General features: G+C 39.5%; 2 protein-coding genes across 4 annotated transcripts in view; one reads left to right on the top strand and one right to left on the bottom strand.

The window, feature by feature from the left end:
- UTP23 (UTP23 small subunit processome component) overlaps positions 1-5,552 on the bottom strand; it is a 17,016-nt gene extending 11,464 nt beyond the window's left edge. For all 3 annotated transcript variants that reach the window (XM_055432395.2, XM_088844765.1, XM_055432394.2), the window contains exons 1-3: positions 5,273-5,552; positions 1,103-1,277; positions 1-195 (exon numbers count right to left, since the gene is read on the bottom strand). The exon at positions 1-195 is cut by the window's left edge. In XM_055432395.2, coding sequence (XP_055288370.2) covers positions 1-195; positions 1,103-1,277; positions 5,273-5,460 — 558 coding nt within the window. In that variant the 5' untranslated portion in view covers positions 5,461-5,552. The remainder of the gene's footprint in view (positions 196-1,102; positions 1,278-5,272) is intronic.
- An 18,379-nt stretch (positions 5,553-23,931) lies between these two features.
- On the top strand, positions 23,932-123,134 carry EIF3H (eukaryotic translation initiation factor 3 subunit H). Its single transcript, XM_055432730.2, has 8 exons — positions 23,932-24,096; positions 55,093-55,249; positions 107,300-107,467; positions 109,032-109,131; positions 110,377-110,526; positions 118,967-119,087; positions 121,061-121,193; positions 122,910-123,134. The coding sequence occupies exons 1-8, from the start codon at positions 23,965-23,967 to the stop codon at positions 123,005-123,007; spliced, it is 1,059 nt and encodes a 352-aa protein (XP_055288705.1). The 5' UTR covers positions 23,932-23,964; the 3' UTR covers positions 123,008-123,134.
- The last annotated feature ends 21,045 nt before the right edge of the window (positions 123,135-144,179 follow it).

The raw sequence follows: 144,179 nt of genomic DNA, 5'->3' as shown, positions 1-144,179 counted from the left end.
TTTCACTAAACCCTGTTCCTCTTTGAGTTGCTTGATGCTCTGTTTCTCATGCACTGAGACAAGCTGACCAGACTCTACTGCTTTAACAAACGCAATCGTTTTGGGAGAAGGTTTGTCCAAGACTATAGTGTTCTGAATAATAAACATGAGAGGAATTCCAGGCATTTTCTTTACTTTCATAGACAAATTCTGATCCTTTTAAAGAGAAAAATAGAATTATTTAGTTCAAATATAATAATTAGATACCTTAAATAGATTTCTAAGAACTTAAAGAGGACTATATTAAAAATAAAAGATCACCGGTTTTACTTTTCAAATCAGTATGTCTCACTAACGGTAATATATTTTATGACAAAGGAAGAAAAACATAAAAACTGAGCACAGTTAAGCCTCAACAATGTGAACTGGAATTATCAATATTCTATACTGATCAATATTCTAAGACCACTAATTTTCTAGGACCTCGAAATACAAACTAATGCAAAGGTAAATATGTTAGGTAATATCCATCATTCCTACTCTGATACATGTTTCAAGAATGCTCACAGAGATCGGAAGAATAAAGTTGGAACTAGCTGACTCAGATTCTACACTCAGCTCTGCTTCTAACTGTGTAATTTTATAATTCCACAAGCATATTTAAGGAAATTTGTATATATGTGAACTTATTAACATTCACCCAGAGAGTCTCTCCTCCCCTGCATCCCAGTCTTTAAAAGCCTGAAAGAGTTCCATACTGGTAGTATGGTCTCAAATAATATGAAACACAACTTTCTGAATATATGTATTCATATGTAAATATGAATACACATGAATATATGAATACATATATACCTACATATACATAAATAGTATGAAATATAGAAACATGAAAAAACATGTATAAACATAAAATGTAAAATCTTTGCTCTACTTACTTTCAAGAGCCCTAAAACATATCATCACATCTCTGTCAATAATTTTTTATTTAAAAAAAGGAAATTTCAGTAATGAAGAAAATCATTATGCTTAATCCATCTAATTTCTTCTAATGACAAATAGCTCCACATAAAGTATAAACAGAGATGATTAAAATTGACTCTGGGTTTAAAACTGGTGTCACCTGTGTTGCCAGGAAATAATGGTGAGGATTTCCATCTTCTACCATGGAAAGCAGACATTCTGATCCACTCACTGCATTCTTGAAATGGGGACAATTTCGAACCTGGCATTTTTGGGCAATCAGCTTTGCCCCATATAAGTCCTTTCCCAATGTTTCCAACTCTTTTAACACACATCTGGAAAATAAAATGTTATTAGCAGCTCACAATTATAATAGATGCATATCAGTTATTCACATAAAGCAAGTATAAAAAAACAATCTCAGTTCTTTTTCAAAAACTACAAGCCATACAGTAACCATTTCACTCCCAAAAGACCTGGAAAAATGCATACACCAAGTAGAAGGAACTTAATGAACAGCTGAAACGTACTGAGCATTTATCATGTGCAGGCAGCATACTAACTGTTCTTGACATAAATTCTTCCTTATCTCAAAACAGCCCTACAAAGTTGGGCAACTTACTGTAAAATTATCCTTATTTTAGAACAGCTCATTCTGGGAGATTTCAAGTAACACGCCCAAATTCAAACAACTAAAAGTGGTAGAGTGAAATGTGAATCTAAGTAGTTTGACAACAGATGCCCCAACCAGAGTGCTACAGGCTTCTGTTTCAAGTACAAATCGATACACCTTTACAGTAATTTCAGCTCAGAAAACTAACATTCTCAACTCACCAGCTTGTTTAAAAGCAATCACAACTTTCTTTCCCTTTGCGTTTTCATATTAAGGTACTGTTCTTCAAAGTCTTACCAACGTGTGTGTGCTCAGTCACTCAGTCGCGTCCAACTCTTTGAAACCCCATAGACTAGAGCTCACCAGGCTCCCATGTCCATGGAATTTTCCAGGCCAAAATACTGGAGTGGGTTGCCATTTCCTACTTCAGAGGATCTTCCTGACCCAGGGATTGAACCTGTGTCTCCTGCATTGGCAGAGGGATTCTTTACAACTTTACCACCTGGGAAGCCTAATTTCTCATCCACAAATCTGAACCTCCTATGCTGCTAAGTCACTTCAGTCGTGTCGGACTCTGTGCGACCCCATAGACGGAAGCCCACCAGGCTCCCCCACCCCTGGGATTCTCCAGGCAAGAACACTGGAGTGGGTTTCCATTTCCTTCTCCAATGTGTGAAAGTGAAAAGTGAAAGTGAAGTCGCTCAGTCGTGTCCGACCCTTAGCGACCCCACGGACTGCAGCCTACCAGGCTCCTCCATCCATGGGATTTTGTAGGCAAGAGTACTGGAGTGGTTTGCCATTGCCTTCTCCGACTTGAAAATAATGAGAAATAGTGAGTCAAAGGTTCTTCAACCTGAGCCAACCCTTGCCTGTCTCTTCCTTGCCTCATCCCCTTTATCATCCCATTAGTTTATCTGCTTGAAGAGATTTTGCTTTCTACAGTTACCCATTTTGAAGGCTATTTTGAATTTCAGGACTAAATTGCCAAACATTTACTGAATATTTCCCATGGATCGCCTGCCATCAGCTCTTTATCAAATTCACTATGTCTAAAATCAAACTACTTTCCTGTCTCCAAACTTCTCCAGGGCTTGCTAATGCTTTGAATTTATTATCTTCTCACATACCTTGTTTAGAAATTCAAAATCCTATTTGATCTTTGCTTTCTCACTCCCACCTCTACCCTGCTCCATAGGTGGGTAGTTCTGTCTCAGCTTGGTATTTACTTCTGTGACATCTTGTAAAATCCAGGGGTTCCTGCCTTTCTTCTCTCCCATTATTTCTTGACTAGACAACCAAAAAATGGGTTTACCTGTCTTCATTCTCTTGCTTCTCCAACTCACCCCTTACATAGCTGCAGTTATCCTTTCTAGAAGATACTTATCATGTCTGATATCATTTACCTCTTGACACACACCAAGAATTAACAGAATATGCTTTAAAATGGCTTCCCTGGTGGCTCAGATGGTAAAGCATCTGCCGACAAAGCCAGAGACCCGGGTTCAATCCCCGGGTTGGGAAGATCTCCTGGAGAGGAAATGGCAACCCAATCCAGTATTCTTGCCTGGAAAATCCCATAGACAGAGAAGCCTGGGAGGCTACAGTCCATGGGGTCGCAAAGAGTCGGACATGACTGAGCGACTTCACTTCACTTCACTTCATGCTTTAAAATAACCTATCAGCAAGGTTAAGGGGAGTGGGGGAAATAAATGATTAAGAATAGTTATGTCAATAACTGCAAAAGCTGGGTGACAGATATTTTGCGATGCTATTCTATTTTTGTGCATGAAATATTCCAGAAGTTCAGAAGCTAAATTCTTTAGGGGGAAAAATGCAGCAAAATATAATTTCACCCACTACTTCTCAAACATATGTATATTACAGATGTATTTAAAATGTTAATATTTATGACAGACAGAGCTAAATGGACAAGGCTTGCAGACAGAAGAAATCAACTCTGGAGCACAGGCCATCAGGATCTGGCAGTCCTGAAGGCAAAGGGGATCAAAAATTAAGGGTATCTATGTCTTGAGAGTCCCTTGTACTGCAAGGAGACCCAACCAGTCCATTCTAAAGGAGATCAATCCTGGGTGTTCACTGGAAGGACTGATGCTAAAGCTGAAACTCCAATACTTTAGCCACCTCATGTGACGAGTTGCCTCACTGGAAAAGACTCTGATGCTGGGAAAGGTTGGGGGCGGGAGGAGAAGGGGACGACAGAGAATGAGATGGCTGGATGGCATCACCGACTCGATGGACATGAGTTTGAGTGAACTCCGGGAGTTGGTGATGGACAGGGAGGCCTGGCGTGCTGTGATTCATGGGGTCGCAGAGAGTCGGAGAGGACTGAGCGACTGAACTGAACTGATGTCCCATCTGAGGTTCTGCCTGGATGAAATCTGTATGAAGTTCTGAATACAGAAAGCTGTTTATGGAGTTTATAGTGAGAAAGGCAGGACATTAATATCATATGCAGAGTAAGAGCCCATTCTCATGCGTGTGTGGGCGAAGAACTGGATGAATGAGAGTAGTAACTCATTGCTGTGGTCTTACGGTCATTTACATTTTATTTTTTCACTTTTTAAAGGAAATACTCTACAAAGAAAAAAAAACCTACTAAGTTTATGAATAGTAGTTCTTTGTTATGCAGCCTCTATTTATCCTCTTCCCAGCTTCTTTCCCGAGTATACACTGTGTTCTAACCTCTTTCCCTTGCATTTCACAACTCCACTCCTTCCTTCAAGAGTTCTACAAGGGATCTTTCACTCAAAAAATGTCCTTCCCTTCAGAACTCAACTGTGACTGAGCTCAATTCACTTCCTCTATGAAACCGTCCTTGATTTCATCCTCCCTCTAAACAGCCCCACATGGTTTCATCTTACATGTTCCCACACTTTGAGGAAATGGGGAAACTACACTTGGAGTCAAACTATCAATTGGCGGTTGATTTATGCAACTCACTCCAGTATTCTTGCCTGGAGAATTTCACGGACAGAGAAGCCTGGGAGGATACAGTCCATAGCGTTGCACAGAGTCGAACACGACTGAACGACTAACACTTTATGTACTTTTCTGGCCATTCGGTTTGGGAGATCATCCTGTTCATCCAGTTATCCTCTGGCTAGAGCAGAGCCTGGCATATGGTTGGTGCTCAAAAAAGGCAGCTGAATAAACAGAGGACCTTGCACAAAGTTCTTAGCATCGAGTCTGGCCTTGTCTTTCTGGGAATCGAAGACGTTACACCATGAGGCAGTTGGGAAAAGCGTTGCAAACAACCAGCAACCACTTCGAGGAGATAGGTTTTGAGATATCAATAAACCATCCCCATATGCTACACCTCGTCAGACTTCTATAGCAAATTTATAAGTAGTTACGAGCTTTTTGTTTTTTAACAGATGAGTAATTCTAGGCTCAGAGAGATTAAATGACTTTCCGGAAATCACAAATCTGGTAGCACTAGGATCGGAAGCCAGGTTGGACTGAAAAGAACACGCGCTTGTCCTCCAGACTAACGACAAGCAAATACCTCACGATACTACTGTCTGTCTACACGGTAGATACTCGCCCACCCTCCTCCGCGGCCCGGCTAAACTGTCAACTCCTACTGGGCGGGGCGCTTTATCCCTCCAGGTCTCGCAACGGATGCCTGCGAGCCGCGGCCCGGCTGCTACCGCACCGCGGGTCCCCCGCGCCTCCATCCGGACCGGCCAGGCCCACCTGGTGGTGCACAGCTGAGTCTCCGCCATGAGGTAGCGGGGCAACTGCTCTCGCAGCTGGATGCGGCCCCGTAGCGCCGCCTGACAGAAAGTGCCGTCCAGCAGTATCTGGTATGGCTCGCGGACTCCAAAATTATTGCGGAAGAAGCCAAGATGCTTCTTGGCGTGTTTCTGCCTGGTGATCTTCATGCCTGGCTTCCCGGACCCAGGCCACCGGACAACTAGGCAGCTTCGAACCAATAAACCATCCCACGACCGGCAATGTCTGTTTCCCCGGAAGCAAACACCCTTGGCCCCGGAAGCAAACGCCCCCATCGGTCGCCCCGACTTACGTCACACCCAGTCGAGCGCGCGCTTCACCGTGGTGCCCGCGCTCAAAGAGGCACGCCCTCGGAGGCGGAGCTTGCGCTTAAGCGGGAAAACAACTAGACCTGTGATTAAGAGCGTGCATGCGCAGTCAGGAGTCGGACTAAAAATACTACACGCTGGTGGCGCTAGTGCTAAAGAACTCGCCTGCTCCCCTGGAGGAGGGCATAGCAACCCACTTCAGATTCTCAAGAATTAATCTCATGGACAGAAGAGCACACACGCACACGCACACACACACACCCTCTTGTGTGTTACCTGGCACAGCAGCTGAAAAATTGGCGTTATAATAATCAGTGAAAATATTGAGACTTAATATGTCCTAGGCACTGTTCTAGATAAGTTACCTTATATTTCCTCCTTTAATGTTAATAATTCTCAAATGAGGGAAGAAAGGGACCAAAGTATATTGGATGACTGCGATTGGGCCGGTTTGTAATGGTTGCCTTCCTGTAAAGAAGTTGAGCCTGAGTACTAAGGGCACATGCTTCTTTAGTGTCAGAACTACCAGTGGAACCCAGGTCTCCTGCCTGAAGTGCAAGTGTTCTGGCACCCCTCCACATCTCCCCCATAGGACCACTGTCTCTAAAGAGCCAAATGTCCGGGCAAAAATACTACCATTTTGCATTTCTTCTGGAGACCATCCTAAATGACTCACAAGGAGCATTTCAGCAGGACTTCTCAAGAGCTTCCTTTTCCAAGAGTCGGTGTCCCTAAACTAGAGTTCTTATTCTTTCCCTAACCCAAGTCATTTGACCTTGAGCAACTCCCCACAAAAGCTGGCTTCAACTTTCTCACTGTCAAATAGGTCGGCAGGACTAGATGACTTTTAAGAACCTCTTTTATGTCTATAGTCTCTAAGGTAGGAAGATTACCTACTGGGCTACTAACAGGGAGGTACAAAGCAGACCAAAAGTTTATAAATTACTAGGTCAACTTGATTAATGAAGACGGTGAATCTGAAAATTTTGAGTTCCCCAATGACTAATTGCTACATATCTACTTCAATTCTAGGCAAAATAATTAGAAAGTGGGAGTATGGGATTTTGCATGTTTTTCTTTTGACCTGGATCTGTCCCAGATCTAGTTCTAGCAGAAGATTGAAAGAACCAACTCAGAAGAATAGCTTACAAAGTGATAGAGATGTATTATTTGCATTTGGGGTTTTATTTGAAGACACAGGTTTATGAAGCTGGAATTGAAATCTATAATGTAAACCCTGTCTTGATTCCCAGTACAACATCACTCAAGTGGCTGCATCTTTTAACCGAAAATAAATCCAGGAGCTGGAAGCCATGAAGAGTTACTGTAGGACTGGAATCATGGTTCTTGAGTAGAATTCCTCATGACCTTTCAATCTGAATACTCTCTTTATCCCTGTGTGCCAACACCCCACTCTGACTATAATACCACCACAGACAGAGAAAATATACTATCCAAGTCCTGCAAAACAGTTAAAACAGTTTTAAAAACAGACTCACAGATTTATCTACCAGCTCCATCCTTTTGGCAACGTTTCACTAGTAAGAAATATGTGATTCAGGACTAGGGTTGAGTCATGTTCTTTTTTTCAATTTACTAAACTGTAGCAATTTTTTTCAAGGTCTATGTATGTGACAGTGCTATTTGCATAACCATGCCTTATTTGACAAGCAAGAAGACAGTAGATACTGGTGATTATCAAGTTTAAAATGGAATTTTCTGTTACATAAGTGTTTCTCAAAACATGATCCTGGAACATGCAGAAAAGCTGTAAGTATGCTTGTTTAATTTGATTCAACACAAGGATTGAGGGAGAAGGATACTATTCAGAGAGGAGGTGACATTTATTACAATTTCCTGCAAGTCATTTATTATGCATATTAGTGTTCCAGAAGGACTATCTTCAGTAAAGCGTCACTGTTTACCCAATGGGATGTTTTCATTAAGTGGTCTACTGAGTATATCTTTGCCTGATGCCAAATGACCTAGTAATGAAAAAACATTTGGCCATAACAAAGGCAGGAACCAAATATTGGCATTATTGGACAAACTATTTGGATATAAGTTTGAACCTGAAATTTTACTTTGAAAATTATTGTAATATTATTAACTTTTAGAAATAATCATTGAAAATTCTGTTGACCTTAGAGTACAGGAACAGTAATGTCTCAGCATTGCTAGCTGCTGGTTATTTTTTCCCCCTCAGGTCACTCACTACACTGGATATTTTCCAGGTCAAATAGACATTCAGTTGCAGTAGGGAATTAATTTATTTTTCTTTATTTTTTCATAGTCTTCATATTCTTTATTACACCTGGATCAAATATAATTTATATGTTGTTGTACACAATTGTGAAGCTCTTTCTTCATGAAATTTTGATGAAGCCAAGTTGACATGAATATGATTTATTCTTGCAAGGTATGACTAATTCCCCAACAAGAATTTTCATGAAAGATTCATGTCCTAAATGGAATTAAATAGGTAAATATTAAATACAGTTCATAAAGCTTATTTTGTTTAATTTCATAAATGCTCATATTCCAGTAATTCAGCAAAGATATCTGTCATGATATTATTCTTCCTTATATTCATATTTAAATATTTATAAACATTTGTTAACATCCATTAGCTCCAAAGGAATGCAATGTTCCCCTACTCTTACCCAGCTAACATATTCCTTAAATAAGTAATTTCCCAAAATAAATAATTTAAAACAACTAAGGTAAACTAGTTGGCATTGAGAGCCTATTAGTCCTTCACAGAGATCCCCTAAACTCCATCTGGGACTTGCTTACTGTGAATTTATATATATATAAGGGAAGGTGTTACAAAGGTTGATTCTGCCGCCATATTAAAAAAAATACATTTTATGGTTTTCAAATTATAAAAATCACATAGGCATACTATAACAAGAGGAACAACAGAACAACACAAGACAGTCATCTCCTCTTCCTTGACAAAATAATACATAATAATCTACTGGGTACCCTTCTGTGATTTTTTTCATATTCACATACTCACTTGCATGTACATCTGCATACATATTTAGAGATTTTTGTCACTTTGTTATTCAAAAATGAAATCATATTTTATCACTTCTGTCCATTTTCGTTTTCTCACCCAATGATCTTTGTGAAAATCCTATCCATGCATATTCCAAGTTAATTGGCATAGTACTTTTTCATTATTTTTAATGACTGCATAAAATTCCCACAAAATCCCACATGTAACATAATGGATGTGACACAAACTGTAAATTGACACTCAATATCTCTTCTCTTTAGTAATAGGATCCTAATTTCATTCTGGACAGTAGTGTGCCCAGAAAAGAGAATCCATGTCCCAGACTCTGTGCAGTTTAGTCACAGGATTAAGTTTTAGCCAAAGATATGTTAAGAAGAGGTGGCAAGAATACACAGAAGAACTGTACAAAAAAGATCTTCACAACGAAGATAATCACAATGGCGTGATCGCTCACCTGGAACCAGACATCTTGGAATGTGAAGTCAAGTGGGCCTTAGAGAGCATCACTACGAACAAAGCTAGTGGAGGGGATGGAATTCCAATTGAGCTATTTCAAATCCTGAAAGATGATGCTGTGAAAGTGCTGCACTCAATATGCCAGCAAATTTGGAAAACTCAACAGTGGCCACAGGACTGGAAAAGGTCAGTCTTCATTCCAATCCCAAAGAAAGGCAATGCCAAAGAATGCTCAAATTACCACACAGTTGCACTCATCTCACATGCTAGTAAAGTCATGCTCAAAATTCTCCAAGCCAGGCTTCAGTAATATGTGAACCGTGAACTTCCAGATGTTCAAGCTGGTTTTAGAAAAGGCAGAGGCACCAGAGATCAAATAGCCAACATCCACTGGATCATGGAGAAAGCAAGAGAGTTCCAGAAAAACATCTATTTCTGCTTCATTGACTATGCCAAAACCTTTGACTGTGTGGATCACAATAAACTGTGGAACATTCTGAAAGAGATGGGAATCCCAGACCACCTGACCTGCCTCTTGAGAAACCTGTATGCAGGTCAGGAAGCAACAGTTAGAACTGTACATGGAACAACAGACTGGTTTCAAATAGGAAAAGGAGTACGTCAAGGCTGTATATTGTCACCTTGCTTATTTAACTTATATGCAGAGTACATCATGAGGAACGCTGGGCTGGAAGAAGCACAAGCTGGAATCAAGATTGCTGGGAGAAATATCAATAACCTCAGATATGCAGATGACACTACCCTTATGGCAGAAAGTGAAGAGGAACTCAAATGCCTCTTGATGAAAGTGAAAGAGGAGAGTGAAAAGGTTGGCTTGAAGCTCAACATTCAGAAAACAAAGATCATGGCATCTGGTCCCATCACTTCATGGGAAATAGATGGGGAAACAGTGGAAACAGTGTCAGACTTTATTTTTTTGGGCTCCAAAATCACTGCAGATGCTGATTGCAGCCATGAAATTAAAAGACGCTTACTCCTTGGAAGGAAAGTTATGACCAACCTAGATAGCATATAAAAGAGCAGAGACATTATTTGCCAACCAAGGTCCGTCTAGTCAAGGCTATGGTTTTTCCCGTGGTCATGTATGGATGTGAGAGTTGGACTGTGAAGAAAGCTGATCGCCGAAGAATTGATGCTTTTGAACTGTGGTGTTGGAGAAGACTCTTGAGAATCCCTTGGACTGCAAGGAGATCCAACCAGTCCATTCTAAAGGAGATCAATCCTGGATGTTCATTGGAGGGACTGATGCTAAAGCTGGAACTCCAATACTTTGGCCACCTCATGTGACGAGTTGACTCACTGGAAAAGAGTCTGATGCTGGGAAGGATTGGGGGCGGGAGGAGACGGGGACGACAGAGAATGAGATGGCTGGATGGCATCACTGACTCGATGGACATGAGTTTGAGTGAGCTCCGGGAGTTGGTGATGGACAGGGAGGCCTGGCGTGCTGTGATTCATGGGGTTGCAAAGAGTCGGACACGACTGAGCGACTGAACTGAACTGAACTGATGTTAAGTGTCAGCATTACAAGGGACTTCTGGGAAGGCTGCTTAAAGGAAAATGGTTTCATTTGGTGGTGGACACTTCTGTTTTTTTCCCATCATCTTTCTAACCACTCCCAGGATTTGGATGTGATAAAGCGGAATCTAGTAGCCTATTTTAGAACAAGAGGTAAATGTGAGGATGGAGGCCATGTGCTAAGCTAGCAAAGTAGAAAAGAGAAAGAGCCTGGGCCATTGGTGACTATGAAACTACTTTTCCAAATCTGGGCTTTTTACCTCTGAGCTTGTTTTACGTAAGAAGAAAAATAAATTTCTATTGTAGTTTAAAAATATTATTTTTTATTTCTTTTCATTTTTGGAACTGTATTTTTCTTAGAGAAGTATTAGGTTTATAGCAACATTTAAAGGAAAATGCAGAGATTCCCCATGTAGCCCTTGCTTCCACACATGCAGAGCCTCCCCCAGTATCAATACCACTTACCAGAATGGTACATTTTTTTCACTCAAGAAGGACCCTACATTGATACATTTTTTCTTTTATATACAGCCATACCCAAACATAATTGACAGACTAAGTTAAAACTGTGTGTGTGTACTCAGTCCATCAGTCCTAATGGACTCTTTACCACCCCATAGACTGTAGCCCACCAGGCTCCTCAGTCCATGGGATCCTCCAGGAAAGAATACTGGAGTGGATTGCAATTTCCTTCTCCAGGGGATCTTGCCAAACCCAGGGAATGAACCAGCATCTCCTATTTGGCACTTAGATTCTTTACCATTAAGCCACCTGGGAAGCCCCACATAGTACCTTAACTTTTATCCCATATGCCAGTGGGAAATAAAATACTGTAACCCTGAATTCCTATTTCCTTTACCTGTTGAACTTTCTAGCTCAGGCTTATCTCAACTCTGCTAGTAAACTTTAATCAGCTAGGCATTAGCATAGGGGATTGTCTTAAGGGCATGCTGTTGCTGCTGCTACTAAGTTGCTTCAGTCCTGTCCAACTCTGTGCGACCCCATAGACGGCAGCCCACCAGGCTCCCCCGTCCCTGGGATTCTCCAGGCAAGAACACTGGAGTGGGTTGCCATTTCCTTCTCAAATGCATGAAAGTGAAAAGTGAAAGTGAAGTCACTCAGCCATGTCCGACTCTTAGCGACCCCATGGACTGAAGCCTGCCAGGCTCCTCCGTCCATGGGATTTTCCAAGCAAAAGAGTACTGGAGTGGGGTGCCATTGCCTGCTCCGTTGTAAGGGCATGCAAGTATGCTGTTGTTTGTTGTAGTTGTTTAGTCACTAAGTTGTGTTCGACTTTTGCGATTCCATGGACTGTAGCCCACCAGGCTCCTCTGTCCATGAGATATCCTAGGCAAGAATATTGGAGTGGGTTGCCATTTCATTTTTCTGGGGATCTTCCTGACTCAGGGATAAAACTCCCATCTCCTGCATCACAGGCTGGTTCTTTTACTTCTGAGCCATCACTGAAGCCCAAGTTAAAACTGCTTTCCAGAATTAGAGAACTTTATCTTGGCAGATGTCTTTGATAAAACTTTGATGTTGGTTAGTTTTTGCCAATATAATTCCCTTTCTTTGAACAGTTTCAAAATCCTAGTTTATAAGTTTTTTTTTTTGAAATGTAAAATAAGTTCAGTCCAGTTGTTCAGTCATGTCCAACTTTGTGATCCAATGGACTGCAGCATGCCAGGCTTCCCTGTCCATCACCAACTCCTGAAGCTAGCTCAAGCTCCTGTCCATAGAGTTGGTGATGCCATCCAACCATCTCATCCTCTGTCGTCCCCTTCTCCTCCCACCTTCAATCCTTCCCAGCATCAGGGTCTTTTCTAGTGAGTTAGTTGGCCACTTCGAATCAGGTGGCCAAAGTATTGGAGTTTCAGCTTCAGCGTCAGTCCTTCCACTGAATATTCAGGACTGATTTCCTTTAGGATGGACTGGTTGGATCTCCTTGCAGTCCAAGGGATTCTCAAGAGTCTTCTCCAACACCACCATCTTCAAAAGCATCAACTCTTTGATGCTCAGCTTTCTTTATGGTCCAACTCTCACATCCGTACATGACTACTGGAAAAACCATAGCTCTGACTAGATGGAACTTTTTTGCAAAATAATGTCTCTGCTTTTTAATAAGCTGTCTAGGTTAGTCATAACTTTTCTTCCCAGGAGCAAGCGTCTTTTAATTTCATGGCTGCAGTCACAATCTGCAGTGATTTTGGAGACCAAGAAAACAAAGTCAGCCACTGTTTCCACTGTTTGTCCATCTATTTGCCATGAAGTGATGGGACCGGATGCCATGATCTTAGTTTCCTGAATGTTGAGTTTTAAGCCAGTTTTTTCACTCTTCTCTTTCACTTTGATTAAGAAGTTCTTTAGTTTCTCACTTTTTGCCATAATGGTAGTGTCATCTGCATATCTGAGATTATTGATATTTCTCCCAGCAGTCTTGATTCTAACTTGTGCTTCATCCAGCCTGGCATTTCTTATGAGGTTCTCTGCATATAAGTTAATAAGCAGGGTGACAGTATATAGCCTTGATGTACTCCTTTCATGATTTGGAACCAGTCTGTTGTTCCATGTCCAGTTCTAACTGTTGCTTCTTGACCTGCATACAGATTTCTCAGGAGGCAAATAAGGTGGTTTGGTATTCCCATCTCTTTAAGAATTTTCCACAGTTTGTTGTGATCCACACAAAGACTTTGGCGTAGTCAATAAAGCAGAAGTAGATGGAAACGTAGAATACTTTTTCAAGTAAAATAAACTAAATCTTTTACATTCTATAGAAGCTATCTTGACATTTGTTTATTTTAAAAGTATAAACAATTTGATTTGAACTAAGAGTGTCAGTGGGATGTATCTCCTATTTGGAGAAGTTAGGTAAATACGAAGAACCTTAGCTGCTTGGGCAAGAAACATCAAGGAAATGTTTGTGTCATCCAGCTGTCAGTTAAAGGAAGCAAGCAAAATTTCTGTCTATTGGCCTAACTAGTACTATGGACTCTTCCTTAAATGATGAAGGAGAAACTGTGTCTTAGAAAAAAAATCACTAGGGATTGCTCTTTGTCAAGGATATTTCTAAACCAGACAGTGATCAGCAAATAATTCACCATTGGTTATCAGATGGCTGTTGTCAGGTAGCTGTAAAATTAGACTAGCAAATTTTCTTGCTAAATAGTTTATTTGACTGAAATGGGCTGCCGTCTATGGGGTCGCACAGAGTCGGACACGACTGAAATGACTTAGCAGCAGCAGCAGCATACAGAGAAAAAATACTGCCATGTGAGGTAAGTTAAAAGGAATTAAGTATTTCACAATAGATCTGAATAGTATTCTCCACTGGAGTTTCACTAACAAAGTGTTCAGTGGTATTAATTAAAGTAGTAAAAACATACAATGGGAGAGAAAAGCAAAAAGTTGAAAAGTGGTAGCAATGTGCAAAATGTTTTACTTTGATACATGCATAATAAATAAACCATCATTTGAAATTTAATGAAATCATAACTGAAACTGCCAGAGAAGTCCATGCTGTATGGGGTCATTCATTTTTTAACCTATCAAAGCATTTTTCGAAGATTAATGAATCCTTATAAAATTACTCTAGGTAAGCAAATATTATTACTATTACCTAAAGGAGTTTAAAAATTGAGAATTATGTCAGATATGGCATTAAAGGATTTTCTAAAAACATTATTTATTTATATTAAACAAAATTTTGAAGACAACCCTTTCACTCATGGTTTAGTATATATTTTTAAGCAGCAGGGGGACTTCAGGGCAGAAACTGAATTTCTGGTGGCAAGAAATTAAACAGGCTTTCAATAATTCAGTAGAATATTATTTCAAAGTCTTGTATTTATAACTGAATTACACCAATAGAAGGTATTAATTACATGATATTATACCAAATAAAAGTCACTCTTAGAATCTATGCTAATGTTTTCAATGGGACTCATTTCCTTTTAATATTAGTTGGTAGGTCATATGTCAAAATACTGGGATGAGAAGATCAAATGTCATTTTAAAAACTATTATTATTTTAACAAACATATAGAAAATACCTACATGCTGATTCATAGGTAATATAATTCATAGCATTATTTTCTTTTCATTGGCTCTCTCCTTACCCTCTTTATTGTGACTTTTCATAATACTGAACAAATCATTTGGTTCTTCAAAAGTATAACCTCCCTTAGTTTCATTCCACGTAAGTATACAGAAGAGGGCATATGATTTAAATCGATTTCAGATTAAAGAGAAAGACTTTTTCCCCCATAGTTGGGGAATAGGTTTTCTTTTTCTTACAAGAATTATAAAAATGAAGTGTATTGTGTTCTTTGGTACTAGCAGCTACTTTGAGGTTGCAGCGGTAGCTAGCCAATTTGTGGTGTTGTTCCGTCGCTAAGTTGTGTCTGACTCTCTGCGACCCCATGGACTGCAGCATGCCAGGCTTCTCTGTCCTCTACTATCTCCTGGAGTTTGCCCAAATTCAGGTCCATTGAGTTGGTGATGCCATCCAAACAACTGATCCTCTGTCATCCCCTTCTCTTGCCTTCAATCTTTCCTAGCATCAGGATCTTTTCTAGTGAGTTGGCTCTTTCCATCAGGTGGCCAGAGTACTGGAGCTTTAGCCAGGGTGTGAACAGAACCAAAACATGACAGAAGACAGACAAAAGATTCATAAAAATGTAGAACTGGAGTCTTCATGCTGCTTCATTAGTAGTGTACCTACCTCTAGACATTTAATTGTGTGACAGAATACATTTCCTTCTTTTTTAAAATTAATTTATTTTTTAATTGAAGGATAATTGCTTTACAGAATTTTGTTGTTTTCTGTCAAACATCAGCATGAACCAGCCATAGGTATACGTATGTTCTTCTTGTTTAAAATAATTTAAACTGTTTTTTGTTTACTTATTTATTTTTGGTTGCTCATAGCCCAAACCGATGGGCTATCCTAACCAATGGACTGTTTGTTAAATCTAGACAACAAAATGTATTTTTAAAGGAAAAATAATAATACCTATATAATGTTTTACCTTAAAGACATTTAGGATGTTCCGTATATGTTCTTGTTTTATCCCAGATACCATCGTGAAGAGGCTGGAATGCAGAAGTAATTGTTGCTATTAGCTGCTTTCAAGTATCACCCAAAGGCATCTTTTCCATTCTAGTTAAGTATTAAGCAAAGTGTTTAGCATTTTAAGCCAAATGATTTTCTTTGGTAAAGCAAATATTTGTGAACTTCTAAAGAGTGTGTGAATTTAAATCACAACTTCAGTTTTGCCCCATTTGTATGTTGTTTCTTCTGGCTTTGCTTATGTTTGATTTTTGTTCCCTGGGCCTTGTTCAATTGTGATGGCACTATATGTTCTTTTAGAGGGGAGGAGATGAGACAACTCTTGCCCCTTCCTTTCATTTCCAGAGTAGTGCATTTCTGATCCCTTCCTTATAACTGAGTAGTGTTAAAGTAGACTCCCTGTTTCTCTCTATACCCTCTTACTTATGACACCCTAACAATGGAGTTAGGGTTAAAAAGCAGAGACATTACTTTGTCAACAAAGGTCCATCTAGTCAAGGCTATGGTTTTTCCAGTGGTCATGTATGGATGTGAGAGTTGGACTATAAAGAAAGCTGAGCACCCAAGAATTGATGCTTTTGAACTGTGGTGTTGGAGAAGACTCTTGAGAGTCCCTTGGACTGCAAGGAGATCCAAGCAGTCCATCCTAAGGGAGATCAGTCCTGGGTGTTCATTGGATGGACTGATGTTGGAGCTGAAACTCCAATACTTTGGCCACCTGATCCAAGGAGCTGACTCATTTGAAAAGACCCTGATGCTGGGAAAGATTGAGGGTAAGAGGAGAAGGGTACGACAGAGGATGAGATGGTTAGATGACATCACCGACTCAACGGACAAGGGTTTGGGTAGACTCCAGGAGTTGGTGATGGACAGAGAGGCCTGGTGTGCTGCAAGCTACTGAACTGAACTGAACAGTGGAGTGACTAATCTGATGTTTGGAGAGAACTTATAACCATCCCGTAGCAGTATCTCCTTTTCACGGAGAAAAGGAGATTTTTGTGTACCTTTCCTAGAAGATGATCTACACAGATGAGACAAAAGCATACACACTTACAGGCTTCCACTGAAAATTTTATTAAAAATGGTGGTTTCTTTGTTCCTAATGGTTACCAAAGAAGAACCATCCTTCACTTGTATGTCATGAGCATACAGTTACTTCCCAGAGGGACAGTAAATAGAAAGGTCAGAGGACTTTCTATCCTCTTCCTTCATACCAAGGCTGGAACCGATGCTAAGTTGGCCCTTTAGAGGTTGCCTAAAAGCCCTGAGCTCAACTCAGACTGTCAAGATGTCCAAAGGGAACTTGCCTTCCACAGAGGGCTAGAAAAAGCCAACAACTGAACAGGAATAAATTGATGTTCAAAAAAAACAAAAAAACCCTTTGGCTCATCCTAATACTGAGTAGGAATAAAGGGACATTTTAAGAAATTCTTTGGCTCATCTTTGGTGTCTATTTTATTGCACTGAAGGGTATTTAGGTGAGTCTTAGCCAACTGAGAGGAAACAGCTCTAATACTGTGGATATTAGAAACAGCTCTAATGCTGGGTCTAAGGCATGGACTGGTCACAGTCTGACATTCACTGGGCTGTGTTTTCCGAGTGGGTTGAGTTACCATGCCACAAAAGCAGACCCAGTCAGACTGTTTATTTTTTCATTTTTTCACTCAGGTATGGCAGGCTCTCCTTTGCTTCCTGTCCCCATGTGGTAATCAACTGTGGACATGGCCTAGAGCTTGCTTTGGAAGGTTCTTGCCCTCCTCTCTCTGTGCCTCTGACTAAATCTGAAATATTTCCAGCAAATATAGAACTTTGCTGAAAACTTTAGTTCCTTGGACAGAGAGAATGAAGAACATATTGTTGGGAATATAGGGTAAATTTGTCTTTTCCAGTATATGAATATCCATAGTGAAATTAATAACCACAACATCAAAACTGCCTTTTGGAGGGCTGCTAAAGTACAACTGAATGGTTGTGAGCAACCTTCTTTGGATGATCAAATATGTTTAGTGTTCTTTAATTTCTTCTGCATGTTGCAGGCTTGTTTTCCTCTTATTTTTTTAGGATTTTGAAGAGGAAGATTAGGTTATTGATTTGAGATATATCATCTTTTATAATGTATACATTTAGCTACAAACTTTCCTCTCAGTACTGTTGTAACTGTGTGCCGTGAATTTTGACATTTTATATTAATATTTTCATATTTATTAAGTTTCCTCTGAATAAATTCAGTGTGTTTTAAAAGTTCCCTTAAGACTTCCTCTTTGATCCATGGGTTATTAAAAGCATGTTGTATACAATATTATAAAGTAGTTATCCTTCAATTAAAAATAAATTTTAAAAGAAACATTTTGTATAGTTTTCAAGTATTTGGAAAATTTTCAGTTACCTTTATATTTTGACTTCTAGTTTGAATCCATTCTGCTTGATGAACATGCTCTGAATGATTTTTAAAATAATTTTAATTTCTTTAAATTTGTTGAGGTTGGTTCCTCACTCAGGATATGATCTCTGTGTTTCATGGGGTTCTGACAAGAATGTGTATCCTGTTGCTGTTGGGTGGAATGTTTTATAAATGTTGATTAGATCCTTTGATTGATGATGTTGCTGAATTCCTTTATATCCTTGCTGATTTCCTCTATAGTTATTCTATCAATTGTTAAGAAAGGAGAGTTGACATCTCTAACTATAACTGTGAATGTGTCTATTCTTTGAGCTCTGAGTTTTTCTCAACACAGTAAGTTCAGCTTTGTTGCTAGAACATACACATTTAGAATTGCTGTGTTTTTGGTGTTTGACCATTCTATCATTATATATTTTCCTCCATCTTTGCTGATTATCCTAGCTCAGAATTCTCATCTGATATTAATACAGCCAGTTCTGCTGTCTTTTGATGAATGATATATTTTCCATCATTTTACTGTCAATGTGCTTATATCATTTTGTGAGTTTCTTTTAGACAGCCTATTAGGTTGTTTTTATCCATTCTATCAATTTTTTAAAAACAAATTTTCTTATTTATATTTGGCTGCTCTGGGTCTTTAATGCTTTGTGAGGGCTTTCTCTAGTTGTGGCGATCAGGGGCTACTCTTCATTGTGGTGTGTGGGCTTCTCATCACATTGGCTTCTTTTGTTGGGGAGCATGAGCTCTAGGGCCCACTGGATTCAGCAGTTGTGGCACATGGGCTTAGTTGCCCTGAAGCACATGGTATCTACCTGGACCAGGAATTGAAACTGTAGCTCCTACACTGGTAAGTGGACTCCCATCCACCATGCCACCAGGGAAGTCCCATCCTATCAGTGTTTGTATCCATTCTTCCAATTCAGTTCAGTTCAGTTGCTCAGTCAGGTCCAACTCTTTGCGACCCCATGAACCACAGCATGCCAGGCCTCCCTGTCCATCACCAACTCCTGGAGTTTACCCAAACTCATGTTCATTGAGTCGGTAATGACATCTAACCATCTCATCCTCTGTTGTCCCCTTCTCCTCCTGCCTCCAATCTTTCCCAACATCAGGGTCTTTTCAAATAAGTCAGCTCTTCGCATCAGGTGGCCAAAGTACTGGAATTTCAGCTTCAACATCAGTCCTTTCAATGAACACCCAGGACTGATTTCCTTTAGGATGGACTGGTTGGATCTCCTTGCAGTCCAAGGGACTCTCAAGAGTCTTCTCCAACACCACAGTTCAAAAGCATCAGTTATTTGGCACTCAGGTTTCTTTATAGTCCAACTCTCACATCCATACATGACTACTGGAAAAACCATAGCCTTGACTAGACGGACCTTTGTTGACAAAATAATGTCTCTGGTTTTTAATATTCTATCTAGGTTGGTCATAACTTCAAGGAGTAAGCATCTTTTAATTTCATGGCTGTAATCAGCATCTGTAGTGATTTTGGAGCCCAGGAAAATGAAGTCTGACACTGTTTCCCCATCTATTTGCCATGAAGTGATGGGACCAGATGCCATGATCTTTGTTTTCTGAATGTTGAGCTTTAAGCCAACTTTTTCATTCTCCTCTTTCATCAAGAGGCTCTTTAGTTCCTCTTCACTTTCTGCCATAAGGGTGGTGTCATCTGCATATCTGAGGCTATTGATATTTCTCCTGGCAATCTTGATTCCAGTGTGTGCTTCATTCAGCCCTGTGTTTCTCATGATGTACTCTCCATATAAGTTAAATAAGCAGGGTGACAATATACAGCCTTAACGTACTCCTTTTCCTGTGTGGAACCAGTCTGTTGTTCCACGTCCAGTTCTAACTGTTGCTTCCTGACCTGCATATAGGTTTCTCAAGAGGCAGGCCAGGTGGTCTGGTATTCCCATCTCTTTCAGAATTTTCCACAGTTTACTGTGATCCACAGAGTCAAAGGCTTTGGCATAGTCAATAAAGCAGAAATAGATGTTTTTCGATGATCCAGCGGATGTTGGCAATTTGATCTCTGGTTCCTCTGCCTTTTCTAAAACCAGCTTGAAATTCTTTCAGTAGTTGTATTTTAATATAGAACATTTATATTAATCTAATTATTGATATGTTTAGGCTTAAGACTACAATTTCATTTTGAAAAATAATTTTATTAATTTTTGGTTGTGCTGAGTCTTCACTACTGCCTAGGCTTTCTCTAGTTGCAGTGAGCAGAGGCTGCTCTCCAGTTGCCCTTTGAGGGCTTTTCATTGTGATGGGTTCTCTTATCACGGAGCATGGGCTTTCGGGCACCTGGGCTTCCGTAGTTGTAGCTCCCGGGCTCCAGAGCACAAGGTCAATACTTGTGGCACACAGGCTTAGTTGCCCTGCAGCATATGAGGTCTTCCCGGATCAGGGATGGAACCAGCGTTCCTTGCATTGCAAGGCGAATTCTTAACCACTGGACCACCAGGAAGCCCTTGAATACATTTTTAACATGGAGTTTACACAAGCTTCCAATGAATCACTGGTCGAGTGTGAAGGATACAAAGGAGTCAAAGAGGCCCCAAAAGCTTTGTTCTTATCAACTATAAGAATAGAACTGTCATCTAATGACTGGAGAAGATTGGGGAAGAACATTTTTTTTCAAGATGGGGAGGTATTTGTAGCTCAATTTTTGAAAGGTTAAGTTGGAGCAGGTGCTTGTGGGACATTTAAGTGAAGATGTTGAATAGATAGACATGCCATTGTGGAGTTCAGTGGAGAGGTCTGGGTAAATATAAATTCAGGAATCATCAGCATTCCAGGAGGAGTATTGAGATACAGAGTAAAGATAAGGGGATAAAGATGTACAAGGACTGAACACGCTCCTGTTCTTAAATTTAAAAATTTAATTAAAACTAGGCATTCAAGTGAAGGACACTCATTCCTTCTGAAACCATTAGGTGTCAGGGTCTCACAGTCCTTTATGTCTCAAGGCAGAAAGGAATTTATCGAGAGGCAATGTGACAGATAAGAGGTAGATAGATATTTGAATAGGATGCTTGTAAGGTTCACAAGCATGCAGGAAAATGTTGCACTGCCCTGAGTGCTCAGTGGGTTACATTTTTATAACCAGAGGAAGAAAGAGGAGGGGGAGAAGATCTTTGTTTTTCTTGAGTAGGCTTCACATTTTAACATCAGTTCCTCCCCCAGGTAGGGCAGGGAAGTTTATTTGTCCCTCCCTATATGGTCAAGCCAGGACTGTCATAGCACTTTGGAAAAATATTTTCAGGTTTCAGTACAATGGTGGCTTTCATTTTGAGAAGTCATCTTCCCATAAATGATTTTGTGTGTGTGTGTGCAGATCCTGTTTTGGAAGTCATTAACTTGATAATACTGGGCAGATTGTAGTTATTTTCTACAATTGTTTTATTATTTGGGGGGGCATGGTACAAAGAACATGTCTTAGGGACCAAAGAACATGTTTTTGGGGTCATTAATTCCCTTAGCTTACTGGGCAGGATGCAGATCTCATGGCACCATTGTTTTATTGTTTTGGGGCATGTCTCCTATTTTTGTTGCATGGCTTTGTTGCCTACAGGTTAGCTTGATTTTATTGTTAAGCAAGCCAATCTGACTTTGATGCTAAGTGACTTGCTTTGCTTTATGATTCAAGTAGACCCACATTGTTTCAGAAGTTTCCCATTACTTTCTTGAGCGATCATTAGTCTTACTGTGGTCTCCCAAATCCCCCTAAAGTTCCCGCTCTATCTACAATTCCCTAATGGGGTTTCTAAACTAACTATTTGATCATCTTATTGGGCTTCCCTAGCAGGTCAGCTGGTAAAGAATCCACATGAGATGCTGGAGACCCTGGTTCAATTCCTGGGTTGGGAAGATCTGCTGGAGAAGGGATAGGCTATTCACTCCAGTATACTTGGGTTTCCCTGGTGATTTAGCTGGTAGAGAATCCCCCTTCAGTGCGGAAGACCTGGGTTCGATCCCTGGGTTGGGGAGATCCCCTGGAGAAGGGAAAGGCTACCTACTCCAGTATCCCGGCTTGGAGAATTCCATGAACTATCTAGTCCATGGGTTCACAAAGAGTTGGACATGGCTGAGCGACTTTCACTTTCACATTTTGTCCCTGAGCTTCCCATGTGGCGCTAGCTATAAAGAACCTGCCTGCCAATGCAGGAGATATAAGAGCTGTAGGTTGGATCCCTGCGTTGGGAAGATCCCCTGGAGGAGGGCATGGCAACCCACTCCAGTATTGTTACCTGTAGAATCTCATGGACAGAGAAGCCTGGGGGCTACAGCCCACAGGGTTGCAGAGTTCAATAGGACTAAAGCAATTTAGAACACACGCACGCGTTCTGTCCCTATCACTTCTAGGCCCTTTCTAGTTAGGGTTAGATTAAAAGAACCCAGTGGTAGGGAAAGAATGACAGGATGAAATAGGTGATTAAATAGTTAATCCCACTAGGGATTTTCTGTAAGTAGAAAAATATGGGAGACCGCTGTAAGTTAATGATTACTTGAGAAAGCAGGTTTGCCTCACCACAAAACCAAGCAGGCTTTAGCAACAAAACCATGCAACAGAAGCATGGGACACACCAACAAACAATAAAACAATGGTGGCAAGAGACCCACATCCTGCCCAGTGATCCCTCCGAAATGCTCTCTGCACGAATAAAAAACAGTAATTTGTAGACCTAGCTTGACCACACGGGGACAAGAAAACTCTCCTGCTCAGCCTGGAGGAGCTAACATGAAAACATGATGTCTACCCAAGAAAGACAAAGGAGGTCTTCTTCTCTTTCCCCCTTTTCCTTTGATTATAAAGCTGTAGCCAACTAGTTCTCGGGGCATGGTATTTCTTGCCCACCTGCTTGTAAGCCTCACAAGTGTTCTATTTTAATAAATCACTTTTTATCTACCACTTTGCTCTTGTTGAATTCTTCCATGCACTGCGACATAAAGGACTATAGTACTGGAGCTCTTCAGAGCCCCCCCCGAAATGACACCAATCAGTTTCAAATGTAGTGTCATTAACATACATGACTGGAAAATCTTAGATATTGCCAAGGACAAAAATTGCAAAGAAATTAAAAAAACCCTTCAATATAAGCTCGCCATTAATAAACAGAATGATGTTTGACAAATCATGTCTCAATTGCCAAACATGCTACTGAAGTAAGTACAGCTCTTCATCGGAGAAGGCAATGGCACCCCACTCCAGTACTCTTGCCTGGAAAATCCCATGGACGGAGGAGCCTGGTAGGATGCAGTCCATGGGGTCGCTAAGAGCTGGACACGACTGAGCGACTTCACTTTCACTTTCATGCATTGGAGAAGGAAATGGCAACCCACTCCAGTGTTCTTGCCTGGAGAATCCCAGGGACGGGGGAGCCTGGTGGGCTGCCGTCTATGGGGTCGCACAGAGTCGGACACGACTGAAGTGACTTAGCAGCAACAGCTCTTCACAGTTTGTCACATTGGGACTACCGATTAATTAAAAAAATTAGAAGTGAAAGCAGTTTATACGAATGACACGTTACATAAATGCTAGCTATAAAGCAATTATGATTCACTACTTAGTGCATACCGATTAAACATAAAGGGGAAAACACTTTCAAAAATTTCTTTTCGGCGTTCTTAAAGCTGTCTGTTCGAAAGAAGCCCCCCAAAAACACAATGCACATGCGCAAGGCGTTCCACCGCCGAAGAAAGGCTGGAAAAGAGACGGGAGGCGGGGCCTCCCCCGCGGCCTTTTCTAACAGCTCCGCCCCTCAAACGTCAGACTGCGCCTGACGTTAAGTGAAACTTTACTTCCGCTTCCGGCAACTCGCATTTCTCTTTTCCTGTCCGGCTGGAAAGATGGCGTCCCGCAAGGAAGGCACCGGCTCATCCGCCACCTCTTCCAGCTCTACCACCGGCGCTGCAGGCAAAGGCAAAGGCAAAGGAGGATCCGGAGATTCAGCCGTGAAGCAAGTGCAGATAGACGGCTTGGTGAGTGGGGTTCCGTTTCTCCCGGCCCACGTGGGGAGCTCAGTTCCCAGCCCGGTCTTGCCAGGCGTGCTTTCCGGCAGCTCCCCTCTGGGCTTGCTAAGCTGGGCCAAGGTTTTCCCGTAAAACCTTCTTTCTTTATCTTCACTTTCTGTTCGGAAGACGCGGCCACCTTCTCTGCCGTCTTATCAGGGAATTGAGGACTCAGAAAGTGGACCTAGGCTCGGGTGTGTGTGTGACAGATTCTTGGGACGGGGTTTTTGGAGAATGACTGTTCTGGGAGTCAAGTAGGTGACGGAGGTGTCGAGAAGGATATAGGGCTTTTGAAAGGGGAGAGTAAGCTTTACTGTTTCCCTGTTGGGATCTGACATCTGTAACTTTCCAAGTGGAGATAGTTTGTAGCCACTTTTGAGCCTGTGGTTCAGCGGTTACGTGAAACCGCGTTATTGGAATAAATACCTTATGTTGACTTCTTTCCCTCTCTGTGAATATTGGAGTTCTTTGGGATTTGGGTTTAGGCCTCCTTCCACCTGGTCTCTGCTTGATAAAGCAGATGAAAGCACAACTCTGGAGTCAGACGGCTTGGCTTGAAATTCAGCGCTAAAATTAGTTGAATGACATCGGGCATATTATTAATCTCTTTGTGCTTTGTAAGTTACGTGGTAAAAGGTGTTAACATGTACTTTTAGCTGCTGCTGTTACATTTGCAAAAGTTACAGTAGTAGACTTTTTTTAAGGCCCTCTTTTCAAGACTTTAAATATTATTTGTATTCTGATAACTCATAGGGTTATGTTTCTTGTCAGACGTGGTTCTTGAATGCCACTCTTACGCATCTTGCTGTCACTGTTAGGATATCTCATAGGAACTTCAAACTTAATGTGTCTAAAATAAAATTTTTGACCCTTGCCCTGCTTCTGTCCCACTCATCGATCTTACCTGATTCTTTTCATGTTAGTAAATGGAACTGCTGTCTACCTGTTTGAAAAGTCAAAACCTGAGCATTAATGTATGCTTGTTCTTATTTTACCTTTGGCGTCTGGTCCCTCTGCAAATTCTTTTGGTTCTACGTCCAAAATATATCAAATTTCATTTGCTTTTCTTCTAGATTCCACCAACCACATCCACTTAAAATGTGGAATTCTTACTCAGTCTTCAACGCCCTGCTACTATTGTCTCTTTCTTCAGACTCACCTCATACTTTCTTCTAAGCTCAGTTGTATTCAGCTTTCATGTTTTATTTTCTCAGCCTGAAACACTGTCTGAAATATTTCTTCCTACTTCGTGGCTTTTTTTGAGGCTTTAAGGTATTGACTTAAGTGCCAACATCTCAAGAGAGGCCTTGCCTAACTACCGGGTAAAAAACAGCTTCATTCCCATTACTCTCCATTCCGTTCCGTTCCGTTCCGTCGCTCAGTCGTGTCCGACTCTTTGCGACCCCGTGGACTGTAGCCTACCAGGCTTCTCTGTCCATGGGATTCTCCAGGCAAGAGTACTGGAGTGGGTTACCGTTTCCTTCTCCAGAGGATCTTCCCGACCCAGGGTTCGAACCCGGGTCTCCCGTATTGGAGGCAGACGCATTAACCTCTGAGCCACCAGGGAAGCCCCCTATTACATCGCCTTTATTTCCTTCATAGCATTTTCCACTACTTGTAATTTTCTTGTTTGTTTTTTTTTCCCCAGTAGAATGCAAGATACTGAGGGCAGACAGGTATTATGACTTTTCATCTGTTACATTCCAAAACTGAATCAGTTAATTAACATAGATAGGATAAATTGATGAATGAAGTATTTTAGTTTCTTTTTGTAGTACTTCCATTTCATGTTCTGATATCTTTTTCTGTAGATTATTTTCATAACAGCTTGAATTGTTCTCTTAGCCTGCTTCAGTCCATTCTTAATACTTTTATTAAATAAAACATGCACTTTAATGTGAAAGTTCAGACATGGTTAACTTCCCTCTTGAAATGTTTTTAGTGCCTTTGCAATGAGTTCAAGGCTGACCAAGATGTCCTTTGCTTTTGTGTTCAGGTTAACTTGCCACTATTCCTATGCTTTGTAGGAATGGCTCATTCCAGCCACACGGGACTAATTTGCTTAGTCTGATATTTAATCACATTTGTTTCTGGCACCTTGGTGATAGCCAGGGCCACATTTCCTTTTCTTCTTGAGCCTTTCTTTTTGAACCTTTAGTTTTGTTTCATCAGTTTTCATCAGTCTTTAATTTTACCTTTCTCTTAACACATGGTGATTGTCAGACTTTTCCATATTAAAATGTCCAACCCTGTCTCTTTTTACTTAGCACTTTGCATTCATTCTTGGGCTTCCCTGATAGCTCAGTTGGTAAAGAATCCGTCTGCAATGCAGGAGACCCTGGTACAATTCCTAGGGCGGGAAGATCTGCTGAAGAAGGGGTAGCCTCTCCAGTATTTTTGGGCTTCTCTTGTGGCTTAGCGGGTAAAGAATCCACCTGCAACATGGAAGACCTGGGTTCGATCCCTGGGTTGGGAAGATCGCCTGGAGAAGGGAAAGTATGCCAATTCCAGTATTCAGAATTCCATGGACTACATACTCCATCGGGTTGCAAAGAGTTGGACACGACTGAGTGACTTTCACTTTCACTTGTGTTCATTCTTAGTCCCCAATTCTTTTGTTTGATGTCAGTGGTTAAATAATTCATCTGTATTTGTGGTCTTCCATTCTTTCTCCAACTCAGTGCTACTAGAATCTGCCGTCACCAGTTTCTTGATTTAGGTTTTAAAAAGATCAGTGATAACATTAGCAAAGAACTGTAAAACAACAGGATATACATGTAAAATAATGTCTTTAATACATAATTTAAGTGATCACAGAATAAATATCCATTTACCTGCCTTTTAACTTGAGAAATAGAATTTTTAGTCTCTTTGAAGTCCTTTCCATTTCATCCTTTTCTCCTATGCCTTTTTTGTACCTGTAATCACTCTTGTGAGCTTTGTTTCAGTAATTTCTTGGTTTTCTTTATAGCTGTACCACACAGAGTATTCCCAGACGATTTGTTTACTTTGGCCTGTTAAAGAATGAAGTGATAGTTAAATCATAGTACATGTTGACCTATGTCTTGAATCATATATATATGTATCTCACACCATGATCTTGAGATTATTCTGTTATAGAGTGAGGAGCTCTAATTCATTCATTGTCATTACTACTTAGCATTTCATTGCACGAGTAGAACATAATTTTCCTCTTCTACGTGTTAATGGACAGTGAGATGACTTGCTTTCCTTGTGTGAAATGGTATCTCTCAGTAGTGTTAACTGTCCATTCCAATAGACTTGTCAGCCTGTTCATTATTGTACGTTGTGCAGTCAGTACTCAGTGTATCCTTATAGAATGGATAAGGATGAGTGAATTGTCATTGTAGTCAGCTGATCTCTTTATTCCTAGGCAAGATCAAGCCAATTCTTCCTATTGGACTTTTCATGTAAAACCCTCTTTGATCCCCCTAAACCAGTCTGAATCTTAGCCTTTCATATGTACATTACGCTTTTGATACTCCAGGTCTGGTCCAAGGACCAGCAAGACAAGCAGAATTGGCCTTGCCTGGTAGCTTGTTAGAAAGACAAAAGCACAGTATCTCAAAATTTCTCCTGATCTGTTGTTTCAGGTGATTTATAACATTTTAATGTCTGAGCAGTGCTGCTCTGGGCCACATCAATCTTTTCTTTTCTCTGAAATTTTTATTTTTATGGTGACAACTTGTGTTACTCATCTCGGCATGTAATCATATGCTATTAATGAATGGTCTACACATATTAAGGAGAATCAGGAAGAGTACTAGTTCAGTTCAGTTGTGTCTGAGTCTTTCTTTGCGACCCCATGGACTGCATGCAGCACGCCTGGATTCCCTGTCCATCACCAACTCCCGGAGTCCGCCCAAACCCACGTCCATTGAGTCAGTGATGCCATGCAACCATCTTACCCTCTGTTGTCCTCTTCTCCTGCCTTCAGTCTTTCCCAGCATCAGGGTCTTTCCCTGTGATCAGTTCTTTGCATCAGGTGGCCAAAGTATTGGAATTTCAGCTTCAGCATCAGTCCTTGCAATAAATATTCAGAACTGATTTCCTTTTAGATGGACTGGTTGGATCTCCTTGTAGTCAAAGGGAATCTCAAGAGTCTTCTTCAACACCATAGTTCAAAAGCATGTGTTTTTCAGCGCTCAGCTTTCTTTATAATTCAATGCTATATCCATACATGACTATTGGAAAAACCATAGCTTTGACTAGATTGACCTTTGTTGGCAAAGTAACATCTCTGCTTTTCAATATGCTGTCTAGGTTGGTCATAGCTTTTCTTCCAAGGAGCAAGCATCTTTTCATGGCTGCAGTCACCATTTTGGAGCCCCCCAAAATAAAGTGTGAAACTGTTTCCACTTTCCCCATCTATTTGCCATGAAGTGATTGGACCAGATGCCATGATCTTACTTAGTTTTCTGAATGTTGAGTTTTAAGTCAACTTTTTCACTCTCCTCTTTCACTTTCATCAAGAGGCTCTTTAGTTCTTCACTTTCTGCCATAAGTGTGGTGTCCTCTGCATACTGAGGTTATTGATATTTCTCCCAGCAATCTTGATTCCAACTTGTGCTTCATCCCGCCCAGCATTTCGCATGAGGTACTGTGCATATAAGTTGGATAAGCAGGGTGACAATATGTAGCCTTGATGTACTCCTTTCCCGATTTGGAACCACCAGTCTGTTGTTCCATGTTGTTCCACGTTGCTTCCTGACCTGTATACAGATTTCTCAGGAGACAGATCAGGTGAGAATTCCCAGTTTGTTGTGATCCATACAGCAAAGGCTTTGGCATAGTCAATAAAGCAGAAGTAGATGTTTTTCTGGAACTCTCTTGCTTTTTCTATGATCCAACGAATGTTGGCAATTTCATCTCTGGTTCCTTTGCGTTTTCTAAATCCAGCTTGAACATCTGGAAGTTCTTGGTTTGTGTACTATTGAAGCCTGAAGAATTTTGAGCATTACTTCGCTAGTGTATGAGATGAGTGCAGTTGTGTGGTCGTTTGAACTTTCTTTAGCGTTGCCTTTCTTTGGGATTGGAATGAACACTGATCTTTTCCAGTCCTGTGACCACTGCTGAGTTTTCCATATTTGCTGGCATACTGAGTGCAGCACTTTCACAGCATCATCTTTTAGGATTTGAAATAGCTCAACTGGAATTCCATCACCTCCACTAGCTTTGTTTGTAGTGGTGCTTCCCAAGGCCCACTTGACTTCGCATTCCAGGATGTCTGGCTCCAGGTGAGTGATCACACCATCGTGTTCATCAGGGTCGTGAAGATCTTTTTTGTGCAGTTCTTCTGTGTATTCTTGCCTCCTCCTCTTAATATCTTCTGCTTCTGTTAGGTCCATACTATTTCTGTCCTTTATTGAGCCCATCTTTGGATGAAATGTTCCCTTGGTATCTCTAATTTTCTTGAAGAGATCTCTAGTCTTTCCCGTTCTGCTGTTTTCCTCTATTTCTTTGCACTGATCACTGAGGAAGGCTTTCTTACCTCTCTTTGCTATTCTTGGGAACTCTGCATTCAAGTGGGTATATCTTTCTTTTTTTCTTTGCCTTTAACTTCTCTTCTTTTCTCAGGTATTTGTAAGGCCTCGTCAGACAACCGTTTTGCTTTTTTGCATTTCTTTTTCTTGGGGATGGTCTTGATCCCTGCCTCCTGTACAGTGTTATGAACCTCCATCCATGGTTTTTCTTGCACGCTATCAGATCTAATCCCTTGAATCTATTTGTCACTTCCACTGTATAATGGTAAGGGATTTGATGTAGGTCATATCTGAATGGTCTAGTGGTTTTCCCTGCTGCTGCTGCTGCTGCTGCTAAGTCACTTCAGTCGTGTCCGACTCTGTGTGACCCCATAGACGGAAGCCCACCAGGCTCCCCTCTCCCTGGGATTCTCCAGGCAAGAACACTGGAGTGGGTTGCCATTTCCTTCTCCAATGTATGAAAGTGGAAAGTGAAAAGTGCAAGTGAAGTCACTCAGTCGTTTCCGACCCTTAGCGACCCCACGGACTGCAGCCTACCAGGCTCCTCCATCCATGGGATTTTCTAGGCAAGAGTACTGGAGTGGCTTGCCATTGCCTTCTCCGAGTGGTTTTCCCTACTTTCTTCAATTTAAGTCTGAATTTGGCAATAAGGAGTTCATGATCTGCGCCACAGTCAGCTCCCGGTCTTGTTTTTGCTGACTGTATAGAGCTTCTCCCTCTGGCTGCAAAGAATATAATCAATCCTGGTTTTGGTATCCACCATCTGGTCATGTCCATGTGTAGAATCTTCTCTTGTGTTGTTGGAAGAGGGTGCTTGCTGTGACCAGCGCATTCTCTTGGCAAAACTCTGTTAACCTTTGCCCTGCTTCATTTTGTACTCCAGGCCAAATTTGCCTGTTACTCCAGGTACCTCTTGACTTCTACTTTTCCATTCCAGTCCCCTATAATGAAGAGAACATCTCTTTTGGGTGTTAGTTCTAAAAGGTCTTGTAGGTTTTCACAGAACCGTTCAACTTCAGCTTCTTCAGCGTTACTGGTTGGGGCACAGACTTGGATTACCGTGATATTGGATGGTTTGCCTTGGAAACGAACAGAGATCATTCTGTTGTTTTTCAGGTTGCATCCAAGTACTGCATTTCGGACTCTTTTGTTGACCATGGTGGCTACTCCATTTCTTCTAAGGGATTCCTGCCTGCAGTAGTAGATATAATGGTCATTTGAATTAAATTCACCCATTCCAGTCCATTTTAGTTCACTGATTCCTAAAATGTCAATGTTCACTCTTGCAATCTCCTGTTTGAGCACTTCCAATTTGCCTTGATTCATGGACCTAATGTTCCAGGTTCCTCTGCAATATTGCTCTTTATAGCATCTGACTTTACTTCCATCACCAGTCACATTCACAACTGGGTGTTGATTTTGCTTTGGCTTCGTCTCTTCATTCTTTCTGGAGTTAGTTTTCCATCGATCTCCAGTAGCATATTGGGCACCTACCGACCTGGGGAGTTCATCTTTCAGTACTAGTAGGTATCCCTAAGTGTAGTTACCTGCCTCATGTAGGCAAATCTAAGTCCATCTGACTTTTTCATCTCTGTTGCTTTCAAGACTTGAATGACCCTGCAGACGTCCTGGGCATAGTTTCTTGCCCTTAAGGTCAGAGAGCTTGTTGAAATCCATCGCCTTTTTAAAAGGTTGCTTCTCTGTCTTGGCTTTTGTCAGTAGTGCTGCAGTGGATTCTTTTTTTTTTCTGGTATGTTTGCTTTACACCGCTGTGTCAGTTTCTCCTATATTGCATAGAATCAGCCATATGTATACATACATGTGTCCCCTCTTTGTTAGATTTCTTTTCCATTTAGTTCCTCATGGAGTCCTAGTAGAGTTCCCTGTGCTATTCAGTGGATTCTCATTGGCTGTCTGTTTTATATATACTAGTGTATACATGGGCTTCTCAGGTGGTGCTAGTGGGTAAGAATCCCACCTCCATCTCTGGGTTGGGAAGATCCCCTAGAATAGCAAATGGCATGCTTCTCCCGTTTTCTTGCCTGGAAAATGCCTTGGTGCAGAGGAACCTGGTGGGCTGTAGCCCATGGGATTGTAAAGAGTTGGACTAAACAGAAAGCACAAGTGTATATATGTCAATCCTGATCTCCCAATTCATCCCACCCCCCTTCTCCTTTGTTATTAATAAGTTTTTTCTCTACATCTGTGTGTCTCTGCTTTGCAACTAAGATCATCTGTACTACTTTTCTAGGTTCCACATATATGTGTTAATATATAATATTTGTTTTTTTCTTTCTGATTCTGCTTGTATGACAGTCTCTAGGTTCATCTCCTTTTGGCAAATGGCCCAGTTTCTTTTTATCACTGAATAATATTCCATTGCATTTATGTACCACATGTTCTTTATCCATTCCTCTGTTGATGGATATTTAGGTTGCTTCTGTGTCCTGACTGTTGTCAGTAGTGCTGCAATGGACAGTGGGGTGCTTGTATCTTTTTTTTCAAATAATTTTTAAAAAATCAGTTTTAATTGTAGGATAATTGCTTTAAGTGTTGTGTTGGTTTTTGCCATGCTGCTGCTAAGTCACTTCAGTTGTGTCCGACTCTGTGTGACCCCATAGACGGAAGCCCACCAGGCTCCCCCGTCCCTGGGATTCTCCAGGCAAGAACACTGGAGTGGGTTGCCATTTCCTTCTCCAGTGTGTGAAAGTGAAAAGTGAAAATGAAGTCGCTCAGTCGTGTCCGACCCTTAGCGACTCCACGGACTGCAGCCTACCAGGCTCCTCCATCCATGGGATTTTCTAGGCAAGAGTACTGGAGTGGCTTGCCATTGCCTTCTCCGTGGTTTTTGCCATACAACACTGTGAATCAGCCACAGGTATGCATATGTTCTCTCCCTCTTGAACCTCCCTCCTAGCAGCTCCCCACCCCCAGCCATCTGACCCCCTAGGCTGTCACAGAGCATCAGGTTGAACTTCTTGTGTTATACAGCAATTTTTCCAATAGCTATTTGTTTTACATATTGTAATATAAAGCATTCTGTGTAACAGGCTTTAGTTTCATCCAGCTCAGTTCAGCTGACTCGCATCCATTCCTTTTCATGGCTGAGTAATATTTCATTGTATATATCTACCACAGCATCTTTATCCATCCGTCAGTGGACATCTGTGTTGCTTCTGTCCTGGCTATTGGAAATAGTGCTGCAGTGAACATTGGGGTTTAGGTGTCTTCTTTTTAAATGTCTTTTTGACTTATCGTTTTCTCTGGGCATAATATGCCCAGTAGTGGGATTGCTGGGTTATGTGATAGTTCTGTTTTTAGTTCTTTAAGGAACCTGCATATTGTTCTCCATAGTGGCTGTATCAGTTTACATTGCCACCAACAATGTAAGAAGGTTCACTTTTTTCACACCCTCGATGGCATTTATTGTTTATAGAGTCTTTGATTATGGCCATTCTGATCGGAGTGAGGTGTTAACCTCATTATATTTTTGATTTGCATTTCACCAATGATTAGTGATATTGAGCACCTTTTCTTGTGTTTGCTGGCCATCTGTGTGTCTTTGGTGAAATCTCTCTTCAGATCTTCTAAATATTTGGTTGGGTTGTTTGTGTTTTTTTTTGTATTAAGCTGCGTGAACTGTTTGTGTATTTTGGAGATTAATCCTTTGTTTGCAAATGCTTTTTCCCATTTTGAGGGGTTTCTTTTTGTCTTGTTTATGGTTTCCTTTGCTTTTAAGTGCAAAAACTTTTAAGTTTAATTAGGTCCCATTTGTGTATTTTTGTTTTTATTTTCATAACTAGGAGGTAGGTCAAAAAAAGATCTTGCTGTGATTTATGTCAAAGTGTGTTCTGCCTGTTTTATCCTTAAAGAATTTTATAGTGTCTGACTTTAAATTTAGATCTTTAATCTATTATGAGTTTATTTTTGTGTATGGTGTTAGGAAGTGTTCTAATTTCATTCTTTTACATGTAGCTGTCCAGTTTTCCAACCACCACTTATTGAGATTGTCTTTTCTTTGTTCTTCTATTCTTACCTCGTTTGTTATAGATTAAGTGACCATAGGTGTGTGGGTTTATGGCTGAGCTTCCTAGCCTGCTCCACTGATCTTTCTCTTTTTTTTGTGCCAGTACTATGCTGTCATGATGACTGTAGCTTTGTAGTATGGAGAGCCTGATCCCTCCAGCTCCATGTCTTTCTCAAGATGATTTTGCTGTTTGGAGTCTTGTGTTTCCATAAAAATTGTAAAATTTTTTGTTCTAGTTCTGTGGAAAATACCATTGGTGGTTTGATAGGGATTGCACTGAATCTGTAGATTGCTTTGGGTAGTATAATCATTTTCAGAATATGGGTTCTTCCAGTCCAAGAAGATGGTATATCTTTGTGTCATCTTTTATTTCTTTCATAAGTATCTTAGTTTTCTGCATAGAGATCTTTTGCCTCTTTAAGTAGGTTTTCCCTAGGTATTTTGTTCTTTTTGTTGCAATGATAAATGGAATTGTTTCCTTAATTTCTGTTTCCAGTCTTTCATTGTTAGTATTGGAGTGCAAGAGATTTCTGCTTATTAATTTTGTATCCTGCAACTTTACTGCATTCATTCATTAGCTGTAGTAGTTTCGTGGTAGCATTTTTAGAATTTTCCATGTATACTATCATGTCATCTGCAAACCATGACAGTTTTCTTTCTTTTCCAGTTTGGATTCCTTTGATTTCTTTTTCTTCTTCGATTGCTATGGTTAAGACTTCCAAAACTATGTTGAATAGTAGCGAATGTGGCACCCTTGTCTTGTTCCTGATCTTAGAGGAAATGCTTTGTTTTTCACTGTTGAGGATGATGTTTGCTCTGGGTTTGTAATATAATATATGACCTTTATTTATGTTGAGGTAGGTTCTCTCTATGCCTACCCTGTGGAGAGTTTTTTAATCATTAAATGGGTGTTGAATTTTGTTGAAAGCTTTTTATGCATCAGCTGAAATGAACATATGGTTTTTGTTCTTCAGTTTGTTAATATGGTAAATCACATAGATTGATTTGTAAATATTGAAGAATCCTCACATCCCTGGGATAAATTCCACTTGATCATGGTGTGTGATCCTTTTACTGTGTTGTTGGATTCTGTTTTCTAGTATTTTGTGGAAGATTTTCGTGTGTATGTTTATCAGTGATAATGGCCTATAGTTTTCTTTTTTTGTGATGTCTTTGTCTGGGTTTGGTATCAGGGTGGTGGTGGCTTCCTAGAATGAGCTTGGGAATGTTCCTCCCCCTCTGCAGTTTTTTGGAAGAGTTTGAGAAGGATGGGTGTTAGCTCTTCTCTAAATATTTGATAGACTTTGCCAGCGAAGTCTTCTTGTCCTGGACATTAGTTTGTTGGAAGGTTTTAATCACAGTTTCAGTTTTATTGCTTGTGGTTGGTCTGCTCATATTTTATATTTCTTCCTGGCTCGGTCTTGGAAGACTGTACCTTTCTAGGAATTTGTCAATATTTTCCAGGTTGTTCACATGTATTAGTCTCTTACGATCTTTTGTATTTCAGTCGTAACTTTTCCTTTTTCACTTCTAATTTTATTGACTTGAGTCATCTCACTTTTTTTCTTGATGAGTCTGACTAAAGGTTTATCAATTTTGGTCATCTTCTCAAAGAACCAGCTTTTAGTTTCATTGATCTTTGCTATTGTCTTCTTTGTTCCTATTTCGTTTATTTCTGCTCTGATGTTTCTCTCATTCTTCTAACTTTAAGTTTTATTTGTTCTTTCTCTTGTTGCTTTGGGTGTAAGGTTAGATTGTTAATTGAGACTTTTCTTGTTTCTTGAGGTAGAATTGTATTGCTAAAATACAAATTTTCCTTTTGGAACTGCTTTAGCTGCATCCCATAGGTTTTGGTTCGTTGTGTTTTTTTGGTCATTTGTTTCTAGGCTTTTCTACATTTCCTCTTTTGATTTTTTCAGTGATCTCTGGGTTGTGTGTGTGTGTGTTAGTCACTTAGTCATGTCTGACTCTTTGTGACCCCATGGACTGTAGCTGGCCAGGCTCTTTTGTCCATGAGATTCTCCAGACAAGAATACTGCAGTGGATTGTTTGACCTCCATGTGTTTGTGTTTTTTACGGTCTTTTTTTCCCTGTAATTGGTTTCTAATCTCATAGCAGGGTGGTCAGAAAAGGTGCCTGATATGATTTCAATTTTCTTAAATTTACTGAGGTTTGATTTGTGACCCAAGATGGGATCTGTCTTGGAGAATGTTCCATGTACCCTTGAAAAGAAAGTGTATTTTGCTGCTTTCAGATGGAATGTCCTCTAAACATCAATTAAGTGTATCTGCTCTTATGTGTCTTTTAAAGCTTGTGTTTCCTTATTATTTCTTCCTGAATAATCTATCCATTGGTATCAGTTCAGTTCAGTCACTCAGTCGTGTCCACTTCTTTGTGACCCTATGGACTGCAGCACGCCTGGCTTCCCAGTCCATCACTGACTCCTGGAGTTTACTCAGACTCATGTCCATTGAGTCGATGATGCCATCCAACCATCTCATCTGTCATCCCCTTCTCCCACCTTCAGTCTTTTCCAGTATCAGGCTCTTTTCTAGTGAGTCAGTTCTTCGCATCAGATGGCCAAGTATTGAAGTTTCAGCTTCAGCATCAGTCCTTCCAATGAATATTCAGGACTGATTTCCTTTAGGATGTACTGGTTGGATCTCCTTGCAGTCCCAGGGACTCTCAAGAGTCTTCTCCAACACCACAGTTCAGAAGCATCAGTTCTTCGGTGCCAACTCTCACATCCATACATGACTACTGGAAAAACTGTACCTTTGACTAGATTGATCTTTGTTGGCAAAGTAATGTCTCTGCTTTTTAATATGCTGTCTAGGTTGGTCATAGCTTTTCTTCCACGGAGCAAGCATCTTTTAATTTCATGGCTGCAGCCACCATCTGCAGTGATTTTGGAGCTGTAAAAAATAAAGTTTGTCACTGTTTCCACTGTTTCCCCATCTGTTTCCCATGAAGTGATGGGACCGGATGCCATGATCTTTGTTTTCTGAATGTTGAGCTTCAAGCCAACTTTTTCACTCTCGTCTTTCACTTTCATCAAGAGGCTCTTTAGTTCTTCTTCACTTTCTGCCATAAGGGTGGTGTCATCTGCATACTGAAGTTATTGATATTTTTCCTGGGCAACCTTGATTCCAGCTTGTGCTTCATCCAGCCCAGTGCTTCTCATGATGTACTCTGCATATAAGCTAAATAAGCAGGGTGACAATATACAGCCTTGACGTACTTCTTTCCCAATTTGGAACCAGTCTGTTGTTCTATGTCCAGTTCTAACTGTTGCTTCTTGGCTGCATACAGATTTCTGAGTGGACAGGTCAGGTGATCTGGTATTCCCATCTCTTTAAGAATTTCTCCCAGTTTGTTGTGATCCACATGGTTAAAGGCTTTGGCATAGTCAGTAAAGCAGAAGTAGATGTTTTTCTGGAACTCTCTTGCTTTTTTGAAGATCCAACAGATGTTGGCAATTTGATCTCTTATTCCTCTGCCTTTTCTAAACCTAGCTTGACTATCTGGAAGTTCACGGTTCACGTACTGTTGAAGCCTGGCTTGGAGGATTTTGAGCATTACTTTGCTAGTGTGTGAGATGAGTGCAGTTGTATCCTTTGGTATAAGTGGAGTGTTAAAATCTCCCAGTGTTACGGTGTTACTGTTGATTTCCCCTTTTATGGCTCTTATTAGCATTTGCCTTTTGTATTGAGGTGCTCCTGTGTTGGGTACATCAATATTTATAGTTGTTTTATCTTCTTGGATTGATCTTTTGATCATCATATAGTGTCTTTCCTTGTCTCTTGTAATAGTCCTTGTTTTAAAATCTGTTTTGTCTGATATGAGTATTGCTATTCCAGCTTTCTTTTGATTTCCATTTTCATGAATTATTTTTTTCCATCCCCCTACTTTCAGTCTATGTGTCCCTATATGAGTCTTGTTTTTGTATCCATTCATCCAGTCTGTGCCTTTTGGTTGGAACATTTAACCCATTTACACTTAAGATAGTTATCATTATGTATATTCCTGTTATTGGAGGAGGAAATGGCAACCCACTTCAGTACTCTTTCCTGGAGAATTCTGTGGACAGCAGAGCCTGGTGGGCTGCTGTCCATAGGGGTGCACAGAGTTGGACATGACTGAAGCAACTTAGCATGCATGCATGCATGCATTGGAGAAGGAAATGGCAACCTACTCCACTATTCTTGCCTGGAGAATCCCAGGGACAGAGGAGCCTCGTGGGCTGCTGTCCATAGGGTTGCACAGAGTCGGACATGACTAAAGCAACTTAGCATGCATGCATGCATGCATTGGAGAAGGAAATGGCAACTCACTCCAGTATTCTTGCCTGGAGAATCCCAGGGACAGAGGAGCCTGGTGGGCTGCCATCTGTGGGGTTCACACATAGTCGAACACGACTGAAGTGACTTAGCAGCAGCAGCAGCATATTCCTGTTATGATTTTATTAATTGTTTGGGGTTTGTTTTTGTAGGCCTTTTTTTTTCTTGTGTTTCCCGCCTAGAGAAGTTCCTTTAGCATTTGTTGTAGACTACTGGTTTCTTATCTTTTGCTCTCTTGTCACCTTTGGCTTCAACCAACTCTGTTATAATTAGAAGTTTCAGTCTTAATGTACAGGATTTCACAAGTTTTTCCAGCTATTTTCAGCCTTGGCAACTCTTTTTCTGGGCCTTTAGCCCCTATGTTGGGAAGAAAAACCTCTATAAAGCGTTAGGCTTTGAAGAGAGTGTTTGTCAGTTCTTATTTTTTGTGGTCAGATTCTCTTACCTTACCAAGCTGACTTTAGATAGTCTTTTAGATAAAAGTTTCTGATTTTGGCACTTACATGAAAACTTGATTTCATTTGCTTTTCTCTGGGTAATTAGTTCATAATTTTGTTGTAAAATATCATATTGGCTCAGATGGTAAAAGCATCTGCTTGCAATGCGGGAGACCCAGGTTTGATCCCTGGATCGGGAAGATCCCCTGGCGAAGGAAATGGCAACCCACTCCGGTACTCTTGCTTGGAAAATTCCATGGATGGAGGAACCTCGTAGGCTACAATCCATGGGGTCGCAAAGAGTCAGACGTGACTGAGCCACTTCACTTTCACTTATCATGTATACCTGTAGCCAATTCATGTTGATGTATGACAAAATCCATCACAATATTTTAAAGTAATTATACTCCAATTAAAATCAATGAGTTAAACTGTGTAAAGTGATAATAAAAGAGAAAAAAATAAATTGTGGTACTTGAATATTATTTCATTAAGGTCGACATGGGAAAATAGAGAATAGCTTTATTTTTTTCTCTACAAACTACTGTTTGTACAAGATCATTCTATAAAATAGTTGTCTCCTGTAAAGATTAGACTTGATAGCAAAGTATAGTATAATTTGCAGAGCCATCTATTTGATGAAAACTACTTGTTTCATCAAAACTGAAAGGGCTAAAGTGGTACTGGGTATATACCAGCGTCATATTCTGGGGTTTATTGATTTTGATACCAAGCCCAAGCATACAAGAAAAAAAAAAATGAATTCAGCGAAATAGTGGTAACTTAGTATTAGCTTAATAAAAGTATAAAGCTTTTTCACTCTTTGAGTCTGAATATTAACTGTATTTTGACATAAAATTTTAAGGATTTATTTTTCTCTCAAGTACCTAAATGCTATAGGTATTCATTGTATCCTGATGATTAATATGAAACTTTTTTTTTCTCAATACTGTTACCTTCTATCCTTGTCTCCAACTAGTTTTCATTTGATATAAGTAGCAGATGTTTGTTGTATATATGGGATAGCAATAATTACTAACATTAGATGTTTTAGAAAACAAAAATACATTCATAAAAATCTGGAGAAATGTAAAAAACACAAAGGTAATTAGTTTATAAGCTCATAACTTAAGGGTTGTTACACCATTAAGAGTTTTTAATTTAACATTTCTTTGTTTTTCCAATGCTTTAATAAATTGGATAAAATGAAATACCTATAAAAACAAATAGATATTTAATAAATACCTATCATTGAAGTTAATGAGTTAAAGAAGGTTGTGCATGTTTTTAAGCATATTAAGCACATTGCCAAACTGCTCTCGAAAATAGTTGTGTGGTTCAGTGTGCTTTCCCATTTACAGAGTATCAAGTGCTGTTGCTTGGCACCATTGCCACCTGAAAGTTATGATTTCTTAATCTTTCTTTTTAAAATTAAATATGCCTGTTAGTATGCTTGTTACAGTGAGATTCATCAGTTCAGTAAATCTTTCCTGTCTGATAGTGGTAACACTCACATGTATGCCCAGGTCACCCAGTCTTCTGGTGTTATCTTTGTCCCTTAGAGTTTCCCTTGGATTCTCTTAAGATCACTTACTTAGTAGCAAAAGCCCTTTGGAAAAGACTCATTACACAAAATAAAATCAAAACTTTACAGCTTGACTTTGAAGGTACTCTTTATCTTTTACAGCCTTCAAACGAGGACTTGTAGGTGTACTGCTTTCAAGTTTGGTTTAAGGGTAGCCTTTAAAACAAGACCAGTATCTTTGGGATAGAAGAAAACCCCTTTTACATTTTGTACAGAAATGCATCATCTTCAGTTTTGTTCTGAAGGACCTCTTGAGGATAAAAAGCATGAATAATCACCTCATCCTGGGGTATTGTGGTATATTTTTTATGCTGGAAAATTGAAGTGTTTTTAATATATTAAACCTATTTTATTAAACAGCCATTTTGCTGGGTATGCATGGTTCACAAATCAAAAGGCAAAAAAGAACAGGTAGTGAAAAGAAATTGTCACTTTCATCTCTATCTTCAGCCACCCTCTTCCTAAGGGAAATCCTATTTATTCTTTTTTAATGTCTCTTTCTGAACCTATTTTAGCAAATATTGCATCCTGTTAAGGAAGCAGAAATAAACTAATAGAAACACCTAAAAATCACCCTAAGGCTTGCTGATTAAGCAGTGGTTCATGCTTCTGAATATAATAAAATTAAACTGTATTAGGAACCAGACAGCTTATAAGAACTTTGAGGTTTTTTTGTTTTGTATGAGAGGAAATTTTGTTCCATCTAAGCCTTTTACTTTAAGAAAGTTATCTTTTAGCTATATGTGGGGAAATTTGCTGATTTTTTATATGTATTGAGTTGGTAAAGTAAAAACTTAATGTTATAAGTTAAACATCCTTATTAGTTAACATTTAATTGAAATTATACATTTGTTTGTTCAATTGCATCATTGTACAATCTCATGACTGGTTTTTATGATGAGAGCAGAGCTATTCTGTTGACTTTCTTGAGGTTGCATTGTCCTTCTTCCCCTTTGCCCAACAGTTATTAGTTGATTTAACTTTAAAACTGTGAGCCATCAATGAACGTTGATACAAGAGAATAATTGCAAAATGTGTTTTTTCAACTGCAGTGTTATAGAAATGATATTGATTAAGTGTATTGTAACGAATCCCATATGCGTCAGGAGCAAAATATCTTTTTTTTTTCCTTACTGAAGTTACTTGAATTTCTTTCACATCAAAACTTAACAGCAGTGATTTAAATCCTATTTATTATTTGACTCAGCCCTTTATGAAATAGAACCCCATCCCACTTGAGCCATAAAATGTGTTAAATTTAAGACTAATGCTGCTTTCTGCTTTTTGAATTTACATTTTGGCAGTAACTACCTTCTTTGTTCAGTGCTAGAAAAAAATGATCCAGGCTTAACCAAATAAGAAAACTGCCAAGTTCACAGATCAGTCAGTGAGAGAAGCCAGAATTAAATGAAAGTCTAGATATTGACTTTACCGAATATGCTAAGGGGAGATTCTGTGGCATTACAATTTCTCTGAGACTTAAATTCTTTTACTGTAATAGTTGTTCTTTGACGGTGATTGATGTAAGAAATTCAGGCTGTGGACCTTACCTCCCAGAATCTACACAACTGGAATAAAGCCAGCTAAGAATCATGCATCCTGTCTGACCTCTTCTGTCTGGCTAGCAACTGGAACACTTTGGACTTTGCCTTTTTGTTTCAAACTTTTAAGAAACTCTAGCAGTGGATCTAGTATGTATTTTTAGTGGGGATAATGATGTTTTTAAAGAAACTTAACATCTGTTCATACACATACACATGCATGCAATATTTTGAATAAATCAGTTTAATCAGACCATTGCAGACCATGCAGGTTAAAAAAAATCTTGTCCTGAAACCCTGTGGTATTGATTATTATAAGAGATGGTTCCAGGTACCCTCGGACAGAGGATCTTGTCTGGCGACAGTCCTTGGGATCACAGGAGAGTTGGATATGACTGAATAATAGACAACAAAAAATAAAGCTCTAGGTACAAGTGCGTTATAAGTCTTAACAGAAAATGGAAGTTTGGTGTCGGGTGGCTGGTTTTTAATAAGTCATATTTGTTTCTTATAAGGCTGAAAAAGATCTCTAAGGAATAGACCAAACATTCGGAGGAGACAAGTGTAAGCACCATGGGGATATTTGTCATATTCTAGTCACTCACTAAATATTTGTGGGAAAAATGAATGGATGAATGAATGAGATTGGTTGAAATATTTATTGTAATAATAGTTGTAATAGTAGCTAGCATTTATTGAGCTTTAGTAGGCACACTGTGCTAGGTATTTTGGCTGAATGATTTTTTGGTCCTCATAAGGATGCAGGGAGATCAAACCAGTCAATCCTAAAGGAAATCAACCCTGAATATTCACTGGAAGGACTGATGCTGGAGCTGAAGCTCCAGTACTTTGGTCGCCTGATGCGAAGAGCCAACTCATTGGAAAAGACGCTGATGCTGGGAAAGATTTGAGTGTGGGAGGAGAAGGAGGGTATAGAGGATCAGATGGTTGGATGGCATCACCAACTTAACGGACATGAGTTTGAGCAAACTCTGGGAGATAGTGAAGGACAGGGAAGCCTGGTTTGCTGCAGTTATGGGGTCTCAGAATCAGACACAACTTAGCAACTGAACGAAGGATGCTGTGAGACAGGTACTGAAAGACTCATTTATCTTCACAGGAGATAGGTGGTAAATGAAAGTGAAAGGCACTCAGTCGTGTCTCTGACTCTTTGTGACCCCATACCATGTAATTCTTTAGGCCAGAATACTGAAGTGGGTGCCTTTCCCTTCTCCAGGGGATCTTCCTGACCCAGGAAGTCTCCTGCATTACAGGTGGATTCTTTACCATCTGAGCTATCAGGGAAGCCCAGGTGATAAGATAAGTGATAAGATAATCTGCATATGGCCCCAGACCTGGCACTCAAAAATTTCGAATTCTAGTGCTCAGGCTCAACTATGCTGTGTGATTTTCCAGTTTGTACAGACCAGAAACTTGCATTTGTGTGTACTTATAAGAATTAAGTTTTAAGCTTTTACTAAAGTTTTCTCTCTCACTTGAGCATTATTTATTTCCTGACAAAAATAAAGATTAGTTCTAGAGTTATTGTGTACTAGACAATAAGTGGGAGACAGCAGATCAAGGTTTGCACATTAGGGCTTCAGCTGGGCTTACTCGATAATAATTCACCATCTTAACTCTGTCTTAACAGAGAATGTGATTCAAAGTGGGCTTCTGCTGCTGAAATGAGTTTTTTTGTTTTTTACCTTTCTTAAAAAATACAATGTTCGGAATAGAATAAAAACTAAGAGTAGTGGTCAGAACCCAGCGGGTGCCTGTCTGCTTTGGTAGCAAGCAAGGGTTAGGGAAAGCTATGGATTTGATAACTACACAGTTTAGAGCTCACATTTATTGAGATGCTGTTATATTTTGAGAGACTTTATTATCAATGACATTAATTAGAAAGTGTTTGGTTATAAACTCTAAATGTTCCACTCCTGAGGTTGGGAGAGAACTGTACCTGCCTAATGTTACAGGGTCTGTAAACCAGTGCTGTTGAAAGTGTGAGGTGTGGTCCCTGACCTGACTGTCCCTGGTTTGCCTGAGATAAGCATGGGATTGAGACTTCTTTAGAAGCTTTGACAGCAGTTTAATATTGCTATGTAGCCAGGCTTGTGATCCCTGGGCTTGTATTCTCTTACGTCTGGTAAATTTTTTTTCACTTTCTAGTAAGTAATTTTTATTTTTTGACTGAAATTTTGGCCTGTGGTGGACTGGAGGAAAATGAATTCTTTGCCACTTGTAGTTTGAGAAGCACGGTTATAAATTAGCGACGTTTATACCTATTTTATATAATAGCATCTTGCTATAACCAGCATCTCAATAATATTGTAATCGCTAAATACCACTCGATTTACTTTTTATGTCTAGATTTCATGGTAAACCATTTAATGTCAGCACTTCTTGGTCAGTGAACTCTGTTAACAAGATGAACAAGTGGAGTCACTGTCTAGGTGCACAACACAGGTTGCAACGTCAGAGCTTCTTTATGAGCTCAGCTTGTAAAGGAAGGTTGAAAATGATCGATGGTGTAGTTCTAACAATTTGAAACTAGTTTGGTCCCAAATCATTTAAACTGGGCTTTCAGCAGATCCTTTTTATGTGTATTACAAAGACAGTGGGAAACCTACTGCTTTTCCTAGGGAAGATTTATTGCAATAAGTTTGTGCAAGGTTTGAATTGATATTTTGCTGATTTATAATTGGCTTAGGTTAGATTTCTCTTAAACAGATCTCTCTGCTTGTTGAAAACTGGTCTATATATCTAGAAGTTACCTCTTTCGCCTTGATAGTATGTACATATGGGTATTTTCTGGTAATTTGTATATGTGTGTGCAGTGACATCTGTGAATTGAGTTGAAGAGTAACTGTATCAGCAAGAGATTAGAATTTAAAGTCAGCAGGTGCCCAGGCTTATAGTGTGTGGGTTTTTCCTTTTTCTCCCATTTTCAAAGCCACTTACCCATGCTTCATTCAGTTCATATATTTTTTTAATATACCCTAAAGACCACACTAAAATCAAGACATACCTTATGTCCATAGCATTCCATCAACTCAGTAGCACTGTTGAAAAAGGAAATTAAATTAGTTTGTTCTTTGTGCAGCTCATGCAGTAAATTACAGTGGTTGCTATAGATTAAAATCTTTTCCCTTAATTTTTTTCTTTATTCGGTGTTTTTGAATTAAAAACAAATACATGCTTTAGTTCAGTTCAGTCGCTCAGTCGTGTCCGACTCTTTGCGACCCCATGAATCACAGCACGCCAGGCCTCCCTGTCCATCACCAACTCCCGGAGTACACTCAAACTCATGTCCATCGAGCTGGTGATGCCATCCAGCCATCTCATTCTCTGTCATCCCCGTCTTCTCCCGCCCCCAATCCCTCCCACCATCAGAGTCTTTTCCAGTGAGTCAGCTCATCGCATGAGGTGGCCAAAGTATTGGAGTTTCAGCTTTAGCATCAGTCCTTCCAGTGAACACCCAGGATTGTTCTCCTCTAGAATGGACTGGTTGGATCTCCTTGCAGTCCAAGGGACTCTCAAGAGCTTGCTGCTGCTGCTAAGTCACTTCAGTCGTGTCTGACTCTGTGCGACCCCATAGACAGAAGCCCACCAGGCTCCCCCATCCCTGGGATTCTCCAGGCAAGAACACCGGAGTGGGTTGCCATTTCCTTCTCCAATGTGTGAAAGTGAAAAGTGAAAGTGAAGTCGCTCAGTCGTGTCCGACCCTTAGCGACCCCACGGACTGCATCCTACCAGGCTCCTCCATCCATGGGATTTTCTAGGCAATAGTACTGGAGTGGCTTGCCATTGCCTTCTCCGCTCAAGAGCTTAGTACTAAGTAATTAGAACTAAATCATACAAAGGTTCATAAAAAGTATGTCCTTCCACACTGTTCTTGTTCACATAAACATAAATACATAACTGCACGTATATAATACATTTTCAGTACTACTTAATTTTTAAAACTCTTTCTAACTTTCTGTGTGTCTTGGGCCTCTGGGAATCTGGCAAATGCCATGGATCTTTTTTCCAAGAACATGCCCTTAAGTACATACACACAAAATGCATATGATTTTAAGAACTTCTTAGATCTCTTTTAGTTATTTGCAACCTTCAGGTTTGAATGTTTGCTTTTAGGGTTTATGCACTTGGAGAAGTATACTTGTTAATGTAGAATTTTGAATAGTGTGGATTTTAGACGTCTTTTTTTTTGATGGGGTGTGTGTGCGTGTTTGTAAACATTTAAACATCCAATTTGTGGTGAATTAGATTATCCTAAACAGATTTTTCTGGGTAACTGAAATTATGTATTAATTACCTAATTAATCTTATTAAATTCTAAAGTACTTTAAAGGAAAATGTCTAAATATTATACTTGGCTTCTAAAATAATACAGATTTATTTTGATTACTTAGACTTATTATAAACTTGAACTTATATTTTATATGTGTATATGTAAGTCAGAATGTAGCAGTGGTTCTTAATCTAATTTCTTGGACCTTTGTTGGGATATTTGAACTCTGAAATTAAGAATTAAATTTAGAGTGGATACTTATGAATTGTTTCTTCGTCTTATAGACTTTGTAAAAGTATGTCCAGTTTTTTAAAGTTAAGGTGTTATTTATACATGATAAAACTCATTTTAAATTAGTTATTTATGTGTTTATGGCTTTGCTGGGTCTTTGATGCTGTGTGCAGGCTGTTCTCTAGCGGTGAACAGAGGCTACTCTTTTTTGCAGTGTGTGGGCCTCTCATTGGGGTGGCTTCTCTTGTTGTGGAGCACAGGCTCTAGGTGAGCAGGCTTACTAGTTGTGGCATGAGGGCTCGTTTGTTGTGGTACATGGGCTTAGTTGCTCCCCGGCATGTGAAATCCTCCTGGACCAGGGATTGAACCCGTGTCCCCTGCATTGGCAGTCAGATTCCTGTTCACTGTGTCAGCGGGGAAGTCCAAACCCACTCATTTTAAATGTAAAGTTTGATGAACTTGTTGTAAATAGATTGTGTTATGCGTACCACAGTTGTACAGTTATTCGTGCCCCTTTGCTCTCAGTGTCTTCCCACTCACCTTGGCCCCAAGGCAACCACTGGTCAGCTGTGGTTTTACTTTTTTCTAGAGTTCCATATAAAGGAAGTCATATAGTGTTGGGTTGGCCAAAATTCATTTGAGTTTTTCTATAAGATGTTAATGAACTTTTTGGCCAATCTAGTAATAATGTTTTGTTAATAACTGAACTGAACACTCATATAATGTTTTTTGAGATCGCCTGTTGTTGTATGGGTCCTTTGTTCCTTTTTATTGCTGAATAGTATTCCACAGTGAATATGCTATTGCAGCTGTTTATCCATCTGTGTTTAGTAGACCTTTGGTTTGCCTCCAGGTTTTGGCTATTACAAATAGTGCTGCTGTGAACATTTGTGATCGTATCTGTGTGTGAATATTTTTTATTCTTCTTGGGTAAATTCTGAGGAGTCACAATTTGGGTCATGTAGTAAGTTTATTGGAGAAGGCAATGGCAAGCCACTCCAGTACTCTTGCCTAGAAAATCCCATGGACGGAGGAGCCTGGTGGGCTGCAGACCATGGGGTCACTCATTCGAACACGACTGAGCGACCTCACTTTCACTTTTCACTTTCACGCATTGGAGAAGGAAATGGCAGCCCACTCCAGTGTTCTTGCCTGGAGAATCCTAGGGACGGGGGAGCCTGGTGGGCTGCCGTCTATGGGGTCGCACAGAGTCGGACACGACTGAAGCGGCGCAGCAGCAGCAGCAGTAAGTTTATATTTAATGTTAAGATACTGCAATTACTGATTTCTCTCTTTCCACCAGCAATTTTCGGGTAGCTCTAGCTTTTTGGAAAGATCTCAGTTTCCACTTTCTGAGTCAAACAAGGCCAGCACCCCATTTGCTGACCCAGGTCTGAGACTGGGCTGCAACCCAGATCCTTGCTCTAGGAGATTGTTTCCAAGTGTGATGTATCTATGGATGTTGCTGTGTTAACTCAGAGAGGTAATGCTCTGGCTTGTGAGTTCTCTCTGCTAGCTTGGTTGGCTAGTTAAGCTTTTCAGAAACACAGTTTATTTAACATTTCTACCTGCACACAGGGTAGAGAAGGTTGAGGTACTTCATAGGCCTGAAAGTTCCAGAGACAGTTCCTAAATTGCTTCTTAACTCTGAACTTCAAATTGCCACTTTCGTTAGAGGAATTTTGGGTGGTAACTTCATAGACATATATTTATTTACCAAGTTAAATAACTTTGACACTGCTCTTAGAAATATTGCTGATTATAAAAGTCATGGCAGACCTTTTCTGAAAGGATTTTATTAATATATTGTCTCATAATTCATCAACAAAAACGATGTGAAATTGTTAGTCTTGACTTACGCAGTAATATCTGTGTCTGCCAGCAGATTGGGTTTCTTATTGATGTATCGGTACTTTTAGTAGAAGCCTGAGAGTGTATTCCTGCTACCCTGCTGTTCATCCATCTTTAGGCCCTTTTGTACCCTTAAAATACAGCTTGTATATTTTATGAAAAGCAAATATTAGTATTCTTTGAAACTAGTATTTTTTTTTTAATCTCAGTTTTATTTATTTTACTTTACAATATTGTATTGGTTTTGCCGTACATTGACATGAATCCGCCATGGCTGTACATGTGTTCCCCATCCTGAACCTCCCACCCACCTCCCTCCCCATCCCATCCCTCTGGGTCATCCCAGTGCACCAACCCCGAGCACCCTGTATCATACATCAAACCTGGACTGGCGATTCGTTTCACATGTGGTAATTTACATGTTTCAATGCCATTCTCCCAAATCATCTCACCCTCGCCATCTCTCACAGAGTCCAAAAGACTGTTCTATACACCTGTGTCTCTTTAGCTAAACTAGTATTTAAAATCATAGTTGGCACATACTCTCTTCACTCAGGTCTTCACAGGACTGAGTGCTTGTTCATCAGCCCTCAGCAAAGGTGTCATCTGAGAGAGGCCTTTACCAGATCCCCCCAGCTTAACAGCACATTTCTCTGTTTTTTTCTTAGTGCTTTAAACAATCTATAAGCACATTTTCATTTTAAAATAATGGTTCTTAAAGTGTGAACCCCCAGCACTCTCTGAGGTTTAAACTATTTTTGTAATAATAAGTAAACATTATTCATCTTTTTTACTCTCATTCTTTCATGAATGTCTAATAGAGGTTTTCAGATGCTCCATTATGTGTTATATATAAAAGAGTGAATGCAGAAGCAGATATGAGAATCCAGTTGTCTTTTATTAAAGTAGACATTAATAGAATTTACAAACTATGAACAGTGTCATTCTTTTATCCTGATGAAAATTTCTTTTTGAAAAGGTAAATGTTTTACAGAAGTGTGAAAAATGTTGTAATTTAAGTTAGTGTGTGATGCATTTTTTAAGTGAATAAAGTATTTTGAACATTTTTTGGTTTGAATTTCAGTATGAAATATCAGTGTAAAAGTTCTTTGAGGTCCACAATAATTTTTGAGTGTTAAAAGGGCCCTTTGACCAAAAAATTTGAGAACTGGTGTTCTTAAAAGTTCCATGAAAGTAAAGACCTTATGTATTTGATTTGGTTTCATATTCATAGGGCCTGGCAGAGGCCTGTGGAAATCACTGAAGTATCTGGGTGAACAGATTATGAATGAATGAAAGAAAATGACAGTTGTAGAATTCTGGTGATTTTCTGCGGGGCTTTCAAGTTTTTCTGTAGTAACTGGTTTTGTAGACATCATATTTGATAGAAAATTATTCCAGTTCATCAGAAAGCATAATCTTTATTTTGGCCAGGTTTAATTGTTCTCTGATATGGAATTGAAAGTTTTTGATGTGATTTGGATTAGAGCTTCTGTTAAATGTTCCTTTCTAGAAAGGATGGAAGATTTTACCCATCATGCTTATTGACTAACTCAAAGTTTAAGTTGATTGACTTCTAGTATAATTTATTTGGATATTTTAGATTGTTGTTTATATTTTATCTTATAAAATGCTTTCTGTATTTTATAATAAATACAATACTTTATAATAAAAATTTTCTGTCATGGAAGTTAAATTCTTTGTTGTTTTTACCCTTTGGACAAAGTTAGGTTTTCATTTTTTTTTTTTAATGCCATAAACTTAAATAGTATTTTGTTCATTGTAGATTACAGATAGTCCGTTTTGCTTTTTCAGATTGCCCATACTGAATAATAAATGATAGTAAGGAAAAAAAAATTTATTCCTCTCACGTATTTTCAACAGACAGAAAATCCGTTTACTGTCCTGCAAGTTGGGATTCTTTACTGAGATTTGCTCATCCTGAGAAGATGCAAACTTCAGAAAGCTAGGAGATGGTTCTAGAGACTGCTGACCTATTCCAAGAATAATACTGATTGTGTAGGTCACATCAAGGAAGTTATTTATAAGCATTTCAGTGTTCTTGCCTGGAGAATCCCAGGGACGGGGGAGCCTGGTTGGCTGCCGTCTATGGGGTCACACAGAGTCGGACACGACTGAAGCGACTTAGCAGCAGCAGCAGCAGCAGGGAGGTGTAGAAGAATTTGGTAATTTCAGATTCTGCTGGTCAGTTTGTTTCTGTCCCTTAGGGCATAATTTACAGAAGACTTTTCATTTCCCCACTGATATATATAGGATAAAATAACCTGGCCAGCACAAGTTCATAAGTAGTCGTAAATTAAGGGGTCAAGCTATAAAGAATAAGTCTTAACTCTGATAGGGCACTTGAATGCTTGTCACTTGGACTGCTCACTGTACCTTTCCTCTCATTTCTTTACTGTGGAGATCCTTCCAATTAGGGCTTAAGTTTCTCTTCATACTTTTGTAAATAAAAGGTTCATTCTTGGATCTGTATTTCTCAGTGTACTCAGTTTTTAGCAACACAAGGAGTCTTAAACAAGGAAGGAGACTTGTGGTTTAATCAGTTGAGATCATTGCAATCACCTGAGGTGTTAGAACAGAAACAAAGGCTGGTCCATGCTGCCTCATTAAAAATTAGAATGAAGTAGGACGTTAGAATCACCTGGAGAATCTGAAAATGAAAATAGAAACCACCACCCCCGCCAAAAAAAGAAGAAATCCCAGATCCCCCCAAACCCTAAAATACAGGATAGGAACCCCAGCTCAGGTTAGTTACCTCTGATTTTCAGAGATTGGGTTTAAGGCATCTGTATTTTTAAAATATTGATGGCTGTAATATGTCGCCAGAGTAATGACCTCTCTTCACTTATTTAAAAAAAACTCTCCTGGTCATTTTGATAAGCTAGGAACAAATGACGTAGAGCCCCTGAGCATTTGGGATCATTGGTGACACTTATAAACAAAATGTAGTAGAGGAGCATGCTTTTGTTTGGAGAGCTTTTAAGCTCCCCATGTATCTTGTTTTAAGAGTAAAAATAGGGAGCATGACATCAATAAGCAGAGTTAATTAAAAGTCTGTCAGCACTATTTTATGGACAGAAGCATATGAGTGGTTAGAGGGAGAGAAAATGAAAGGCCGGGAAGCAGGACTAGAACAGGACTTGTGTGGCAGAACGTTCCCATCTTGTGGCTTAGTGAGGACACTGCTGCTACAGATAAAGAGCTGAGCCTCTTTACCTTAGTTATGTGAGCATTTACACAACTAGTGGCATTGTTCATGCTATTAGACTTCTCGGGATTAGGGCACCAAAAATGTGACCACCAGCACCATTCCCTCAGTCTTTTTGCTGCCTGTCCCTGTAAACCCTTCTCTGAACTTTTTTTACTCCATGTAGTAACCCTGTTTCTACAACTTTGTTATGGAGACCTCTTCTGGAGCTGTTGCTACCACATTCTGTTTCAGCCCTGTTACAAAAAACCTATTTGGAGCCTCAAGTTACTCAGTTATTGTGAAGTAATTAAATATACCTTGGTGTCAGAAGTCAGATCTCACCTCCCTGCTGTAATAAATCTATGTCAGATTGTTTCCTCCTCTGTAAAATGGGAAAATAATATTACTGACTCTGTAGAGCGATTGTGAGGATTTAATGAGTAACTGCATTTGAGGCACTTAGTGGAGTGCTTTTGACAAAAGTGATTGACCGGTATTTACCATTCATTCCTTTAGCAAATACATTTTGAGTATCTAGACCATGAGCAGTACATGGATTCTGTCTTACTCATAAATACCAATAAGCTACAGAATGTTTTTCTAGATATAGTAAGTTCTTGATTATTTGTATAGAATAGCAGAAGCCTATGTGTCATTGGGTTGCTTCTGCTCAGGAATTTCCTTCTGACATCTAAATGTCCTCTGAAGTTTGTAATGCAATTCCACTACATTTTTTTTGAACTAAAGAATTGAGATATTACTGTGTATGCGGGAAATAGGAAGGCTATAAAATTTCAAAGTGAATAATGAGTTTGCTTAGTTTTGTTAAAAGTTTTTTGTTTTCTGAATGCTTTGTTATATCCGATTTTATTAAATTGGCAAGATCATAAATATTAGAGTTGGAAATTACTTTAATGCTCACCAAGCCTTTCCTAAGACTTTCTGTTTTGGTCAGCCAGAAATGCTAGAGAGAATTCATCCTTAGAATGGATACCCTCTTTCCTGATACTATCGCCTGTGGTCCTTTGCTTTTCAAAGTAAGACACATCCTCACTATTTGGACAGTGCTCTTGTGATTGTTCCTAACCTGTAGAGAGATGTTAATTCATTGAACTGGTTCTCATCACAGGGCTTTAAACTTTCTCCCTTATAATTAGTCCTTTAGGGGGTACACTTATTCATGTTGATTGTCGTTAGCCAATGAAGTTAAACCACTGTGCTTTTTCCATTACTCAGTTGAATACTGTTACTGGTAACTTTTCTCTTGGTCATTGTAGAGAACTGGCTGTAGCAGGTCAGTGATGCAGAAAAGAGATGATAATTTCTCTTATTTGGAGGACTGTACTTCTGTGGATACTCTATAAATTGCATTGATTCTTGGGGCAGGCATATCAGGCTGTCATGCTGTTCGGTTCCGTTGCTCCCAACCCCTTCACAGTTTACTTTGTTTAAAGTAAGGCCGTGTCTCAGTATAAGCTATTTTTTAACTATGCTGATTCGTTTTTAAAGATAATAATTGTTTTTTCTCACTTCTATTTTCTTTATAAGGGGAAATAAGGTTATTTTGGTCTGGCTTTTTGTGAAACTATGCTGGGCCCTAGTCATCAATACTCCGTTTCCCACATGTAGGAATCAGCTGTTAGGAATCAGTTGGTGCAAAGATACACACTAAGCTCAGATATCTTCTAGCATCTCTCATTTACTTTGATTTCAGCTGTGGTTCATTAATAGGGTTCAGTATCCAGGAATCTCGGTAACCTGGGCAAGCTGATAGGTGTGTTTGTAATAACTCTTTATCAGTTTTGTTTATCCCTTCTTAGTCACTGATGTTTCATTTTTTAATTGTGAAAATGATTGTTGTTGGCAGAGTTAAGTTGAATGGGAATTAAACAATTCTGTTTTCTTTTTATTGATAAATCAATAATATTGATTATTGAGCATTATTTCAGGGCAGATCCTGTGTGAAATATTTACTGTACATTTTTCTCATTTTTAATAGTCTTAAGTAATGCCGTGAACGGTTCCCTTTGGCAAGTCAGAAATCTAGGACTTGGGAAGATTAAATAGCTTTCCCAAGGTCGCAACTAATAAATGCTAGAGCTGGAAACCATTCGTCTTCTTTCTGCATGACCCCTAAAGCTTGTTTTTGTGCCTTTCAAGAAATGGAGAGGTCTTTTACACGGAAATGTGTAAGGCTTATGCACATTCTCCACCTCACAGTGTTGAAGATCTGCCAATCTAGTTGGTGTCCTTCTGCATTAAGCTCTTCCCTGCTGACTGCTTGCTGTTCTTAGAAGGTCTGGATCTTAAACTGGTGTAAAGTCCATTCATCACAGAGTCTTTGCTTCATGTCTTTTCCTAACCCATGGTTTTAATAATTAAGCTGCTGATATGAGAATCATCTTCTTGTTAAAATATGCTCATAAGCTTTGGAGTTTAAATCTTGGTTCTGCCATTTCCTGGATGTGTGATCTTTAGCCATTTACTCAACTTTTCTCTGCTTCAGCTTTCTTATTTGTAAAATGTGTATAATATAAGGCTTTTTCCTAAGGTAGTTATGAGGATTACATGGTTGATAATACAAGTATAATAATTAGAATACTGCCTGGCACATGATGTTGAATAATTGTAACCTGTATTATTAACTGGTTACTGATGATTTATTTCTATCAATAATATATTTGTTTTAGATTAAACACTAATCAGTAAAGCTTTAATTCCCATTTTGTTCTTAGACTTATTTTTCCCTCTGATAGCTTTCCATTGTATTTTAGACTGTATTGCCCTTTAGTCTTCAGGCCATGTCCTTGTACTGAATAATACAGACTACTACTGTTAATAATACTATGTGCCAAGCACTGTTCCAAGCCCATTAATATATTAATAATCTCACATTGTAGGAATTATTATTAATCATGACTGTTACTGTGAACTTTTAATTGCCTATTCAGCCATGCAGTGTATCTCTTCATTTTAATGGAAGTATTAAAGGAGAGAGTAAATAGAAGAGCTGGCTATTCCATTAGAGGTCATTTGGTATATCCTTATTGTTGAGAAAAATTAGGTAGTGCTGTTGACCGGGTGTCTTTATGTTCTTTGTCACCAAGCAGGTTCTTGGATACGTGTTCCTGTTGTTGCTTCCTCTGGTTAATGAGATGCTGTGTCCAGGAACCATCTTGAGGTGTTGAGAGTTTGTCAGAGGGTTCTGTTTTTTAGATGTTCAGATAATTGACATCTTTATCTCTGTGTCTTACTGATATTTTAATCTTTTGTGGCAGGATATTGCTATTAAAGGTTAATGGGGTCACTTTCTCTGTTAATAGTCTCAGGTTGCAGTGGTAATGTTCGATTCAACTGAAGGAAGTCTTGGATGCCAGACCTTTAAGCATCTTTGACTTAAAGGTTGTAAATGTTCTAAATGGACATTTTTTAGAATATACTTTTATTTATTTATTTTTAATTTTTTTTGGCTGTGCTGGGTCTTTGTTGCTGCACGGACTTTTCTCTAGTTGCGGTGAGTGGGGGTTACTCTCTAGTTGTGGTATGGGAGCTTCTCATCGCAGTGGCTTCTTTTGTTGCAGAGTACAGGCTTTAGGGCACGCAGACTTCGGTAGTTGTGGCTCTCCAGTTTAGTTGCTGCATAGCATGTGGGATCTTTCTGGATCAGGGATCGAACCTGGGTCTCCTGCATTGGCAGGCAGGTTCTTTACCACTGAACCACCAGGGAAGCCTGGTGACACATCTTCAAATTACAAGAGTTTCAGGTGTACGTTTAGACTATGTAAGATTTTTTGTTTATGTAAGGATAAAGGAAATGGTTTGTAAGAAATTTGGTCAGTTCTGTCATGTAACTGTGGGTTCATCAGTATAGTTTTATTTTTTCTTTGAAATAAAGGAAGTGTAAACTATAAGAGTGATATTTAAGCTTCTATTTTTTTCTTTTAGGTGGTATTAAAGATTATCAAACATTACCAGGAAGAAGGACAGGGAACTGAGGTGGTTCAAGGAGTGCTTTTGGGCCTTGTTGTAGAAGATCGACTTGAGATTACCAACTGCTTTCCTTTCCCTCAGCACACTGAAGATGATGCTGACTTTGATGAAGGTAAGGGTACTCACACAAATGGTTATTGATCTAGTGTTCACCATAACCTTTGATAATTGTTACTGGGAGTTCATCAGAGTAACCTAGTTCTCAGTCTCTTGAAAAAGATTCTACAGATTCTCTGAAATGAAGTTATATTATCAAAAACTTGATGAGTTTGGCCTTTAGTTATTCGGGATTTGTGATTCTGATAATTTGGATAGGAGCTGTGCTGATGTTAACTTTCTCATTGTGAAAGCAGCTTACCAATTACAGTGTGAAGGACAGAAATTGTCGCTATGTCCCACACCCATTTCCTTCTGTAGTTTTTTGACTTACTGTTTAAGAAGAGATGAGTTGTCTACTTGAGAAAGAAGATAACTCCTTAAGCATTTCAGAATCTTTGCTGCAGGTGTAATTGCGTTGTTAGCAAAGGCCAATAGTAGTTAAAAAGATCCTACCAAAGGCCAAGGTCAGCGTCCTAAAGGATTTTTTAAAAAATCTAGTTGAAAATTAGGTTGTCTGAATTCTCACATTCTTGTCAGCACTTACTTGTTGTCTTGTTGATGATGGCCATTCCGACAGGTGTGAGGCAGTCTCTCATTGTGATTTTGATTTACATTTTCTTAATATCAGTGATGTTGAGCACCTCTTCATATGCTTGTTGGCTGCTTTTATGTCTTTAGGAGGTGAAATGTCTTTTCAAGTCGTTTGCTAATTTCTCAGGCTTTGTTGAAGGAGTTCTTTATGTATTCTGCACATTTACTCCTTTTTGTATGTATAGTTTGAAGGTATTATCTTTTTTTCACACTTTTGGTGTTTCTTTTGTTGCACAGAAGCTTTAATATAATTCAGCTTGTCTGTTTTTGCTTTTGTTTCCTATACTTATGGTGTAATCTCCAAGAAATCATTGCCAAGATCAGTATTATGAAGGTTCTAGTATTATGAAGGTTCTTCCGTATATTTTCTTCTAGGAATTATATGCTAGCGCTGTGCTCTTTTGATTATTGTTGCTTTGTAATATGTTTTGGAATCAATCAGTGCGAGGTCTCCAACTTTGTTTTTCTTTCTCAACATTATTTTGGCTGTTTAGGGTCCTTTGAGATTCCATAAGAATTTTAGATAGTTTTTTTTTTCCTATTTCTGCAAGAAAAAGAAATGCCATTGGTATTTTGATAGGGATTGTTTTGAATCTGTAGATCACATCGGGTATTATGGACAGTGTAACACAGTATTAAATCTTCCAGTTCATGAATATGAGACGGATGTCTTTTCCTTCTGTTTTGTCTTTCAGCAGTGTTTTGTAATTTCCAGCATACAAGTGTTTTGCTGCATTGGTTAAGTTTGTTTCTAAGTGTATTATTCTTTTTGATGCTATTGTAAATGTGATTGTTTTTTAAATTCTTTTCATTCATTTTATTGATCACTTTTAACTTCGATAAAATGTTATCTCATTTGACTTAATGTCCTCATAAGTACCTTGAACGTATAGTAACACAAAGTATATTCTTACTGAGGCTGATACCTTGATATTGCAGTTTGGTCTGCACATCTTTTTTTAATTGAAGTAGTACTTTTAAAAACTAACCAAGGCTGTTTTATTCTAGGCACTTAAGTATTTGAATTTTTAAAAAACTTTAAAAATTTTTTATCTTAAGCCAGCCATAATCTCCCTGTTTCATTTGAACGACTATAATATCATGGCATCTGGTCCCATCACTTCATGGGAAATAGATGGGGAAACAGTGGAAACTGTCAGACTTTATTTTTTTGGGCTCCAAAATCACTGCAGATGCTGATTGCAGCCATGAAATTAAAAGACGCTTACTCCTTGGAAGGAAAGTTATGACCAAACTAGATAGCATATTAAAAAGCAGAGACATTACTTTGCCAACCACGGTCCGTCTAGTCAAGGCTATGGTTTTTCCCGTGGTCATGTATGGATGTGAGAGTTGGACTGTGAAGAAAGCTGATCGCCTAAGAATTGATGCTTTTGATCTGTGGTGTTGGAGAAGACTCTTGAGAGTCCCTTGGACTGCAAGGAGATCCAACCAGTCCATTCTAGAGGAGATCAATCCTGGGTGTTCATTGGAAGGACTGATGCTAAAGCTGAAACTCCAGTACTTTGGCCACCTCATGTGACGAGTTGACTCACTGGAAAAGAGTCTGATGCTAGGAGGGATTGGGGGCGGGAGGAGACGGGGACGACAGAGAATGAGATGGCTGGATGGCGTCACCGACCCGATGGACATGAGTTTGGATGAACTATGGGAGTTGGTGGTGGACAGGGAGGCCTGGTGTGCTGTGATTCATGGGGTCGCAAAGAGTCGGACACGACTGAACTGAACTGAATATTCCTATTAAATGTGTGTAAAACACAAGATTATGGTTGGGATTTCTCTTCAGTCTGTTCTGGCAGTATTTAGATATCTCTCTTTCCATATTCACCACCCTATCTGGAGATGCACAATTATAATTCAGTAATAACTATTTTAGATCTGGAAGACCATGGCTTGCTAGCATACTTTCTTTGATTTATAAGTGAGCTTAAGAGGTTCATTTGAAGTGACTTATTCAGTTTCCCTGTTAGTGGCACAGTTGGGAGCAGAATCCATTCCTTAATAGTTCATATTGTCTCGTGGTTTTCTCAAGTAGTTAATTTTGTTTTATAAAATCCTCACTTTATTTGTTAATGAATTATTTTTGGCTGCACTGGGTCTTCATGGCTGTGCGTGAGCTTTCTCTAGTTACAGAGTGGGAGACTCTCTGGTTGCAGTGCGCAGGCTACTCATTGTGGGGGCTTCTCTTGTTGCAGAGCATGGGTTCTAGAGCACAGGCTCAGTAGTTGTGACCCCGTGGCATGTGGAATCTTACCAGACCAGGGATCGAACCTGTGTTCCTGCATTGGCAGGCGAATTCTTAACCCCTGGACCACTAGGGAAGTCCTGAAATTCTTAATTTGAAATATGAGCAAGAAATAATGTTTAGTGCAATTATGGTAGATGAACCAAGCAAAGATCTTGATCACTGGATACTAACTTCTCTTATGGATTTGAGATAATTGGCCTGTGTGCCTTTTCATTTACATATGCTTTAAGAAGCTCATTTAAAAATAACACTGAGGCAACAACAGACTTCAGTTTAGCATTAAATAATAAAAATATTACAGGGCATTGTTTGCTGTGTATTAAATGTGCATTTTCTATAATCATTTACTCTGCATAGTTGAAGGTTTTATCCATTCCATTTTCCAGATGAGGAAAGCTAATTTGGAAACTAGTAGGACTAGCCATTTTTCTTACATATGTGAAAAATCTAAGACAGTGCCCAGTATTTCTTCTTGAGTTTTAGATTCTCTCACTTAATCTGTTTATTTATCTTAATGGACATTAGTATGCAGTCACCATTAGATTTTTATCAAACTTGATAAAAGCTTATTTTTTCCATTATAGTTCTGCATGTTTATTATTTGAAATCGTGCTAAAGGCCTATTGTTTTGCTTACTGCTTTTCTGTTGTTTTATGCTTGCTAAAACTAATATTTGTTCAGGGAAGGATCTTTTGCTCTGACTTTCACCCTAAGGAAGTAAAACACTCGCCAAACATTTAATAATTTTAGTGATTACATATTTGAAATGCGTTAAGTTGTGGGTTTTTTTTTTTTTTTTTGGTTTGTTATTGTGCCCAGTGTAAACTAGAGATTCTGTGATCTGTGGGCCTGCTTTTGCATATGAAATTTTTTTTCAACTTTTTATTTTGTATTGGACTATAGCCGATTAACAGTGTTGTAATAGTTTCAGGGGGACAGTAAAGGGACTCAGCCATACATATACATGTATCCATTCTCCCCCAAACTCCCCTCCCATCCGGGCTGTAATGTTTCGTTGGAACACTGTCATGCCCATTCACTTGTGTATTTTCTGTGGCTGTATTCCTACTACAGTGGCTTAGTTGAGTAGTTGTGACAGAGATCATATGGATACCTGGCCTGAAATTTTATTTTTTACTGTCTGGTTCTTTAAGAAAAACCGACCGTTTCTTTTTTATATATAGCTTTTTCTTATTATTTTCCCACTCATAAAGTTAGATAGGTCTTTTCATCATGAATTGATGGCTCTTTCTTTCTTTTAGATGTTGCCCTTGATGCTGACTCTCAGTCTAGACTGTTTGTGGGCACAATAATGAAAATGCTGGTATTATCGGGTGTTTGTTTCATTGGTGCACCTGGAAATATCAGAATGGTAGTTTTTCCTTTAATTTTACTGCATTTTTCCTTAAAAAAAAAAAAAACCCACACATTGAATTACTGATATTTGGAAGAACTGTTTGTAGATAGTGGACTTCCCTGGTGGTAAAGAATTTGCGTGCAATGCGGGAGACACAGGAAACGCTGTTTTGATCCCTGCATGGGGAAGATCCCCTGGAGGAGGAAGTGGCAACCCACTCCAGTGTTCTTGCCTAAAAAATTCCATGGACAGAGGTGGCTGGCGGGTTACAGTCTGTGGGGTTGCAGAGTCAGGCACAGCTGAGTTGACTGAGCTCACAAGACGCATCTGTAGATCGTAGGAAAGGAAGGCTTTTGATCATGGTTGTAGATTTGTGACCAGGTATTGTGGAAAGACTGGTATGAGGCCAGAAAACTCAGGTGGAAACCTCAGCTCTATAGTTAGGATCTGTGTGACTCTGATTAACTCACTTCTGAACCAGTTTTATCTGACTGATTGATCAAGCACGTATTAATTGCTCACTTACTGAATACTCGGAACGTAGCTGAAGGAGAATTTCCGTATGAGGTTAACATTTTGGGTAGTGCTACAGTGGATTTATGCTACAGTAAGGTGATTCAGAAAATAAACTGTTGGAGTGAAGTTTCACTTTTGGTTTTTTGCATATGTGATAACTCTCATTTGAGTGGTTTAAATCTTGATAAACTTTTATGTTACAGAATTTACTTTCTAGAGAGATAATGTGCTCATATTAGAGAATATATGATTTTTTTTAAATTAAGTAGAAAAACTCATATTAAAATTCCCATTAGGGGGCACTATTATCAAGCTTAGGAGAACTAGAGACTAATTTGTTTTCTCAGACACGCAACCCGAGGCTTGCTAAAAGGGAAAAATATTTTCATCTGATAAGATTCAGATACTGTTTTATACAATCAAATTCCTTAAATATGTTATAAAGTGCAGTGAATTAAACACAGATCCAATAACTCACTGTCTTGTTTTTCAGTCAACTAAATCAATATAATATTGCAGGTGATATAAGAAGCTGACTTTATTCTGAATCAGAGCCAAATCCATAATTTTCATATTTATAATAGACAATTTTGAAAATTTTGCTCCTATTAAGTCAGTCACAAAGGATGATCCTTGGCCTTCAAATAAGTTTCTTAGAGAAACGAAGCATGAAGACTATTGTGCTACTAAAATGGAGTCAGGGGAATGAGATGATGCCTAACTGAGACTGTATTGACTGTAATTACTGAAGTAATTTCACACAGTGAAGCAGTACGCACACACACATAGCTCTTAACCTTTCTGTTTATTTTCAGGTACTTGAAAATTATTTTCTTTTTTATTACTCAAGTTTAGTGTTAGTGCAAGAAACACTGCTTAACACTGTGCCGTATGCTATCACTTTATCATTAAGCTTCCAAAAGAAAGGCAGTTAGTGTAGCCTTCAACAGACTTTTTAAAGACTGAAGTATAGATTGGCAAAAATGTAATTAAAGTAAAATGTAATCACAGTAATTTTTCATGGCATAGGTGTTATTTTGGTATCACTGGATTCAAAGAGAGTGGGTTTGTATAGTTACATTATTTTCCATACTTTCTGCCTTGCTAAGCCGCAGTTTACATTGGAGAAAGTCTCTGCTTAATTACTTGCATCCTGAAGTCTCACCTTCTACTTTGCTTGCAGCCCACACGGTGAGGGCAAAATTGCTTTAAACCTAGCCGGTGGTTACTGTTTTAGCTGTGTATTGCTTTTGAGTTCAGGAAAGCACTGAGTCAGAATAGAGAAAGCTTTTCATACTTTCTCAGACCGATGGGGACATTTTGTGAAAAGACATGATGTTTAGTTATTTTTTTGTATTGTCTTCTATCTGTATGAACAGTCAGTGATCACCGTGATCTGTTTGACAAATTTAGTTTTTTAAAAAACCCATTTCTTTTATTGCTTTATTTTTTCTCCCAAAGAACTTTTCTTGGTGGAAATATTGAAAGTGTATGTAGACCGTATTGGAGTGTGTTTTGAAACTTATTGGAGAAGTATGAGCAAGTTTACTTTGGGACCTCAAATCATGAAATGCAGGAGGTATGATAAAAATGTTTCAGATATCTTAGGAAAACATTTCTTTTCAGCTTTTATCCAGCAAATTACATTGAGTGGGTGTAAAAGATACAGATACGAAATCTAGTTACTGCTTTGAAAGATTTTAGGTGGGAGAGACAAGTGTGTAAAGAATTGTGAAATAGTAAGTTTAGAGTGAGGAAAGAAAAAAATGATGGCAACACTCAGATGTGAGCTGCTCATTCCTTTTGGGCGATGACTCTCCCGTTAGTTACAGGGGAGGTGAAGTTGGTTATCAGTTGCATTTTAAGTGATTTTTAAGGAAGTTATGTCTTGTGAGTTTGTTAAGTTATTCACGTTAATGTGGGGGCCCTCACATATACCACAAGCATCTGTAGAAATAAAGAACAAACTAATATATATTCAATTTGGCATCTTTATTATTCAGAGCTGATTATGTCCCCTGATAGTGTTATTCAAATTTTGTTGCTGATTTTCTATCAGGTAGTGAAGTTGTCTTTGACATCTAGGCTCTTTTGATACATAAAAAGATGCCTGACGGTTACTGAGTGCTTTGTTTATAGAAACTCAGGACCCTTGCTTCATTTAGCTTTATTTAAAATACTTAATAGGTATTTAAATAGAATGCTTAATAAATCTTAAATATTTAACAAACTATTTCATATATGTTTCATTTTCAGTGAAATACTGTATAGTCAGGTAACTAGAGAGAATCCGTACTCATAATTATGCCGCAGTTGCGGGTACTGATCCTTGGTGGTTATTCACGGTAGTGTTTTGAAAATGTTAAATCCTTCACACTGAATGATTTATTGCTGAATATTCAGGGTAATGAACTTTAGATTATTGCTTACTTAAATTATTTTGATCACTCATAAAGCTATGGTTTGTGATTTGAAACTAACTTAATAACCTTAACCATATTTTATATGTTTAGCTTTTTGGCTTATTAAGGTGATTAGAATATGAGAAGTAAAATCCAGATATAAAGCCTCAATCTTGATATTTGTATGCCTTTTTCGTTCTTCCAGTTTGGGTGTCTGAAGATTTTAAAATACAGGAGTAGGAGCAAAGTCTGCTTCTTTTTAAAAGCTCGAAAAATATTTTTTGTGTTTACTTCATGTTTTAAAATTTAGGATTTTCCCCTCTCTTTTTAAGTGAATTGAGAAACTCCTGTGCATGGAAGGATATACTATTGAAAATGTGGTCAAGGTAAAAGATTTTTCTGCTGTAAGAAATTAAAGCGCTTTACACTGTACCCTCCCTTGGTCCCTGAAGCATAAGTGCTATGGTTTGGAAAGAAGCCAAGTAAAACCTGTTCAAATTTTGTGCAGACTTAAAGTAATACTTTAAGATTTGAAAATTACAGGTGGATACAATACTTAAATAGTATTTAAAATTCCTGTTTCCCAAGTCTAAAAATGTAATCCTTAAATTACTATTCCCAGTGGTTTAAATTTTAATTAAATAAAAATAGCCTTATTTTTGAACCACAATGATATTAGGTATAGATATTTGAATTTATTACTAAACTTTAAGATAATAACCATTAAAAATGAACTATTTGGGCACTAATTAAAATGTCAAAAAGTCACAGCTAGTATGTAACCAAAGATCTTTGCTATTTCTTTTTACTAAAAATTGTCCTGATCATCACAGTTAAAGCTAGCTTTCTATCTTACCCAGGAGAAGTGTTACCTGGCTTCACTCCCCCAATTCAATACATTATCTGACCTGCAAGTTTTATAGATTGATAGATTAATTATAGTTAGGTCTGATGTTTTGGTGCTAATACTATGTTTTGCAAACTGCCCTTTATATTAAGAGTGAAGTGTTCTGTTTGTTTTGTATTCGTCTCTCTAGGTGAAATTTTCATAGCTCTTGAAACTTTCGTCTGTTTGAGATTACTTTCCAAGACTTTCCTATTGTCAGTTTTAGACTGATCTTTTCATACCTTTATCCTGTTTCAACATAAGGATTATTTGCTGCCTTTTTTTTTAAATCAGTAATTTTTACTGAGCACATTTTAGATGCTTTCTAATATTTCTGAAAACAAAGGCAGTATTTATTTTGACTTAAGTATCAATATAATGGCAAGAGTTTATAACGCAACCCTGCATCGCCCCTTTTCACCCTCTACACATTACCCCTTTGTTTTCTCTAATATTTAACCTACAGGCATTTACATATCCAGACAACCTTTCTTTCCTCCTTGAATGGTGAGAGGATTTCAGCTATTTCAGTGGTCTTTGCAGAAATATATCTGTCTTGTTTCTGTAGAATTGGATGGGTGAGGACCTTGAGGACATAGTTTTGGGTGGCCGGCTACTAGTCCCACAAGCAGCAGTAGTGGCTGTAAGAGTCCAGCAGCAGAGTCCGAGTGGGGGCTTTGGACTTGGGGCACGTTACTGACCCCAGCAAGCAGTAAAGGCGGCGGCAGCAGTCCCTCCACAAATAGCATTGTCCTCGAGCTACTGTAGCTTCCAGGTAGCTCTGTTCTCACTTTACCATCTCCCTTTCTTTTCTTTCTTTGTCCCATCAAGTCAGTATTTCAGGGGGAACTCTGTGCCAGGCATTTCCAGTGGCCATTTCGTGTCTGTACCTGCTAAGGATATTTTCTGAGGTGTTCATTATATCAAGAACCTAACTGTTCTGAGCAATGGTTGTGACTTGAAGTGTGGGGAGATTTGTTAGCACCTTATGTTAGTGAAATCAAATTGTTAGTGAAGATTATCTTGCTATTCAGGTGCAAGTCTCTGGAAGGTTTTTGTGTAGTTGAAGAATGACTTAGGATTATAAATATGTGTCTGTAAATCTACACATCTATGGATTTGCGATTCAGGGTAATTCCATTATTTTGTAAAATAATGTGGTTCCTCAAGATTTGTGAATTACCATGTTTTTCATTTTTGTATTAGAAATATTTTATATTTATTTTAAATATCACTTGGGTGGGGTTCCCAAATCTTTAGGTAAAACTTCCTTTGTCAATAATTTAATCTGTAAACAAATATACTCAGTTTTAAAAGTCTGTGAGCAAGACTTGCTAAGGTGAATTATTTCTTCTTAATTTAGAAATTTCTTCTTTCCCTCCTCGTACCACTCTTACCACCATTCCTACTTTGAAACACAGATAAAATGAAACATTGCGAAGATTCATTATTAGAAAAGAGTGAAGGGTTATATGAAGAGTGATGACGTAACACCTTTATGGGTATTAGCCATTTTTTCTGGTGAATGAATGAGGAATGGGATGTTACTAGACATACTGTGAAATGTTAAAATCGCTGTAAGCATGTCTGGGTTACTTCCCTGCTCCTTTAGGAGATGTCTGACGTGATTAACCATGAGACTGATGTATTGCTAGAATCCAGATCTGTGTTTCTTTGTTTCTTGTCTCCTCATCCTACAGGCAGCTTGATAAAAAATAAGTTGCAGCCAGTTCCACATGTGTGGAAATGTTGTATGTACACATTTACTGTTATAGCTCTTGATTGAGAAAAATTTTTGAATCATTTATATACAGATCTTGCAAACGTTCTGAAAGACATAAATTTAGATGGAGTTCTGGTAAAGTTCTGGTTTATTACTAATTGTAATCATGGGTCTCTAGTCTCAGTTTTCACATTTGCAGAGTGAATCACAAGAGGAACTTTTGTGATTGTTTTTGTGCACATGCGAAGCTGAAGCCTAGAGAGGCCCAAGTTTAAAATGAGTGGCTAATCCAGAACTAGAAATTCCAACCTGCTCGTCCATTATGTTAATGCACCACAGTTTAGGAGGGTTTTCCATATTCCTAGTGTTTTATTGAAATCGTTGTGAGTGAGGGATATAGGTGCATGTAGTTGTGACATGTAGGCATGATGTATTTACTTAAAGGCAATGTTTTGGTGTTATCATTACTATCAGCACAGCTGGATTGTTGAATTTAACACTAGATTCAGAAAGTTTCTTAAGTCTGTGCCTGTATACAAGGTATTAAATCAAAATGAAGGGCAATTCTGACCTTCAGATCAACAGAAAATTAGTGATAGTTGAATATATACAGTCAGCTCAGGCACTCTTAAGCCCATTTCAATGCTGCTGCTGCTGCTGCTGCACTTCAGTCGTGTCCGACTCTGTGCGACCCCATAGACGGCAGCCAACCAAGCTCCCCTGTCCCTGGGATTCTCCAGGCAAGAACACTGGAGTGGGTTGCCATTTCCTTCTCCAATGCATAAAAGTGAAAAGTGAAAGTGAAGTCGCTCAGTCGTGTCCGACTCTTAGCGACCCCATGGACTGCAGCCCACCAGGCTCCTCCATCCATGGGATTTTCCAGGCAAGAGTACTGGAGTGGGGTGCCATTGCCTTCTCCATTTCAATGCTAAAAGGACCTAATTGAAAGTATAAATTGATCTGGTAGGTTAAGGGAGGAAAAATACGTTCTTATTAAATGCTGTCGAATGCGGTTACAAACAATAGGTTGAGTAGATGGTTTAATTTAACTTTGGAGATCTGTTTGTGACTGATGACACAGGAAGACTTTCTAGAATACATTGCTTTGCAGATGACTTAAACAGACAATACTGATAAAGCCTGTCATGTGAATTTCCTTCTTTACTGAGTACACAGTATGCTGAAGTGGTATGTTGTGCAGTGCTTCCAATCTGCTGTGCCTGCCATCTGCGCAAGCAGAGTGAAAGAGAAGAGAGAGTGGAAGGGAAACAGATCTGTTAGTTGGAAGGAATCTGTGTGAACACTGGGTGCCACTCATGAAGCACTGAGCAGTGAGTGGTTTTTCTTTGTACCCAGTACAGCCAGCTGTCTGTAAGCTAGAGGCTTGAAATACATTCAGCTCTCAACTTCACCTTTTGGATATTGTGGTACCTATGCTTGAGACCAAGTAGAAAATCCAAAGACAGTAACCATGATCTTGCCACCCTGTTACATTTTTCTCAGTTTTTTGCGCGGGGGATAGAATCTTTATGCTGCTTTAGGGTTTGACACCATTGTTGAGGTAGATGTAATAATGCTAGCATTTTTACTTTGCCTAAATGGACTCTTTCTGAAAAGAAATTATACTATAAAACACATTCCTGAGAAACATTTAAATACTTTTTAAAAAGGTCAGTAAGACCTAAAAATGGGAAAATTGCTTCAAAATCTTACAAGTTGTAACCATATGAATGATGGAGAAGTTGTATATGGGTAAAAGGAATTGACTGGCAGAATCTAACCTAGGTAGCTTTGTCAGTAGGTAAATCTCTTGTTTGAATCTGAGGCTTATAACTTGTAAAGCCGTTCTTTGTGTATGCATATGGTTACCTTTTTGATGTAAACATAGGAGCCCTTATAAACTGTGTTAATCATGAGTCATCTGGTACCTCCTTAGGAATTAACATAACCTTATATAGATGACTAATAATACAAAGCCACTGTGGTTTCTGTGGTTTTTACCAGCCATGGCTCTAGTTCTGAAACATTTAAAATGAGACTCGCTCCCTCTTTAAAAAATTTTTTTTGGACAAAGAGCTGTCTTATCAGAAAACTGCAGTAACTTAAGCAGATCCATAACTGGAGGGAATTAATAACAGAAAGTTTTTGTTGACACCAGGAAGTAGATTAAATAGTGCAATTGTGGTAATGAGTACCATATATGATAAGCTTGAGCCACCTGGGTTTTATTAGACTGCTTGATACTTTGATCACAATATTATTTCAAGCCTTGTCTATTTAAATTGCTAAGGTTTCTTGTCATCTTCGTGATTTAGACCATAATTTCTTTCACTGCAGAGAGATTTTTGAAAAGAAAGGCCCTGGCTAAGCTGAAATTCTGGAGAGGTGCAAGTTCAACAGCTCAGCAATCCTTAGAACGAGAGACGCTTTTAAACAAAATTAAAAGCTTGAAAGTACAGCAGTTGAGTATCAAGTTCATCTGACTTTGCGTCTCTTTAGATTTTTACTTGGATCATAATTACACTTTTGTTTATCATATAGTAGTGGGGCACTATAATGATGTTTGGCATAATGCAATTAATTATTCTTTGATATAAATACATGCATTTAAAAATACATATTTCATGTTTTGAGAATGTGGTACTACTATTGGTTTCCCTTCAGCTGGTATTAAGTGGTTTTGATGAGCATCTTTGAGAATTTATGGAAAGATTTTTTAACTACTTCACCCATAATGAATAAATTATACTAATCACAGAATTTGATAAATTGTCTTGCTTTTTGTCTTTGAACTTGAAATGTTAAACTTTAGTTAGCCTGTTGATATGGATGAATGAAATTTTTAGTCATTAAAATCAACAGATATTCCTTCTACTAATATTAGAAATAGTCTTTCACAAGTACCTAATAGTATCTTTATTAAGTACGATAGTTAAGCAGTCAACAGTCTTTTTGTTTTTCATAAGACAAAGGAAAAACTATTAAAAATTGGAAAATATTTGATCATTGGAAAAATTGCTGACGAAGAGCTTTGTAACATTCTTATTTTAGAAAGTAGGGTAGTGCTTTTAAGTTTTAGAGGATTGTGACTCATTGATTGAGGAAAGGTGAACTCATAAAATGCAGAGGCATAGATTTAGAAAGAAGCAGGTGATACAAGCAGAGAAAAACGAGGCCTGTCACTTAGAACAAAGACTTAGTTTGGGGGAATGGTCTGAAATAATAATAGAGTCAGATTATGGAAGACAGAGAACTTGAAAAAAAGAGGCTTAAACTTGAAGCAGTTGTATATCTTTCTAGGTTCCCCAGCAGAGGTATGAGGGTATAAAATCTATCTGCCCTGGTCTAGAAGCAGGAAAAACAGAATGGATAATGGGGGTTTGAATGAAATGTGGGCAGTAGCAATAAGAGTGAAAAGGTGATACTAGAGAGTTGGAAGAAATGGCAAAAGGTTGAGTTCAGGTTTATACACACATTTTGAAGGCTTGACCTCATGTATCAAATAGCTTTAGTATCTGACATATTCTCGAAGAATTAAATCCTGTTTGTCATCCCTTTTCCTCTTGCATAATTTGTGAAAAGCATCTGTTCTGAGATACTGGTGTGTATGACAGAGCAGGTGGGTAAGGTAAATGTGAGCTGTTGATAACCAGCAGGGCACAATACAAGCTTTACTGAAATATTAAATATTTTTCAATTCAGGGAGCTTTGGGGGGGAGCATTTTGAAAAGTACATGTGTTGTTTGGAAGAGTCAGTGTGATATAGCTATGGATTGATATTTTTATGGCAGTGTTGGGAGGATTAAAGCTCCAAAGGACAGAACTAAGATCTACTAAAAATAGAAATAAAGAGTAAAGAAGATTTACTTCACTATTCCGACAGAACTGTCCATTCATGGGATGGAATTCTTCAGAGAGTTATGTCCTATCTTGAGAATAGTTATTGCAAGTTGGTAGATTCATTCATTCATTCATTCATTCATTCAAAAGATATTTACTGAGTCCCCCTATTTCAGGAACTTGGCCAGATATTTAGGGACAACCTAGTGAACACCTAGAGGAGAGAAACGTAAGATAGTTAACTATAAATTGTGTTAAGTAGTGTGGAAGAAATAAACAGATACTTTAGAAGGTGGTACCCCACCTTAAATGGGTCCCTTCAGAGTCCCTGGTACTGCGATGTATTCAGCTGTTTGAGAGCCAGGAGTAGAAGAAAACCAAGTGCAAAGGCCATCTCTGAGGTGGGAATTGTCTAGCAACTCTCGGAAAGCTTGGGTATCTGAATAAATCCTGCTGAGTGAGAAATAAGGGGCTCTGTCATTTAGAGCCTTATAGGAATTTGGGTTTTGTTCAATAAGTAGCAAGAAGTTACTGAACTGAAGAGTCTTAAGTTAATGTAGTTGAGTTAATGACTGTCATGTTCTTTATAATACTGTGACTTAATCTCAGATTTTTCTTCTTGGTGGTGTATTTGAAATATTTATGAAACTTAGCTTGGTGATTGAATGCATTAGTGATAGTGTTTATTCCAAGAAAGTTTATCTGTGGCTACTGGATAACTTTTTTTTTTTTAAACTTTTTGTTTTGTACAAGAGTATAGCCAATTAACAATGTTGTGATAGTTACAGGTGAACAGGGAAGGGGCTCAGATACATGTATCTGTTCTCCGTCAAACTCCCCTCCTATCCAGGCTGCCACATAACATTGAGCAGGTTACCATATGCTATAGGTCCTTGTTGATTACCCATTTTAAATATAGCATTGTGTACATGTCCATCCACAACTCCTTAACTGTCACTCCCCCCACAGCCCCCCACACCCTTGGCAGCCATAAGTTTGTTCCCAGATAACTTTTATAAACAAGTTTTTATGGAGTTTTATTTTTTATTGCATTTTTTATTTTGGAATAATGTTGGGTGTACTGCAAACTTGCAGAGACAGTTTAGAGGGTGTTCTATAGTCCTCAGCCAGGCTTCCTCTAATGTTATCATCTTAACATTCCTGTGGTACATAAGTCTAAGAAACCAACATTGGCACATTACTGTTAACTAAACTCCAGACTTTAATGCAGATTTCACCAGTTTTTCCATTAGGGTCCTTTGCTTTTCTGGGATGCAGTCCAGGATTCCACGTTACTTTTAGTCGTCAAGTCTCCCATAGTCCTCTCTGGTCTGTTGCCATTCCTCAGTCTTTCCTTGTTTTCCTTCATCTGGGTAGTTTTGAGGAGGACCAATTAAGTGTTTTGTAAAATGTCCTTCAGTTTAGGTCTGTGAGATATTTTTTTGTGATTAGACTAGAGTTTTGAGGAGAAAACCCACAACTGTGAGTACTCTTTACTATGTCCTGTTGGATGGTAGAACGTTATCCACATGACATCACTGGTGATGTTAACTTTGGTCACTTGGATAAGGTGGTATCTGATATCCTTTTTGAATTATTACTCTATCTTGGAAATCTCTGTAATTCACAGGAACGTTAGAACATTGATATTTCAGTTGAAAAAGAGCTTCTCTCTTGGAAGAAACAACTCAGATAGCTTTGCAACTTTACTGTCTACTCCTAATAGTTTAATATCTAAACAACATGGACTGAGTTGTATATTATATGCTGTAACTTTTCACATAAGTTAGATGAACTTTTTTTTTTTTTCCTACTTTTACGCTATGCCGTCTCAGACATACTATTGAGTATCTAAATTCATTCTGGCTGATTCAGATTCGTCTCTTACAGAATATGAATTGGGTGTTGGAGAACATTCATTGTAGCCCACCAGAACTTCAATATCAGGAATATTTGATGCAGGAATTAACATTTTTCTACGTGTGGTCCTACACAGTATTATTGGCAATAGTTTGTATACACTGCAAAATACCTTGTGTACAAAGGAGCTCTTCAAACTTGCACATTTGGTGTCAACACAACTTTGGCTACCAGCATAGCGTATACTACCACTGTGAGAGCTTCACATGGGCATACAATTGGTGAAATTATGAGATGAAGAAAAAAATGTTTGAAAAAATTGAAAACCAGCCTTAAATAGCTTGTTTTGTTCTTTGGGATGTTTGAAACCTTTCAGATATTTAGCTTCCCAGTTAAGAAAATAAAGGTTGTGCGGCTGTCCCTTGGTACCCAAGGGGGTTGGTGCTAGGGCCCCTGCAGTCAGTGAAGACCAGAATCCACAGATGCTCACGTTCCTTATCTTTTATATTCTTATTTTGGAACTTTCTGGAAGTTTTGTTTTCCCTTCCTTGAATGCTGTCAATCTGCAGTTGGTCATATGTGAAACATGGGAGATTTGGAACCTTGATTATTTTGAAATTTCAGGGACATCCCTTTAATTTCCCCGTTCTGCAGTTCTTAAACTTCTATTTGATTGTTGACTCCAAGTGTCTCTTCATATCTATTGACTAACCTTATTATGGCTCTTTGTATGGGGAAAAAAGCAATTGTACATCAAGAATTTGCTATTATTAGTAAAATAGGTATTTTTCCTAGCTATTAGTAAGAACATACCAAGAAGAAGTTTTCGTTTTTCTCTTTTTAACTGGGAAAGATCACTAAAAAGTAAAAGTCTTGAAAACTAGCCATGGGGAGGCAGTAATATTTGAATATTGTCATTATCATCATCATTATTGTCGTTATTATTGTATTGGTGATGATAACATTACAACCTCAATCGTAATGGTTAGCATTTATTTAGCACTTATTGTGTTGAGTACTTGGCATGCATTAAACGTAATCCCCATGGCTACTTTATGAGTTAAGTTCTGTACTGTTCCCAGGTGGTACTTGGTTATGTACAATTGGCTGTATAGGAAGTGATTTCAGAAGAGAAAGTCACTTAAGCTCTAGGTTGGAACTAGTGGAATTTGAGCTAAGTCTTGAGGATACGTGGTTCCTGCTTTTCTCTCTTGCGACATTACCCTCAATCCCCCCCCACCCCCCGCCCCATGCCAGCTGTACTAAACCACTTGTTTTCTACCCAAACCAAAATCTGCCTTGTTCCTGGATAGTGGATTATTCTGTCCTCTTAATTTGAAATACTTTTAGATTTATAGAAATTGCAGAGCGTTCTTGTATAACCTTCACCTAGTTTCCCTTATTATTAATATTTTTTATAACTACAGTGCATTTGTCAAAACTAAGAACTGATATAACACCATTAAGTAAACTACAGATTTAATCTGTATTTCTCTAGTTTTCCTACTTACATTCTTTTTCTGTTCAAAGGTCATTTCAGGATAGTTGTCACGTTTCTTTAGTCTCCTACAGTCTACCTTTTCCTTGTTTTTCCTAGCCGAGATTTTGGAGAGTACTGTCGGGTCTTCTGTCCAGTGTCTGTTAGTTTGGTTTGTGTGTTGCTTTTCTCATGATTGGATTGAGGTTATGGAATTTGGGGAAGAATACAGAGAAATGCCTTTCTGATCACATCATATTGGCAAGGACATCATCTCAACATGTCTTAGTACTGGTGATACTAACCTTGGCCACTCAGTTTAGGGGATGATGGCCAGGTTTCTCCACTGAATAGTTACTATTTGTCCCTAGAAGTAAGTTACTGCTTAAGGGGAGAGTTAAGTTCCACCTCCTGGAGGGAAAAGTAGCAAAGAAGTTTTGGAGATAAATGAAAACACTTCAGTAACTACTAAATATTATGAGGACTGTCAGACTTAATTACCTTTTTCTCTTATTCACTTTTATTAGACTGGATGTTTACTGAGCTCAGGAGCTAAGATGTATTGTTTCCCTTATATGTAGAACAGTGATATAGGGTAAATGCGCAATAAAATGTTTGTTGAATGGCTAGAACCAAAAAAGGGAGATTGTAAATTACATACAAAGTTAAATTAGTTTAAGTTGATCCTTTAGGTAGTGGAATAGTATTAACAGGGTTTGAATAATGTAACAAAAATTTTTAGTGTTTTAGTTTCTTTAGTTTTAATTTTGTTTCTGATTAAAGAATATATTCTTCCCTGATTTGAACATATTTAGAAAAAGTATTTTTTCTTCTTAGCTTTGAAGGACAACTGATTAGAATAAAGAAATTTAGCAAAATAAATTTAGACCAGAAGTCTTATTATATGATTAAAGGTAACTGGTTGAATGTTTTGAGCATACTCTGTATTTAGAAGGGTGGATTTAACTTGGGAAAGCATGTAATTTCTAAGTAAATTAGCAGTGATAGAAAAATCCCATCCCATTTCTCAAAAAAGGTGTTTAAAAGTACCAGTGTTATGTTTAACCTAACTTTTCCTAACTTTTACCTTATAAATGGACTCTCTGAACTCCAAGCATGCTAAATTTAACTTCCCTATTAGATTCCAGTTTTACTTATGGATGCTCTGGCTTCCCTTCAGACTGTATAAATCTTTTTTTTTTTTAAAGAATGTTTGTTGATTCACTAAAAACAGGAACAATAAACTATACTTGCTTTTGGCCATTGATGTTTTTGCTGCTGCTGCTGAGTCACTTCAGTCGTGTCCGACTCTGTGTGACCCCCTGGACGGAAGCCCACCAGGCTCCCCCGTCCCTGGGATTCTCCAGGCAAGAACACTGGAGTGGGTTGCCATTTCCTTCCCCAACGTGTGAAAGTGAAAAGTGAAAGTGAAGTCGCTCAGTCGTGTCCTACCCTTAGCGATCCCACGGACTGCAGCCTACCAGGCTCCTCCATCCATGGGATTTTCTAGGCAAGAGTACTGGAGTGGCTTGCCATTGCTTTCTCCGCATGTTTTTGCTAAGTAGTGACTAAAAAGTGAAGAGGAGTTTTCTTTAAGAAGTTGAAGGCTTAAGGAAATTGATAGTTGGTTTTAGTCTTTTGTTTCAGCTGCTGTTGCAGCTCATCCTACTCAGGATGAGTTTTGTTACCTTCTAGATAGTTAAGCAGTCTTGCACCAATGCCAGATAATCATTGTCTCCTTGAGACTGTTAAAATGCTGTCTTCTCTTTCATTATTTTCATTAAAAATCAAACTACATTGTCATTTGCCATTGATCTTACTGGCCCTTGCTCTTAGAAGAAAATAATGATTAGCACATATGTGCTAATTTAAATTAACCATTTTGGTGAAATATGAGGGAAAAGTTTGTTGAACTTAGAGGAGTCAAATGTCAAGTGTTTTACTGATGACAAAAATTGTTGGGAAGTAAAATTATGAAATGGATGTAAATGTAAGCAAATGTTATCAAATCAATTTTAATTAGTAAAATGGAACGTATCCGTGACTTTAGACATACACACCCGAATAAATGTATGTATGTCTGTGTGTAAAATATGTGTAAATTCTTAACAGCCCCACTGCTGTCCTTTGCTAAGATAAGCCACAGATATTAACAATGTCTTGCATCTCTTGGTAGAAAAAAATCATAATGAAATTTAGGGATTGGCAGCATTAAAGAATTGGAGTTCACATGAGAGATTAGAATTTGTCAAAATGAGGAAGGAGGGTGATTGTGGGAAGAGGTTTTGAAGTAGAGGCTGTTGCATGCTGATAGATAGATGTGGAGTATGGAAAAAAATTAGTCCTTCAGCTTTAGTTTCCGCCTCTGTAGAATGGAAACAATTGATACCTACAACATAGGGTATATTAGTTTTGATCATTTGTTGAAGAGTTTGACCTTTGTACCACTGACAGTGGGCAACTATATAAGCTTTTTGTATTTTAACAATGTCCAGATTTGGTTTAAGAAAAATATTAAACTGCAAGAACCAGTTTGAACATTGGTGGTGGGAATGACCAAAGGGATAGAGATGAGAAATTTGATGTCTTCTGAGTAAAGGGGTAATTTGCATTTGTGAGTGACAGCTGTCTAGACTTGTAGACTAGACTTAAGTGATGATCTGGAAAATTGCTCCTTAAACTCAATTTTGAATTAAATGTGTAGGAAATGTATAGGTTTACTTTTTTGAATAATCAGCCCTGTCAAATTTATTTTATATCACATCGATCAACATGTTAAAGCTATGGTAATAATAACTGCTCTTAGAATTATTTTGCATGTGAAACCATATATACCTAATAGCCATGATCATACCTCTCTAGTATAGTGGTTCAGGGATAGGATCTTGCTAAGTCGAATGTGATCCGCTCTTGACTGGTGATACCATCTACCTTTAGGGTTGTTCTGGGGATTAAGAAAGAATGCATGTAAAACATTAAGACAGTACCTGATTCATAGTAAACAATGAGTGGTAGATACTGTATTTTTCACAAAAGCGTAACTCTGGGTATATTGGGGGTACAATTTTGAGTTCATTATAGCTTGGAAGCATATGAAATATGCAAAGTCTATCTTCTGTGGTAGCATAATTTAACTTAATCAGTTGCGATTATGTTTACTGCTTTTCAAGATCAAGCCTTGTTGAGAGGTCTAATTTGCATTGTATAATTCAGACTAATCAGGGCAAGTTGAAATTTAGGAGATTTTTAAACAGTGTGATATTTAATAGGAACAAATAAAGATTTAGGCCCTCAGGGAAGAAACATAAACTATTAGTACTAATTCAGTGTGAGGATAGGCTCAGAAAGAGGTTCCTAGTAAAGGGGGTAAAAAAATTTTTGTAACCTAATGCAGAAGGAGCCCCATTTGAAGTGGTGCTATAAGGAACAGGGAGAGTGACTTGTGTATAGACAATAGAGGGCTGTGGTCATTCTGTGTACCTGCCTGTGCTGTGTGCTTAGTCATGTCCGACTTTGGGACCCCATTGACTGTAGCCTGCCAGGCTCCTCTGTCTGTGGAATTTCCAGGCAAGAACACTGGAGTAGATTGCCATTTCCTGCTCCAGGGGATCTTCCCAGCCCCAGGGATCTAACCCATGTCTCTTGCGTCTCCTGCATTAACAGGCGGATTCTTTACCACTGCGTCACCTAGGAACCATCCTAATTCCAGTTTAATTCATAAAGCTCACTGGTGAAACCCCATATTGTTCCCAGTCTCTAGCAAGATATTTATTGGTAGTAAAAGGAGGAAAGTGAGCAAATTTGCCAGCCTTTGGGTTGGTGAAGACAGCAATCGATCTTCAGTATTCAGATGTCTTCAGTATTCAGCATCCACCAGGGCTTCCCTGGTGGTGGTAAAGAGTCTGCCTGCAATGTGGGAGACCCGGGTTCAATTCCTGGGTCAGAAAAATGCCCTGGAGAAGGAAATGGCAACTCACCCCGGTATTCTTGCCTGGAGAATCCTGTGGCCAAAGGGGCCTAGTGGGCTGCGGGCCATGAGGTTACTAAAAGTGGGACACGACTGAGGGACTAACACACAGATCCAGATGTATATACATAGGCTTGCATTTTTTTTTTAATGGTTTTCTAAAATCTTAAAATTCTATCCTTTTTTATTCTTTCTTATAAAAAATTTTCATCCAGGTGAAGTATTTCCCTGGGGTGATCTGGAACTCCTTGGAAAAGCCACAGTGAGACTACTGTGTCTGTGCCGTAATTGTAATACAGGCAGGCTTGGTGTCCTAGCCTTTTCTGTTTGACTGCATATGCTGCCTTGACTGTTTCTGTTTTATTTAATTTGCTTTGTTTTCTTTAAAAAGTTTTTTTTTGTGTGTGTGCTTTTCATTCTATTTTTGGAGCAAGGGTGTTCTGCCTCACGTATTTTATAGTCAGATTTATACATCATTGGAGAAGGCAATGGCACCCCACTCCAGTCCTCTTGCCTAGTAGGCTGCAGTCCATGGGGTCGCAAAGAGTCGGACACGGCTGAGCGACTTCACTTTCACTTTTCACTTTCATGCATTGGAGAAGGAAATGGCAACCCACTCCAGTGTTCTTGCCTGGAGAATCCCAGGGACGGGGGAGCCTGGTGGGCTGCCGTCTGTGGGGTCACACAGAGTCGGACACGACTGAAGCGACTTAGCAGACTTAGCATACATCATTAATTTTACTCTTAAATTATATGGAATTTTTTTCTCAAGACTAAGCAAGATATAAGGGTTAAGCATGATATAGTAGAAATTTGGTATCACGCTAATATCACCCCAGCCCTCTCCATTGTGAGTATTCTGAAGCCCTAGTCATTGGACCCTGTATTTCAGGCAGAAATAATAAATTATTTCAGAAACAGTTTGTATAGTGCTTTGGATCTCCTTCTTGATGTAGTCATGAAATATGCTGATCTTTTATCAGGTCTTAATTATTACTTAATTATTATATCAAGTCTTTATTATTCTTGACTATTGCTTATTGGGCTTCCCTGATAGCTCAGTTGGTAAAGAATTCGTCTGCAGTGCAGGAGACCCCGGTTGATTCCTGGGTTGGGAAGATCCACTGGAGAAGGAATAGGGTACCCACACCAGTATTCTTAGGCTTACCTTGTGGCTCAGCTGGTAAAGAATCCACCTGCAGTGCGGGAGACCTGGGTTTGACCTCTGGGTTGAGAAGATCCCCTGGAGAAGGGACAGACTACCCACTCCAGTATTCTGGCCTGGAGAATTCCATATGCATATACGACATGTATATGCTATTCAATACATGAATATGAATATGAAATTATGTGGAGAATTCCACAAACTGTATAGTCCATGGGGTCATAAAGAGTCGGACATGGCTGAGCGATTTTCATTTTCAAAAACCAGGAAGAGTGGTGATGTCAGAGGTCATAGGAGTCAGAGGTACTCATTAAGGTCTCACAGTTACTATATAAGATGTATATTCAGTGTGGGTATGAGGTAAAGGACTTCTTGAAACACAGGACTTTTCCTGAGTCTCCGTTAATTGTGGTGTGGAATCATGTCTTGATTCTTAGTCATTTATTATGCCAATGCATTCTCTAAATGTTTTGCCTAAGTTCCACTTAGGTTAGATTTTAAAGCAATATTTACTTTTAGTGCAAGATAATGTGAGGTGGTCTTTTCTGTAAATCAGAAATTTAATTGGTCCTTACTGCATTGATGCCTTATATATAATCGAGGTCCTGAAAAAGTACATAGTTTGTATGTTTGCACATCTAACAGTCTTTTCGAATGCACTGAGAATTTGCCATTGAGAGGAATCTTGGGTAAGTTTTATGAAGGGAATGGTTCTTATTAGTTTATTTCATATTATTGACATCATTGTAAACTTTTATTGGATTTTGAGAGCCTTTCAAAATGCTTGCAAAATTATGTGTTTATCTTTCTGTGCTTTTATCCCTCTAGTCCTTTAGATTTAGTTCAGTCCAATAAGTAAAAAGGGTGGTGTCAGAGTGGGATGCTAGGAGGATTTCTTAGCAGGTTGTTAATTTAGAATACAGGACCTTATCTGCCAGTGTTAAGACGTGAGCACTGGGAAGAGGGAATTTTCTGTTGGTGATTTCACTAGCTGTGAGAAATTTTGTTCCAAGAGGAATAATGTAAAAAGTAATTGTGTCTAATCTCCCAAACCTTAAAATTGAAAATAGAAACTTGGACATCCCCCTCCTTATTTTTTATTTTTAATAGATGGGCATTTCTTTTGTAGCCTTTAAAAAATTTTGTTTTTTGTTTTTAATAAAAGTTCCTGGTAGTAGTGTTCTGAAGCAAAATTAAAATTTAAATAACTGAAAAGTGCATAGAGTGTGGCAGGCAAGAAGTGCAAGATTATTTAGTACATGTTAAACAACCAAAAGAAAGAACACTTGAATAGGTTGTTCGGAGTGCCCTTGGGGCTTTTTAAGCACATGTCTCCCTTCTCTCCCCTGCCCCCCGACTGCCCATGCTAGGTTTGTAGGGAGTGGAGGGGGAATGATGGTCAAAACCAAAAGGTGGCATTTGGTCTTGAACTGGAGTCTGCTCTGCACACTGTTAGCAGCATTTCCTTCAAAGTGTGGTGTGTATGTGTACTGTGGATGCAGTTGTTGTTTAAAATAGAAAATGAAAGTTTTTCTTATATCTCCTAACTTAAATATTTGCTCTCATTAGGAGCTGCCATCAAGCTTATTATGTGATAAGTCATCCTTGCACTAAGATTGTTTATTAAATGCCTCTTGGGCATTACTTTCCCAACAAAGGTCCGTCTGGTCAAGGCTATGGTTTTTCCAGTAGTCATGTATGGATGTGAGAGTTAGACTATAGAGAAAGCTGAGCGTTGAAGAATTGATACTTTTGAACTGTGGTGTTGGAGAAGACTCTTGAGAGTCCCTTGGACTGCAGAGATCCAACCAGTCCATCCTAAAGGAAATCAGTCCTGAATATTCATTGGAAGGACTGATATTGAAGCTGAAACTTCAATACTTTGGCCACCTGATGCGAAGAACTGACTCATTTGAAAAGACCCTAATAAGACTCTTGAGAGTCCCTTGGACTGCAAGCAGATCCAACCAGTCCATTCTAAAGGAGATCAATCCTGGATGTTCATTGGAAGAACTGATGCTAAAGCTGAAACTCCAATACTTTGGCCACCTCATGCGACGAGTTGACTCACTGGAAAAGACTCAGATGCTGGGAGTGTTTGGGGGCGGGAGGAAAAGGGGATGATAGAGAATGAGATGGCTGGATGGCATCACCGACTCTGTGGACATGAGTTTGAGTGAACTCCAGGAGTTGGTGATGGACAGGGAGGCCTGGTGTGCTGTGATTCATGGGGTCGCAAAGAGTCGGACACGACTGAGCAACTGGACTGAACTGATGATGGGAAAGATTGAGGGCAGGAGGAGAAGGGGACGACAGAGGATGAGATGGTTGGGTGGCATCACCGACTCGATGGACATGAGTTTGAGTGAACTCTGGGAGTTGGTGATGGACAGGGAGGCCTGTCGTGCTGTGGTTCGTGGGGTCCCAAAGAGTCCGATACAACTGAGTGACTGAACTGAACTGGGTCTGTGAATACTAGGAAACAGTGTTTACCTGAACAGTGAGCATTGGGGTTGAGTGTATTCTCAAAGATACAACACTGTCACTAATTTTGGTGTAAATTCTTTGCCTTAGCTATGATACTTGTTCATACCATTCTCACATTTGTCAGAGCCGTTAATATGTTGAGAATAGTGATTTTCTTCTTAGTCACTTGCTTAATTTAGCAAATATACTTAAAGCATTTTCTACCTGTATTTAAAATTTTCTCTACGTGAATACATAGAGCGGAACTAATCATTGAATATTTGCTGTATCTATATGTTAAGACATTTTTCTTTTACACACTGAGAATGATAAGAAAAGTAGGTTATAATTGGACCCTAATGTAAATAAACCTAGAAATGGTAGTCAGGATCAAAATTAATGTTTACAGCAGTTGGAAGAGTTAATATTTCAGTACACCCTTTCCTGGGCTTCAGTGTCTGCAATCTTAGTTCAGTGTCTGCAATGCTTAGCAATCAAAGTAAATTGCCTTTGCTCAGTTAGAACTTCTTTTCACATTTCTTGTCCCCCTCGACCATTTTGTATTTTAAAGTGCTGTTGTGGTGGAGTTGAGGGATAAAGAATGAGATGAGCTATTTTTCTTTTTAGTTATATTGCCCTCCATCTGATTGTTTCAGGTAGCTGTATATTCAGAAAATAGACAAGTGACTTCAGTAGTTAATGATGTGTCAGAGAATTGTCAGCTCCAAGTTTCTAGGCTGACTTTTTGCTTCTAGGAAACAACGAAAAGGAGTGGAGGCCAGTAAGAAGAAGGTCCTGGACTTATTATTTTTTAAGAACTAGTAAGACTGACTTTTAGTATTAATTGTGAAGATAGAAATGCTTTTCAACAGTTATTAAAGTGATAGTGATTATTTTGGGTAGAAATATATTATCATATGTGGGAGGAGTAGATTCGGCATTAAGATGTCAGACCCCCCTGGATTTTCTGGGATATGTTCATGTTATGTATACTTTCATATTGGTGTGATTCATTTTACCTGTAATAGTTTTAATTAAAATACAGAGAATCTTACTTTTTAATGTGATAGAGCCTCTGACTGTATTTGAGTTTTTAAGAATATGTACAGTTTTAAAAGCCTGTAAAAAGGCCCTAGATTAAAGAAATCTCTCCTGGCCCTTCAAACATAAAAAACAAACAAACAAACAAAAAAGAGCCAAGTAGAAAATACTTCATAAAACTCGTCATATGTCTGGATCAGTTTCTCTTGAAATCCTACGTCTATGTGCAGGAGAAGTACTTAAAACAAACACAATTTGATGAACAATTACAGAGCAAACATCCACAGAACTATTACTTTGGTTAAGAAATATAACAACCCCTCAAATCTCCCTGATCACGACTCCCTTGTGTTCCCCCTAGAAATACCTAGTATTCTGACTTTTCATGAAGCTTTATCTTGTATAGTTTTAACAGCTGTGTTTTTATGCATTATTAATTTGATTTTATCTGTCTTTGAACTTAATAAATGTAAGGAAAGTTACGTTTTCTTTGCTTTGCTTCTTTTAGTCAGCCGTATATTTCTGAGGTTCATCCTCTCTAGCTCATTCATTGTTTAATTGCTGTATCCTGTTGTGTGAATATCACATTTTATTTTCTCATTCTGTCCTCAGTGGGCTATTGAATTGTTTCCAATTTTTATGTAAAATGTCTTGGTTTTTAAAAGCACTGTATATGTCAAAATGTTTTGTATGATGAAGTTGGCCATATAGGACCTTTCCTTAAGATATGAATAACAGAGATCAGACACCATTCTGTGTTTAGAGCTAGTACTTGAGCTTATTCAGAGGAATATTATACTCTCTATATTATATTATTATACTCAGTAATTATTATTATACTCTTATTATACTCTGTATTAAATATTATACTGTCTATTATATTTGTGGTGAGTTTGATGTTGATTCTTTCAGAATTTTTGAAACTTTTCCTTAATATTCAAATGTTTCTTTAGTTTTTCCAAGTTATGTGACTATCATACAGATAAAAGTGAGGAAAATTATGGGTTAAATTGGGCTGACTAAATATAGTATTTATTTATTTATTTGTTGCTTTGCATTTTGCAGTAACATTTTCTTGTGTTACATTTAAGCTGTGGTCAGAAGGTGTCTCTTGACTTTCTTGAAGCACTTTATTTTTAACTAACCTTAACTTGTGTTATCCTTGTAGCTCAGTTGTAAAGAATCTGTCTGCAGTGCAGGAGACCTGGGTTCGATCCTTTGGTTGGGAAGGTCTTATCCCTTGGAGAAGGAAATGGCAGCCCACTCCAGTATTCTCGCCTGGAGAATCCTGCAGACAGAGGAGCCTGGCAGGCTACAATCCATGGGGTCGCAAGAGTTGAACATGACTTAGCGACAAAAGAGAGAGAGAGAGAACTTGTAGTATAAGTATATGTAGGCAGTAGTCAGACCTGATTCGTGCTAGATTAGTGTCTTGGGCATTTTAGGTTTCTTACTTGAATGAATGATTGATTGCTTTTGTGACCAAGTTTTTATTACAAGTATCTTTAAAAGGAATCATAAAATACATAAATAACTTTGCAATCCTCATTGTTAGAGATTTTTGTAAATTTAGGTGATTTTCAGTATATTTGAAAATCATTCCAGTAATGAAAGCAGTCATGGGAAAAGCAGTTTGGAAATGATGCTGTTTTAAAACCCTGTAAAAATGCCCCAGATTAAACAAAGTTCTCCTGGCCCTTCTCACTTAAAAGGGGAAAAAAAAAATTGAGCCAAGTAGAAAATACTTCATAAAACCCATCAAATGGCTGAAACAGTTTCTCTTGAATTTCTACATCTGTTTTTGTCTAGGTAGTATAGTATAGTAACAGATAATGTAATTATAAATTAGAACAGTTATTTATTTGGAATATTTTAGGCTACACTGTTGATTAATGTATTTTGTGATAATACTTGGTAATTTGTGTCTTTTGGAAAAGGCACGATGTGTATTTCTAGTCCTTTTCTTGAATGTGTAAACTTTGATTCTTACTAATTAAATTGTTTTGCAGTATTACTTTAATGCAGTACACAGCCTAAAATGCCTTGTGGAATTTTGATGTTTTCTTGGTGGCTCATTTAAACTTTTTGCACAAGCTCCTTTTAAAGTTAACATGTAAAATTGTTGAGTATATTCCATTTTTCATATTAACTACTCTGTCTACATTACTACCTAACTTCAGGCTTTCATTATCATCTCTTGCTGGAATTATTGTGGTAGCCTTTTAACAGGTTTCTTGTCCAAGTCTTTCCTTTTTAGTCCATTCTTCCCTCCAAAGTGATACCTTAAAAAAAAAAAAAAACACCAAAAAAAACTTGAAGTCTCAGAGTGTCACTTTCCTACTTTAAAATCCTTGTCTGGCACCTCTGTACCCGCAGAGTAAAGCCCGTGTCTCCCTGGCCTGTGACACTTTGAGATTTGGCCCAGGTGTGTGGTTTCCACATAATTTCTTCTTCCTTTTCTTGTGCATATTATATAGTATGAGATTGTTTATAGAGCTCCTTAAACATTTGGAGTCTTTTACACTCTATACCTTGCATGGTGGTTTCCTCAGGCTCAGTTATAGCTCTTAACTTTTTCTGCCTGGAAAGCTCTTACCCATCCTTCAAAACAGCACAGGTTTTGAACCTCTTTACTGCAAGGAGATCCAGCCAGTCCATTCTAAAGGAGATCAATCCTGGGTGTTCATTGGAAGGACTGATGCTAAAGCTGAAACTCTAATACTTTGGCCACCTCATGTGACGAGTTGACTCACTGGAAAAGACTCTGATGCTGGGAAAGGTTGGGGGCGGGAGGAGAAGGGGACGACAGAGAATGAGATGGCTGGATGGCACCACCGACTCTGTGGACATGAGTTTGAGTGAACTCCGGGAGTTGGTGATGGACAGGGAGGCCTGGCGTGCTGTGATTCATGGGGTCGCGGAGGGTTGGACACGACTGAGCGACTGAACTGAACTGAACTGAAAGCCTTTTCTTTGCCTGTCCCAGTAGTCCCCTTTGTGTTAACTCTGCAACCCACGCACCTTCAATTTATAGTGTGGTATTGCTAATGGGATTTCCAGGTGGCGCTAGGGGTAAAGAATCCCACCTGCAGTACAGGAGATCTGGGTTTGGTCCCTGGGTGGGGAAGATCCCCTGGAAAAGGCTTGGCAACCCACTTCAGTATTCTTGCCTGGAGAATTCCGTGAATTGGACACGACTGAGCGACTAACACACACATTGCTAATGTGACTTTCTTACCTACTCTAAGCTGCTTTAAGGCAAGGACTATGTCCTGATTTAAAGCTGGCTGTCAACTTTTACCTTTGTGTCTGGAAATTGAGATAGGTGCTCAGGAAATAACAGGCAGAAGTCATCTGGAACTGGAGAGTTGGGATTCACTCTGTAGTGATGTTTGAATATCTTTTCACATCCTTCTATTTTTAGTGTATTATGGATGATTTGAGCCCATTTGGTCACTCATCTTTTATTTTCCAGAATCTGTAGACTGTGTTATCCTTTCTGATTAATAGGTAGTCAAGATATTTACAGAACCATCACAATAATATGAAATTCCCTCCATAGGGCTTTATCATTGTCTTTGAACTTGGTGTAAAATCAATTCCTGATGTGATGCTAAATGTTTTATATTTTAAGTAATATGTTTTTAATTCAGAATACGGAACCCCAAATAAGCTTCATAAATAACACTTGTAAACTCTTCCCTAAGGCTTTTGTGATTCGTTGTTTAGTCCAGTAGAGAAGCGACTGAAATGGGAAGTTTAGTATTCATTTTCTTCATTGATGACTTCCTGTGTTTAGTAGTAGGATTAGTCTTTAATTGTGTTCTCTTTTCTACTGTCAGTAAAGTTTATTGTATTAAAATGCTGAGTAAAATCCATGTCCCTTTCCTGGATACTAATGGAAGTAGCTGATAGTGTGAGGTGATGGAAACATTTTATTTCTAAACACTTTTCGGTTTGCATTTGATTTCTGTTACTCAAGGGGACTGATCCTTCACAGCTGTTAGAAAATGTAAGTGGGTTCCTCTCCTGCTGTGCAGATCTTTCCTTGTTTGGGAACCTTTGATGGCACAGTAGGGGCTTTTAAAAGTGTCACAAATGTAAGGCAATTTATACTGCACTAAGCGTACAATTTTGTTGTTGCTGTTTATGGCAGAAAATTGAAAGTTAAAAAGTAAATTGAGGAGGAAGGCTACTGAGCATGGTGTGCTCATGAAAGCAGCTCTTTTTTGAATTAATAATGCCATCTCTCCTGGTCACCTGGACTTTCTCTCAGTTTTCCTCTCCCATTTCTTCCCTGGATTCTCTTATTGGTGAATTGAAAAATAATAAAAGCAGAATAGATTGATGGATCATAGACAAGAAGTAGCACACATTTTGACTTGATTAATGCTGAGGTTAAAATATGTGGGAGAGGGATGCAATCAGCAACCCCATGGTGAAAGCAGTCTGTTGAATGGTCTGTGTTTTGAACTGAAGGGTGTACTTATTACAGAAATAGTTCTCCGAGTACTCTGTGAGGCCCAGTTGTTAGCACATTGCTGAGAAAAAGAACGCACTCCGTGGTTGAAGAAGATGCCTCTTCAGTACGTGAGGCTTTTACCACTTAGCCATCACATTGGAATACTAACCTTAGCAGCAGATGAGATCCTGAAGCATGTACACATTTCACCAGATGTTCCATTTCTCTTTAGGGCAAACTTCTGGTTAGTTTCTTATATCAATCACTCTTTAAGAAATCAGAATTTGAAGTTCATTTTATGCAGACTGTGGCTGTTTATAAATAAGAGAAGAGGCACAGGCATTTATAACCTGAAAGACTGGGTGATTTGCATAATATCAAATAAATTGTCCTACAGCCACATTTTATACTTTTGTCATTGATACTATGTGTGTATATTCTGCATGGAAAGGTTTGGGAAATACATATTTCAAGAATATATTTCTTATGAAATGAACAGTAAAGTAGTGTTCTTTGTTGGTTGTGCAACAACTATTTATAATTTACATATTCCTTCCCAAAAAGTATTTGAAGCAGATACGAGTTTCTTGCTAATTTGACAATTTAAAACATTTTATAATTGAACAAATTGTGGATATTCTTAATCATAACATCTGCAGGATGTTGATTTATAAACACTATAAAATGTTTTCATGCTATGCATACTTCCTGTAGTGTATGCTTACAGTTCAAAAGAATTATTTTCTTATCTGTTTCCTTCAATCTTTGATTTTTAGCACTGGTCATAATTCTGAGTCTGGAAAAGATTTCATGATATTCCAAATTTCTGTGTTTTTCCTTCCCATCCATAATGGTTTAGCAGTTTTATGTTAACGTTAGGAGTGTTAACTTTGTAAAAGTAGTGATCGTGTTAAAGAGTGCATCATCTTGTTTCTTTGGAATAATATGAATATAATACCTGCAAGGTAATTAAAAATGAGTATTAATTGAAGAAAAGGAGGAATCTGGCATCTTCTCTTTTGGAAACTTTGCTTTATTCGTGTTCATTCTACATCTTCACTTTAGTGGGGGATCCAGCAAGGACAGTTTTATAGTGCAGTTAAGAAGATACACTCTGTTTCTTCTGACTTTCAATCAAATATTTTGGAAAAAGCCCTCATGTCTGCAGGACTTCCATCTGGTGAGAACTTGATCCTTTCTGCCCAGTTTCATCCTGGCTCTCTCCAGTGTTTGTAGCGTAATAGCTTCTCTTTGAGATTAAAACAGAGAACAAAGACAGGCTCTTTTTATTCATAGTTAAGTGAAAGGCTACAGATTTGTGAATAGTCCTTTTTCCATATAGAGAATTATTAGAGACAGGTCTTATTTTCTTCTTTAAATCTCTACATTCTAAAGGTGTGCTACCGTAACGGACGGTTCTTAAACTTTCCTTGTCTGTAAAATGGGGATAATAATACCTACACCATAGAACTGTTGGGATTATTATCATAAATACATGTGAGTTGTGTAGGCTACTAATAAATGTAGACTATTATTATTCATTTTGTGGCTTTGGAAAAATAAAGATGGCAAAAGTTAAAAGAATTCAGTGTATGTAACCTGCTTGTGTTGTATAATCATTGAGCACTGTTTTGACCAGAGCATTTACAGAACAGCATCTTTGTGATAACCAGAGATTTTATTTTTTGCTTCTGCCCAATTTTGGTATTGTTTCCTTACAGTTCTTTTTATGAATATTAATATCAATCTTTTTTAATAAAAAAATTTTATGATTTAAATAAACATTTTTGCTTTTGTCATACATCCCTATCCACACACACCATTTCCAAATTGAGAAATTTAAGTAGACCTTGTTATGGACTGAATGTCTGTGTGCCTCCAGAGTCCATATGTTGAAACCCTAACCCCCATTGTGATGGTACATAGAGATGGGGCCTTGAGAGGTAATGAGTTAGATGAAACCATGAGGGTGGGGCTCTGGTCTGATAAGATTAGAGTCCATCTAGGAGCTTGCTCTCCTTCTTTCTTTACCATGTGAAGGCCGAGGGAGAAGACTGGCAAGCCAGGAAGAGAGCCCTCACCAGGAATTGAATGAGCCAACACTTCGATCTTGGATCCCCCAGCTTTCAGAACCATGAGGAAGTAAACACTGGTATTTTGTTATGGCAGCCTGAGCAGATTAATACACAGTTCAGTTCAGTTCAGTCGCTCAGTCGTGTCCGACTGTCCGTGACCCCATGAATCACAGCACGCCAGGCCTCCCTGTCCATCACCAACTCCCGGAGTTCACTCAAACTCATGTCCACAGAGTCGGTGATGCTATCCAGCCATCTCATTCTCTGTCGTCCCCTTCTCCTCCTGCCCCCAACCTTTCCCAGCATCAGAGTCTTTTCTAGTGAGTCAACTCGTCGCATGAGGTGGCCAAAGTATTAGAGTTTCAGCTTTAGCATCAGTCCTTCCAATGAACACCCAGGATTGATCTCCTTTAGAATGGACTGGTTAGATCTCCTTGCAGCCCAAGGGACTCTCAAGAGTCTTCTCCAACACCACAGTTCAAAAGCATCAATTCTTTGGCGATCAGGTTTCTTCACAGTCCAACTCTCACATCCATACATGACCACGGGAAAAACCATAGCCTTGACTAGACGGACCTTTGTTGGCAAAGTAATGTCTCTGCTTTTTAATATACTATCAAGGTTGGTCATAACTTTCCTCCCAAGGAGTAAGCGTCTTTTAATTTCCTGGCTGCAATCAGCATCTGCAGTGATTTTGGAGCCCAAAAAAATAAAGTCTGACACTGTTTCCACTGTTTTTCCATCTATTTCCCATGAAGTGATGGGACCAGATGCCATGATCTTTGTTTTCTGAATGTTGAGCTTCAAGCCAACCTTTTCACTCTCCTCTTTCACTTTTATCAAGAGGCTTTCGAGTTCCTCTTCACTTTCTGCCATAAGGGTAGTATCATCTGCATATCTGAGATTATTGATATTTCTCCCAGCAATCTTGATTCCAGCTTGTGCTTCTTCCAGCCCAGCGTTCCTCATGATGTACTCTGCATATAAGTTAAATAAGCAAGGTGACAATATACAGCCTTGACGTACTCCTTTTCCTATTTGGAACCAGTCTGTTGTTCCATGTCCAGTTCTGACTGTTGCTTCCTGACCTGCATACAGGTTTCTCAAGAGGCCGGTGAGGTGGTCTGGGATTCCCATCTCTTTCAGAATTTTCCACAGTTTATTGTGATCCACACAGTCAAAGGCTTTGGCATAGTCAATGAAGCAGAAATAGATGTTTTTCTGGAACTCTCTTGCTTTTTCCATGATCCAGCGGATGTTGGCAATTTGATCTCTGGTGCCTCTGCCTTTTCTAAAACCTGCTTGAACATCTGGGAGTTCACGGTTCACATATTGCTGAAGCCTGGCTTGGAGAATTTTGAGCATGACTTTACTAGCATGTGAGATGAGTGCAATTGTGCGGCAGTTTGAGCATTCTTTGGCATTGCCTTTCTTTGGGATTGGAATGAAAACTGACCTTTTCCAGTCCTGTGGCCTCTGCTGAGTTTTCCAAATTTGCTGGCATATTGAGTGCAGCATTTTCACATCATCATCCTTCAGGAATTGAAATAGCTTAACTGGAATTCCATCACTTCCACTAGCTTTGTTCGTAGTGATGCTTTCTAAGGTCCACTTGACTTCACATTCCAAGATGTCTGGCTCTAGGTCAGTGATCATGTTATCGTGACTATCTTGGTCATGAAGGAACACTCAAAACTGCAGAAGTTTTGTAAGGAAGTAGGCTGATCTCTGATACTAAAGAGATAAATTCGGTATTGAGGGCATTGTGACAATGTCTGGAGTATGGCCCTATCTGTTCTTATTCCTGATAGGAGAGCAGATGTGTATTAAAATTTTTGTTTTATGACACCATCTGTAAGATGTTACTGTTTGTGGATAGTAGGTGTTCTGAGATGTTTTTGACCTTAAACAATCATGTGAGTGTAGTTGATTTTCTCTGGACAGGCACTTAGTGTACTAGTCATAATTCAGTGTCAGATGATTATCATCTAAGCAGAGGTCCTGGGAAAAGCTTGTGCATCACAACCATAGCAAACAGCATATCAGCATTTCGTTTTTATATATTCTCTTGATTAGGTTGTTGAAGTAACTGGCAGTTGGAAGCTAAGACTTATCTCCAAGAAATCAAACATTTCCTGCTCAAGTGGCTTCATGCCACCCTGCAGGTCTTTAATAAAATTCCATTTTAATTTTGTAGGGAAGGTAAATTTATTAGGTATAGACCGAGCACTTAGAATAATGTTTGCTGTTTACTTATTGCAGGTAATTTAGTCAGAGTATGCATCGTCTGCCCTCTTAAATGTGACCTGTAAAGTGTTTTGTGACGGCATTTGATCCATGGTGCTTCTGAAGACAGGGATGTCTTTTTTAAAAGAGTTTTTTCATTTGGTTTTGAGAAGTCCTGGAGAAAGGACTGTAATATTACTTGATCTGTAGAACAGTAAAGTGGAAGAGAGATGCTTAGGGAGAAAGAAGTAAAGTAAAGCTTTTATTGCTTTTGTGGCAGTAAAAGCAAATAAAATGAATATTTGCTAATTACTGTTGGTAACTAAGTTTTTTTATGGCCTCAAATGAGACACTTCTGACCTCTGTGCTTTGACCCCATTGCGGAGCTTCCTTTTCCCAGTGACATGCTCGAGGAAGCAGTCTTCTCATCTTTCCATTGCTTTACTACTCAGCAGCCTTCAGCTGATTTTAAGTTTTGCTGAGAGCTTAGTGTGACTTGATCCCTTCAGTGCCATGGACATTTCTGTTGCAAATGGACCCTACTTTTATGCTCTTTGATCTGAACATAGCCTTCAACATTATGAATTTGTCTGCTGGACCCTCTGCTGAAGTTCCATAGTATGAACATCTGGTTTACTTGTTGAAATGCTTCTGTTACTGAACTCCTCAAAATCTTGCATCTCTTTTTTGCCTTTTCTCTTCCTATCTTATCTATATCTTTAAACTTAACTATCACTTTTGTGAGCATGCAAATTTTGTTATGAATTAGAGAACAGAATGTACTCTATTTGAACTTTCAGCCCTTGCTAAGTTTTTCTTGTTTTAAGTACACTCTTTGAATTATAAAAAATTAATAGAACAATATTTCAGAGAATTTGGAAAAGGGGAAAAATTATCCATCTTATATCTTTAACACAGTGATGGTTAATAATTTGGTATATTTCCTTCTAGGGTTTTAAAATGTGTTTAACATTTTAAATTTTAGTGTTTTTGCCTTTTTTATTTTTCATATTATATTACATTAAATACCCAACCCAGGGATTGAACCCAGGTCTCCTGCTTTGCAGACAGATTCTTTACTGTCAGAGCCACTAGGGAACCCCATGAATACTGGAGTGGGTAGCCTATCCATCCCTTCTCCAGGGGATCTTCCCAATGGAGAAATCGAACCAGGCCTCCTGCATTGCAGGTGGATTCTTTAACAGCTGAGCTACGAAAAAAGCCCTTTTTATCTTTCATATTATATTACATCATTGTATTATTGAATGATTTTCCCCATTGTTATTTAAGTTGTATTGCTTTCCAAAGAATTATTTCCAAATATAATGAATCTTGTTGCTAACGATGGACAAGAGTCCCGTCTATCAGAGCAGCATTCAAAATAGCACTTTTTTTTTTTTAAGTAACACAAGCAGAAGTTGCACTGTTGCAGAGAACCTTGTAAAAGTGACTGCAAAGTTAATGAGAAATGCTGTGTTTGGAGAGAAGGTGGAGTACTTATAGCCTTCGATTTACAAAATGACTGCTGGTTAATATTGTGTACTTTCAGTTGTATAGAATATGCAGAAGGACTTCCTGTTATCTCTGCATGGCAAGCCACTCCAGTACTCTTGCCTAGAAAATCCCATGGATGGAGGAGCCTGGTAGGCTGCAGTCCGTGGGGTCGCTAAGGGTTGGATACGACTGAGCGACTTCACTTTCACTTTTCACTTTCACACATTGGAGAAGGAAATGGCAACCCACTCCAGTGTTCTTGCCTGGAGAATCCCAGGGACAGGTGGCCTGGTGGGCTTCCGTCTATGGGGTCACACAGAGTCGGACACAACTGAAGTGACTTAGCATTAGCATCCTAGATACTCAGCTTCACTATTGATGTGCACAGAAGCATTCATTCTTAGCATATATGTTACTCTTGTATGAAGGAAAAGTGCCAGCTGGTTTTATTGTTTATCATGGGAAATCCATGATTAAAGAGAAGAGAGTTTTTACTTAACTATTTTGTGAATTATATAGGCCAGAAAAAGTATATTAGTGTACTGATAGAATACAATTGTATTTTTGACAAGAAAAGAGCATTGCTGCCCCAGTGCCTGCCCATACTACTTTATTTACAGATAACAGATTCATTGGCTTTGCATCTGAACTTCTATGAAATTGGGTGTCTTTTCCATGGTGTCTTGTAATTAAAATTGCCAGCTCTCTTTCTTATGCTTAGTTTTAGACTTGATAAAATAATACTATTATGCTGCTGCTGCTGCTAAGTCACTTCAGTCGTCTCCGACTCTGTGCAACCCCATAGACGGCAGCCCACCAGGCTCTAGCCTTAATTTAGTATGGAAGGAAATAATGAAAATAATAAAATTAAAATTTCAGTCTTTCAATTATATTCAATGAAAAATGTGGGACAGGAGATTAACTCTGACCTTGCTTTACTAACCTGCGTGTAAGGAGAAAGATGCCTGCTGGAATCTTTGCATAGATGCATTCTCTATAACTGTAGTAAGTGCCAATAAAAACTATTTCCATTTCTTCCTTCAAATAATTTGCTAAAGGGCATGTTTTAGCTAAACATAACAATACCATGAGAAGCTTTACAGTATTAATTTTGAGTAAAAACATCACACTTTTAAACATTGAGATTATGATACTGGGATGAATAAAGTGTTCCTACTTTACTGAGCCTTGATAGTTCTAGTTTATTAGAGGAAGAAATTGAAGAGATAGCTAAACCAGTTTTAAAAATGACATCTAGCTCTGGAACTTGGTGAAATCAAGGTTTAGAATCTAGTCTGTTACATTCATTCATAAATGTAGGATCATCTGACAGTAAAAATGCTGGCTGCTTTTCCTGATGACCTACAGGTCTGATTAAGGAGTTGCTAATTTAGTAGAAACAGAATGAGAAAAGAAACTTCTTATATACGTAACCTCTACTCCAAGTCCTCCATCTCCAGGCTGTATGTTTAAGCCCTGGAGGTAAATGCAGATCGTCTCTGTCACTGATACACAGCAGTTTTGTTTTGTTTTTAATTTTATTAAAACTTTTATTTATGTAATTAAAATTAGGATAACGTTTTAACAACTAAAAAATCGGTGGTTTTTGTGAGTGCCAGTGTCCGTTTAATTGTTCTACAAATGATTCGAGTGTGAGATTGTCTCAGTGCTTCTTAGTATGAACTGAAATTGTGACGGGAGGAAGATCTAATGGTTTTGACCCTCTCCTCCTTCCTTCAGAGACCAGCCTGAGGCCTGTTTTCTCTGTGAGCAACCCACACATGCTCCGTAGTCTAGCACTCTTGTCACGTCTTAAACTGTGGTTCTTGTTACTTCTCCCCTTCTTCTGACCATTCTTGTTGTTAGGGTTTCGCGATTCTATTTTTAGTGAAACTAACCCCCTTCCCATTTACCTCTGGAATATTAGCGCCCAAAGGCACATTAGAGATAATTGATTCCACTTTAAAAACCTGGAAAAGGAACACATGAAATTTTATCCATGGAGGATTTTTAGCTGGGCCATGCCTTAACTCAAAAATGTCAGATTTCTCACAAGGGTAATCATTGCCATTTTACCAGTGTTTACTGTGATCACCGTTACCATGTGATAAGCATTAATCCAAATCATTTTTTTCATTTGAGGTAAATTAAAAATTAGATGATTTTTAAACTGTATTTTTAAGGGCAGTTTGGTTTTTTGGAGGTTTTCCTCTGCCTCATTTTATTGTATATAATGGCAGAGCCATTCAAGTCTGCTGTTTTCTCAGTCTGCAACTATTCTTTCGCACTGTATTATTTTGCAAGGTAAGTAGCCAGGCCTTTGATTCCCAAGCTTGATTTCCTGGTGGTTATTAACAGAGCTAGTTTCTTCATTTTAAAGGCCCAGAGAACTGTATGGGATTACTCAGTTACTCTCTTTAGGGAACACTGAGCGTTTGAGTAGACCCAGGAATGCTAGCTGTCCCCTTGTGTCATATCCGCTCCTCTCTACTAGGATGTCAGCTGCGGGGACCGTTTCTTTTTCGCCCGGTTTCTGGACAAGCACATTATAGATTGATACATACACTTGCAGTGTGAATATATGAAGGGATGAATTTGCTGTTCAAGATTTTTCTTCCCCGAAATAGAACGAAGCATCTGTAAGCTGTTTGTGTTGCCTTTATTTGACTATCATAGTCTTTTCTGCAAAGAATAGATACATATCCTTTGGGGATAAAAGAGGGCTTTTGTTGTTAAGGTGATATTACCTGGTTTGAAAATGCTTTGAAACATTGCAAATACACTGATTAAACTTATTAGCTTTCTAAGTAGGTATTGTTTGATCTGCCTTTGGCACGTTTTCTAAAGCCTGGGCACAAGCTGCTGGTTCTGTATCTGGATACTGCAGTGAAGGACAGTTTTTTGGGTTTTTTTTTTTTTTTTGGTGGTTTGAGTGAGGGGTGAACAGTCAAATTCAGGGAAAGTGAAACAAAGATAGCCTTTCCCTAGATAGTTATTTATGCTTCCCTAGATAGTTATTTATTTATAGTTGTGCAGTTTATTTCTATCAGTGTAGTCCATAGAGGTTAATTCTATTTCAAACATCTGGCAGGATCCTGCCTGCCAATTGTGGAAGAGAATTATTTGGTCTGTTTTGTAGCCTTCTAGCATCTTTCTGTAATAATTTTTTTTTGGTTTTTCAATGATTTTTACTTCCCACCTGTCCTCTCTTTCATTCTCTCTAATCTGAGAGGCCCATCATAGAAAACCATCTTTAGGAGCCTCAGATTGCCTAGTGACATATGATTAGAGCAGCCTCAGTAATGGCTTCTAGAGGTTTCCTTTTGAAAGCTGCCAAAGACAACAGGATCACTGGGTTGCTTGAGGAAGGTTTTTAGTGTGTGTGACTCTAGAACTGTATTCCAAGGTACGTTTGTAACATAGCAGAACACAGTTTGTGCTAAGTTTATTTTTAGAATGTAACATTTTTGCCAGAGACCAGCTTTCCCCAGAGTGTGTATTCCTCTCAAATGAAGAAGTGTTACCTCTGTGTTGGGATCACCACTCCTTGCCTTTATTATTATTATTGTTTTTTTTCACTCCTTACCTTTCGATCAGTCTTAGCTTACTATTAGTAGCTCCAGTCATATAACCTGGTGGGTAAATGCCAGTATTTTCTCTTGTTCACCCTGGGAATTACTGATCTAAATTGCAGAGTAGTTTGGATGACGACTCTGTCCAGCTTTTCCTATGATGGACTTCCTGGTCATGGTAGGACAGGGATAAGAGTGACCATCTGTTGCATGTCCTGCTGAAAACTAGTGTTTTCTTGGGAACTTTGGCCTGTCATTTCTACTTTTTCTGGTGGTGATCTGTTTGGCTGCCTCTGAACCGAACTGATTACTACTTCTTATCTTGTCTCTTCCCGCCACCCCCGCCACCCACCCCCCGCCGCCTCATCCCCCTCCACTGCATGCTTAGAGGAATGGAAGTTCTCTGAGAGCCAGGATCATGTTTGGCTCATTCTCCACTGTATCTCAGTGCTTGTTACTCTTTGTTGGATCTTAGCCCCTTTGAGAATTTAGTGAAAGCTTTATACCCTCTCTCCACAAAAAGTGTATATTCATATGGTTTTGGGAAAAGGAAATTGTATCAGGGAAGTAACATGGCCTCATTGAAAACAAGCCATGAGAATCAAACCTCAGATTTATTGTGGTGGCTATGAGGGTTTCTGCTTGGTCATGTTCTCAGCATACACCTCATTATTCCTTACCATGTAAAAATAAGCTTGGATGAAGCTGAGCGTGTAGGGAGTTGGTGATGGACAGGGAAGCCTGGCGTGCTGCAGTCATGGGGTTGCAAAGAGTTGGACACGACTAAACGCCTGAACTGAACTGAACTGAGCATGTAGGCAAAGAGATAGGGTCAAGAAAGGGTTGGATAGAGGGTATGGTTATAAGTGCTTCTGTTCTGTTGATGTAACTAATCTGTAGGAAATTATTTCCTCTTCCTAATCTTTCTTTTTTTATAACTCCTGTCACTTGCCATTCTTGCCAGCTTTCCCTTCTTTCGGTTGTAGTTAAGGACATTCTTAAAAGATTGTATCCTTCAAGCTTTAGACCCCATGGACTGTAGCCCACCAGGCTCCCCTGTTCCTGGAATTCTCCAGGCGAAAATACTGGAGTGGGTTGCCATGCCTTCCTCTAGGGAATCTTCCCAACCCAGGGATCAAACCCAGGTCTCCTGTGTTGCACGCATATTCTTTGCCATCGGAGCCACTAGGGAAGCCCCTTTCTTCTTAGAACATCTTTAATACGGATTTTCTAATCCACTTGTCCTGACCTTTGAAGGTAAAGAAGTGGATCCCCCCCAGTAAGCAGTCATGGCACATCAGAAAGGCGTTTGCTGTGTTGAAATTGAGTTTAGCTGCGTCACTTGGGTGGGCAGTGTGCCCAGTGAGTGTTTTGTGTCGGGGGCACACTGCTGCTCCGTCTCCTTCCCATTTCCACTCCTGTTCTCAGTGTAGTTTGTGAAGTCACCTGTTGCAGCGTAGGGGATGAAGCTTATTTCCTTCTTTCCAAAGAGTTACAAATGGAATCAGGAGATAGAAACTTATATAGTACAATGCAATTATATTGTTATATACACAGTAATAATAGAACACCCAAGATTACCTTTTCTCGAAATCTAATTTCTGTAGCTTGTCTCTTTCTTTATTGAATCTGTTCTTTATTGTACTGAATATAATTAGCTTATAGTTTTAGTATCTAAGAAGTATTTTTTTCCTTTTGTAATCCTTTTTCATGGTAGGTTGTTTTTTGATCATATTCATATTTGTACGTGTGAATTCTTTTTCATGAAGTTGATGTTACAAATTCATGGACTTTCTTGTCACATACACTACCTCTGATTCTCTTCCCCAGTTTCCTGATTTCTCTGTCCTCCCAAAATGCAGATGAAAATGGGGAATTTACTCAATACTTGGGGACCAAACCCAATTCTCAAAAACTTTCAACTCAGATAAGTTCCATAGGCTCTAGATTATAAATAGCATTTCTGAATAATAGGTGACAGTGCAAACCTGTTAAACTCTTCTTAAGGATATTCAGTAATCCTCAGAAGGCCTCTGCTTTTGTTGCAAAGGCTTTCATTTAATCCTCTTTATGACTTCACCAGGTTGATACTGATTTATTCTCATTTTACAGGAGCAGACACCTTGGCTGAGATAATTTGTCATTCGTCACACAACTAATGTGTGGTAAATTTAGACAGTGTCTTATTGGGCTTGGGCTGCCATGACAGAATACCGTAGACTGGATAGTTTGAACAATAGAAATTTATTTTTCAGTTTCAGCTTTGAAAGTCCAAGATCAAGATGCTGTCAGGGTTTGTGTCTAGTGAACGCTGTCTCCTTGGGTTGTAGCAGCTTCTCACTGTGTAACACAGCCTCGTTACTCAGTACTGCCCATGGATGGAGAGAAAGGAAAGAAGCCCTAAGGTATCTCTTCTGATAAGGACACTTACTCTCTTATTGTGAAGGCTTCACTCTGATGACCTCAATTAAAACCAGTTCCTTCCCAAAGGCCCTGTCCCCCACATAGCATCACACTGCAGCCTTTAACCTACAAATTTTTGTAGGCCTTTAACCTATAAATTTGGGGTGGTCACAGTTCAGTCCATAGCAGACAATATTCAGACCAGGTTGGCTACTTCAGATTCTGAATAATCTTGTGTCGAATTCTCTCCTCCCACAGTTAAGGAGCTTTGGTATCCAGATTATTTGGTGACTCTGTTAAATGTAATAAGTTGGCCAGCAAAAGAAAACTCTATTCATACATGTGTATGTACTCCTTTAATACGGCCCAGGAGGCATAGTGGTAAAGAATCCGCCTGCCAAGCAGGAAACATGGGTTTGACCCCTGGGTCGGGAAGATGCCCTGGAGAAGGAAATGGCAACCCACTCCAGTATTCTTGCCTGAGAAATCTCATGGACAGAGGAGCCTGGTGGGGTACAGTTCCTGGGGTTGCAGAGAGTCAGACACGACTGAGTGACTAAACAGCAGCAGCAACTCCTTTAATATCATATGTATTTTACACTTCTTTTGCTAAAAACCAAGAAAAATAAAGGTAAGAATAAATAAGAAAACAGAAATCATCTATGATCCCATACTGTGGAGAACTGTTGCCATCACCATTACAGTGTATTTCTTTACCATTTAAGCACATTTCTTTCTAGTGTTTCTCTTTAGGAGGAGGGAGCAACTTTCACATGTTGTGCTTTTTTAAGTTTTTTCTTCTTGGCCTCTCATGAGCAGTTTCCCAGTTAAAATTCTAGAAAACTTTTAAGTGATTTTTGCCTTGGAGAAAACAGATTTGAGAGCTACTGAGAAGGTAGAGTACTATATGAGCTGAGTATGGGAGAAGGTAGTCAAGATTGATGACTCAGGACCTCTCAGGGAGGGAGAAAACAGAATTAGTAGGTGTGTGTGGAGGGTGGGATTGATAAAAATCAGCGCATACTTTTACAGAGTACATTACCTATGGAACTCCCCCTTGAAAATGCTCGATACAACCAAACAGTCCTCTGGACTAGAGGTACATTTTTAAAACTGCCATCATCAGATGGTTGGAAGTTGAAACCACTGTTCTCTAGGTGAGGAAATTAAGATTCAGAGAGATAAATGCGTTATTTAACCAACAGCTCATGTTGAAGGAGCTGTCTTTAAAGATTGTGTCACCATAACTTCTTCAAGTTCCCAGCACAGGTGATACTCAGTAAATGGTTTCAGAATGAACAGTTTTGCTCCTGCACTGCAAACAATACTTCCAAAAAGGATCATTTATTCTTTATTTAAAGTATTTAGTGCTTACTCCTCATGCATCCCAGTCTGTTTTTTTAACAGTTCAATAGGTAGTTGAACTATTACTAGCAGTTTGTTAGGTAGTTTCTTATAGGATGAAACTGTTGATTCATTTCAGTAGCCCTTTCTTCTTTTCTTCCTCTGCTGCTGCTTGTTCTTCTGTTGCTAAGTTGTACAAACTGTTTTCTGTTTTATGAAAAAATAATCATGAGACAGTCTCTCCTTGTTTTATTTTAAAAACCTAGATTTATTTTTTAAAGGTAAATCAGTTGTAATTGTTTTATTAGAAAAATGTTTTTGTGTCTCAAAAAGCTGCATAATACTTTTCCTTTAAAACCCCACATGAAAATTTTATTTTAGGGTTAAGAACTAGAGAAAACCTACTTTGAGATCTTGGTTTTTTCCCCCCTTTGGATAATATAAATCACCATGTTTTTCATTTTGCTTTGATTGCCAGTTGTTTGTCTAGTCACTAAGTCGTGTCTGACTCTTTGCCACCCCATGGACTATAGTCGGCGAGGCTTCTCTGTCCATGGGATTTCTCAGGCAAAAATACTGAAACAGATTGCCATTTCCTTCTCCATTGATTGCCAGTGCTCAGAGCTAAATTTGTGTATTTAAACCAAAGTATCTGTGGCTTGCTTCACTTTGTTCAGGTCTCTGCTTCACCTTTAATTTCCACCTTCTTTAATTTTACTTTTCTTAGATGTAATTTCACTGATTACATTTTAATGCAGACTACTTCGTGTGCTTCATGAACATGCTAAGATGGAGATATATCGATTTTTATCTGTCTGCCTATCTGGGGCTTCCCTGGTGGCTCAGTGGTAAAGAATCCTCTTGCCAGTGGAGCAGACTCAAGTTTGATCTGTGGGTCAGGAAGATCCCCTAGAGAAGGAAATGACAACCCACTCCTGTATTCTTGCCTGGAAAATCCCATGGACAGAGGAGCCTGGCAGGTCACAGTCTGTGAGGTCACAAAAGACTCAGACACGACTTAGTAAACAGCAGCATCTACCTATGTATGTATAATTTCTTAATGATTGTGACCATTCCCTAGTACATTAACAGCAATCACAATTTTAAAATATTTCTGTTAGCACCTCACTTTGTGCCAACATTAAGCAAGTACATGGTATATATATCTGTAAATATATTGTTGGAGTGTTATTTGTCCTCATGAAAAGAGCATGAAATATTTATTTTTCTAAATCCAGAGATTCTCATTTGGTCTTCTAACGTTCTGTGCTTTTCATTGTAACAAGTCATATTCATAAGAGTATGAATTTGTTGTGTATATACATAGTATTTTCTGTGAAGAATCCTGTTTATTTCATAGGCAACTTCTTCCCACGTGGCACTAGGGATAAAGAACCTGCCAGCTAGTGCAGGAGACATAAGAGATGCAGGTTCAATCCCTGGGTTGGGAAGATACCCTGGAGGTGGGCATGGCAACCCTCTCTACTATTCTTTCCTAAAGAACCCCTATGGACAAATTCATAACTATATGAATTTGTTGCAGTATATACACAGTGTTTTCTGTGAAGAATCCAGTTTCATAGGATACTTCTTGAGTTACATTAAAACCTCTTAAAAAACCCTCTGGCTTCTAATAGTTTTCTAAGCTCTTGCTAGTTTTAAAAGGTAGAGTAGCACACACATCCCCTTCCCCCCATTCCCAGATTGGCATACAGAAGAAGTTACATGTCAGAATTCATACTTTAAAGAAGAAATTAAAGCACCCAGGACAAATGAACAATTTAAAGGATATTTCTGGTAAGGTTAAAAAAGTATTTTTGTTATTTTGTTTTAAATAGTATAGGTTCATGTCTAAGTAGAGTAGAATTTATATTGGACACTTTATTGTGAGAAACTGAGCTCTTACCATAATTCTTAAGCAATCCCAGAGTGACCTTAATAACAGGTATATTAACTGAGGGGAAAACAGATGAATACATAAATGCAGACTTGGTGAAGAGAGTATGGAAGTTTTAAGAAACGTGTACTCCATCCAAAGTTGCTGCTGCTGCTGCCAAGTCACTTCAGTCATGTCCAGCTCTGCGACCCCATAGACGACAGCCCACCAGGCTCCTCTGTCCCTGGGATTCTCCAGGCAAGAACACTGGAGTGGGTTGCCATTTCCTTCTCCAATGCATGAAAGTGAAAAGTGAAAGTGAAGTCGCTCAGTCGTGTCCGACTCTTAGTGACCTCATGTACTGAAGCCTACCAGGCTCCTCAGTCCATGGGGTTTTCCAGACAAAAGAGTACTGGAGCACAGTGCCATTGTCTTCTTCCATCTAAAGTAGACTCTTATTTAATTCTTTTTTTCAAATGCACATTCTGTTTGCTTAAATCTACATCTGCTCATAGCTTTGAACATTGCCTGAAACGTATGTGTGGCTTGGCAGAAAAGCTGATATGAAGGGGAAAGCACAGAGTAGTTGGGGTAGAGCCTTCACAGTTGAAACCTGTCTGCGCTCTCTGTGACCGGCGGCGCTGCTGGGAGGGAGGCTTGTGATAATTTTCTTACAAGCCCTCCTTCAGTTCAGTTCAGTTCAGTCGCTCAGTTGTGTCCGACTCGCTGCGACCCCATGAATCACAGCACGCCAGGCCTCCCTGTCCATCACCAACTCCCGGAGTTCACTCAAACTCATGTCCATCGAGTCAGTGATGCCATCCAGCCATCTCATTCTCTGTCGTCCCCATCTCCTCCCACCCCCAATCCCTCCTAGCATCAGACTCTTTTCCAGTGAGTCAACTCATCGCATGAGGTGGCCAAAGTATTGGAGTTTCAGCTTTAGCATCAGTCCTTCCAATGAACACCCAGGAGTGATCTCCTTTAGAATGGACTAGTTGGATCTCCTTGCAGCCCAAGGGACTCTCAAGAGTCTTCTCCAGCACCACAGTTCAAAAGCATCAATTCTTCGGCGATCAGCTTCTTCACAGTCCAACTCTCACATCCATATATGACCACGGGAAAAACCATAGCCTTGACTAGACAGACCTTGGTTGGCAAAGTAATGCTAGGACAGATAGGAAATTTTAATGTATTCCATGTTCCTGTGATACTTGTGGTAATCATCAGTTTGTTTCAGAGTTGTAGGGTTTTGTTTGTTTGTTTGCTTTTAAAGCTATTTGGCTGAGCTTAGTTTGTTTCTTTGCTGCAAAGAGCATGTATACTACATCTGGTCTCTCTTTGTTCCTTTTCTTGATGTGTTTGTGCATCTTTGATCTGAGCCAGTGCTTGGTTACAAAGTAATCTTGGCAGAAGTTTCAAATACTTACATAGAATGCAGTGTTTTAGGAGTTTGATTATATATTTGTGATAAGTCTCAACTTTGACGTTTAAAAATCCTTGACGGTAGTTTCATCACTTAAAATCTTACTGGTAGTGCTAAATTATTGGTTAATTTAGTGATCAAACATGCACACGCTGTGGTTTCTGAAAACCTAGAAATTGTGTGTTTCTGCTCTATCTCTGTTATGCTTTATTGATTCAGAAATAATTCTCTCCACTTTACTAATAAGAAGAGAAGGGATCCTGTAAATGGATGGTTGCCTGGCTTCAGAGTCAGAAAGTCTGAAGTCCAGTTGAGTCCTGCCCCTTCACAAGCTGTAATACACAACTTTTTAAAAAAGATGTCAGTAATCATGCTTGTCTCATTAGAGTCACCCTGAGGAATGAAGTCAAGTACCACGTGCAGACCTCTTAACAGGAGGTCTGACTTAGTAAGTGCTCACTGAGTGCTAGTTTCTTGCCTGTTGCTTAGCTCTCTCCCTTTTTCTCCACACTATGTCAGTGCATATGCACATTTTTAAAATGTGATTTTATTGTATTTTTTTTAATGATTTAGATTATTTTGCTACAATATTAAGTAGTCAAATAATAGGTCTGTTGAATTGTTTTTAATTTTTAAAATTTACATTAGAGTATTCCTTGGTTCCTTAATTGTTCTCTAATAAGACAATCTGTAAGCTGCCCCCACTAACCCCTCCGCCCCAAAATCTGCCAGACAGATCGTTTTAGAGTATGTTTCAGTTTTCTTCTTTCAGCTCATCCCCATCTGGCCAACGGTGGAAATTCCTTGTTCCTGTATTTTTGGTGATAAATTGCATTCATGAGGGCTCACTTAAAATAATAAAATAAAGATGGTTTTTAAAATGAAGGTGAGAAATTGGAGGTGAAAAAAATACTGATTGATTATTCTGCTGAACTGAAAACCTTCTAAGCCACCATCCTTCCCAGTGGTCTTACGGAGAATTCAGTCTTATTTGGTTGTTTGCCAGTGTGAGTCCCAGCATAGCATTGAAATAGAAGACTGCATATTATTTTCAGTGTTTTCTTATTTGGAGATAAAAATGAGGGAAAGCCCTACAAATGTGGTGGATTTTTGAAAGGAATAGTTAACTGTTGGGCAGCCTGCCTCAGTTAAGACAGTTTTAGCTCTAGGCAATTTGAAATTGCCTGTTTTGCAAAGAAGATATCTGGAAAAAGTGAATATGAATATACTGGTGCCAAACTGAACAGTTATTCAGTATTGTAAACCATGCTGTCCTTTGCTTGAGAGAGGCTTAACCAATTAAGATGATTATAGAGGTTGAAGAGGTTCGTAAAACTTCACCTCATTTTTATAACCTTCAAAGTTTTGTAGTACCACCTCAGTTGAATCTAAGTGTCGTTTTTGTCTTAGTAATTTGCATTGGCTTAACAGTAACTTCCAATTTGTCTTTGAAATTCATTTGCTATGCACTGTTTCTCCTCAGTTGGGAGGGTGTGTTTGCTTTTTAAATGAACGGTGTTTGAAACGTTCTTTCATAAACTTCTCACTACACAATTCTGAGCCTTTCTGTTGAGTATTATCATAAAATTTGAAGTATTTCCCTCTTCCAAAAGGTTTTTCCTTGCTATTCTTCTTTGGGAAGTTCTCCAGAAATATTTAGCCATTAACTCAGAAGTGAGTGTCAGTGGTTGAAGTTGCTGCCTGGGCTTCTGTTAAATCTGAGAACTTGAGAACAAAAATGAAAGTGTCTGTAACCCTGAACCAACTCGGCAAAGTTGCCAGTAAAGGCTTGTTTATTATTTCATTAATCCACATTAACTCCACAGTAGGGAGCTGTGGCACTTTATATCAAGGAACTTTTGGTTTTCTTTTCCTTCTCCTGTGTTTCTTTTTGCTGATTCTCTTCCTTCGAAGGTGTGAGGCAGTCCCTGGCTAGGAGTGAACCTATCTCCCTGTGTAGTTACATCTTTTCTACCCCACTTAAAACTCCAGTGGTGGGGTAGCTGCTGCTGCTGCTAAGTCGCTTCAGTCGTGCAACCCCATGGACTGCAGCCTACCAGGCTCCTCCATCCATGGGATTTTCCAGGCAAGAGTACTAGAGTGGGTTGCCATTGCCTTCTCCAAATGGGGGGTTAGGGGTATTTAGTGAGGATGGCTGGGAACAAGAAGGAAATAGCAGCAGTCCCCACTCGCCAAAGCCTGTGGGCTGGGACACCGTCCTCACAGTTCCTGCCAGGTAACATGAGCCCCTTTCATCCCAGTTCCTCCAGTATCCTACCTAAACTTGGTCTCTTGTTCATACCTAACCTACCCACCTCCAGTATCTTTCCCCTTCACCTCCAGCATAACTCCTGAGAGGGATCAGCAAAGCCACTAAAGCAGTGGCATTTGCCTGGGCGATTAGAATCTGGACTGACCATTCCTTATTTCCTATGTGAAGTTTGCTGCCGTGTCACTGTGTTACAACTCTCTTCCTTCTGTCAGAGGGATAGATGGGTGTCGGCTGGTGTGGCAGCTCAGCTGCGATGATTGGTGGGGGCGTTGGGAGCACAGCTTTGAGGCAGTTGAGCTTTTGCGGGGTTTGATTTTGTCCTTTTTGAGGGCCTGGGTTGGAGGGGGAGGGGAGACACTGGGGGAGGAGCCAGCGGTCATGTTACGTGTGAATGTTAGAACAGGACACAGACCTGAAAGACCACAGAGATAAAAATCCACTTGGCTGGTTTTGAGTTGTCTCTTGCTTGCATATAATAGGATAAATATGACTTCTTTAAATTTTTTTAAAATTAAAGTAACTTTAAGCTTTGCTTCCCTGGTACCTCAGTGATAAAGAATGTATCTGCCAGTGCAGGAGACGCATTGGTTTGATCAAACCCAAGGTTTGATCCTTGGGTCAAGAAGATGCCCTGGAAAAGGAATGGCAACCCACTCCAGTATTCTTGCCTGGGAAATCCCATGAATAGAGGGCTGCAGTCCATGGGGTTGCAAAGAATCAGACACGACTGAGTGACTGACCACCACTTTAAACTGTGCGTTTATTGGAGCCTTGTGTGTGTAGTTCCAGCAAGGACTGGGCCTCAGTGCACCCCAGGTTCACTTTGGAGCTCTGGCACCCCTAGCCTCACCTTTTCAAGGATCACTTGCAGTCTTTTTAGATCCTTTCTTTCCCTGTGATACCTCCAAGAAGACATTCATTCAAAAAAAAAAAATATTGTGTCTTTTAATTTAAAAAATGAGTGGTTTAAAGTCTAAACCAAGATGAATGACCTGCGACTTCACATATTTTTTGTGTAATAGTGAAATTTCAGTTCATTATAGATTTTTCAAGAACAGTTTTATTAACTCCTCTGTCATTGTTCTTAACCCTTAAATTTGTGTTTTCATCATATGAGAGCTCTTGTGACCTTAAAAATAAATGTTTATTACAATGGTAAATCTATAAGGTAGCAGGCTTCACTCATATCTCTTAGTCCCTTTTCTAGCTGAGAGAAATACTTCATTTTCCTTCTTATCCTTATTCAGGGGGCTTTGAGGTAGGTAAGACTGTATGAAGAAGGAATCTGGATGTTTGCTACCACTTGTAAGATGTTTTACTTCATGCTTCCTGAAAATTCTATTATTAAATCTGTTGTATTCAGGCTGTTTGACTTATTAGTAAGATTAAATAATATTTCTTAGAGATAAGCATTTTAATTTTAATTTTTAATGCCTGCTAAAGGCCTGGCTTTAGTTTATAGAAAAATCATTATTTACAAGTAGCATATCCATTGAGCAGTGTGGAGTCAGAGCATTTTGACTGGGATGAGCTCTCAGATCTTTTTGGAGATGGGAAAACTGAGCATCAGAGAAGGACAGCAAGATTTCCCGTGAGAGAAATCCCAGCGCCAACATGAAAACCTAGATTCCAAGTCTTTTCTTTATTACTATTGCAAGTTGGTAGAATCTGATTTGTGCTTATTTTATAACTAAATTGTACATTGACAGATGTTTAAGAAGGACCTGTTTTAAAAAGCTCATCCTATACAATCATGTTTGCACTGTCAGTTGCTTGTATTTGCTCCCTGTCTCCACTTTTCCTATCCCTTTAAAATAAAAACTAAATTTAGCTCTGGCTCCTGTTTTACTGGTAATGTTAGAATTTTTCGTTCATAAGTTACATTTGATTAAATTTTACTAGCCAAATCAGTGATTTTACTTTAAAAGATTTGTGAAATTTTAAAACAGAGATCATAGTAGTAGTTCTCTCCCAGTTTTATGTGGTTGATAGAAATCTCTTACTGGCTAGGAAGGGGATCTCTTATTTGCTTGAGAGTGAGAAAATTAAGAGAAGAGATAATTGATACAGGATCACCATATTAATTTTATGCTGCTTCTTTTTAAGACAATCATGTTGTATATAAAAAGAAAAATTCAAACAGCATTTAATTCTGAGTAGTTGATGAGTTGGCTGCCATCTTTTATCATGAGAAATATAACTTTCTTTGGAATAAGCAGATTTATAATTTCTTTACCTAGTAACAGGTGTTGAAAAGACCATGTCCATCTGAGGAAGGTTCTTTTATACTCTTTGATCCTGAATTTTGTTTGATTTGTAAAACCATAGCACTGTGATGGAGGAAATGACATTCAACCCACTTTTGCTGAAACCTGATTAAAAATTTAAAAAATGAAATGGGTGGATTTTGAGTTAAACAAGAATGTTTAAGTGCATTTATTATACAGAAATAGCTTGAATATTACACTAACTATAAAATTTTCTTCTGTTTTGCATATTTGCTACTCATTATTGGGCTATATTGCTTTTTAAAATACATTATTTATTGTATTGTCAATTTCCACCGATTTTCCTTATAATATGGCTTTGAGTTAGTAATGTACATTATAGTCATTAACAGTAAAAGTTAATCCAACTGTTCCGTTCCATACATGGTGATTAGCATATAACTTATCTAATAAATAATATTGATTACTTAACATAAAGGAACTCCCAGACAAGAAAAAAATTCTTTTTAAAATTTAGCACATGCAGCAGGGGGCACCAGATGAAGGCAAAAATGAATTCTTATATTTTTAATCAGCTGCAGCTTGTGTCCTATTCATACATGTGGTAGTTAACTGTTTCCCTGTTAGTTTTCTTGATGGTTTTAACTTCTTAGTTCTAAAAGCTTTGTTGAAGACAGTGATAACTACTCTCAACTTACTCATTCAAACAAAACTTCTTACAGCCAACCAATTTAGTAATTCATTAATTTCTTCTTAAAAGAGACCACATTTAATAAATAATTGTTTACAATAAAGCCTTATTATTATTACTGTTAATATTACTATTATATTATAATAACATACTATATTATTACTAATATGCTATACTATTATTACTATTTTTATTATTTTTAATACTGTTTCTGCAAAATGTTTTTTGGTTAATGAGAAAAGGAATGCCCTAATGATTTGAGAGCTTAATTTGTTTTCTTTATGTGTAAAGTGAATGAATTTAAAAATCTGGAAAAATGTTCCCTGTAGATAAGAAATAGCTGTATAGAAATTTGTTTCCAAAAAGGCTTGTTTTTTCATATAGGTGGTGTCATTAACAGTTGTTCTTTGGTCCCCCTCGTGCCCATCATCTAGTCCAATATCAGATGGAGATGATGCGGAGCCTTCGCCATGTAAACATCGACCACCTCCACGTGGGCTGGTACCAGTCCACATACTACGGCTCGTTCGTCACCCGGGCCCTTCTGGATTCTCAGTTCAGTTACCAGCATGCCATTGAAGAGTCTGTCGTTCTCATTTACGGTTAGTAGGAGTTTCCTTTATTATTCTTTTCTTCCCTTAATATTATTGCTACTACTATTTTTGCTTTCTGTCTTTTTGCCTCTAAGAGCAGCCTGGCAGGCCTTCCCAAGTAAATACCAACCCTGTTTCTGCAGCAGCCTCAGCAGCAGCTAAGTCTAGACAGGGTTTCCTTCTTTCTGTTTATTTTTCTTGCTATCAGAGCCCTGATGTGTACATTTTGGAATGCTGGAGTAGCTGCTTCATTTTTATTCCTCCATCTCCCCTCCCTCATTTGAAGGGGCTGGTGGAACTAGACCAGATGTCTAACAAACCCCGATTGCTAGAGTGTCTGGCTCTGTACGTGACTGACCAATCATAACACAGTGTGCCAAGTTTTTTTTTTTTTTTATACCTCTGACAGCAGCGTACAAAACCTGGACTGTTTCTTAGCACAAAGATTTTTTTCTTTCGGCCTATTTAATGGTGTTTCCTCAAGCTCTCCAGACCAGATGTTCTGTGCTGTATCAGAACTGTAGGCAATTTAACAGCTTTATAGCCTTCCCCCTCCCCAAACACTCACAGTTTGCCATATCTGGCAGACTTGCATATAGTTTCCAGCTGAGAAGTAAATGTAACGTCCTGAGTATCTGTCAGAAAAAATACTAATGAATACGATCAATCTTATGAGCTGCCCCCAAATTGTTTCAGTATGTTAACAATTGGATTACAGTAAAGAACAAGTTGTTAAAGTGTACTTATATTGGCTGGAAACATTGCATCATCAGACCTTGATGAATTTTCCACTTGTTTCAATCTATTTTGGTTTTCATTTTATCACCTATTGCTAAAAGTTTCACTGTGTTAAGTTTCAAGCAACATGAATGTTAACACAGGTTTTAGGCGAATATTGGCATGCCAGAGCCGTTATCATGCAGCAAGTGCTAAGCTCCCTTACTCTTGGAGTGTTTAAGAAGTTAGTTTTGACAAAATTAGTTTCTCTAAAACTAAAAAGACACTTGTGATTGCACCTTGACTTTAGTGGTTTTGTTTTTAGAATTTGCTTTAACTAAAAAATGTGAACAGTGATTATTAGGATGGATAAATTTTTTGCAGGACTATTCATTTAAATTAGGGACAAAGGAAATACACAAGTGCATCTAGTGAGTTTTCATATTTAATATTCATTAGTATTTTCCTTTTAATTATGCAAGATTTATATAAGATGTATGGAACATATGCTGTATTTAATTTTTGTCAAGATTGCTGGTTCCAGCTGAGTAGATTTGAAAATAACTGTATTTTGTATCTTATATTTATACTTTCAGGAGTAGGTTATTCTGCCCAGTATAAGTAGGATGATAGTTTTTTGCCTTTTCACTTACCGTTTACTATATTGCTTTGAATCTGCTTCAGATTGTGCTCTAATCTTCATTTATTTTTATTTTATTCTTCATTTATGTTTATTTTGATCTTCATTTGCTAAGATTGTACAGTAATTAACAGAACCAGTGCTCAGAACCAGTATCATTTGAGCACTGGTAGTGACAAAATTCTTAGTAATTTCTTTCTCTTTTCTTTATTTGAGATCCCATAAAAACTGCCCAAGGGTCTCTCTCACTAAAGGCATACAGACTGACTCCTAAATTGATGGAAGTTTGTAAAGAAAAGGATTTTTCTCCCGAAGCGTGAGTGTTTGGGGGCCTATAAGGCATATGATAAGGACTGGGTGTTTTTCTTTTAAGATACTAGTTTGCCACATCTATTGAGTCCTCGGTGGTGGTGCGGTAATGCTTCTGCCATGTGGACGGTAGAAGTGTCTGCATGGCTGAGTGCCCCTTGATCTCTCCCTTTCCATGTTTAAACAGTTCTTTATGGAATGTCTCATCTGTTGTTCTCACCGTGGGTGAATGCAGTTAGAATGAGAATTAATTAGCTACTGGATTTGAAGAAATACATGATTAAATAAAAGGAGATGGGATGAGTATTCAGCGGCTGTCAGATTGTAAGCTCTGTGTCAGAATAGTTGTGAGCCGTTTGTCTTATTTTCTGACCTCCTGTTTCATTGTGGGGGACGGGGTGTGGAAAGATACAACGTTTTAAGGGTTTAGTAAGGAGTGTGGCTTTTGGGAAATTTTATGGGTGACAAGAATGCAGAGAACTAATTATTAAAGCTGTTTTGTGATCCTGCATAATGGCACTGGGATATTTACATTAAAATTTTTTAAAATTCAGAATTCTTTGATTTTCTGTTAATTACAGGAATATATATTTCTTAATAAATTAAAGTTAGTGGCTTTGACTTCATTTGGGACAGACAGTTCATGACTAATTTCCCATTTGGCTCCTAAAGAAATTAAGATAACAAAGAATTTTAAAAGCTAACTCACGACGAACATCTCCTGAGTATGGTAATTATAATTAAACTGTGAGAAGTTGCATTCTTGCTGTGTTTTCAACCATTGTGTGTGGAATAGCCTGTGAATGTCCTGCTCATTGTTAATCTCTTTGAGTTCAGTTGGTTTTTAAAGGGAACTTTCCAAGAATGAGAGTATTTCTCTTTTCTAGCTGTTTATTTTAAATATTTTAGATATAGATTATATAGCATAATTTCTTATGACATTTGCATTTTTTAGTATCTGAAATTTCAAAGATACCTGATTATGAAGAAAGAATTGTTTCTTTGGCTAAGAGTCTTATTTTCTGGTCTTACAGCTCCAACTCAGATAATTTTCGGAATTGTTCTAATCCCTCAACTTGTGCTTGATTCTGTAAATCTCTAATTTCTCTCCCTTTTTTAAAGATTGCTAATGAAACAAACAAAAACCCTGAAGAGGGCCTGTAATTAGGAAAAATGTAAAATGTATGAAATAGTCACTTTAACACTTACTTCTGACCACCAGACTATAAAGTATTTTTAACATGCTTCGCAGATTGAAAAAGGGAAATATCACCTTTGAGCACATGTTTGAAGAAGTGCCGATTGTAATTAAAAATTCACATCTGATCAACGTTCTAATGTGGGAGCTAGAGAAGAAGTCAGCTGTAGCAGACAAACATGAATTGCTCAGTCTTGCTAGCAGGTAAGCAACCCTGTCTCATGAAAAGTTCCTTTTTTAAAAAAAAAATCACTTTCTGTAAAAGATTTTTTAACTTAGACTTTACCTATGAAACAAGGGGGGAAAAATGACTTAAGCATGTTGGGAGGTTCTTAAGAAGTAGTAACAGCAGGTAGTACTTGTCAACTCTGCTCCAGGCCCAGGAAGAACACCATGAAAGTGAAAGTGTTAGTCTCTCAATTGTGTCGGGCTCTTGGCGACCCCATGGACCATAGCCTCCAGGCTCCTCAGTCCATGGGATTCTCCAGGCAAGAATACTGGAGTGGGTTGTCATGCCCTCCTCCAGGGGATCTTCCAGACTCAGGGATTGAACCCAGGTCTCTGTCATTGCAGGCGCACTCTTTACTCTTTGAGCCATGAGGGAAGCCTGGAAGAGTACCATGGTTATTAATAAAGTGAAATGAGGTTTGAATACTAATCACCTCTTGTCATTGTAGCTGACAGCTGCCTTGCCATGTCATTTTTGCTTTGAGATGGTAAATGCCCATGGAGGAGGAGTTTTTTGATGTGGCTCGGCCTTATTTATTGTACACCGACATTAGAGGCTATGGTATTATGTCTGGATACTTAATAATGCTTAGGAGAAAACCAGAAATGCTTGTTTGTTTTACTGTGGCACTTGCCCTTGTTCAGATGTAGACTCTGTTTAGCAGTAAACTTTCCACTTGAATTTTCAACCAAAATTAGAATTTTCTGAACCTGACACTGGCTTTTGCTGTCTTAGACAGTTGTGACATAATTTGACCCATCCTGACTGCCTTAGCTATCTAGTTGCTAAGATACTATTTATTACATTGGTAAAATGCTATCTGAGGTGTGCCAAAACAGGGTATTTCCTTTATAGAGTTAATGTTTCATTTCCCCTCATTTATTGCTTTTAACCTAAATATGAACAGAGTCAAGTGTATGTATGTATGTATGTATGTATATGTATGCTGCTAAGTCACTTCAGTCGTGTCCGACTCTGTGCGACCCCATAGACGGCAGCCCACCAGGCCTCCCCATCCCTGGGATTCTCCAGGCAATGTATATGTATGTATATATATATATATATATATATATCTCCTCTAAATGCTCTTTAAGCTTGATGCTGGTGATTGTTCTCTGTGGTGGGAGGAAGCTCACAGCAGGTAGGTGTAGGTAAACTATGAATATGCAGTTGCTGACTGGCTGAGAAAAACAAGTTGTGTTTTCTTAAAGCAGCCAGCTTGGAACAGAAGCTCAGGTATTCATCTGATTTTTAGTTATTCCAGATAGAAGCTTTACAAGAGAATATACAGGCTCTGTGCTTCTTCGTTGTAAGACAAGTGAGGACAAACCCAGAAGGACCAGTGTACCCAGTGCTCTTGTCCATGCACCAGGACGGGTGGGGCTGGGGTTGGAGAACCACCTTCCCATTGCATGAACTCATCACAGAGACCGTTAGAAAGTTTTTACAGGGGAAGGAGATGGAAACTGGATGGTAAACGGAGTGCTAAGTAATACAGCCAGGTTGCAAGGCTCATTTGGCACTAAAGAGTGTACTGTTTGACTGCAAACATACATTTATAATAGTCCTTTAATTTGTCTCTTTTAGAAGGTCATATTTTTCTTCCTTGCTTTCACAAACGCACTCGGCACACCTGTATTTAAAGCACTGAGCTAAGAACCTTTTTCAGCATGCAAGGTTGCAATTTGATGTATTAAGTATATAGTTATATAATAATTTTAAATTTACTATGTGAAAGCTTTTGCTTATATAATTTATGTCTTCACCTTTTCCCAAGCTTCCTTTATTGATCATACAAAACAAATACAGCCCTTCTCTGCTTTCTCATTACCAGTGAGCTGGTCTGTAATGTCTGTCTGTCCAAAGCAGCATTTATAATAGCCAAGAAACTGTTCCTAGTTTGCCATAGCAACTAAGATCAGGACAAATATTTATTCTATTATAGTTTTTATCTTCTGTATTTTATGTGAAATAGGAAAAGGCCTTTGCTTTCCATGTGAAGCTATTTAAAAGGGTAAATTGGTATTCCTTTGGGGAGAAAAAAAAGAAGCAACCTTGAAGCTATGCTTATATTAATGGACTGCTACATTGACCCGAATTGATAATACTAATTTAAAACACTGAAATAAGTGTAACCTTCATGCCTCTCAAATTTTAATTTCTAACATTAGTAGCAGGATGATGTTAATCATCATTTGCCATACAATTTTTTTCTAAGAAACTGCCTCAGAAATCATTCTGAAGTAGCTCCTTAAACATTTTGCTTCATCTTGCTTTTCACAACCCATATGTGTGTATCAGTTTTTTGATTTACCTGATAAATTTGCTCTATGCTATGAATAAAACATACTACATTCCCTTTGATTTGAAAAATTCTGATTCTTAATTTTATTAGATTGAAGTTTTGGTATGGTTACTTCATAACAGCCTTTATTAATTTTTAAAAATGTGTTACACAAGCCTTCAGTTTTTCACACATGAAAAAAAAATTCTGGTTTTATTTCCTCTTTTAAAAAGTAAACTAAGCGTGGGCATCATACACGAAGGATAATAAGGACAAATTGACACTGCTGCCAGAGCAGACTTATCACGGTGCGTCTTGGTTCACATCTGTTTAAGTTATCTGTTTCCAGTTCTTTGTTTCCTGGGCAATAAAAGAAAAGACTATATTATTGAAACGCTGAACAGTAACTCTGTTTCAGTATTCTGGTTGCACTGGTACTGAAAACATCCCCATAAAGTTGCTCTTGGTAATGTACCTGATTCCCTGTGAACGTTATCTGTGAAACAGTTCTGTATTATTGCTAATTTCTTTGGCCCTTCAAGACCTGAACTGTGCAGATTTTCGAGTGTTTCTTGCTGGGTAGGTTTCTGAAGCGCATTATGGTAGTAGAATGTTATGAGATGTTTACAGTCCACGTCCCTGTGCTTGTGCTCTCCCACTGTAACATACACCTATAAACACGTGATGTTAGTACTTTACATGAAAGACAGTGTCTGGTGGTGAGGGAAGGTCTATTCTGGTAGTACGTTTCTTGTTGCTGAAATTGGTGCAGTCAGACTCCCGGATACAAGATCTGGAAACAAATACTACTTTCTCTGCAGTGGCAGTAATTCTCCTCAGTGGCTTTTTCCTGTGTCTCTACTCTCTCCTCCATCGCCCAGTCAAGGATTGGGGCTGACCTTTCCCTTCTCTGAACTTCTTTGCACTTTAGGATATAAATGACTTATGTAACAAATAATCCAGTAGTGAAATACAGTATTTCATATGGTTCTTTGGGCCTCAGTTCTTTCACTGGTGAGCGTGAGAGTTCAGGGTCTCTATGAGGTCTCATCCGGTCTCTCTTTTTCTGCTCCCTTTTTTGCTGAGTATCTCCAGTTCCTCTCTGGACTGGTTCTTTTCTGTTACATTTGTTGACTGACTGTCCCCATGTTATTTTTTTTTTAAATGCTCAACTGTTGAGAAAAATTGAAAGAATGATAAATCATACAGTAAACACACATAAACCTTTACTTGTATACCTTTGCACCCACTCTCTTTGTAGACATAAGTGGGTTTCTTCCCTGAACCATTTGAAAGTAAATTATAGACCTGATACTTAACCCTTAAATACTTGAACGTGCATCTCCTAAGAATAAGTAAGGACATTTAAACTTGTTTAAGCTTCTCTTATCTTAAAAGACGAAGTTCCAAAAAGAACACCTTTTGACCTTGTATCAGTTTATCCATTTCCTGTCACCATTTACTTCATTTTTTCCTTGTTTTCTTTACAAACTTTTTAATAGGATTTTCTGCATGTCGCTGTCTGTTTTTACTCATTTCCCACTTATCCTAAACACTCAGTGTTCCGTCTGTTCTGTGATAGAGTTTTTGCTCCAGCCACACAAGATGACTTTATCACGATATTGCTGGATATGGTAGACTCTTAAGCATTTAATGTGTTGATAACAGGTTCTTCCTGAAATATTTTGAGTCTAGGATTCTACTACTGGGTTACTTGTCATTCTCCACAGTCAGCCTTCCTCTGCTCATCCCTAAATATGTGTTTCTTGGGGTCTGTCTTCCTGTATGTGATTCCTGGGGAGATCTCATCTACATCCTTGTCTTTGGCTACCCTTGGTCAGGGCCCCATTATTTCTTTTCCTGATTACTTTCACAGTCTCTTAATTTCCTGCTTCTGACCTTTTCCTCTTTCATTGCAGTTATCTTGCTAAAACTAAAGTGTATGATCACATTACTCCTTTGCTTAGAATTTTTGGCTGAGTCCCCTTTGTCCTTAGAATTGAATCCAGACTTCTAGCCCTAGCTTCCAAGAGTCTTTGCGGTGTGACTGTTTGCCTCTTCCGGTTCATTGCTCTCCCCCCCACCCCCATCTTGCCCTTCTTCCGAGTTTCTGATGTACTAAGTTAATTGTGGTTCTGCAGATGTGTCACACGTTTCATGCCAGTGTCTCTGAACAGGCTTCCCTACACACAGTATCTGAAGTGTCCCTCCCCATGTTCCTTGTCTTCAACTCCCATCTCCAACTCCTTCAAAAACTCAAAATTCAGCTGTCACATAATCTGGAGAGTCTTAATCTGATCCTATCAAACTATCTTTTATGCTTCTCTTCTATTATAGAGTCTACCACCACTGTGTTGTACTTCTCTTTTTGTGTTCCCTTCTGCTTAGTAGAATGTTTTGAGTGTGACTGGGAAAGTAAGTATATACTTAGTAATGTATGTTGAAAGAATGCATGCGAGAGGACACAGTATTGTTAAATTTCAGAAGTTATTTGGAAAGCAGTGTAAATAATCAGTCGATCTGGACATTTGATTAGATATTGGGAAAAAATATTTTTATTCCTCATCTTGCACTATCAGCTCAAATTACAGATGAAATAAAATCAGGCTATTAAGAAATTGGACAAAAAACAGAGTGAATACTTAATCTGATTTCCAAGAAGAAGAAATGTCTGAAAGTTAAAGGTGATTCACAAAATTATAATAATAAGATAAATGTGAAATAAGATTTAATTTGCAAAAAGCACTTGACTTTTAGGTTAAGTCATTAGGTCAGGCTACTATATCGAAGTAAGGTAGGTAGTGGCAGATCTAGAATTAAAAGATTAATTTACACACACCCACAGAGACCAGATCTATGCTCTTTCTACTATTTAAGATGAAGAGTCAAAGCTTTCTTTTTTTTTTTTTTTAGGTTACAGATGGAATCCATACAGAATTTGTGTTTTAGCTGGATTTTGTTTTACTCATTCCCAGGATTCCCATTCTGTTTTCCTCAGCCTCTTTTTTCTCTTAAGTGCTGTAACCAGCCATTCAGCTGCTCAGGCCAGGACACTGGCAGTCACCCTTGATTCCTCTCTAAGTTCTGCCCATTTTCCTCTGTGCTAACTGCCCCTGGGCTAGTCCATGCCACTGCTGCTGCTGTCTAATGCCACAGTAGATTCTGTGTGTGCGGATGCAGTTTTAAAAGTAGAGATAAATTCACAGAAAATGAAGGCACCATTTTAACCATTTTTAAGGAATACATTTTTAATATATTTCCAGTATTGTGCAGTCAGCACCAGTTCTCATCCCCCAACCCCTTGCAGTCACTTGTTACTTTCTGTCTCTCTGGATTTGCCTCTTCTGGACATTTCATATAAATAGAACCATATTATAAGTGGCCTTTTGGGTCTGGTTTCTTTCACTTAGTGTCATGCCTTTAAGTTTCATTCATGGATCAATACTTTATTCTCTTTATGGTGCAATAGTATCCCATTATGTGGATGTATCACAATTTATTTATCCTTTTCTTTTTTTTTGTTCCCACTTTCTGGCTGTTTTAAATAATGCAGGTATTAACATACATGTACAAGTTTTTGTACAAGCATGATTTTTCAGTTCTTTTGAGTGTGGGTGTGTATATATATACACACCTGGGAATAGAATTGCTGGGTCATGTGATAACTTTGTGTTTAACCCTTCGAGGTACCACCAAACTGATTTCCACAGTGGCAGCACCGTTTTACATTCTCACTACAAACATATCAGAGTTCTAATTTTTCTTCATTCTTTCCAGCACTTCCATCAGTTCAGTTCAGTCTCAGTTGTGTCCGACTCTTCGTGACTGTATGAACTACAGCACACCACGCCTCCCTATCCATCACCAACTCCCGGAGTTTACTCAGACTCATGTCCATTGAGTCAGTGATGCCATCCAACCATCTCATCCTCTGTTGTCCCCTTCTCCTTCCGCCTTCAATCTTTCCCAGCATCAGGGTCTTTTCCAGTGAGTCAGTTCTTTGCATCAGGTGGCCACAGTATTGGAGTTTCAGCTTTAGCATCAGTCCTTCCAATGAATATTCAGGACTGATTTCCTTTAGGATGGATTAGTTAAATCTCCTTGCAGTCCAAGAGACTCTCAAGAGTCTTCTCCAACACCATAGTTCAAAAGCATCAATTCTTCAGCGCTCAACTTTCTTTATAGTCCAACTCTCACATCCATACGTGACTACTAGAAAAACCATAGCTTTGACTAAATGGACCTTTGTTGGCAAAGTAATGTCTCTGTTTTTTAATATGCTGTCTAGGTTGGTCATAACTTTTCTTCCAAGGAGCAAGTGTCTTAATTTCATGGCTGCAATCACCATCTGCAGTGATTTTGGAGCCCAAAAAAGTAAAGTCACGTTTTCTTTGTTTCCCCATCTATTTGCCATGAAGTGATGGGACCAGATGCCATGATCTTAGTTTTCTCACTCTTTACCATCTCCTGGTTTCTACTCTCCAGTGTATTCTCTGCATAGCAGCCAGGGTGGTCATTTTAAAATTTAAGGCAAAACATGTCATCAGGGCACCGTTCATGTTAGAGTCACAGGGTCTCGTTCGCACTCACTTTGTTTTTGGAGTGTTGCATGGACAGCCAACAATTCCTCATACATGCTTGTCTGACCTCCCTAACCTGTCTCTGTGTTCGTCCCATGCCAGGCCTCCATATTTTAAAATCTGTCTCATTGTTGCCCATCTCAGGCCTTCAGCACTTTGCTTTTTTCCACCTAGAATACTTTTTGCATGGCTGATGCCTTCTAATCCTTTGCTTTCAACCTGTCATCTTTTAAAAGAAATACTCTTACCATACTCTCTAGGTGTCTGTCTCACCTCTTCCCTTCTTCCTGTCAGCTGTAAGCTAGTGAAGACCAAGACGGGAGACGTCTCACTCACTCTTGTCTCCTTATTTGCTAACAACACTGAGGCTGGGACATAATAGTCGTTTAGTAAATAGTCTTTTGGAGTGAATGAATGAATCCTGTTAGCTAGTTATTTTTAGATTACATCTATGTGTAGTAGGCCTTACCATGGTAGGAGATGGTTGCAGGAGGAAATCAGTGAATATGATGGGCATTGTACAAACCGTTAGCATCACTTTATAAGAAGACTTTGGTAAGTAAGCTACAGTAGAAATTTCTGGAGAGGAAAAGATGACTATATTTCAGATTCTAGGAAGGGTAGAGGGAAAGGAGCCCTCTTTATTTGGCCTTGCAGAATAAATGCTGTTGTTAACTCTTTCAGAACCTGCTAGGTAGAGAAATCACGTGCCAGAAGTCTCAAGTCTCTTTGCCTGGTTCTTCCTTTCTGTGACTTCTGATTTGAATGTCTGGAGCACAGTTGGGGAGGGCCGTGGTGGGGATAAGGAAGTGCACTCAGGAGTACTGAGCTTAGGTTAAACTTGGTTGTTCCAAAAGTACACATTTTAGATAACCCTACTAGATATGCTTAAGTGTTTACTGCCCTGACATGTGTGTATGCTCTGACAGTAAGAAACTGAACTATTTTAATTACCGTTGTAGTTATAGTTGTGGGTTTGATACAAAAAGTTTAATAACATGCTGACTCACATTCTTTCCTCTACCCTTGCTTTCTTGTATGTGTGTGCTTTTTTTTTTTCCAAGCAAATGGCAGATCAATTTAATATCTCTAAACTGCTTAGAGCAGTGGCAGAGCTTTAACTTTAAAAGTTCGGCATGTCAGTATACATACTTTCAGTTCAGTTCAGTCACTCAGTTGTGTCTGACTCTTTGCGACCCCATGACCGCAGCACGCCAGGCCTCCCTGTCCATCACCAACTCCCGGAGTCCACCCAAACCCGTGTCCATCGAGTTGGTAATGCCATCCAACCATCTCATCCTCTGTCGTCCCCTTCTCCTCCTGCCCTCAATGTTTCCCAGCATCAGGGTCTTTTCAAATGAGTCAGCTCTTCGCATCAGGTGGCCAAAGTATTGGAGTTTCAGCTTCAACATCAGTGCTTCCAATGAATACCCAGGACTGATCTCCTTTAGGATGGACTGGTTGGATCTCCTTGCAGTCCAAGGGACTCTCAAGAGTCTTCTCCAACACCACAGTTCAAAAGCACCAATTCTTTTGTACTTTTTATTTCAGCAATCACTTGGGGAAGACACTTCAGTTGCTGATGGACAGAGTGGATGAAATGAGCCAAGATATAGTTAAATATAACACATACATGAGGAACACGAGTAAACAGCAGCAGCAGAAACATCAGGTTGGTATTTGGAAAAATTCAGCTAACATAGAATTCTTTTCTAAGTGTGATGCTTCAAGAGTCATCTTCAAAATGATCTAAATTAATAAATCATTGACTCTTAGCTGGTAACTCTGTATCATATTTTAAAAGATTATTCTTTATATAGTATGTTCCTAATAGATTATTTGCAAGTTGTACTTAAAAATACCTGTCTTGAAGAGAGCTAGTATTTTAAGCTCAGGTGGTAATGCCAAGGTTATGCAAATAAGGGCTACATTTATTGAGAAAATCAGGCAAAGAGATTCTGGAGGGTCACAGCTCATTTCTTTGCTAACTGTAATTGGTCTGCTAGTGGCTTATTGCAGTACAGTTAGCAATCTTCATTTCATTTAAAAAACTGAACAATTGTGATTAAGAGCAAGCAATTTTGATAGGAAATAATAGACCAACTGCTGTGAAATATATAGTGTGATACAGAAAAAGCCCTAGGATTACCTGGATGTTCTCATATGCACATCCATACTGCTCTGGCCAATCGTACTTCTCTTTGTCAGTGTTGTCTGAAGGCCACATGATTGATTCTCACAGTTCGCGGAATACTGTTTTGGACTATATTGCTCCAGAATATTCTCAGCATTTGGTTCATAGATAGTTGATTCCAGGATGTCCATCCATGTGAGTGTTTGACTAGTCTGTTCATTACAATGTACTTTACGTGTTGGTAACTATAGAATTCTAAGCACAACAAAGTGGTTCTAAGAATTTTATTTAAAAATTAATTTCAGTATTCATATATTTACTGAAATTTAAAATACATTGTTTCAGCATACATAAAATATTAAAAAGCACATATATGTCTATAAAATACCTTTTTTTTTTTTTTTAACTGAAAAGATGGTGATGACGATGGTATTGGTGAATGTCTCTGGGGAGAATGAAATAATCTTGATTCTTTCTCCTACTGGCCCTTCCTATAGTTCAGACTTAACTGGAAGATAAAGTTGAGAATCTGTCACCAATGAGACGGTTGATTCTGGGAACCAATTTTAAGAGAGTTTTTTTTTTAATTCTAATATGTCATAAATTTTTACACTTGATATTTGTTCTTAGCACCATTCATAACCCTTTTTAGATTTGTCTAACTTCTATTCTCATGCCTCATAGTAAATGGAAATCTTCGCAAGGCAAGTTACTTCCCTTCTTTAGGAATCTAAGAACTTAAAATTTTTATTAGCCTACCCTGGTTTCCCATTACCTACCCTTTTAAGGCTGTGCATGGGCTATTACTCCCTTTGCTGTTTTAAGCAGTGCACAGCTATTAGCATCTTGATTGTAATTAGAACTGTAAGTTTTAGTTGGTCTATATCTTTATATATACTCCCACGTTTTCTGTGTTGAATCATAGAATCCAGAGTTTGAAAGTTTTTGAAGCGTTATCTGAGCTAATACTCATTCTCAGCTGTGGTGCTAAAGCACAGATGATTGTCTGTTGTTGAGAATAATAATAGTATTTACTACTAAAATAATAGTAACATCATCAATATTATTGTTCTTTTGGTTCATAGAGGTAAAATTGAAAAAATTCTACACTGTGGTATTTCATTACTTAGTTCTATAAGTTAGGATGAATCATACTTGTGCTGTTATTACGCTGTTGTCATAAATGGTCAAGTTCCTCCCTTTTTGCTCACTCATCTTGAGCTTCTTTGCCTTTGAAGCCTGCTCACATAACCGGTTTTGCTTTTCCAAATCATTAGTTGGATTAGACTCTTAGAACTCAGAATGACACTAGTGTTTATAACAAAGTTTTCTTTGACCGTCGCCATATTTATCCTCTTAGAGGCAAGGATTAGGAAGGGTTGCATTCATAAAACCGAGATTGGAATTCAAAGCAGTGGGACTTTTGCTTTGGGATCGCATAAGTGAGGGAGGTCTTACTTTTCTCCTCGGGTAGAGAATAGTAACCCAGCCCTCCCCCGTCTGAATTTTAGTATCAGCAGCGTCGCCAGCAGGAGAACATGCAGCGCCAGAGCCGAGGAGAACCCCCACTGCCTGAGGAGGATCTGTCCAAACTCTTCAAACCACACCAGCCCCCTGCCAGGATGGACTCTCTGCTCATTGCAGGTACTGTTGGCCCGTGCAGAGCATGGCTGGTTTTCTTTATTCTTTAGGAAGCAGAAGACGGTGGGAGGTTCACTAACAGTAAGATGGTGTATTTCAAATGGTTCAATGATGAACTTGAATCTGGCACCTATAATTTTTGAAATTTAAGAATTTGTCAGTCTTTGTTATTTCTCGTGTCCTTTCCGTGCCCTCTCGGTGTATATCTTAACAAACACTTCTGAGGTGGGATTATATAAACTTTCTAAAATGAGAAAGATTTCATTGTGGATCATCTAACATGGAAACCAAGAAAAAGTGTTTATCATCTCATAAGGGAAAAGATCATTTAGCTGGAACCCCTTTCTTTTGGTGCTCTAGCATGATTGAGCCTGGCCTGAATGTGGGCATCTGAAATGAATTGCAGATTTTGACTCAAAGAAGCATCTCCCTTACTTTCACTCGTCTTGTAGCAACATGAATGTAACTCTGGATGGAGTTTCTCAGGGGATACCTAACATTTAACACTGCCTTAAGGTAGTGGCGGCCTTGTGCCCTGTGCTAGGACCTGATGTTGAATATGTAACATTCGTGCTCTTACTTAGCTGTAATCACTTATTTCTGTGTAAATGTGGTTGAATACTGTTTGTTTCAGTCAGCCAGTTGTCCAAGAGATTTGTTAGTGTGAAAATCCAACTCAAAGAAAAGCGGATCCCCTACAGTTTCTCATTTCTGTTGACATATTTTAGAGCAGGAGAAAATTCCAAATTCCTTAAAGCTTTCTGGTACATGTATAAATTAAATTTGGGAAACTGAGACACATTTCTTACCTAAGGTCCAGTTGAAGCAAAGTTGTATTTCTTACACTTTTAAGAAATGTGTAACTGTCGCATCAGATCATATCACTCGTTTGAGGACTCGGGCAGTAACGGAGCCCTCCTCTCACATGGACTCTGCACTCCGGCTCTGTCTTGGCTCTGGGGGTGCAGCAGGAGGCCGTTAATATTTCCAGAGCATGGGCTGAAAGCTCCTGTAGTTGTTAACATCTAGGGTAGCGGGGTCTGGTTAGTTTACCATCTTTGACTGGTGTCTCCTTTCTACCTGACTGAGAAGAGCTAGTGCTGTTTTCTTGCCTTTCTTAGTTACAGTGTTGGTCTGATCTGCACTGTCAGTACATTTTGATTGACAGCTAACATGTGCTAGCAACTGCTGATTATCTTTTAAAAAGTTGTTGTTTTTCTTCATTCTCCATGTAACCAAGAGTGGAAGATAGCTTATTTTCAAAACAGCTGACATTGTTTATTATCCCTTATGAGTGAATAGAATTCTTAACTCTTTTAAAACAGTTTTTATTGATGTATAGTTGCTGTACAATATTATGTAAGTAACAGGTGTGCAACCTAGTGATGCAGTTTTTTTAAGTTTATACTCCGTTTGTAGTTATTATAAAATATTGACTCTACCCCTGTGTTGTGTGGCCTTGTAGCTTATTTTATACCTGATAGTCTGTACCTCGCATTCCCCTGCCTCTCTATCACCCTCCCCTCTTCCCTCTCTCCACTGGCAACCCCTGGTGTGTTCTCTGTATCTGTGAGTCTGCTTCTTTTCTGTTATTGATTCAAAACATCATAAAATTCTGATGATTCTGTATTATGCTGAGTTTATCATGTGACTAGTATTCCAGGTCATTTTGCAATTTGTGGAACATTATGACTCTTTCTCACTTTCCTGAACGCACAGGCCAGATTAACACTTACTGCCAGAACATCAAGGAGTTCACTGCCCAGAACTTAGGCAAGCTCTTCATGGCCCAGGCTCTTCAAGAATACAACAACTAAGAAGAGGAAGTTTCCAGAAAAAGAAGTTAACATAGATTCTTGAGATCACACTGGGGCAACTCTCAGAAGAAGCACATTTGAATATTGGAAAGTCTTTCTAGCAATTAATAAAATAAAAATAAACCAATCTTGACTGCTTGCTCATTTGGTTTTAGATAATATGTATATATATATAAATATAAATATAATATTTAGCTTCTTATTTTTGTTTTGCTTATACCTGTGTATTTCCGAAGATAAAGCAGGCTGGACCACAAGTTTCACCAGTTCACACCTACAGTCTTCATCACATTTGTTACCTTTTCGGTGCCACATTTCAACCACCCAGTCCAGTGCTGCTTGTCCCGACGCCTGACTTGGAGGCCCTGGCGCCTACTGTGAATTCTAGGACTTCTGTGCTCGCCAGTGAGCACACCTGGAGCCCAGGCTTCCTGCTCCTGCCCTGGCACCCCTTGTTCTCAGGCCTGGGATCGCTTGGTGTACTTCCTATGGCTGGCTTTTCATTTCTTCAGATGATGGTCAGCCAGTCCCCATGCTCACAGGCCATTCACTGGGCACAAGAATTAAAAAAAAATCATTTTGCTAAAGGACCATGTTTTGTATGAAAGTGAAATTAATTCTGTGTGTTTGTGTGTTTGAATTGAGGACTTCATGTTTGTTTTTTTATACCATGAAATGTATTAATAATTCTGCTAATAGCAAGTTTTATGAGTGGAGAAAGAGAAATTGAGAAATAAGTATTACATTGGGAGGGAAAGGACTGTTGTAGTAATTTTTTGTTTGAAAGAAAATTTAAAAATATCCTGCCATTTGTATAACACCAAAATCAGTGAGTCAACCAAGATGGTGGAGGTTTGCCTGTGAGACTCTTGCTGTGATTTTCCCTTTGAAGACATGGCCCCTAGAAAGATGGTCAAAAGGAATGGGTAACAGATAAGAAGAGAAATCTTTTTTTTTTTTTTGCAACACTATTTTGGAGGCAGCACTGGGACCCTGGTATCAATCCAGCTGGGTTCCACCCTGGCTCTTTTCCCTTTAGTGTGCCCTTAGGCAGATTAGCCACTTGATATGGAGAGCTGACTCATTGGAAAAGGCCCTGATGCTGGAAAAGACTGAAGGCAAAAGAAGACAGTGGCAGAAGATGAGATGGCTGGATGGCATCACCGACTCAATGGACAGGAACAAACTCCGGGAGGTGGTGAAGGACAGGGAAGCCTGCAGTCCATGGGGTTGCAAAGACTTGGACACTGCTTAGTGACTGAACATTAACAACGTAGAAAGGCTGTGCCTGACTCTCCTTGTCCAGAGGAGATGAGAGAAGGAGACAGGTGTATTACTTGTAGAGTGGTGTGAGTACTAGCGGATTTGTGGGGAGCCGTGGTAGGTGTGGAGCAGCCTCAGCGTGAGCTGTGACCAAGGGTGTGCTCTGGGGCTCTCTATTGAGGATATTGGGTTTTTGCTCACATGTAATTTGTTTTCGTAGGATAAATTCCTAGAAGCAGACTTACTGGTCAAAGGGTGTATACAATTCTGAGGCTTTTTATTGCCATGTTACCTTCAGGAACATTATACTGCTTTGCAGTCCCTCCATGGTGATTCCTTATTTGAGTGAGCATGTGTTTGAGTTTGACTGTTAGGCAGAGGGGATTTATTGATAGAGCCAGTCCCTGCCTTTGTGGGTGGTAGACTGTTGGTTCATTTCCCGAATTCTTGTTGCCTGGATTTAGAATTTCCTTGTGAATAAAAACAAAGTGGCCTTGAAGTATCAGAGAGCAAACTAAAAAGAAGGAAAGTTGGTTCAAACATAGTCTTATGTAATGTTTCCCTTGTGGCATATGGTTAACGGATTCATTAATTCATTATTGTATTTTTTAAAGATGGGAATCTTTCTGAAATTCTGTATGACTATTTAGGTGCCCATAACTCAGTAAAATGTGAGCATATACTTAACAGAAGATTTCAGTAGCTTTTGAGTTAGGAATTACTGTAGTGGGAAGAACTGTTTAGGAAAACATGTCAATGGAAATTAAATCTCTGCAGTATGTAGTGTTAGGGAATAGCTTCTGTTCGGCATTTGATTTGAGTGCTATATTCTGACATTTTTCAGGAACAAATACATGTGGTTCATCTTCTATAAATATTTGCAGTTTCTTCAAGTTGAAATGAGAAAAGCTCATAAACTGAGTACCAGGTCTAATAAATCATTCACTTACCCAAGAACAAAAAGAACAGAAAAAACTAGCATGTTAATCAATGGAAAATTAAATGTTACAAGCCAAGAAAAGCAAAAGCTGTTTGATATTAACCCCATAATCATAGATAATGTTTTATAAGGCTCTAGAAAAAGTAGCTTTTTTCTTAAAAAATGCCCAAGAGAATGAATCTTTTAGCCTGCCCAAAATACTCTGTCCTTTTAAAATGGGGGTAAAACTAAAAGAACTTTGTTCTTCCTTTTTTGAAGCTTGGAAATGGAGATGTGGTTATCTAATGTTCACCTCATTAATGGAGCTCATGTACAGTAATTTCTCATGTACAACATCTAAATATTTAAATTTTAGTGTCTTCTAAAATGTTACTGCACTGTTCACAGTATGTTTTTATAACATTCTTTGGAAAACCTATGTCAACTTTACTTTCAGACCATGCTGGCATTAAACTCTGGTGTGGATATGAGAATGTCATGAAAGAATTTTTTACTTAAGCTGTAAATTCCATTTTACAGTAAACATTTCTCATTCAAATTAAATATGTAATATACCATTCATCAATTTTCTCATTAGGCATCTTTTTCTACCACAATTCTATCAGAGATGGGGCTGATAATACTCAAATTGGGTCAAGATGAGGCTTCCCTGGTAGCTCAGCTGATGAAGAATCCACCTGCAACGTGGGAGACCTGGGTTTGATCTCTGGGTTTGGAAGATCTCCTGGAGAAGAGAACGGCTACCCACTCCAGTATTCTGGCTTGGAGAATTCCATGGACTGTATAGTCCATGGGCTTCCCTGATAGCTCAGTTGGTAAAAGAATCCGCCTGCAATGAAAAAGACCCCAGTTTGATTCCTGGGTTAGGATTATCCACTGGGGAAAGGATAGGCTATTCATTCCAGTATTCCTGGGCTTCCCTTGTGGCTCAGCTGATAAAGAATCCGCCTGCAATGCGGGACACCTGGGTTCGATCCCTGGGTTAAGAAGATGCCCTGGAGAAGGGAAAGGCTCCCCACTCCAGTATTCTGGCCTGGAGAATTCTGTGGACTACAGTCTATGAGGTCGCAAAGAGTCGGACATGGACTGTGTGGCTTTTACGTTTTCAGATGCTTACTAGGCCTTATTTTAGTAAATAACTTGTGTCCATCTATAGAGAGCATGACTGAGTCGTCTTTGCCAGCAGAGGATTCCTTCTTTATTTGGCATGTATGGAAGGGGTGGTTAATAGGTACGTAATGAAGGGGAGGCTGAAGATCTGAGTCTGTCAGTATTAATAAAGACAGGAAAAGCAATGAATGGTTTCTGCTTCCTGTAGCCTGAAAATGTGCTGTGGAGAAGTTTGAACCTGCTTATCTGGCAGTGACTCCCAGACTGGAGTGTGAGCCTCTTTGGACCAATTGGGACAGGGATTGATGTGACTCATTGAGGTAGAAAAGGAGGCCTGGGGAGCCAGAGCTGTTAGGAAATTACTGATTGTGGAAGCAAACAGCTGTGGCCTAATACCCGTTGTCTTGAGCTTTGTTACTGCATAGATGCACACTCCCTGTGTGTGTGTACGCTAAGTCACTTCAGTTGTGTCTGACTCTTTGTGACCATATGGACTGTTGCCCGCCAGCTTCTCTGTCCATGGGATTCTCCAGGCAAGAATACTGGAGTGGGTTGCCATGCCCTCCTCCAGGGGATCTTTCCGACCCAGGGATCAAACCCATGTCTCATAAGTCTCCTGCATTAGCAGGCGGGTTCTTTACCACTAGCGCCACCTGGGAAGTCCCCAGACGCATCTTAAGCCTGCTTGGCTCTGCAGTGTAACCTACAGTGGCTATACTGAAACATCAGTCATGGTTTTAGGAATACAGTATGTGGAATGGTTTCAAAGAGCCTTCACCCCCAACTTGCAGAGTTTGGGCCTTTCTATGGGGATTTGGTCTGTCCCAGATAATTCTTTAAATACCTACATCCTTCTTGTTCTCAGAGGCTGTTAAGCTGTGACATGAACACATGTGATCAGTTTAATAGAATTGCCGTTTGATTTGGTGGACTTGATTTTGAAGTCAATTGCTTTTTTTTTTTTTTTTTTTACAACTATGAGGTAGGCAGCCCATTTTCAATCTTCTCATTAAATCAGTGGCCAGCAGACTGCCGGTGACTGGGTGCAGCCTCAGAACCTCACTAACTTAAGTATTGCAAGGAACCTTTGTGAGTTGAGGGGATGGCAGTGATGCTGAATCCATGCTTACTGTAGGACTTGTACTTAGTTCAGTCGCTCAGTTGTGTCCAACTCTTTGCGAACCCATGGACTTTTGAACTAAATGCAACCTATGAACAGATCAAGTTTCTTTCCATGTGCCTTCTCCCCTACCAGCCCCTCTAATTCCCCTGTATAAAGAAATTGTAATACACGGATGCTGTTACTGTGAAGAAATGTAAAAATGATTTTCCTCCTGTTTTAATCCAAAAATTGCTGTTCTTACATTTGGACAAAAGTAAAGGACCACTTCATCAGACCCTTAACAATGCAGGGTGTCCGATTTCCAAGAGGCCTTCTTTACAGTTGATTGCAGTAGGAAAATATTCTTATTGCTTCTAGCATTTGTGTCAACCTCAAGGCATAAACCCAGATGTCACTTTTATTTCCTTCAGTAATATTTTTTTTCATTGACCCTTTTCCAGGGCACAGCCATTTCTGGCATCTTCCATCTTCCTTTGTAGACCTGAAGGCAAGGGATTTGTTTAACTTTCAGCAGTGTTTACTGCTCCTGACGGTAAATGGTCCTTGCCTTTTCTTCTTGGGCTGGAGTCGTCTTCTTGCCAACGTTTTACTTTGTATGTATTGGAAACTGTTCTTATTTTGTCAGATCCCCTGGGTAATCTTTCCCCACCTTTGTTTATCTTGTCATTTGGCTTTCACTTTCTTAACCCATTCCTAGACGCAATCTGCTTGTGATTCTTTGGTTTTGATTTTTGCCCTTCTCTGTTTTGAGGCTTTTAAAATTGCACTTCATTCTTAAAGATTTTAATTTTTTCCCCCCCTGATGGAATCATGCATCTCTGAATGTCATAATTCTCCAGTCAGGCAAGTGTCCCAGTAACCTCATCTCCTGGATCAAAATGGTGAGGATCTATTTTTCTCGTTGATGCGTGCAGCCACCGTTACTGCTAATGAAAGGTCTTCATGTGCAGTAAGGGGAAACTAGGCCTCTAATGAGATACAGGGAGGAATTACAGCTGATGATTCCCACTTCTTGCCCACTGTACTATAACACAAATACTCTCTCAGGAGGCAGTGGGCTTAAGAAACATGAAAATGCATGTGCTGCCTGCACAAGATACCTATTCTGGTCTTAATCGTTGAGTGGTGGTGTTTTGGCTTCCAGTCCTGCTGATATTCTGTGCCTGCCTGTCTGGAGGCGAAAGCCCCAGACACACGGAAAAGAAAGTGAATAAACTAATGACATTGCATTTGAAACAGCTTTTAAAACAATTTCTTACTTTAATAAACTGTTCTACAGTTTGCAAAGTACTTGTTCGTGTGTTTTCTCGTTTGGGATAGGAAAGGTGTATAAATGTGTTATGAAGCCAGTGTATCTGGTACTTAGTAGTTTTTGCTCAGGGATGATGAAATCAAGCTTGAAAAAGGTGTGATTAGTTAAAGCTCACATACTCCTAGGTGGCAGGACCAGGATGGGAGCTCAGGTCTTAAGTTCTCTCATGAGTACTTGGCACAACCTCTTTGCTCAACACAACACTAGGAAAATCGTTCTCAACTCACACAGCTTCCGGCTTGTATGATATCTTCACTTCTGCTGTGGTAAGCCATTCTCTTCCCTTCTTCCACCAACTTTGGGGAACTGTTTTCCCCCTAATTTAGCCCACCCCCCCCAAATTCGTAGGATCCCAGTGGTGAACCCCCAACATCCTTATAATTAGACCAGGGTGGACACATCACCCAATTAGTGACCCTTTTCTGGTAAATAGTAATTGAGATGAAAGGATTCTAATGTCCACTTGGGCTCATTTCTTCACAAGGGACTATCTAACCTCTTGTTAAACAGTTTACAGTATAAGTTACAAAATGGTGAGTAGCAGAGAGGAGCTTAGGGGGAAGAAGCAGAAAGGTACAAAGGTGGGAGAGAGCTTGCAAGTTCCTACCACTTGGATTTTCTATTTCCAGTCCTTTTCTGAAGCCTGTTTGTATTCCTGCCTTTAGAGAAACACTTTTGAATCTTCTTAATAACACTGCCTTTTTTTCTCCCCTTCAAATTTGAGTTGGTTTCTGTTGCTTTTAACCTCAAAATACCTAATCCAACTCGTGTATATACCAAGGCTTATTTGCTATTAGGCCTTAGTGGGTTTGAGAATGCCTTGCAAGGTAATAGAGGACTCAAAGTTCCTTTGCAGATACCTTAATGATATTCTAGAACAGGAGGGAACCCAGCCTGAGCTGCTGGCTACCTCACACACTCTTATTCACCGATGAGGAAACAGGCTCCAAGATCTTTAAATATTGTTTCCAGAATAGCCTAGGTCATTCACTGTTCTCTTGATTATTCTGTGTCTCAGCGTTTTTAACAGAGCCTGAGTGTTAAGTGTTGTCCCTTCATGTCCCCACCTTGCTGGTTTTGAGATGCTCTCTGATGCCTCGTGGAGCTGAGGTGTGTCCTCTGAAGCATTTGGAGCACGATGGTCACACATTCTCGAGAAAGAGCAAGATGTTAGGGGCTAATTCAAAACCTTTGATAACTATCTCTCTGCCACCCTGACTGTTCCAGCTTGGAAGAGGATGGCAGAGGTGAGCTTTTGCCGCTTTGTTGGAGACGAGCGGTGTAAACAGGTGGCTGGGGATTCTAAATTTGGTCTGAAATGAAAACACTTCAAGCAAACAAAATTAAGTTAGATTCTTTTGACAGTGAAATATTTCTTTAGAGATGTAGATGTCAGTCTTATTAAAAGTACAAATCAGCAGTAGAAAAGGATACTTGACAGGGCGTGTGTGTGTGTGTGTGTGTGTGTGTGTGTGTGTTTTAAACACACAGAGATGTTGGAACGCCACAACTTAACCTTTGCTTTTGCCTTCAGGTCTTAGGGTGAAATGGCCTGTGGAGACCACTCCCTCTTCCTGCCATACTTAGGGGAGAGCAGGAAACTGGAGCAATTTGTTAGAAACAGACATTTGCATTTGTGATGTTCATGTCATTCTGCTGCTGCTTCTGTGAATTCACAAATGTACAGAAATTCAGAAATCATCTGGGGTAAGGGAAGGAGAAAGGGAAGGTGTTGATCTTGCGTTTTGACGAAGCCCTGAAGTGACGCATCTCAGATGACAGTCTCTCATCTTGCGTGCACGGACTGCGGCAGCTGTGGGCTGCTCTGCTGAGGGTTCAGAGGCTGGCCATGCAAATCCTCCATAACTTCCAAAAATATTCAGCGTGAGCAGTAAATCACGGCTCCCAATTTAAGCACACTCGGACAAAATGATTTTTTTCTCCTGATGCTATGTCCTGGATGCCTGCTTCATTACCTTTTGGAAGAAAAGTCAACCAGCCAACCAATTAAGAATGGCGCTTTCCTTTAAAAGAATTGAGTGCGGCTTACTCCATCAGTTCAGCTCTTCTGCATCCCTCTTTGTGTCTAACTTTGTTGTTCAGCTGCTCGGTCATGTCTGCAAAACGCCAGGCTTCCCTGTCTTTAACTATCTCCTGGAGTTTGCTCAAACTCATGTCCGTTGAGTTGGTGATGCCACCCAGCCATCTCATCATCTGTCATCCCCTTCTCCTGCCTTCAGTCTTTCCCAGCATCAGGGTCTTTTCAGTGAGTTGGCTCTTCACATCGGTTGGCCAAAGTATTGGAGCTTAGCTTCAGCATCAGTCCTTCCAGTAAACATTCAGGGTTGATTTCCTTTAAGATTGACTGGTTTGATCTCCTTGCAGTCCAAGGGACTGACTCTCAAGTCTTCTCCAGCACCACAGGCAAGTAGGTTTTAGTGTTATCAATGGAGCATCACTGTGGGATGAAAGTAGAATCACAAACTTACACTTTCCACATGGTGACTGTTGTGTATTTCCCTCCGTACCGTACATATTAATATTGGAGCACTTTCTGGTGGTCATTCAGCAGACAGAGCTGTAGCATTTGGTGCTCAACCCTGGGGCTGGAATTGCAGGCAGTCCTGACCCTAAGGGACTTGGCCATGGGTAACTGTTCTCTAAAGTGTAGTCCCTAGAGGAGCATCACCTGTGAGGTTGTCAGAAATGCAAATTTGCAGGCCTCCCGCCAGATTTAGGTATCAGGAGTTCTGAGGGTGGAGCTGAACTGGCGTTTTAACAAGCATCCAGGGGCTTCAGAGCCTTGTGAAAGATTGCTCTGGAACAGTGGCGGCTGAATCTGGCTGTGTGTCATTATCGCCTGGGGAGTTTAAATTCAGGTCTGAAATAGGCCTGGGGAACTTTTTTAAAGATGATTTTGGGAAGAAATAATGCAGTAAATTTAGAGTAGCCACCTTTTTTAGAGGTTAAGAGTAATAGTCGTGTCAGGTCCTGGAGAAGGATTCTGGACAGAGCAGAGGGAAGCCAAGCCTGCAGGCATGCTTGGCCAGAACCAGCAGAGGAGAAGGTGGGAGAGAAGGGGAAGGAGGTGGTGGGGAAAGGAGGAAGAGGGATGGAGAAAACAAGGGCAGGTGAGAGCCACAGGGAGCTCAGAGGGGAGCAATAGCAGGGCTTTGTTTACCTGACTCCCGATGGCAGCGGCCACCTAGAGGCAGTGGTATTAACACTTCAGAGAAACGAAACAAGCACGTGCCACCTAACTTCCTGGAACTGAGTGAACGCTGGATGACTGAATTCTGTTTTGAATCCCAGCAGCAGGAAGCAAAAGAACCATGATAATGTCTTCTACCTTCATCCCCAACTCCTCCTAATTAGGGTCAAGGAGTCAGATTTTTTTTTTTAATGTGATTCAAATATATTTTTCTAGCAAAAATGTAATTGCTGAACACTGACCCCATAGTTGATGATGAAAAGCATATTGATGTTGGGGAAAAAAATAACCACCTTGTATACTCTCTCCATGGTCAGTTGAAATCATGCACAATTCTGTTTGAGCTAATCGCTCCGAAATATGACCCATTATATCTTTTGAATGGGTCATATTTAAGTGTTACACCAGAGTATGAGAAAGATTCAGCGTTTGGTGATGGGATTTCTTCTTCAGCACCTTTATAAAATTAGCCGGCAGAGTGCATTTTTAGCAACTGCAAATTGTAGGGTGCAAAGAATCTTTTCTGGATGGAGACTGCGTGGCCAGCGTGGGGAAGGCGTATCTACATGCCTTGGGGCCATCGAAGCAAGTCATTGGAGACATTGAAACTAGATTTCTCATCTTGCTTGCTGCCAATATCCCTTTCTTCCTCTCTATTTCAACTTTTTTTTTTTGCAGTGTTTTCTGAAATTGTCTTTTTTTTTTTTAAGAAAAGCATATAGAAATTTAGTTTGTCACAGCTTGCATTTAAAACTCTGGAAAAAATGAGAAGTAACTGGAAGATAACAGTAGCATCTGCCTAACCAGTTGTTTCAAAATATGGCAATAAAATATTACACTCGAGCCTTGCTATTTTTGTGCCCTGATGCCTGTCACTGGTTATGATAGATTTCTAACCTCCTCACCAAATTAATATTTTAAGAGGGGGTAGGGGAGGAATGCATGTCATAATTATGGACTTATTTTATTCCTGAAGAAAATTTGTAATGAGGCCCCTGACTGTAAACTTTATACTATCCATTATTTTCTTTTAAAAAGCAGAAAGAAAAACTCCACTGAGCATATATACAATACCATGTAGTTTGATTGACCTGGACTAAAAGGCAGTCTCAGATTTTGGATTCTGCCTTTGGAAAAAAGCCTGCAACTGATTCGGCACATAAATCCTATGAAGAATTTGGATTTAGAGGGAGAGCAAGCAGTTTTAATGGAAGATGCAGTTTATTTGCATTACAAATAGGAGGTATGTGATGCTGAAAGTGTATTAAATGAACATCCAAAGTCACCCAAGGATGGAGCGTCACTGTTCCTGGAAATGGAGTTAGCAGCAACGGCAAGAACTATTCAGATTATTTTAGTGAAAATGAAGTTCCATTTGCCTGTGGAGCAGGGTACAGTGTGTCTTAAATTGGGCATGCCCGGAGCAGTTGTGTGGGCATTCTGGAGAGGCAGGAGGTAGCTACAGCCAGAGGACTGAGGAGGGCAATGCCTGTGAGGTGCTGCAGGCTCTTGATGAGGATGGAGGGAGTGGAGGTGTTTCCTAAAATGTGTTTTGCCAAGAAAGACTAGTTTTGTGGGATGTTTATAGGTGCTACTTGGTGGCAGGGGGAAAGGGGTAAGACCCCAGAGCTTTTCTGGTCAAATAAATTGGAAAAAGCTTTGCTTAAACAGCCTTAGACTAATTCTTTACTTCAGTATTAGCACAACCTTTGGTACACAAAGTGTAGTTTTAAGAAGAAGCAGTATAGCCAGTGGCTGCCCTAGCCAAAGAGCTGGTTAGTATCTGAACACTTACCTGAGTGCCAGTGGGCCAGCTGTGCCTATGTTCTCATTTTTAAAATAGAGAGTATTAGCTTGATTGCCAACATTTGTCCTACAAAAAACTAGCAGTTTCATTTTGCTCACTCCAGTGGTATTAGCATCATATTTCTTTATATAATTGTGCATATGGCGCCAGTGGTAAAGAACCTGCCTGCCAGTGCAGGAGACAGAAGAGACACAAGTTCAATCCCAGGGTTGGGAAGATCCCCTGGAAAAGGTCCTGGCAACCCACCCCAGTATTCTTGCCTGGAGAATTCCGTGGACAGAGGAGCCTGGTGGGCTCCATACAGTCCACAGGGTCACACACAGTTGGACATGACTGAAGTGACTTAGCATGCATGCATGCATACCTCATAGCAGTTGGGAAAATAAGATAATGTGTAAAAATAAATAGAACCCTCAGTTAGAGTCAGGAGGTCACAAGAGGGGCTGTCACATCCTAGGATCATGGTCAAGCCTTCTCATAGGAGAGCCAACAGGAAGAAGGACTTCCTCTTCTTGCCTGGCAAGAGTTCAGCCAATAAGACTGTCAAAACTCAGCCAGTGAAAAGCCACTATACTTTGAACTTTAACTTGCTCCAGTGGTTCTGTTCACTACAGCTGTTCCAGCTTCCTTTCCCCCTCTGTAAAAGAGTTTTCTCCTTGCTCTGTGGAGACTTGTATACAGCTTTCTATGGTTGCAGAATTGCAATTCTTTGTTGATCCCAAATAAACCTATTTTTGCTGGACAAATAACTGGTCGTCTGTTTGTTTTAAATTGTGGGTAAAGCTTCTTGCACTCCCAGGAGCAAGCATTCCTGAAGGGGGGATTGACTGTGTGGGCTGTGTGACTGGAATCATGTGACCCCAGAGGCCTTATCTCTACCAGTAACTCCATGTTGATTAGCCACTCAGTTGTGTCCAACTCTGTGACCCCATGGACTTCAGCACGACAGGCTTCCCTGTTCTTCACTGTCTCCTGGAGTTTGCTCAGACTCGTATCTGTTGAATTGGTGATGCCATCCAACCATCTCATCCTCTGTTGTCCCCTTCTCCTCCTGCCTTCAATCTTTCCCAGCATCAGAGTCTTTTCCAATGAGTCAGTTCTTTGCATCAGGTGGCCAGAGTATTGGAGTTTCAGCTTCAGCATCAGTCCTTCCACTGAATATTCAGGGTTGATTTCCTTCAGGATTGACTGGTTTGATCTTGCTGTCCAAGTGATTCTCAAGAATCTTCTCCAGCACCACAGTTTAAAAGCATCAGTTCTTTGGCACTTAGCTGTATTTAGTCCAACTCTCACACTTGTACATGACTACTGGAAAAACCATGGCTTTGACTATCCAGACTGTCAGCAAAGTGATGTCTCTGCTCTTTAATATGCTGTCTAGCAGCAGCTGTCTACCAGCAGGTCAAGGACGGATAGAATTCCAGGCAAAGGTCATTAGAGAGCAGAGGCAAGTTTTTGTCTGTAAAGGGCTAGATAGCAGATATTTTAGGCTTTGTGGGCCATGTGGTCTCTGTAGTGGGAAAATAGCCTTAGAACATATGTAAAGGAATGGGTGTGGCTGTGCTCCAATAAAACTTTATTTACAAAAAATCAGGCAATGGCCTGGATTTGGCTCCAGGGCTATAGTTTTCTGACCATTACTTTAGACAGAGGAAAGCAATGAGTTGTAAAGGCCAGAAGACTGAACTGGGTATTTGGAGACCTAATCTGCCGCTGGCTGTGGCTAGTTGACTTTGTTGAGCCTTCACTGGTTTATCAAGTATTTTCTGCCCTAACAAGTCATAAACTGAAGATGGCATGGAAGGAGATGCTATCAAAGTGAAAGTGTTAGTCTTGTCCAGCTCTTTGTGACCCCATGGACCGTAGCCCATCAGGTTCCTCTCTCCATGGAGTTCTTCAGGCAAGTATACTGAAGTGGGTTGCCATTTCCCTTTCCAGGGGATCTTCCCAACACAGGAATTGAACCCGCGTCTCTTATGTCTCCTGCATTGTCAGGTGAGTTCTTTACCACTAGCACCACCTGGGAAGCCCAGTCTAATTCCTATGCAAACATATATAGTATTTGTTTTCTAGGGCTATTATCTATGCATTTGTTCAAATAGTCTTTTTTTGTATCCTCTGTGAATCAGTAGTCTGCAGATTTCATGGTGAATAAGACAGATATTGTCCATGTCCTTAAGGAACACACATTCTCCTGGGGTATTTATTTCTGGAGTATCGTTATATGATTTAAATGGAAAGTGGTGCAGTAAGTATGACTGGTTCCTCTATTTTTTACAGAAAACCCTTTGTCCTGAGTCTAAGAGAGTGAGCTAAATGAGAAGGTGAGTTCTTCAAATATAACCTAGTCCAGAGGAGAAGAGATTGAGTTTTCCCAAGAGACTCACTAAATAGGACTAAGGATGAAGTCAGGCTTAGTTGGTATTTGAGCTTTAGCTCCAGTTCTGTGTATAAGAATACTATATTCTGTTTATACAGCAGACTCCGCTTTCAGCCACAGATGTTTCCGGCACCTGGTTAATTTATCCAGGAAGGGCCAATGCTCATTAAGACTCCAAAGTCCCAGAGCTACATTTTATGAGTGGGGAAACTGAGGTACTGAAACTGGTTATGGGATTGGCTCACCTCACTGGTCATAGGATCCTGGCCAACACAACTGGCGAATCCTAGGAATGGGACCAAGGTCTCCCTCCCTGGGACTACCTGACTCTCCACCGCGGCAGCTGAGACTTCTCAGACCCCCAACTCCAATTAGGCTTAAGAAGCATTAGAAGGACCCGAGACCCTGCTGGGAGAAAACCCGTTCTGACAAAGGAGAGACTTGAATCAGGAAACCAGATGTGGCTTCAGGGCGAAAGAAGTCTGGCAGCCTCAGAGCTCTGAGTCGGAAGGCTGCAGTCTGTCAAAGATGAGTGGGACAATGTAGGAACAGGGTCTCTTTTCTTTCTTTCATGAGCAGGTTTCTTCCGTCTCTTGAGTGGCTCGTATTGAGGTTGTCTCACAGGGGCAAAATAAGCCTGGAACCAAATGGATTCCCACTAGTGTGTGGGTGCTAAGTCGCTTCAGTCGTGTCCAGCTCTTGGCACCCCCATGGACTGTAGCCTGCCAGGCTCCTCTGTCCATAGGATTTTCCAGGCAAGAAGACTGGAATAGGTGGCCATTTCCTACTCCAAGGGATCTTCCCAACCCAGGGATGAAACCTGCATCTCTTGTCTCCTGCACTGGCAGTCAGGTTCTTTACCGCTAATGTCACCTGGGAATTCCCATCTGGAGGGCTATGATGTCACTTGGCACTGGCAGTTTTACTAAGGAGTGGGAACCAACTGGGTGGGCACAGCGGGATTTCCAGGAGTATTCTCAGTGGGGTTTGAGGAGTGGGAGTGTTAAATTTTGTTTGAATACACTTTTTAATATTATGGTTTAGTTTTGTGTTGGGGGAAATTAAAAAAATGGAATTTGTTTGTTTTGTAACTTGCCCATCTTGATATTTGCTGAAAGGGAGGCTCAACCAAAATTTCTTGGTCACTTGTGATAACTAGTCAGTCTAAAAATTGTCAGGAGATAGATTTTCACATTTATTAGTTTAAAAATAAAAGGAAGGCTGAAATAAAAATAGACTCTTTCCTAGTTGCCTGGCTAAAACAATAAGCTCAGAGTAAGGGGATTCTGAACACAGTCACAGAGATAATGTAAAGACTAAAAATAATAAAATGCCTCACTTTAGAAAGGGCTGATGACAGCTTTCATCAGGGACAAGAAAGTTTAGCAAGTGGGCTTTGTACTGTGGGAAAGACAGCTGAGTTGGTTTTCCTGGAACTGGTAAGAACTGGAGTGTCTGTGTAAAAGCATGTCTGTTGCTACGAACTTGGGTCCCTGAAGCCCAACTTCATCAAGTAAGCCATGGGTATTCCTGGTTGATGCGAGGTCCAAGCTAAGTAGGAACTCAGATGCAGAAGTCAGACTCAGCATCTGACACTGTTCAAAAGGTTTATTAGCTCCTGTGAAAGCTAGAAGGAGGCGTGGGGTGTCAGGAATAGAACTTGTATTTACATACAATAATTTGAAGCCAAAAATAGTTTTGACCTTTTTTTTGAACCATATCCTGATTTACTAAGCCTCAGTTTTCTTATCTGTAAAATGGGAGTAAGAGTAACACTGTACCACTATCGTGAGAATTCAGTAAATCTATGCTTATAAATTGTGTGGTCAATACCTAACACACACGAGGTGCTCAGTAAGATGTAGTTATGTTGGTGTTGATGCAGTGTTGAGAACAGCTTTTTTTCCTCTACCCATTGATATGGTCATTCTCAATACAAAGGCTCTGAGGAGAACGTGATGATTGGAGCTTGCATGGCTCGTGATGAAGGGCTCTGAGGAATAATGGGGCACTAGTATCAATTCTTTAGGGTGTATTCCTGGTGTCATTTTTTCCCAGAGAATGAGTTCAATCCATGCTGATTCATCCACCCTCTTTTGGCTGATCTTCCCCTGGTCTGAGAGAGCATGTTCATTTTACACATATTAATTGAGCGCCTGTTGTACACCAGACCTTGTTTCGGGCCTTGGGGAAAGAGCAGAAATTACTGCTGGTGTCAGTGTGAGTCCTCCGGGTCCTTGGAAGAGAGAGGAAAGAGAAGGGAAGAAAAAGAAAAAAGGGTGGGGAGAGCCTTCCAATGAGCTTACGAAGGAGAGAGGGAAGGAAGGAGTCTGGGTAGCAAGTCTTCGGACTGCAGCCCGTTTCTGAGAAAGTTTTGGCCAGGTGAACAGGGAACCCTTGAAGTCTCCTGTCGGAGGAGTCCCACACCTGGCAGGAATGGCCAGCATTCCGAGCTGACCTTGGTCAGTGGCTGGAAACAGCCCATGGGAAGGATGGAGTTCTTGTCCTAACACCATGGTGGATGCAGATGAGCGTGGCTGCTGGGGCCTGCGGTCACTCACCTTTCCTGCAGCAGCAGAACTTAAGGGGGACAACCCTTCCTGGGGTTGACAGTCTGGAGGGGGAGACAGGCGTTAAATATAGTCACAAAAACGATCAGTGACTTGCAGTTGTGATGAGAGCTGTGAAAGAGAAGTATAGTAGGCCACAGGGTGACATTACAAGAGCCTGTTGTTGTGAAAGTCAGGAAGACTTCCTGGAGGAAGGGATTTCCTGGGGCTGAGGTTGGAAAGACAAGCAGTAGTTGCCAGAGAAAGAGGGGCTAGAAGAGTGTTTTAGAGAGAGAGTCTGGGGCTATGGACCTTCCAGAAGGAGAGAGGAGGAGAGGGGCGGTGGAAATGTCTGACAGAGGCATAGAAATTCTAGGGGTTTAAAAAAGAATTATTCTTGTTCATTCCTCATGTTCTGTCCTTTGGGAATGAATGTTTCTATCCTTTTTTCCAGGAAAAAGACCCCCACTCCTACCTAAGCATACATTCTAAGGAGACCCAACTGAAACCTTGTATTGAATTTTCTAAAAAATTCAAATTTTCCATAGATGGTATAGAAAAACCTGAATGAACATTTGGCCAACCCAATATGAAGTGAAGTGAAAGTCGCTCAGTCATGTCTGACTTTTTGCAACCCCATGGACTGTAGTCCATGGAATTCTTCAGGCCAGAATACTGGAGTGGGTAGCCTTTCCCTTCTCTGGGGGATCTTCCCAACCCAGGGATCGAACCTAAGTCTCCCGCATTGCAGGTGGATTCTCTACCAGCTGAGCCACCAGGGAAGCCCAACCCAATATATAAAGTATCAAAGAAGCCTGGGTCTGTCTGTTCTTAGGGGGAGCATTGGGACTTGCAGGCCCCATTGATGAGATTTTATCAAGTCCTTGATATCAAGGGCCTCTCAGTATTGGGAGAGATCCTAGTCACCTTTCCTGTATTAAAAATGATGAAATACCAAAACAGGTTATGAAGTTAGTCCTGTGAGTGTGTCTCAGGGACACGCTGTGACACTCTAATATTTGGAAACTGACAGCAGGAGTCCCAGCATTAGGCCAATGATGTCTTATCCACCCAAGCCTGCTGCCTCCCAGCCATGCCCTGCTGAGTCCTTGGTATGTGAGTGACCCTGTGTGGACAGTGGAGGATGCCTCCTGTGCTCTGACAAACAGATTTGTGCCAATCAGTGTTGAGTGAGAGGGACCAGGAGATTTTCCAAATTTCCTTTGAACCTCTTCCTGAAATCCATGGCTTTTCTTAAACTCTACAAAGCTTAGCTGATTTCTGAAATAGGTCAGTGTCTGTTTCCCCTCACCTATTCACCCCAGCTGGACCCTCTGACCTTGATAATCAAGGACATCTGTCATTAGAGCTGCTCGGATGATTCCTGGCCTCTGGGGACAGGAGGCCCCACCTTGAGCTCCGACACTGTCTGTTTCCATTTAGTTCCCGTGCCCCTGTTGGAGGCTATTGTCTTGTCCTCTTCTGCCTCAAATATATTAGCAATGCGTAGCAATCTCAGCAGCTTTCTCTTGGAGGAAAATAACATTTCTAATATTACAAGAAATCAGTTCTGCCTGATGAAGCGTTCAATTCCTTTGTCTGCCTGTCCGCGCACCTGAAGAATGAGTCTTACTAGGTTAGAATGTGTTTGGGGCTGGATTAGCATCTAGTGTTTTATCTGCTCTTTCTCCCAAGGAGGACTCCCTCCCATGTACTCCCCGTGGCTCATCTCCAAGTCGGTACATCTCATTGTGCATCTGCTGTTGCTTTCCCCGGGCCTGAGTAGCCGCTGACAGTGATTGGCAGAGAAGTGTTTCTAAGAATATTCAAAAACAAACAAACAAAAAGAGTAAGGAAGAAAGAGTTGAGGGAAGAGAGGAAGAAAAGCTGGAGAACTTTTGCTGAAGGATGACAGAGAGCAACTAGGCCTCTGCTTGCTTCGTATGATTGATTGTACAGATCAAGATGTTGGCCCTTGAGTTACAGCTACCAGCTGGTATGTGCTGTATCACCCATATGACACCCTTACTTGGAATCTATAAATCCTGTATTCAAAGTGCTGACTGGGGAGTTTCTGACTTGCGTGTCTCAGCCCCTACTGTTCTTGGCTTTTAAGCACAAGAATTTGGGGTTTGCAAAGCGAAGAACGGTGTATATGGGGACACTAGAGTTTCCACAGCATGCCCTACTGTGTCAGCTGTGTTTCAGGCAAGATTTAGGAGTTAGACACAATTTACGAGTCAGATGCCTAGTCCAGAGTCAGTAGGAGGGCCAGCTCTCGCCTTCTGAACAATATGTTGTCTCTTTTCTCCTTCTTACTGTCATTCCTTTCAGAAGAGAAATTTTAGGTAGTGTCTATGCAGTGTTAGAGAAACCATGTGGAACATGTAAGCCCCAGAGAATAATTCTCCAGGTGCTGGAGTAGATGCCTTTTGTAACGTGATCTTTCTAAAATGGAGCCCTGAAAATGGCCCTCCTCTTCCTGCAAATGATTCTGTGTTGGCTGCCACTACTCCCTGAATACGGCCCACCTTGAGCTCTGACACTGTCGCCTGCAATTTGATGGTCAAGGGGTGAACCGGCCCCCACATGCCTGCTAACATCCTCTGAGCTGCTTCCTTCTATGCCATAAGAGATGTCAAGCAGGGTCCCACCAGGGAGATAGGAAACCTTGTGCATTCTTAAACAGAGGGGACTCAATGAGGGGAACTGATCAGACAGGTAAAGAAGAGCTGAGAAGTCAACACCGATGATGTGGCCACCCAGAGGTTAGCAGAGAGTCATAGGTGTAGGGACAGAGGCCACAGATGGGACCTCGGTCACCTGCCAGACACAGGGGCCACGTGGGCCTGTCCACTTGGAACCACTGATGAGCCAAAGCTGCCTGGGTCAGGGAAGAAGGGAGAGAAATGCCCTGGCTTTTTTTTCTTTCTCTTTCCCTCCTGTCTTAGCTCAGGCTGCCATAATGGAAATGCCACAGCTTGAGTGGCTTAAACCACAGACATTTATTTTCATGGTCCTGGAGGCTAAAAGTCCAAGATCAAGATGCTGTCAAGATTAGTTCCTAGTGAGACCTCTCTTTCTGGCTTGCAAACTGCTGCCTTCTCGCAGTGTCTTCACATGGTCTTTCCTCTGTGTGTGCAGACAGGGGGCTTCACTCTGGTGTCTCTTTCTTTCTTAGAAGGACCCCAGTCCTATCAAATTAGGGCCCCTACCCTTTTCATCTCATTTCAGCGTAATTACGTCCTCAAAGGCCCCACCTCTACACACAGCCACTCTGGGAGTAAGGGCTTTAACATATGAATTTTGAGGGGACATAATTTAATCCATTACACTTCCTATCTCCTACCAGCACCTCCATGGGTCAAGTCATTGGCTGATGTAGAACCTGGGAAATGCAGCTCCGTGGGGCCAGGGGCTGTGTGACAAAGAACAAAGCATCACGTCAGTGTGTATGGGGTGTGTGTACCTGAGTAGTGGGTTATGCTCAAAACTGGGGTTCCATTTGAAGGGAAATGGAAGGATGGGTTATTAGTTGGGCAGCCATCAGTGTCCAGCTTCCCAGGCGGTGCTAGTTGTAAAGAATCTGCCTGCCAATGCAGGAGATGCAAGAGACACTGGTTCTGTCCCTGGGTCGGGAAGATCCCCTGGAGAAGGAAATGGCAACCTACTCCAGTATTCTTGCCTGGAAAATTCCATGGACAGAGGAATCTGATGGGCTACAGTCTGTGGGGTGGCAAAGAGTCAGACGTGACTGAGCGACTGAGCACAACAGTGGCCACTTCAGAATGACTACCGAGTGTCGTGCCTTGCGCATGTTTCTTTCACCCCTGGTTTCTCTTTACTACCCTTTTGTCTGGCTGACGTCTCATTATCAGTGTTATCTCTTGCGTTGGTTACCGTCTTTCATATATTTGACACATTGAGTACCAGGCACTGTTCTAGGCTCTGGTGACATCAGGGTCAACAAAGGTTTGTGCCTTCATGAAGCTTATGTTTTAGTGGTGATGGTGGGGAGAGGGGGCAATAAATGATAAATGAGTAAAGACATAGTATTTCAGATGGGGATAAATAAAGGGGAAAAACCAATTAGGGTAAAGAAGATAGGGAGTGCCATAGGTACAGGTGGTATATCTATTTGATGCTAGATTGGCCAAGAAACCCTCAGAAGTAAGTACTGTCTAAGCAGAGAATTTAAGAACAGGAGTCATGAGGGTTGCAAAAGACTGAATGGTGGCCTCACAGTTATGTCCACACTCCGTTCCCCAGAACCTGGGACTGTGCTGCCTTAGCTGGTGGAACAGACTCTGCAAACGTGGTTAAAAGATTTGAGATGGGGAGATTATCTTGAGGCTGTTATTTTTTTTTTTTTCCAGTGGATTCAGGATCATCGCAAGGATTTTTATAAAGGGAAGCAAAAAGGTCAGAGTCAGCTGTAGGTCATATGATGACCAAAGTAAGATGCTGGAAAGATGTGCAGAGGGGCCAGGAATGCAGATAAAGGTGAGGAGGCAGGTTCTCTTCTGAAGCTTCCAGAAGGAATGCAACCTGGATGGTTCCTTGATTTTATGCATTTTCTTAAAAAATATTTACTTTTGAACAATTTTTTTTTTTAGGCTGTGTTGGGTCTTTGTTGTGGTTCGTGGGGTTCTCGTTGCAGCGGGTTCTCTCATTGTGAAGCACAGACTCTGGAGCATGGGCTCAGTAGTTGTGGCACGCAAGCTTAATTGCCCCGCGGCATGTGGGATCCTCCCAGACCGGGGCTGGAATCCGTGTTCCCTGCATTGACAGGCAGATTCTTAACCACTGAACCAGTGGTTAAGAAGTCCCTGATCCCTTGATTTTAGATTTCCAGCCTCCAGAACGGTAATAGAATGTGTTTATGTTGTGTTAAGCTGCTAAGTCTATAGAAATTTGTTACAGCAGCAACAGGAAGCTCATACACTAGTCACTGGGGGAAGAGTATTCCCAGCAGAGGAACAGAAGGTACAAATGCTCTGTCCTAGGGAGGTACCTGGTGCTTTGTTCCAGTTGTTGATTATTTCCACAGTTATAAAATTCATTTACATTAAGTCTTTTTTTGAGCACTTGTCACAAGACAAGCACTTCTCCTCATTTCCCCACTCCCTATTCTTGTTGGTCCTACCTCACTGTTAAAATCGCTGGTTTCAGTTTCTCCTCGTTGGACCATAAACTCCTTGAGTGCAGGGGCTTTGAGTTTTTCACTGCTTTGTCCCCAGGGCTGACAAAGAGTAAATACTTTAAAAACTGCATTTTAAAAGTTGAAGACTCTTCAGGAAACTTCCCTCCATGTAGATAAATATATGCAACTACATGATGGCCGTTAGAGTAATATATTAATAATTCTTGGATGTTATCTATCTATTGTGGTCTGAAAATTTGCAGATTAGGCAAAGAATGGTATAAAATAGGGGGTTTCCCTGGTGGTCCAGTGGTTAAGAATCCACCTGCCAATG

Source organism: Moschus berezovskii, chromosome 16 (genome assembly GCF_049115385.1).
Source record: "Moschus berezovskii isolate FMDL1 chromosome 16, NW_MosBer_1.0, whole genome shotgun sequence".
Taxonomy (NCBI): Eukaryota; Metazoa; Chordata; class Mammalia; order Artiodactyla; family Moschidae; genus Moschus; species Moschus berezovskii.
Note: the sequence above shows the minus strand (reverse complement) of the source record. Positions and strands in the feature narration are given on the sequence as shown.

Excerpts from the sequence above, each read along its gene's own strand:
- EIF3H (XM_055432730.2), top strand. The coding sequence starts at position 23,965 with ATGGCGTCCCGCAAGGAAGGCACCGGCTCATCCGCCACCTCTTCCAGC. Across the intron at positions 55,250-107,299 it reads TGATGCTGACTTTGATGAAG|TCCAATATCAGATGGAGATG; the intron begins GTAAGGGTACTC and ends CCCATCATCTAG. Across the intron at positions 107,468-109,031 it reads GTCTGTCGTTCTCATTTACG|ATCCCATAAAAACTGCCCAA; the intron begins GTTAGTAGGAGT and ends TCTTTATTTGAG.